Genomic DNA, 121,811 nt, shown 5'->3' with positions numbered 1-121,811 from the left:
GGGGAGGGGCCTTTGTGGCTGGGTGACTGGGGAGAGCAGAGCAGCTTGTCTGCCGGCAAGAGCTGCAGCATTGATTTGCCACCCCTGGCCATGTGCAAGGCGCTGCTCAGACAGGGACGGAGACGCTCTCCCTGCCCTGGGAGCTACGCTCGGCACCGGCTCCGTGCAGAGGGCAGGGCGCTGGGAAGAGAAGCCTCTGGCTTGGCCTGTGGTTGAAGCTGAAGACTTTGTGAGTCGCTGCCATGCAGGGCTGGGGCCAACGCTGACCGATCTGCCAGCCTGTCTCTGTCGGTTCAGAGCGTGACGACGTCACCCCGAACGCCGTGCCATGCTGGCAAAGCCCCAGCGTGGATGCGGTTATCCCGGCTCCAGGGGCCGTAGCCAGGACAGCGTGTTCCCTCCAGGGCACTGGTCTAAGCTATGCCGGCAGCCGCACCCTCTGGTCAGCCCAGTGGCGTCTCCTGCGTGTCGGGGTGTCTGGTCTGGCAGGGCCTCCCAGGGCAGACAAGGGCTCCGGGGCCCGTGGAGGAGGAGCGGCCGGCAGGGTCCGGTGGGGGTTTGGTGCCAGGCACAGGGAGCAGGCAGGCTTGGAGCAGGCAGTGAGATGTTTGACTTCGGGGCAATAGCACGGGGCAGCCGGCCCCTGTCTATCTGCGACGGGCTTCTTTCCGGAGAACCAGCCCGTCTCAGCCCAACTGTGAACAATCAACTGGCTGCTGGCTGGCGGCTGCCTGGCTAACGAGCCCCTGGGCCCCGTAGGAGGTGACCGGAGCTCAGTGGACGAGGGGTTCGGGGAGAGAGATGCTCCGGGAAGGGAGGTGGGGCTGGACCTTCCCGAGAGCTGCGGGAGGCCCAGGCTGTGAGGAGCCGTGTGCTGGGAGAAGGGCTGCAGCTGGCAGGAAGGCCCTGGCTCCAGGGACAGGATAACGGGGGGTGGGGGGTGCCTTGGGGGTGCGGCCGGAGCGTGGCACTGCCGGACTCAGCCAGAGGCATCCGGGGAAAGGTCTTTCTCGTGTTCCTGGGAATTGTCTGTTCATGAAACCGGCGCCTCCGAAGGGGGCTGCTCTTGGACTGATGCCAGCCTGGCTGAAGCTACAGGCGGGGCGACCCGCCTGGCACCCCTGCTCTCTGCACCCGGCCCCAAGGGGCAAGCGGGTGTCAAGGAGTCCCCGGGCATTGCTCTGAAACTGCTCCCCATGAAGCCAGGCAGGACTCTGGGGAAGTCTCCTCTGTGGGAGCAGCCTGTCTGCAGGACACACAGCTCACACAGCTTCCACCTTCCTGGGTCTGACCTCGGAGCATTCAGCCTCCTCTGCCCCTCCGTGCGCTTCCCCCAGCCAGTCCGCCCAGGCGGGGTCCTGGGGAAGCCAGAGGGTCCTGCCCCCCAACTCCGCAGTCAGACAGGACTCTCAGCCAGCCAGTAAAACAGAGGTTTATTAGATGACAGGAACATGGTCTAACACAGAGCTTGTAGGTGCAGAAAACAGTATCCCTCAGCTGGGTCCATTTTGGGGGGCAGTGAGCCAGACAACCACATCTGCCCTTCACTCCATGTCCCAGCCAGCCCCAAACTGAAACTCCTTCCAGCCCTTCCTCCTCTGGGCTTTGTCCCTTTCCCGGGCCAGGAGGGCACCGGATCCCTTTGTTCTCCAACCCTTTAGCTCTCACCTTGCAGGGGGAAAGGGCCAGGCCATCAGTTGCCAGGAAACAGGGTGTCGGCCATTCTCTGTGTCCAGACCCCTGCACACACCTGCCCTCTAGGGCTCTGCAATGATCATACACCCTTACCCCACCCCCTAGATACTTAAGAACTGCCTAGGGGAAACTGAGGCACCCCCACACTATTCAGAGGAAACGTTAAGAACAGTCCCGCTTCATCACACCCATTCCTTTGATCTGGAGCTGGGGATAGTTCAGTTTCCCTAAGGAGAGACAGGGCAGTCCGTATCCACTGGGTCGTTGGGTGCTAAGTGCCAATGTCTCGGTGTCACGGAGTGTGGGGGAGTCCGGGGCCTGCACCCCTCTTCCTGGGATTCACCGTCACTCTCAGCCAGCCAGTAAAATGGAAGGTTTATTGGACAACAGGAACACAGGCCCAAACAGAGCTTGTGGGTACAACCAGGACCGCTCAGTCCTTCTGGGGAGCAGGGAGCTTAGACCCCAGCCCTGGGGTTCCCTGCGTTCCACCACCCAGCCCCAAACTGAAAAAAAAAAAACCTCCCACAGGCTCTCTCCCCCTCCCCCCAGCTCCTCCTCTAGCCTTTGTCCAATTTCCCAGGCCAAGGTGTCAGCTCTCCCAGCCCCCCTCCTGGCTCAGGTTAGAGCCTCAGGTATCTTCCTTCAGGGGAAGTCTCCCATCGCCAATGCAGACAGTCCCAGTGAACCTCCCCGGCAACCCTCCTTGGACAAATCCACCCCACTCCCTGCTGCGTCACATCTGGCGATTGGATTTGCCCCTGTTGTCTCAGATGCTCCACTGATGTGGGGATTAAGTCCCAGACACCTATGTCTGTTCACCTGCCCTGAGAGGAAACAGTCCCCTTCCACCCACCAGGTAACAATGCAGCAGGTAGGGGAAACTGAGGCACACACAGGCTTCACACAAATATTACAAACGATTTCCAATTTGTCACAGTCTCACTGCAGACACTGGCTGGCTGCGTCAGTCACTAAAGAGTGGACGTGTCTCTCCCAGGGCTCTGTCTCAGTTGGACTCGCTGGGCAGAGCTCACAGCACGAAGCAGGGGGGCTGGAGCCCCAAAGACTCAGTCTCGGAGGCAGTGAGACCACGTGGCTTACTCTGGAGGAAGAGTGAGACCCGTAGAGGGCCTGTCCCACTGACGGACTCCTCCTAGAGACTGGTCCAAAGCTGGGGTCGTAGCACCGATCCTGTGGGACTAGGACCGCATGTCTTGAGACAAAGTTCTCCAGTCCAGACTGGGCTGGAGCCACTCCAGGGTGGACCATTGTGCATTGCACGTCCTACAATAGGTGTCTATTAGCATTCGAAGTCTGATGCCACTGACAGCGGGCAGAGCCTGCAGAAGGACGCTGCCAGGAAGAGGTAAATAGTGGGGTGGGGGTGGGGACCCTAGGTGAACATCACAGGTCTGGTCTGGTGCATTTGGGGGGAAGACACCCCAGCACCCTTCACCTAGGCAGTGATCTGACGGCAGGTTTTCTTCATGAAAATGGACTTCAGCCAGGCTTGGTTGTAAAGACCAGGGTGGATTCAGAGGCAGGCCACCCAGGTGACCTTTGGGTGAGAAACTTCGTTAGACAGGAGGAGAACTTGGTAGTTCGGTTCATGAGAACACGTCTTCTGATGTGTACGGAACCGTTTGCTCCCATCTCTCACGCTGGTTTCTGCTTGAATCGCTTGTGTTACTGTAGTTGAACTCAAGCGCTGTGTGTGGTACCGGGGAGGGAGGAAAGGGAAAGCTGGGGTACACTGCTCCTTTGGGAACAGGGGATCTTGGATCTCTCGGGGGATGCAGTGACTGGGGCTGGATCACAGAGCGGAGGGCACACTTTGCAGGGCCTTGGAGGCTGGCGGGATTGGTTGGCAGCCTGCAAGGCAAAGGCAGGGCTGGTACAGGCTGGTGGAGAGGACTGGAGGGCTGCCAGGCTGGGGGCAGCAGGGGGCTGGCACCGGCAGGGATAACAAGGCGACTCTCAGCCCTGGGTGCCGTGAGAGGCGTCACAATGCGTGCACCCTGTCCGGGCAAACCCCTCAATTGTCCCTGTCTGCCTGGGGTTCTAGCCTGCGTCTGCCTTGCAGGGGGACGTTTCTCCCAGGGACACGAGAGAGCCACCCTGTTTTCTCCCTTGCTCCCACTTCGCGTCGGTCTTTCTCCTGGCCAGGGCAGCATCAATCCCCAGCCACCTGGCTTCCGGCTGCTCTTCCCGGGTTCGCCAGGGCTGCCTCCCTGGCTCCCCCGGCACTGCAGGGCACTGGCTCTGCCGCCAGCACAGGGCCTGGCTCCGGTGGGGGGAGACTGGGGGCTGCCACAGCGATGCTCAGTGCAGCCTGGCTGTGCTCTGCCTCGGTTGCTGCCACTTGCGGCTGCCTCTGGGTGGGACTGCAAACCAGCCGGACAACCCCCGCCCTCCGCCAGCGCCTCGCCCTCCCCAGCACAAGCCCAGCGCCCCCAGCCGCTGCTCTCCAGCCTCTGCTGGCGCACGGGCAATGGACCGTCCCTTGCAGGAGTGAGGCGGGGCCTTCAGGATTCGGCCCCGCGTCGGCGACCCAGGAGCCTCTCCGGCTGCAGGCTGCTGCCCATCCCGGCAGCGTGGGGCGAGTCCAGTGAGCCCATCAGCCCCAGCCAGCCGGGGACTGACCCCAGAAAAGAGCTGGGGCTCCCCTGTTATGGGAAGGGGGCTCAGCCACGGCACGGCTCTGTGCTGTCCTGGGAGGAGCCCCCGGCCCGGGTCCCTCTGTCGCTCACCCTCTGCTGAGAGGTGGGTGGGGGAATGATGCTCCGCGCTGCCGTGGGGCTACCCTAGGCCTTGAGCGACTGGGCTCTGCCTGGGCTGTGAGCCGCTGGGGCACGGCTTCCCTGGGTGCTGGTGAGGGCTGCCTATGGGTGCGCTCAAGGGAATGGATGCAGGGGTCCCCCTCCCCCGACACACGGGCTCCCAAGAGAAGGTGAGACGGGAACATTTTAAGGGTTTATTGGTGAGCTTTACAGAGGTGGGGTGGGGGAAACAGCTTCCCCCCGCCTCCCGGCTGCTGCTGCCCATCACCATTGCAGCTGGGTGCCTTCCCATCAAATCTAGAGCGACAGCACGGTCCTTAGGGGGTTCACAGAGCCTCTGGCATCCTTCCCCTTTGGGAATAAAATCGGGGTTGGGGGATGCAGTGGGGGGCGGGGGGTTCGGACGGGGAAAGCCTTGTCGAAGAGGGAGGTGTTGCAGAGTTCCTCGGAGAGGCTCTGACTCCGGATTCACCTGATCTCCAGAAGCTCATGCCACCGCCGGTCCCCTCGCCCAGGCATGCCGGGTCCCGGCTCAGGCACTGTGCCCTGGACTCTGCGGTCTGCACTGCCCCAGAGGAGCGCAGCTGTCGGGGGGCCAGAGAGCGACAATCTGGCTCTGGCAGAGCGGGGGCTTGATCCGGTGATTGCTCTGACGGTTAGGCCTGGACAGGACCTGGGGGCCGCTGGACAGAGTGGAGCATGGGCCTGACGGGCTCATGGGAGCCCAGACCCCGGGGCGGGCGGTAGCGTGGGGGTGCATGGATCACTGGGCTCCCAGGAGGGCAGGAGCACCGGGAGCAGAGGGGAGCAGGTCACCAGGTGCAGGGTCCCAGGGCTGGGCCCTCAGCCGCTCTCACTGGGGATCAAGGCAGGTGTAGGTCGTGTTCCACCCCAGGAAAGTGGGAGGGGCAGAGCCGTGGCCCCACTGCAAGGTGAGGGCACTCTGCTCACAGATCCAGCGGCAGGGGTCTGTGCACGACCCGCCCGACAGCCCAGGGCCCGACACCCTCCCACAAGCCAGGTAGGAGGCGGTGGAGCGCGTCACTGGGAAGAGCCTGGGTGGAGAGAGCAGAAAAGGCAGCGTCAGGACGTCTCCTGGGGCCTCCTTCATGGAGATCCCTGGGGGCAGCACCCAACCCTCCACCCCACAGGGGCTCGGACAGAGCCGCCCCGCAACCCCCCCTCTCCACCGCTCCGCGTGTGCCCTCCTCCCCAGCTCCGCCCCACAAACCCACGGCTCCCCCGCCCCCTGTGTGTCCTGCCCCCCAGCTCCACCCCGCAAACCCCCCACTCGCCCCCCATGTGCCCTGCTCCCCAGCCCCGCAATCCCCCCACTCCCCCACCCCCCATGTGCCCTGCCCCCCAGCTCCGCCCCGCAAGCCCCCCCGCTAGCTCCCCATGTGCCCTGCCCCCCAGCCCCGCCCTGCAACCCTCTGCTCTCCCACCCCCCGTGTGCCCTGCCCTCCAGCTCTGCCCCGCAAACGCCCCACTCCCCCGCCCCCCGTGTGCCCTGCCCCCCAGCTCCGCCCCGCAAACCCCCCGCCCCCCGTGTGCCCTGCCCCCCAGCACCGCCCTGCAGGCGTGGACTTCGCCCGAGATGTCCCTAATATGGGGATGGTGCTCCAGACTAACAGGACTGTCCTGTCATCAGGGCCAGCGGCTCTCATTGATTGTATCTCCGGGTACCGTAAGGAGGCAATGGACTGTCTGGGCTGGGTTTGCCGGGTGCCTTTTCACAGATCCATGGCTTCTTTTCAAGATAATAGCAGGTGTTACTCTTTATGACACCACCTCTTATTGCTCCACACGACGTATAGCTGTAACTCGGGTAGCTCAAGTCTCTGGAAAGAGAAGGGGCATTGCTGAGACAGCCTGGCCCGCCCTACGCTGGCTGTCAGCTCTGCCACCCTGGCGCACTAAGGCCAGGTCACCATCGATTTCAAGGCCAGAGTCGCTTCACCCAGCGACAGCCGCAGCCCAGCCAGGAGCCCCTCCTTCAGCGAAAGCGACACCCACTCGTCACGGAAACCCGGGGGATGGAGACTCCGCTGCGTGCCTGGGTGAGTTGTTCCACTGGTTAATTTCCCGCCCGGTTTTCTGCCTTATTTCCTGTCTGATTTTTGTCTCTCTTCGTCTTCCAGCCACTGGGGTTTGCTCTGCTCTCGTCTGCAGCTAGATTGAGGAGCCGCCTGCCACCAGAAATCTGCTCTGTATGTAGGTGCCCTGGGCCCAGATCCACAAAGACATGCAAGTCCCAGGCCTCGGCACCCTGCGCTGCAGAAAATCCCCCCTCGACTGCCGCTGAGCCCTGGAGGAGCCTAAAGTCACTCAGCACCTAACCTTTGGCTGTCAAGGTTTCCTGGCCCTGGCTGCTGTGGTCACAGCTGAGCTTCTGCCTTGGAATCCTGTCCCCCCTGGGCATTCACACCTCCCCTGCCTGCTGCTGCTTCTGCCGGCTCCCTTCAGCCTCTCCTGCCCCTCTGCCCCTCTCGGTGGGCTTGGCACAGGGCTCGTCTCCCTGTCCACCCTGGTCCAGTCGTGCTGCTTCTGCCCCCGGCTCTGCGGTGACTCAGCTCTGCCTCTCCATACTCAGCTTCATGGATTCCCGGGCCAGAAGGGACCACTGTGCAAATCTAGTCTGACCCCCTGCATAGCACGGGCCCTAGGACTGGCCTGACCCCCTGCACAGTGTGGGCTAGAGACCTGCCCCTGTACGGGGAGACTTTGCAAACCAGTAAAATGCCTGAAACCACTATGGCTTATTGAGAAAAGGTGTGTGTGTGGGGGGGGGGGTTGGGTGCCATAGAAAGGGCAGCTTGACCCTGCATCCTTCCTGATAAGAATTGTGTTGAAGTTGCTGATACATGCATCTTAGAAGAGCAGGATGTGCCCCAGGAATGTCTATTGGGGCCTCAAGGCTGCAAACTCTGGAAAAACCCACACCTGGTTAATCGATAATCAGAAGGAACCTCTCGCTTGACCATTGAAACTGCTTACTTAACAAGTTTGCTTTAAGGGCCATGTCATTCTATTACTAATGTATAAATAAGGGGAAAAAGTTTGAGGTAGTGGATCTCTTCAGGACTGGACTCTCTCTCTCTCTCTCTGGATGCATCGTGTGTTCCCCACTAGCAGACGGGCTGCCGCTGTGCCACTCGAGAGCCACACTCAGCTTTGGTAATTATCAAGGGTTGGGGGTGTTTTACTAACCTGTTGCGGACGTGTGTATAAGTGCCTGAGACTAAGTAAAGTTTAGCTTTAAGTGAAAGCACTCTTGTGTTGTCCTGTTTATGCCAGTCATCTATCAGTCAGATGGCTGTGTCTCCCCTGACTTATTTCCTGACACCACCTCACACGGAGTAAAAGTTACCAAGAGCTTTGGGTTGAAAGAACCCCGGGTAACAGCCCCCAGATAATTCCTAGGGCAGATCTCTTAGAAAAAGATCCCATCTTGATTTAAACATGGTCAGTGATGGAGAATCGCCATGGCCCTTGTAAATAAAAATGTTCTACGCTGATAAAATTTATTTATTTAATAGACCAACAGACAATAAATTATATATATTCTGTATACATAATAAAAACTATTCATAAAATTGTCCAATTACAGGCCTATATAATTTAACTACAATGAAGTATTAACAATCTTCTCATTTTTGATTATGAATATAATCTGAGAGTCTCTGGATTAAGTTTAGAAGTGTGAGCAACACGGGTGATGTCGTGGTGGGAGTCTGTTATAGACCACCGGACCAGGGGGATGAGGTGGACGAGGCTTTCTTCCGGCAACTCACGGAAGTTACTTGATCGCAGGCTCTGGTTCTCATGGGCAACTTCAATCACCCTGATATCTGCTGGGAGAGCAATACAGCGGTGCACAGAGAATCCAGGAAGTTTTTGGAAAGTGAAGGGGACAATTTCCTGGTGCAAGTGCTGGAGGAACCAACTAGGGGGAGAGCTTTTCTTGACCTGCTGCTCACAAACCGGGAAGAATTAGTAGGGGAAGCAAAAGTGGATGGGAACCTGGGAGGCAGTGACCATGAGATGGTCGAGTTCAGGATCCTGAGACAAGGAAGAAAGGAGAGCAGCAGAATACGGACCCTGGACTTCAGAAAAGCAGACTTAGACTCCCTCAGGGAACTGATGGGCAGGATCCCCTGGGAGAATAACATGAAGGGGAAAGGAGTCCAGGAGAGCTGGCTGTATTTTAAAGAATCCTTATTGAGGTTACAGGGACAAACCATCCTGATGTGTAGAAAGAATAGTCAATATGGCAGGCAGCCAACCTGGCTTAACAGTGAAATCCTTGCTGATCTTAAACACAAAAAAGAAGCTCACAAGAAGTGGAAGCTTGGACAAATGACCAGGGATGAGTATAAAAATATTCCTCGGGCATGCAGGAGTGAAATCAGGAAGGCCAAATCACACCTGGAGTTGTAGCTAGCAAGAGATGTTAAGAGTAACAAGAAGGGTTTCTTCAGGTATGTTAGCAACAAGAAGGTCATCAGGGAAAGTGTGGGCCCCTTACTGAATGAGGGAGGTTTCAGAGTAACAGCTGTGTTAGTCTGTATTCGCAAAAAGAAAAGGAGTACTTGTGGCACCTTAGAGACTAACCAATTTATTTGAGCATAAGCTTTCGTGAGCTACATCATCCGATGAAGTGAGCTGTAGCTCACGAAAGCTTATGCTCAGATAAATTGGTTAGTCTCTAAGGTGCCACAAGTACTCCTTTTCTTTTTGTGAATGAGGGAGGCAACCTAGTGACAGAGGATGTGGGAAAATGTAATGTACTCAATGCTTTTTTTGCCTCTGTGTTCAGGAACAAGGTCAGCTCCCAGACTGCTGCACTGGGCAGTACAGCATGGAGAGGAGATGACCAGCCCTCTGTGGAGAAAGAAGTGGTTCGGGACTATTTAGAAAAGCTGGACAAGCACAAGTCCATGGGGCCGGATGCACTGCATCCGAGAGTGCTAAAGGAGTTGGCGGATGTGATTGCAGAGCCATTGGCCATTATCTTTGAAAACTCATGGCGATCCGGGGAGGTCCTGGATGACTGGAAAAAGGCTAATGTAGTGCCCATCTTTAAAAAAGGGAAGAAGGAGGATCCGGGGAACTACAGGCCAGTCAGCCTCACCTCAGTCCCTGGAAAAATCATGGAGCAGGTCCTCAAGGAATCAGTTCTGAAGCACTTAGAGGAGAGGAAAGTGATCAGGAACAGTCAGCATGGATTCACCAAGGGCAAGTCATGCCTGACTAATCTAATTGCCTTCTATGACGAGATAACTGGCTCTGTGGATGAGGGGAAAGCAGTGGACGTGTTGTTCCTTGACTTTAACAAAGCTTTGGACACAGTCTCCCACAGTATTCTTGCCAGCAAGTTAAAGAAGTATGGGCTGGATGAATGGACGATAAGGTGGATAGAAAGCTGGCTAGATCATCGGGCTCAACGGGTAGTGATCAATGGCTCCATGTCTAGTTGGCAGCCGGTATCAAGTGGAGTGCCCCAAGGGTCAGTCCTGGGGCCAGTTTTGTTCAATATCTTCATTAATGACCTGGAGGGTGGTGTGGATTGCACCCTCAGCAAGTTTGCAGATGACACTAAACTGGGAGGAGAGGTAGATACGCTGGAGGGTAGGGATAGGATCCAGAGGGCCCTAGACAAATTAGAGGATTGGGCCAAAAGAAATCTGATGAGGTTCAACAAGGACAAGTGCAGAGTCCTGCACTTAGGACGGAAGAATCCCATGCACCGCTACAGACTAGGGACCGAATGGGTCGGCAGCAGTTCTGCAGAAAAGGACTTGGGGTGACAGTGGATGAGAAGCTGGATATGAGTCAGCAGTGTGCCCTTGTTGCCAAGAAGGCCAATGGCATTTTGGGATGTATAAGTAGGGGCATTGCCAGCAGATTGAGGGACGTGATCGTTCCCCTCTATTCGACATTGGTGAGGCCTCATCTGGAGTACTGTGTCCAGTTTTGGGCCCCACACTACAAGAAGGATGTGGAAAAATTGGAAAGCATCCAGCGGAGGGCAACAAAAATGATTAGGGGATTGGAACACATGACTTATGAGGAGAGGCTGAGGGAACTGGGATTGTTTAGTCTGCAGAAGAGAAGAATGAGGGGGGATTTGATAGCTGCTTTCAACTACCTGAAAGGGGGTTCCAAAGAGGATGGCTCTAGACTGTTCTCAGTGATAGCTGATGACAGAACAAGGAGTAATGGTCTCAAGTTGCAGTGGGGGAGGTTTAGGTTGGATATTAGGGAAAACTTTTTCACTAGGAGGGTGGTGAAACACTGGAATGGGTTACCTAGGGAGGTGGTAGAATCTCCTTCCTTAGAAGTTTTTAAGGTCAGGCTTGACAAAGCCCTGGCTGGGATGATTTAATTGTGGATTGGTCCTGCTTTGAGCAGGGGGTTGGGCTAGATGACCTCCTGAGGTCCCTTCCAACCCTGATATTCTATGATTCTATGATAAGTAGACAAGAATAAATGTATAAGATAAAGTACAATAATAATAAAAATCAACTATAAATAAAAGTATATAACTGCAATGTTTTCAAATTTCATATCATGAAATGCGAATATTTTTTATTATTTTGCCTTTCGAAGTGTAGGAGTGCCATTTCGGTCAGTGGGGAGGCCGAAGAACAATGTAGAAAGCGATGGAACTTTTTAAAACTTCCTAGCTCACTCGTGAGAGTGTTTGAGACTGTGCTATCGTGGGAGTGGTTACCTCTACCACTCACTGCGCAAGACCGGCTACTTACCAGACTGGTGGTGGGGTATATGTAGGGCAGCACGCATCCGTACGTAATTGTAGTAGTTTACCATTCGCGATAACTCAAATTAACTTGCGTCTGTTATTATTCACAAATCAGGAAAATAATTTTTATAGATTTTTTTTATTGTGGTCACGATTAAGAAAAGGAAGTATGATGAAGACTACATCATGTATGGTTTCACCATCATGGAAAAAAACCAGGATCGATCATCCTCAATGCGTAGTATGCCACGCAGTTCTCAGCAATGATGCCGTGAGACCTAGTTGTCTTGAGCGACGCTTGACAAAGAACCACAGCACTTTGAAAGACAAACGAAAAGAGTTTTTTGCTGCTAAACTTCAAAATTTAAAACGCATGAAGCTGGACATTACTGGAGCTTTTCACCAAGTGTCGGCCAAAGTGGTAGAAGCATAAATTAAGATGTTTGTACACTAATGCAAGGAGCCTAGGTAACAAAATGGAGGAACTAGAGTTACTGGTGCAGGAAGTGAAACCAGATATTATAGGTATAACAGAGACCTGGTGGAATAGTAGTCATGACTGGGCTACAGGTATTGAAGGGTATGTGCTGTTTAGGAAAGACCGAAATAAAGGTAAAGGTGGTGGAGTAGCACTGTATATCAATGATGAGATAGAATGTAAAGAAATAAGAAGCGATGAAATGGATATGACTGAGTCTGTCTGGGCAAAAATTAAATTGGGGAAGAAAACTATTAGAGCCTCCCCTGGGATAGTGCTTGGGGTGTGCTATAGACCGCCGGGATCTAATTTGGATATGGATAGAGCCCTTTTTAATGTTTTTAATAAAGTAAATACTAATGGAAACTGTGTGATCATGGGAGACTTTAACTTCCCAGATATAGACTGGAGGACGAGTGCTAGTAATAATAATAGGGCTCAGATTTTCCTAGATGCGATAGCTGATGGATTCCTTCAGCAAGTAGTTGCTGAACCGACTAGAGGGGATGCTATTTTAGATTTGGTCTTGGTGAGTAATGAGGACCTCATAGAGGAAATGGTTGTAGGGGATAATCTTGGCTCAAGTGATCATGAGCTAATTCAGTTCAAACTGAATGGAAGGATTAACAAAAATAAATCTGCAACTAAGGTTTTTGATTTCAAAAGGGCTGACTTTCAAAAATTAAGGAAATTAGTTAGGGAAGTGGATTGGACTGAAGAATTTATGGGTTTAAAGGTAGAGGAGGCCTGGGATTATTTTAAATTAAAGCTGCAGAAGCTATCGGAAGCCTGCATCCCAAGAAAGGGGAAAAAATTCATAGGCAGGAGTTGTAGACCAAGCTGGATGAGCAAGCATCTTAGAGAGGTAATTAAGAAAAAGCAGAAAGCATATAGGGAGTGGAAGAAGGGAGGGATCAGTAAGGCAAGCTACCTTATTGAGGTCAGAATATGTAGGGATAAAGTGAGACAGGCTAAAAGTCAAGTAGAGTTGGACCTTGCAAAGGGAATTAAAACCAATAGTAAAAGGTTCTATAGTCATATAAATAGGAAGAAAACAAAGAAAGAAGAAGTGGGACCGCTAAAAACTGAGGATGGAGTGGAGGTCAAGGATAATCTAGGCATGGCCCAATATCTAAACAAATACTTTGCCTCAGTCTTTAATAAGACTAAAGAGGATCTTAGGGATAATGGTAGCATGATAAATGGGAATGAGGATATGGAGGTAGACATCACCATATCTGAGGTAGAAGCGAAACTCAAACAGCTTAATGGGACTAAATCGGGGGGCCCAGATAATCTTCATCCAAGAATATTAAAAGAATTGGCACAAGAAATTGCAAGCCCATTAGCAAGAATTTTTAATGAATCTGTAAACTCAGGGGTTGTACCGTATGATTGGAGGATTGCTAACATAGTTCCTATTTTTAAGAAAGGGAAAAAAAGTGATCCAAGTAATTATAGGCCTGTTAGTTTGACATCTGTAGTATGCAAGGTCTTGGAAAAAATTTTGAAGGAGAAGGTAGTTAAGGACATTGAAGTCAATGGTAAATGGGACAAAATACAACATGGTTTTACAAAAGGTAGATCGTGCCAAACCAACCTGATCTCCTTCTTTGAGAAAGTAACAGATTTTTTAGATAAAGGAAACGCAGTGGATCTAATTTACTTAGATTTTAGTAAGGCGTTTGATACGGTGCCACATGGGGAATTATTAGTTAAATTGGATAAGATGGGCATCAATAGGAATATTGAAAGGTGGATAGGGAATTGGTTAAAGGGGAGACTACAACGGGTCCTACTGAAAGGTGAACTGTCAAGTTGGAGGGAGGTTACCAGTGGAGTTCCTCAGGGATCGGTTTTGGGACCAATCTTATTTAATCTTTTTATTACTGACCTGGGCACAAAAAGTGGGAGTGTGCTACTAAAGTTTGCAGATGATACAAAGCTGGGAGGTATTGCTAATTTAGAGAAGGACAGGGATACCCTACAGGAGGATCTGGATGACCTTGTAAACTGGAGTAATAGGAATAGGATGAAATTTAATAGTGAGAAGTGTAAGGTCATGCATTTAGGGATTAATAACAAGAATTTTAGTTATAAGCTAGGGACGCATCAACTAGAAGTAACGGAGGAGGAAAAGGACCTTGGAGTATTGGTTGATCATAGGATGACTATGAGCTGCCAATGTGATATGGCTGTGAAAAAAGCTAATGTCGTCTTGGGATGCATCAGGAGAGGTATTTCCAGTAGGGATAAGGAGGTTTTAGTACCGTTATATAAGGCACTGGTGAGACCTCACCTGGAGTACTGTGTGCAGTTCTGGTCTCCCATGTTTAAGAAGGATGAATTCAAACTGGAACAGGTACAGAGAAGGGCTACTAGGATGATCCGAGGAATGGAAAACTTGTCTTATGAAAGGAGACTCAGGGAGCTTGGCTTGTTTAGCCTAACTAAAAGAAGGCTGAGGGGAGATATGATTGCTCTCTATAAATATATCAGAGGGATAAATACCAGAGAGGGAGAGGAATTATTTAAACTCAGTACCAATGTGGACACAAGAACAAATGGATATAAACTGGCCACTAGGAAATTTAGATTAGAAATTAGACGAAGGTTTCTAACCATCAGAGGAGTGAAGTTTTGGAATAGCCTTCCGAGGGAAGTAGTGGGGGCAAAAGATCTATCTTGCTTTAAGATTAAACTCGATAAGTTTATGGAGGAGATGGTATGATGGGATAACATGGTTTTGGTAATTAAATATTCATGGTAAATAGGCCCAATGGCCTGTGATGGGTTTTAGATGGGGTAAGATCCAAGTTACCTGGGAAAGAATTTTCTGTAGTATCTGGCTGATGAATCTTGCCCATATGCTCAGGGTTTAGCTGATCGCCATATTTGGGGTCGGGAAGGAATTTTCCTCCAGGGCAGATTGGAAGAGGCCCTGGAGGTTTTTCGCCTTCCTCTGTAGCATGGGGCACGGGTCACTTGCTGGAGGATTCTCTGCTCCTTGAGGTCTTTAAACTACAATTTGAGGACTTCAATAGCACAGATATAGGTGTGAGGTTTTTTTTTGTAGGAGTGGTGGGTGAAATTCTGTGGCCTGCGTTGTGCAGGAGGTCAGACTAGATGATCATAATGGTCCCTTCTGACCTAAATATCTATGAATCTATGAATCTTATGCACTGTCATTGCTCATCGCTAAAGCCAAGAAAGCATACATAATAGGAGAAACTTTTGTGAAGCCTTGCTTGTTGAAAGCAGCTGATATTGTGCTTGGTGCCGAAAGCAAGAAAAAAATTTTGGAAATTTCGCTTTCCAACAATTCCGTGAAATGTTGCGTCGATGACATGGCGAAAGATTTAAAACTTCAAGTTGTGGAGGCAGTGAAAGCTTCTTCTTTTTTCGCAATTCAGTGCGACGATACCACTGATGTAGCACAATGCTGACAGTTGCTCGTCTACGTTTAATTCATTATCGATGGAACTGTGAAAGAAGAACTGCTTTTTTCAAAGGAATTGACGACCACATCAAAGGCCTCTGATGTTGTTATGAAAACAGTTTCTGACTTTTTTGAAGAAAATGGACTTTCATGGGAAAAACTGGTTGGTGTATGCACAGACGGTGCGTCAGCGATGCTTGGCTCTCGCTCTGGATTTGTGACATTGGTGAAAGAAAAAAATCCAGCTGTAACCACGACTCACTGCGTCATACGCATACAAGCGTTGGCTGCTAAAACCCTTCCAGATGACCTACGTGACTTATTGAATTTGGCCATCAAAGTTGTAGATTTTGTGAAGAGCAGCGCTTTAAATACGAGACTTTTTGCAGCTCTTTGCGCGGACTTGGGAGTGGATCATAAAATTGTTTTGTTTCACATGGAGATACGATGGCTTTCCAAAGGGAACATGCTTTTGAGATTATTCGAACTGAAAGACGAAGTGGAAATTTTCCTCAAGCAACAGAAAAAAGAAGAATTATATCATGCGTTTATGGACCAAACGTTTCAACTTTCACTGGCATACCTCGTGGACATTTTTGAATTTTTGAACAATCTCAATTTGAAGCTGCAAGGAAACAACGCTGCAAACATTATAGCGCACCACGATGCCATCAAAGTGTTTATGGAAAAAATCAAGCTTTGGAAACATCAAACGCAAGCTCAGATGTCTAGCTTTTCGTCTTTTCCAACATTTTCATCACTCACTGAAAATGAAGGTTTCCAAGAACTTTGTAAAGAGGATGCAAAGAACAAAAGTGTGTTTCATCTGGACTGCCTTGCTGACGAATTCATCCGCTATTTTCCAGACAACTTTTCTGGCAACCCCTTTCATAAATTAGCACATAATCCGTTCAACGTTGATGTCGATTCATTGCCAGAAGTATTGCAAGTACAAGCACTCAGAATGAAATACGATTCAAGTGCGAAAGATATTTTTGAAAACTTACACCTGGAGGAATTTTGGATGAAATATTTCCCAATTTACCTGAAAGTTGGAGAAGAAGTGCTACGTATACTTCTTCCGTTTTTGTTAATGTACCTCTGTGAAAAAAGCTTTTCAAGTTTAGTCATAATAAAAACGAAACAAAGGAATGAACTGGACGTCGAAAACAATTTGCATTGCGCACTTTCATCTTTCAATCCTAGGATTTCCCAACTCGTGAAGAAAATGCAGCATCATCCTTCACATTGAATTTGTTTTGTTTATGTTATTTCTTGTTTTAAATTACATTTTTGTTAAACTTTTGTGCCAAGAAAAACTATTTGTGCTTATTTTTAATTTTAAATACAAAATTTTATATCAAGTTTTTGTGTTTATTTTTAATTTTAAATCACTAATTGAATTTGTTAAAAGGGGGGTTGGATGATGGTAAAGGAGAAGTGGGGGCATGAGGGTTTCTCGAAAATTAAAAAGGGGGCGTGATGCCAAAAAGTTTGGGAACGAATGGTTTAAAAAGTTAGGAAAGAAGTCTGTGTAAAAAAAGAAGCAAAGCGAAGGGGTGACTGACCCCTCGGGCATGGCTAAGGCAGAGTACAGTGCATGGATCACTGCTCGCCTTATCTGCTAGTCTGATCTGTTTTTACAATGTAGAGCAGGGGTGGCCGACCGGGGGCTCCGGAGCCACGTGCGGCTCGTCAGAGGCTAATGTGCGGCTCCTTGTCTAGGCACCGGCTCCGGGGCTGGAGCTGCGGGCACCAACTTTCCAGTGTGCCGGGGGGGGCTCACGGCTCAACCCCCGACTCTGCCACAGGCCCTGCCCCCACTCACTCCTTCCTACCCCCTCCCCTGAGCCTGCCGTGCCCTCGCTCCTCCCTCCCCCCAGAGCCTCCTGCACCCCAGGAAACAGCTGATGGGGAGGGAGGGGGAGGTGCTGATCGGCAGGGCTGCCAGTGGGTGGGAGGCGCTCGGAGTGGGGGGGGAGCTGATGGGGGGCTGCTGACGTGTTACTGTGGCTCTTTGGCAATGAACGTTGGTAAATTCTGGCTCCTTCTCAGGCTCAGGCTGGCCACCCCTGATTAGAGAAAGCCACAGCTCCAGCCTGCGCTGTATTAATTTAATAAAATCTATGGACCCAAAACAAACACAGGAGCTTGTCCCTGTGTCTCAGCACAAGGGTTGCAAACATCTAAAAACAAAGATATTCTAATAATGCAACAGAAAAATTCATACTTAAATCTCAAAGTCCTAAGAAAATGAAAGCTTAATAGAACTTTCACACGGATTTGTTGAAAAGTGGGGAGGAAAATCAACTTCTCTCTGATCCACTGGATTACAGAATATGGGGAATATAAACTAGCTGTTAACACAGTTCTGTGCTTTTCACTCTGGGGCGTTTCTCCATGCTCTTTTTTTTTATTGAAACACACCTGTAAAAATGTTAAAGAAAGGGATGTGTCTTCACATAGGCTTGTCTTTTAAAGTGTTTATTCCTTTACAAAACTTCATATAACTTTCACTTGCTTTTGTTAAAAAGTGGGGGAAGAAGCAGCCTTCTTCTCTCTGATCCACTGGCTCACAGACACTGTTTTTGCTAATGGGCTTTGCTGCAGCTTCAAATTCTCCTCACTAAAAAATGACCAATGTTAGTCTAAAACATGGGGGGGGACTTTAAAACCTGTTTGTTACTAAGGGCTTATGGTTTTAAGCTTTATTAAAGCACTTGTGTAAAAGTGCTGCCTGGCGGGAGAGATGCTTGGGCTCTGATTTTTTAGATAAGAGTAAGGCAGTTAAAGGGGGGTACTGAGGGGAGGGGAGGGAGATGGCTCGTGTTTAAAAACCTTGGGACTACAGGATTGGTTCAGGAAAATGTAATCTATGACGCAGCTGTAAAGCATCATCTGATTGGTCCGATCCAAAGGTGGCTATAACTAGCCTGAGGGGTTGTGAGCCTTGGGAGCTCCTTCTTTCCGCAGAACAACCCAGATATCTCTTTCTGACTCAATCATGTGCTGTCTATCTTTACCCTTTGCAAAGGGGGCTTTCTTTTCCTTTTCTTGCCCTGTTCTCTGTTTTAACCTATCTTTATATGTTTCTCTTTTATTTAATGTTTTTAAATGCTCTTTTCTTAACCTACCAGACCAGTGGGGTACAGGAGTCTGGTCCTGTTGGGATCCAGGAAGTGGGCGGGCGAAGCTCGTCCACTACGAAAGGAGCCCCCCCCAGCCTAAGGGGGAGATCCACAGGGCCTGGAGAACCAACTAATTACGGGGGACAACCAATGAAAAACAGGGACGGGAGTGCGGTCAAAGGGTCAAACGAAGGGAACCGGACGGGGACACCGAGCAGAGAACCCCGGACAGCGCCCACCGCTCCTCAAAGGCGTCAAGGGAGTCAGTGGACGCCGCCCAGAGGAACTCCGCTCGGAGGCGTGAACGGACAGAGGATCGGAAATAGGCCCCGCAGTCGCAGGAGACTCCATCGGCCAACCTCCTCACCCTGGTTTTATAGATGGCCGCTTTAGCCAGGGCCAGGAGGAGGTTGACCAGGAGGTCCCGCGACTTAGTGGGGCCATGGACAGGGAGTGCGTAGATAAGGAGGTGAGGAGAAAAGTGCAACCAAAACCGTAACAAAATATTGGTGAGGAGCCGGAATAGGGGCTGCAACCTGGCGCACTCCAGATAGACGTGCGCCAGGGTTTCCCTCACGCCGCTAACCACTAGACCACCAGGGATACAGGAGTCTGGTAGAAGGGAAATACACTGGCCACTGGATGAATAGTTTTCTGTTCCCTGAATGACCAGAGCAGGGGCTGCACTAGAGCAATCAGGAACCTGCTAGAATCAATTATGGTAGGTAGATTAATCAGGACACCTGGTTTAAAAGGACCTCCCATCAGTTAGTGGAGGGGTGCAAGGAGCAGGGAGTGAGAAGGCATGCTGCTGGAGGACTGAGGAGTACAAGCGTGATCAAGCTTCAGGAGGAAGATCCTGCTGTGAGGATACAGAAGGTGCTGGGGGGGAGGCCATGGGGAAGTAGCCTGGGGAATTGTAGCTGTCATGCAGCTAATCCAGGAGACATTGTAGACAGCTGCTATCCACAGGGCCCTGGGCTGGAACCCGGTGTAGAGGGTGGGCCTGGGTTCCCCCCATCCCCCAACTCCTCATCGGACACAGGAGGAGTTGACTTGGTCTGTGAGCAACACTAGAAGGGAAGGTCTCATTTGGAAAAGGATCTGGCCTGTCCCTGACCCGCTAGGTGGATCAGCAGAGACTGTGGAGACTGGTTTCCATTTCTCCCATGCTGACCAGCGATGAGGTTAGCTGAGTGAATGGCAGGTTTGAGCCTCTAGCAGAAGCGGCCAAACTGAGGGCTGCTGTGAACATCTGAGGCGACCAAATCCGCCAAAAAGCGAGGACCCACCAAAGCAGAGGAGGAACTTTGTCACGCCTTGTATTTAATATTTTAAATGCTTTTCTATTAACCTCTCTTTACTTTTTTACCATGTGCTTACTAAATACTCTTTGCTTTCGTAAATGCCCTTTTTTGCCTTGTGTGTTCCTTTTTAACCCCTCTTTATATTTTTCTCTTTTATTTAACTCTGTAAAGGCTCTTAAACTACCCTTATATTTAATACACCTTTTAAATTTATCTCAAAAATTTTTATTCTTTAATAACATGCCAAATTAGGCATTTAAAATCATCTCTCCTTACTAAACCTAACCAAAAGTTTATTTTCTTTAATAACCATTCTTTCCTTTTTTCCTCTTAACCGTACCAAAGCTTTCTTTTTTTAATCTTTAAGCTCTCTCACTCTATTCTTTCAACCGTTTTCTCTAAACAATCAACCAAAAGTATCAAAGCACAAGCATGCAACATTCCCCCTATTCAAACATAAAAAATAATTTAAAAAAATTCAAAATGGCTGACAGCGCCAAACTTCTACACCAACGGAAACAGGAATGTAGGGTGGGACATGAGCCCTAAAGGGGGCATGGAAACCTGTCAAAAAATGCATGGTGATGAATACTATCGAGGCGTATACTACTCAGGGGGAGTGAAATGGTGTTATCCATGTTACCTTTATTGTATGACTAAAGGGCAGCCGAACCATGCTGAGCCTGTCCTGATTGAGGGGGTCGCCCTCAACTGAAAGGAGCTTGCTAAGCCAGGGGCTTGAATGCCAGAGTCCTCCCCTGTGAAAGTAAGAGGGGTGGGGACAGGTGTCCCTGCTAGGAGGTGTGGATGATACTTAAGGGTCCCAGGTACAGTTTGACCTGCCCCTCCCCACTGTTCACAGATACAGCTGAGTGAGGCATCTTTCGTTACGTGCTCACTAGCACTGACATCACTTGTGGGGGGCAGCGTTTCTGCCCAGCCTGCTTCAGCAAGGCAGTTCCCCCCCCCCCAAGAGCTGACTGTCCCTGAGAGCTGGGGGAGCCTCAAGGGACGGACCTGCCGAGGTCACAGCAGAGAGGCAGGAGGCAGTGGAAGATGACAGGGTGCAGCGGAGCAGCGAGTGGCTGGCAGAGCAGCGAGCGGGTTGGCCAGAGGAACCGCGGCTGGCAGGGCAGCCAGACAGAGCAAGTGCTCAGAGGCCGGAGCAAGCCAGGTGCCTTCTCCCCCGGGGGGGAGGGGAACTCACACAGCTGCGCCTCTGAACCCTGGGTCCTCACTGACCCAGGACAACCCCTGTGAATGGGGTGTGGTGAGGGAGCAGAGCGGGGGCACAGAAAAGGAACTGTTGGTTGTAGATCTCAGGAACACGAGGTGGAAGCTCTGCCCCATGCACTCTGGGTGGGCATCCTGCTCACAGTTTATGTTTATGAATCCTGCTTGTGGCATTTTCCCTAATTAATGTCAGGTGACTTTTTCCTTTCATTAAAAGTTTCTTTCCTACACTCAGACTCTGTGCTTGCGAGAGGGGAAGTATTGTCTCTTGAGGTGCCCAGGGGTGGGGGTGTAATTTTCCCAGGTCACTGGGTGGAGGCTCGAGCCAGTTCTGTGTTGTATTGTTGAAAAGGGACGCCTAGATATTGAACCCAGCCCTGGTTGCTGCTGGCTCCACTTGGCAGAAGGGTTGCAAATGGAACTAATAGGGCACATGTTAGATGGATTAAAAACTGGCTCACTGGGAGGTTGCAAAATGTCTTTGTTCCCAATGAGCGGGCCCATTTCTAGTGGGGTCTCCCAAAGATCGGTTCCTGGTCCAACACTTTAATATTATCAACAATCTAGATCATGATATAAAATCTTGGCTGGTAAATATGCAGGTGACACAAAGTTTGGTGGGGTGGTGAGTAGTGAAGAAGACAGGAGATTGTCACAGTCATCTGTATTGTCTGGTTAAATGGTCACTATCCAACAAAACGTGATTTAATACAGCCAAATGCATGGCAGTGCATCTGGGAACCAAGAACACTGGTTATTTCTACAGGACATGTGTAACGTTATTGACATGAACTGTGACCGTATAGATCATTGTTGCAACCACTGTTATATATTTGCAGCAGATTTTGTACAAAGGTTGTCGTGTGAGGTGTCTATGGAAAGGTTATAATTTGCTGATTATGATTATGCTATCTGTATGGGTGTGTCATTTTTGTAGTTGAAGTTATGAATATTGGCTATGTACTTGTATCTTAATGTGTTTTCATAGAATCATGGAATATCAAGGTTGGAAGGGACCTCAGGAGGTCATCTAGTCCAACCCCCTGCTCAAAGCAGGACCAATCCCCAATTTTTGCCCCAGATCCCTAAATGGCCCCCTCAAGGATTGAACTCACAACCCTGGGTTTAGCAGGCCAATGCTCAAATCACTGAGCTATCCCTCCCCCCTCAGTAGCCTCAGTGAAGCATTTGGTCAGCTTCTTGACAAAGGACTATTCTCAGTAAGTGCCCAGTCAAGAAACACCTAACTGACAATGAACTTTGGGGGACGCCAGTCCACATCTGAGCTTTCCTGGGAACGTTCAAACTAACATGTAAACAATGGTGTTGGCCTGTAAAGAACTGAGTCATGCATGGACATGTGACTCCAAACTCCATCTTGCCACTGTGTCTGTCTATGGGCAGAAAATATAAAATGCCCTGAAAACACCTCCATCTTGTCTTCAATCCTGCTTCTTACTTCTGGAGGAACCTTACTGCAAACTGAAGCTCTGAACAAAGGACTGAAAGACCCACCCCAGCTGTGGATGTTCTCCAGAGACTTGATTTGAACCGGAAGTTTATTCCATCCCTGCTACAAGCCTGACCCAAGAACTCTGCCATTACTGGATGTCATTGATTCCATTGAACCAATTCTAGCTCTCATCTCTCTCTTTTTCCTTTTATGAATAAGCCTTTAGATTTTAAATTCTAAAGGATTAGCAACAGTGTGATTTGTGGGTAAGATTTGATTTGTATAGTGACCTGGGTCTGGGGCTTGGTCCTTTGGTATCGAGGGAACCTTTTTTCTTTTCTTGGGGTTTTGGATTTCATAACCGTTTGTCCCCACAACGAGTGGCACTGGTGGTGATACTGGGCAACTGGAGTGTCTGAGGGAATTGCTTGTATAACTTGTGGTTAGCCAGTGGTCCTCTTGTCTGGCTGGTTTGGTTTGCCTTAGAGGTGGAGAAACCCCAGCCTTGGGCTGTAATTGCTCTGCTTGAAGCAATTTGTCCTGAATTGGTACTCTCAGAAGTGTCCCACCAAGGGCAGCATCGTTACAACATGAGACTTATTCTTGGGAAGCAGCGACTCACAAAAGGACTTTGTGTGACCTCAACGTGAGCCGTGAGTGCAAGGCTGTGGCAGAAAGGGCTAACGTGCTCCATGGGTGTATAAAAAAGGGACTTTCCAGTAGAAATAAGGAAGTGATCTTAGCCTGACCATGCTGTGTACAGAGGCGATACTAGAATACTGTGTCCAGTCCTGGTGTCCGCACCTGAAGAAGGATGTGGAAATACCAGAGAATGTTCAGAGGAGGGTCACAAAAATGATCCAGAGGATGGAAAACAGGATGTATGATCCGAGGTTTGAGGAGCCCAATCTAATCCGCTTACCAAAGACAAGGTTGAGAGGTGACGCCTGCTCAGTGTCTAGGTTCTGACACATGGAAAAGAGAGCTGACACCAAGGGGCTTTTCAGGCTAGCAGACAAAGCCATAACAAGGTCCAATGGCTGGAAGTTGGAGTTGGACAAATTCAACCTTGAAATAAGATGCTGTTTCCTAGCTGTGAGCGTGATTAACCACTAGAACAGCTCACCATGGGAGGTGGTGGTGTCTCCATGGATTGGAGTCTTTAAATCGAGGTCAGATAGATTTCTAGAAGATATGTTTTAGTGCATCTTTGGGGAGCAGTGCTCTGGCCTGTGTGTGACGGATGTCAGGCTAGATGAACATCGTGGTCCCTTCTGGTCTATGAATAAATTACTGGTTGGGACTGTCCTCTGTGTGCCCACGCTGAATGTGATCAGGTCGTGAGACCTCCCACACCTCTCCCAGACTGAAGTCCCTCATAACACAGGTTTTCTTCCCACGTCACAGACAAGAGGTTAGTGAGTATCCCATTCTGTTCCCTGGTTTGATCTGGTGTCTGTAACAGACCCCACCCATGCACCCGCTGGGCTTTGTTAGCACATTCATCCATAGGCATGATCCTGCACTTCTGAGTTAGCAACACCTCTAAAACAGGTGATGCTGCCTTTCATGCAGAGTGCCCCCCAAAAACCTTCCTAAAGAGGCTGTAACCAGAGAGTTTAACATCCCCGTCCTGTGACTCATCCCGCCAGGCCTCAGTGATGACAATAATACCTCATTTCTTCTCATCAGTGAGAATTTCCAATTCCTCTGGCTTGTTAGCCAGATTCCCAGCATTGGGTCAGAGACAATTAAGAAATGTCTCCTCTTCACGTTCCCTGCCAGCGCTGTTCAGTACGTTCCTGACATCTGGATTTGTGTTTTACACTCATTTGCTCTCTGGTTTTGCCCCTTGCCCTCCCAGGAACCACCTGACTTACGCTTGGGCGCTACCGATAAAGAATTTACTCAGAGGACTTGAAACTGCTTGAAACTCGTTATTTTGCAGCTTTCAAGTACATGGTGTTGCTTTAAATATTCCCCTCTGGCAAAGGGTCCACATGAGGAACTGCAGGCCCGTTGGTTCCATTATGGGAAGCCACTTCTAACCCTTCCAGCGCACTTTAGTCAGTGGCTTTAGCTACAGTTACTAAAATGCATGTTTCTTTTGGATGGTGCCGCTGGTGACCAAATGGAGCATCTAGCTTAAGAAATAAATATGATACTTACTGTTTAAAGGGTGAGTTATCAACCCACTGCCACTGCGATTCCTGATTCCGGACTAGTCCAATCCAGTACTGGACATTAGTATTTTTCAGAAAATTCTAGGAAGAAAAGAGTCACATAATGACACCCCTGCATTCAAGTGACTGCGGTGAAGAAGCAGAGAACTGCAGGGAAGGGATTAGCTGGTGGAGAAAAGGATGTTTCCATGAGCACGATCACATTGCTCCAGAAGTGGGGTTACCCAGCTAGCCAGGTGTGGGGCGGCGAACAGCATCCTCCCAGCACACCCTGCTATTGGTTATCCATCGTACTGGATCCCACTCACCCCAGCCCACCAGAAATGAGAGGCCCTGGGTACTTTCCCTGCTGCGATCGGCTGTGCTAACTGGGCCTACGAGTTTCCCCGAAGTGTGAGCTCAGCTGTGAAAAGTGGGCGACAGTTCCTAAGATGTCACAATACCCCTAGGACAAGAAACGTGATGGGAAAAGGTGGAAAAAGGAGACAGACTGAATTAGTCCAAACAAAAAGGTCCCCTGGTGTAACTCAAGGACTGCGTTAAGGCCTTGCCTGATAAACAAGAGCTGTGTGGGACCGAAGTCAAGGAGCCAAAATTGGTGTGTCAGAAATTAGGTCTAATTGGTGGACAAAACAAGGAGGGCAGGGGCTGTTCTACCCACTACTCCCTTCGGCATCCTTAAAGAAAGAGACTTTGGGAGACAAATTGCCTACTGGAGCCAGCTTCACCATCCTGGCTGCCCTTCACCCCATCTCCTGGGACCATCATTTGGACCCTGAGAGATGTCCTGTCCTGACCAGACTGGGCCAGAGAGAGGGACCCAGATGACACCAGCTCTGGCTGAGTCCTGAACACCACTTGGGATGTGAGACTTCATCTCTCCATCTCCCTTGGGTGTCCCTTTCCTTCCCCACCTTATTTCTTTCCTCCTCTGTCCTTCTCCTTTTGACTTCTGTCTAATAAGAGTCTGGGTAGCCAGCCAAGACTGTACATTTTGCAGCAAGACTGTGAGCCTGTGACCAGGGAGGCAAAGGAATGCAATGCCCTAACCAGCCCAATGGTGGTATGAGTTTGTCAGGTCTCAGAGTGGCCAATCAGACCTTGTGCTGGGCCTGAGTCTCTCCAGCAGTGAGGCCGCACGTGGGAGTCAGCACCAGAGAGAGAAGCTGCATTTTCTCTCTTTGCTGTTCTCTTCTCTCCCCTTTTGGGTGTTTGTCTCATTTTGTCTTTTAGGAAACAGGACTGGACTTTAACAGCAGCGCTAGCCCATCTCAGCTAACGTCTTCTCCTCTCCCCAGAAGGACAGTTATCACCATCTTTGATACCATCTAAGACAGTGGTTCTCAGGCAGGGGAACATGTACCCCTGGGGTACACAGAGGTCTTCCAGGGGGTGCATCAATTCAGCTAGATAGTTGCCTAGTTTTACAACAGGCAACAGAAAAAGCACCAGCGAAGTGAGGACAAACTAATATTTCAGACAGACACTGACTTGTTTGTTCTGCTCTGTATGCGATACACCGAAATGTCAGTATAATATTTATATTCCAATGGATTTATTTTATAATTATATGGTAAAAATGAGAAAGTCGCTATTTGTCAGGACTAGTGAGCTGTGCCACGTCTGTATTTTTATGTCTGATTTTGTATTTAAGTAGTTTTTAAGTGAGGTGCAACTTGGGGGTACGCAAGATAAATCAGACTCCTGAAAGGGGCGCAGAAGTCTGGAAAGGTTGACAGCTGCTCATCTAAGAGACTGTCAAAAGGGAGACAGGTTCTTTTTAAAAACTCTCTCCAGCTGAAGGGAAAGGGAACAAGGGATGTTGTTCAAATGTAAGCCTTACATAATACTTTAATTCCAAAAGCTTTAACTGTTTTTCCCCCTTTTCTGTATCTTTAATGAAAGGTTAAGAGGCTGTTGAATGGGGTGTTTGCCGGGGCACTCAGCAGGCCGAGGTCTCTGTAGACCAAACCCTGAACGTTGTTTAAAAGTGTTCAATGCTGGACAGTGACAGGGTCGTGTTAACACCTTTGACTCTTTGGGCTGGTACACTCCCTCTAAATCAATACAACAGACCTGCAGGCCCGGACCAGCCCAGCGCTCCATGGCTAGAGCGGAGGCTGGGAACTGGCCAGTGGGAGCCACGGGGACGGCGCTTGCGGACGCGGGCAGCGCACGGAGACACACTGTCCCCTTCCCCGCAAGGGCCGCGGAGACGTGCTAGCAGCCGGCCACTTCCGGGAGCGCCGTGGGGCCACAGCAGGCAGCCTGAGCCCAGCTGTGCCGCCGGTCGGGAGCCGCCTGTGGTAAGTGCCTCCCGGCTGGAGCCTGCACCTCACACCCCCTCCCGCACCCCAACCCCCTGCCCCAGATCAGAATCCACCCCTGCACCCCAACTCCCTCCCAGACCCCGCACCCCCTCCCGCACCTCAACCCCCTGCCCCAGATCAGAATCCCCCTGCTGCACCCCAACTCCCTCCCAGACCCCTCACCCCCTCCTGCACCCCAACCCCCTGCCCCAGATCAGAATCCCCCTGCTGCACCCCAACTCCCTCCCAGACCCCGCACCCCAACCCCCTACCCCAGATCAGAATCCCCCTCCTGCACCCCAACTCCCTCCCAGACCCCGCACCCCCTCCCGTACCCCAACCCCCTGCCCCAGATCAGAATCCCCTTGCTGCACCCCAACTCCCTCCCAGACCCCGCACCCCCTCCCGCACCCCAACCCCCTGCCCCAGATCAGAATCCACCCCTGCACCCCAACTCCCTCCCAGACCCCGCACCCACTCCCGCACCCCAACCCCCTGCCCCAGATCAGAATCCCCCTGCTGCACCCCAACTCCCTCCCAGACCTCGCACCCCCTCCTGCACCCCAACCCCCAGCCCCAGATCAGAATCCCCCTCCTGCACCCCAACTCCCTCCCAGACCCCGCACCCCGTCCTGCACCCCAACCCCCTGCCCCAGATCAGAATCCCCCTGCTGCACCCCAACTCCCTCCCAGACCCCGCACACCCTCCCGAACCCCAACCCCCTGCCCCAGATCAGAATCCCCCTCCTGCACCCCAACTCCCTCCCAGACCCCGCACCCCCTCCTGCACCCCAACCCCCTGCCCCAGATCAGAATCCCCCTCCTGCACCCCAACTCCCTCCCAGACCCCGCACCCCCTCCTGCACCCCAACCCCCTGCCCCAGATCAGAATCCCCCTGCTGCACCCCAACTCCCTCCCAGACCCCGCACCCCCTCCCGCACCCCAACCCCCTGCCCCAGATCAGAATCCACCCCTGCACCCCAACTCCCTCCCAGACCCCGCACCCACTCCCGCACCCCAACCCCCTGCCCCAGATCAGAATCCCCCTGCTGCACCCCAACTCCCTCCCAGACCCCTCACCCCCTCCTGCACCCCAACCCCCTGCCCCAGATCAGAATCCCCCTCCTGCACCCCAACTCCCTCCCAGACCCCGCACCCCCTCCCGCACCCCAACCCCCTGCCCCAGATCAGAATCCCCCTCCTGCACCCCAACTCCCTCCCAGACCCCGCACCCCCTCCTGCACCCCAACCCCCTGCCCCAGATCAGAATCCCCCTGCTGCACCCCAACTCCCTCCCAGACCCCGCACCCCAACCCCCTACCCCAGATCAGAATCCCCCTCCTGCACCCCAACTCCCTCCCAGACCCCGCACCCCCTCCCGCACCCCAACCCCCTGCCCCAGATCAGAATCCACCCCTGCACCCCAACTCCCTCTCAGACCCCGCACCCCCTCCCGCACCTCAACCCCCTGCCCCAGATCAGAATCCCCCTGCTGCACCCCAACTCCCTCCCAGACCCCGCACCCCCTCCCGCACCCCAACCCCCTGCCCCAGATCAGAATCCCCCTCCTGCACCCCAACTTCCTCCCAGACCCCTCACCCACTCCCACACCCCAACCCCCTGCCCCAGATCAGAATCCCCTTGCTGCACCCCAACTCCCTCCCAGACCCCTCACCCCCTCCCGCACCCCAACCCCCTGCCCCAGATCAGAATCCCCCTCCTGCACCCCAACTCCCTCCCAGACCCCGCACCCCCTCCTGCACCCCAACCCCCTGCCCCAGATCAGAATCCCCCTCCTGCACCCCAACTCCCTCCCAGACCCCTCACCCCCTCCTGCACCCCAACCCCCTGCCCCAGATCAGAATCCCCCTCCTGCACCCCAACTCCCTCCCAGACCTCGCACCCCCTCCTGCACCCCAACCCCCTGCCCCAGATCAGAATCCCCCTGCTGCACCCCAACTCCCTCCCAGACCCTGCACCCCCTCCCACACCCCAACCCCCTGCCCCAAATCAGAATCCCCCTCCTGAACCCCAACTCCCTCCCAGACCCCGCACCCCCTCCTGCACCCCAACCCCCTGCCCCAGATCAGAATCCCCCTCCTGCACTCCAACTCCCTCCCAGACCTCGCACCCCCTCCTGCACCCCAACCCCCTGCCCCAGATCAGAATCCCCCTGCTGCACCCCAACTCCCTCCCAGACCCTGCACCCCCTCCCACACCCCAACCCCCTGCCCCAAATCAGAATCCCCCTCCTGAACCCCAACTCCCTCCCAGACCCCACACCCCAACCCCCTGCCCCAGATCAGAATCCTCCTCCTGCACCCCAACTCCCTCCCAGACCCCGCACCCCAACCCCCTGCCCCAGATCAGAATCCCCCTCCTGCACCCCAACTCCCTCCCAGACCCCGCACCCCCTCCTGCACCCCAACCCCCTGCCCCAGATCAGAATCCTCCTCCTGCACCCCAACTCCCTCCCAGACCCCGCACCCCAACCCCCTGACCCAGATCAGAATCCCCCTCCTGCACCCCAACTCCCTCCCAGACCCCGCACCCCCTCCCGCACCCCAACCCCCTGCCCCAGATCAGAATCCCCCTGCTGCACCCCAACTCCCTCCCAGACCCCTCACCCCCTCCTGCACCCCAACCCCCTACCCCAGATCAGAATCCCCCTCCTGCACCCCAACTCCCTCCCAGACCCCGCACCCCCTCCCGCACCCCAACCCCCTGCCCCAGATCAGAATCCACCCCTGCACCCCAACTCCCTCTCAGACCCCGCACCCCCTCCCGCACCTCAACCCCCTGCCCCAGATCAGAATCCCCCTGCTGCACCCCAACTCCCTCCCAGACCCCGCACCCCCTCCCGCACCCCAACCCCCTGCCTCAGATCAGATATGAAGAAAATTATGACTCAATTGGCATGAAGGGGACTTAGTGGGACAGCTCCCATGACTCGAGTACCAGCACTGGGGGATAGAGCTTGTTCCAGAAGGACAGATATGGGGACAAAGGAGGAGGTGTTTGCTGTAGGTCAGGAACGTGCACACTTGCCGCGAGGCGAAGTACGTGGCAGAACTACTGAGAGTCTCTGGGTGAGGATAAGAAGGGAAAAGAACAGCAGAGACCTTATGGATGGGCGTTGTCTGTTATAGACACCAGATCAGGACGAGGAAGTGGACAAGTCATTCCACAAGCAGGTAACAGGATTAGCTAACACGCATGAGCTCGTATTAATGGGGGATTTTAACTTCCCTGGTATCTGTTGTAGGACTGTTACAACAAGCCGTAACATGCAAGTTCTTAGCACGTGTAGGGGACAGCTTTCTGATTCAGGAGGAGTTGAGCAAACAACGAGGGGGTCATCCATGTTGGATCTGGTGTTGACCAACAGGGATGAACCAGTTGCGACTGTGAAGGTGGGCGGGAGCTTGGGAGGAAGTGACCATGATCTGATGGAATTCAAGACCCTAAGGAAAGGAGGACACGAGAACAGCAAAACAAGGACACTGGACTTCAGAAAGGCGGATTTCAGCGGAGTCAGCGAAATCGCAGGCAGGGTCCCGTGGAGGGGAGAGGAGTCGAAGGGGGCTGGCAGTTCCTAAGAGCTGTAACACTCAGGCTATTCCGAGGCAGAGGAGAGAGAAGAGGAGCGGCAGGAGGCCAATGTGGCTACACGAGGAGCTTTCTAGCTCTCTACAAACCCATAGGGACAAATCCAGGGAACGGAGGGCGGGGCACGGCTCCAAGGGAGTGGACGTGGCAATAGTGCAAGCATGTAGGGACAAAATCAGGAAAGCCAAGGCAAGGAACGAGTTACAGCTGGCAAGGAATGTTAGAGACAACAGGAAGGGGGGTTCTTCAAATCTGTCAGACACAAAAGAACAATCCAGGACAGTGCGGGTGTGCTGCTCAGTGGAGAAGGTGAGCTGGTAACGCTCCTCCAGCCCCCGGATCATTGCCATTGCTCTTCTCTGAGCCCCTGCCTATTTGCCAACGCCCCCCCGCCCAGCCTGGAGACACCCCCTCTTTACGCAGTGTTCCGGCTGTGCTCGCTCCGGCCGTGCATGTACCGTACCGGCATTGCCCTCGAGTCCCAGGATTTGGTGATAAGAAGCCGAGCAGAGTTCCCTTCGCAGTCTTTCTTGCTTTCTTGCCAAGTCTTCTCCTCCTTCGAGACGAACAAGCACTTTCCTCTGTACAACACCCAGTCTGCCGGGCAGCAGCCTGGAGGGAAGAGGGGGTGAGAGGCTCAGAGGCGCTTCTGGCCCTGAGTGCAGCTAACAGGCTCATGCCCTGGGCCGTACAAAGAAGGCCTGGTCCCTCCCCAGGGGCTCACACTCCCCCAGACTCCAGGCTGCCCCAGGAGCTGCTCCGAGCAGGTGGAGGGCGGGGGGGGAGGGTTCTCGAGGGTTTGGGGCAGGCTGGGAGCTGAGTCCAGGGCTCAGATACAAGCGTAACTGTTCATGGGGTTCAACATTTCCCTGGTGGGGTAAACGAGCCGCATCTCCCTGTCCTTTCGCTCTCCCCCACCCCCGGGGATTCAGCCACCGTGAGGACGTGGACACTGCTCCGTTACAGCTCTGGCCGGAGGGCTGGGCAGTGATGCGCAGACAGACTGAGCCCTTCTAGGGATCGGGCTGTTTCCCTCGTTCTGACAGAGCTCCTTGTTCCGTGTGAGCAGACAGCGACACGCTGCCCTTGTCACCTGGCAGCCGCCTCCTCCCCGTGCCCCGCTCTGCCCGTTGGGGAGGCCCCAGGCTGTCTGCGATGGCGCGTCATCCTCAGGGCTGGGATTCTGCCCTTGGCGAGGGTGCAGGGCCCTGGGTGTCTCCACCGCACCAGAGCCCCGGCTGGAGAGTCGCCCAGCTCGCCTGCCTGGGAGCCCGGGGCAGGACTGGCAGGGGCAGCCTCAGGGAAGCTGATCTCATTTTTTATTGCCTGGGATAGTTTATTTGCCTGGGGTGTTTGAAGCACCAAGCGCGTCACGGGCACAAAATATGACTCAACCTGCCCCGTGTGTGGGCATTTGCTACAAAAAGTCCCAAAGGCGAACGGGCCGTTGTGTGCTGGGCCCCATGGGCTGTTTGTGCACGTCGCCCACTTCTGAACACATGGGAGCTCGGCTGACTAATTAGCATGTTCATAGTTTGTATTTGGCCAGCACCCTTTCTCCAAAGATCCTAGCTTGTGTCTACAGATAAACCGTTAGACAGGCTACATGTGGCAGGCATTGCTTCGTGCACCCCTGAGACGCAGCCACCTCTGGGGTGGGATGCAGCGTGTTTAACAGCTGAAACAGCAGGGGGATTTAGGGGAGCTGGTTGGAACTGGGCCAGGACAGCGGGTTCACGTCCCAACTCTTATTCCATGGAACCAGCCAGTGCCCACCACCCGGGGTTTTCTGTCTCGTCTCCAGCACTGATTACCCCCCCACCCCGCCCTCGCCATCAATACACACACACTCCCCTGCACCATGCAGACCTGGGGGCCAGCGCTGCCTGGGGGAAGAGCTGCCCCTCCTGAATGACCAGAGCCACTTGCTGCAGCACGGCCCTGGCGCTGGGTGCTCCCCCGCCCCAGGGCTCAGCTGTCCCTGCTGGGGGGTGGGGTGCCCCAGTGACCCCCGCCCCAGGAAGGCAGTACCTGTCTGCTCGCAGGGGCGGATGCTGGACAGGGCGCTCTCCATTTGGTTCAGCTTCTCTTTAATTTCTCTCTTCTCCTCCTGTACCCTCGCCAGCTCCTCCTTCGTTCCCTCTAACGCGGCCTCCCGCTGTCGCAGCTGCTCCTGGGTGCTGTTCTCCTCCTGCCGCATCAGCTCCAGCTCCTGCCTGGCCTGCTCCAGCTCCCGCCTGGCCTGCTCCAGCTCCCGCCTGGCCTGCTCCAGCTCCTGCCTGGCCTGCTCCAGCTCCCTCGCTGTCTGCGCCAGGGTCGCCCCCTTGGTGCTGACTTGCTGGGAGAGGCGGCTGCTCTCGGCCTCGTGCGCTCGGGACGCCTGCTGCAGATGCTGGGAAACCTGCCAGTCTGCAGGGGACAGACAGCGTGAACCTGGCCGGACGCATAGGCCGACGGGCACGTGCCAGCAGGGCAGGGCGGGGCCAGGAGGGCGACTCGAGAACTGGGCTCACTCATCCACCCCAGCAGGGCCCCAGGGGGACAGGGACCCTCCCGACCGTGGAGAACAGCCCCGTAATGCTGTTGTATCAACCAGGCAAGGTACTAACAAGCTTCAACAGGACTTTATTTTTGAAGTGGAAACCTCTTTACCAAGCTGCTGCTGCACCCTCGGTAGCTTTCTCCCAGCCTCTCAACTCCTCCCCGCTCCTTCCTGGTTCCTGTCCTTTCAGACTCCCAACAGCCAGAGCTCCCAGTTCTAATAATTACAAGCAACATCGAAACACCACATTCCCGCCTCTCTTAAGAAACTCTCCCAATTAAAATAAACATTATTGTTCTAACCACAGGAACAAATATGAAACAAGACACTATACTGTTGGCAGAAATATGACACCGAAAACACCGTAGATACTACATTACATAGTCTCTAGTCCAGACAGGTGGTCGTCTGGGTCTGACAGGCCGTCTCTCAAGCCCCGGTTCCAGGTGAATGTCTTGTTGTGTTGGTACCACGGTGAAGTCATCCCATGCAGACTGGGCGTTGGCATAATCTCCTCTTGGTGCATAGGCAGGTGCAAGATAAGAAGCATTCCATACCCGCCCATCAGAAAGTCGATAGGTGTAAGGTCCCTTCTTCTCTATGATTTTAAGAGGAGCTATGAATTTATGGTCCCCTTTGCGTAAAGTTCCAGGTTTTCGTATTCTCACGAAGGAACCACACTCAAACTTTGGTTGCTTAGCACCCCGCCGCTTGTCTGTGAAAGCCTTAGACTTTGCTTGGTTCTGTTCAACTGTTTTTCTGACATCATCCTCGGTTGGGGCATCAGGTCGTGCCTTTAACAATCCAGCAATGTTCAGTTTAGTGTTCATCTGTTTCCCATGCCGTAACTCTGCGGGCGATCTTTGCGTGGTGGCATGTCGTGTAGCCTGGCATACCTGCAAGAAATCAGTAGTGAAGGGAATCCACAATCGCCCTTCCAGTTTAGCCGTTTGCAAACTCTCTTTCACACTTCTGTTAAACCGTTCGATTTCCCTACTGGCTTGAGGGTACTATAGGGATGACCTTCTGTGTAAAATGTTCCTCTCTGCTAAAAAAGTTTCAAACTCCAGGGAAGTAAATTGACTACCATTATCTGAAACCAGTTCTTGGGGTTACCTTCCCTGCTAAAAACTGAAGAGAGGAACTTAATTACTGTAGCAGAAGAGATTTGCGATGTAAACGCTACCTCAGGCCATTTACTGAAATAGTCTATTAAGGTGATGGCATAACGGCAGTCAATTGGAGCAATATCAAAGGGTCCTACAATGTCAATTGCCACTTTTTCCCATGCAGATTCAGGAAGAGGAACAGGCTGTAATGGAGGGGTACATGTCACTGCTCTCTTATCATGCATTTGGCAAGTGACACAGGATTTTATGAGTGCTTCAGTTTGAGAGTCCATCCCTGGCCACCAATACAGATCCCGTAGTCGTTGTTTGGTTTGGACAATTCCTGGATGAGTATCGTGTGCCAGGTGTATGAGTTTTGACTGTAATTCTTCTGGCACAAGGAGCCGGTGTGTACCTGGTAGCACACAGCCATCAAACAAAGTTCATCCTGAACTCTAAAATAAGGCAGCAAAACCGGGTCAAGGTTTTTAGGGTGACTGGGCCACCTCTTTGTCAGAAATTCCCGTAGTTTTTGTTGAACTGGACACGCTGAACAAGCAGCTTGAAATTGTTCTCTTGTAACTGCAGTGAGAGCGCTTGTAATAAGCGCAACCACGACATCCTCATCCTCCGGTGGACCATCTGGTGAAGGCAAAGGCAGGCGAGAAAGGCAATCGGGGACCACATTTTGGTTTCCAGGCTTATATTCCAATTCATAACTGAAAGAGAGTAGTCCTGCAGACCCTCGAGCAATACTATATCCTGCTCTTCCCAGTCCTTTCGTGGTGAGCAACGTCGTCAAAGGGCTGTGGTCTGTGCGCAACTTGAACGTGCGGCCCCACGGGTAAGTTCTCCATCTTTCCGTAGCCCAGACACAAGCAAGTGCTTCTTTTTCGACTGTAGAATATTTCCTCTCAGCATTACTTAGTCTCCTTGAACCAAACGCAACCGTCCTCTCTGTGTTGTCCTCACGCAGTGGTGTGACAACAGCCCCAAGGCCATAATCAGAAGCATCAGTAGTTACAATTGAGGGCAATGCAGGACTGAACAGTGCAAGTACTGGACTATGAACAATCAAGTCTTTCACCGTTTCGAAACTAGCTTGTGCGTCTTCTTGTCCACACTAAGGTTGAACTTCTCCGTAGTAATTCCCGTAACGGTTCAATGACAGAAGCATAACTGGAAATGAATTTTGCATACCAGGAGGTAAGACCCAAGAATGAATGTAAGGTTTGCAAATCTGTTGGAGGAGGAGCATTTGAAATTGCCAGGATATGATCTGGATCAGGTTTTAGTCCAGCCTGTGAAATTGTAAGCCCCAGAAAGGAGAGTTCAGTTTGTCTAAATTTGCATTTGGACCTATTGAGTTTGAGGCCTGCTTTGCTGAGGCAGCTTAGTACAGACTGCAGGTTATTGTCATGCTCCTCAGAAGTATTTCCAAACATGATAATATCATCCAGATAGCACTGAACTCCATGTTGATTCTTCAGAATCAATGACATCATTTTTTGGAAGGCACTTGGGGCAGATGCGAGACCATATGGAACACGTTTAAAACGAAATAGTCCCTTATGTGTAATAAATGCTGTGAGGTCTCTGCTATCTTCATGCAACGTAACCTGGTGGTATGCGCTCTGCAAATCAAGAGTAGAAAACATCTTTGCTCCACGGAGTTCTGCAAATGCTTCTTCTATGTGAGGAAGAGGATGGCTGTCAATCACAATAGCTTTATTTGGCTCCCTTAAGTCCACACAAAGGCGAATGCCTCCACCCTTCTTCTGCGTCACTACGACAGGTGAAACCCATTCCGAGGAGTCGATCTCTTCAATAATGTCCTTTTGAACAAGTTTTCTCAGTTCCTCTGAAACAGCTTCCCTGCCTGAAAATGGTAAGCACTGTAACTTCTGTTGTACAGGCATCACATTATTCCGCATTTTACCTTTATGCAGAAACCCATAAGCACAGCCGCGTTTCTCCTCAACTTGGTGTTGGGTCCCAGCTGAAACTGGTGTGTGTACCGCAGGAGTGCTTTGCTGAGGAAGATCAATTCGTCCATTAACTACCCTGAGATTTAAAGCAGCCAATAAATCTCTGCCAAGGATAGGAGGGCCTTTGTGGACAATGTAGAACTCTGCAGTTACACAGCAATCACCAAAAGTAACTATTGCTGGCAGGCAGCCATGTACTGGAATATGGTTTTTCAAATAGCACACCAAGTGAAGTCTGGGTTCAGTAAGAGGCACGTCTTTCAAGTAAGGCAGAAAGATGGAATCAGGTAGCATAGATACTGCTGAGCCAGTGTCCAACATTAGTTGAATAGAGTGTGGTTTGCCTGAGGGTATAGCGGAAACGTTTACAGTGCACTTTATCTGTTCTGAAATATGTGCAGTAGTGATTTTGTCCACGCTCAGCACAGTAACATCTGGTATTGTAACTGTATGCACCTGTTGATTGAACTGGCTACTGCGACATACTTGAGCAAAATGTCCAGTCTTTTTGCAATGATTGCACTGAGCTACTTTTGCTGGACATCCTGTGTAGCTTGCAAGGTGTTGTGGGGATCCACAGCAAAAACATGCTTTTACTGTATTTTTAATTTGCTGATTCGGTGGTTTTAGCAACATCTAAACACCACAAATGCCAGAGCCTCCAGCAGCGGTGACGGAGACTCAGGAACGTTGGGCCGAGGCGGTTCAAACAGCTGAGAGGCGAGTGGGGGCTGCAGCCAGCCACATCTCCCTGGTAACAGGGCCCCCACCTGCCCTGGGACAGGGCCCCCCACATCTCCCTGGTAACAGGGCCCCTGCCTGCCCCAGGACAGGGCCCCCAAATGCCCTGGACAGGGCCCCCCATGGCTCCCCAGCTGGATCCGTGTTGCTGCTGGGGAGGTTTTCTGAGCTGCAGCCCAAACTCTCCTTTGCTCGGGTTCACCCCTCCCCACGCCCTGTGTCGCCCTGACCCCCCCCCTCCATGGGGCCCCCTGCCCCCCACATCATCACTCCCCACATGCAGCTCCTTCCCTTTCTCTTCTGGCCAGATGTTTTGTCCCCACAAGCCCCCCACAGCCCGAGTCCCCTACTCACAGCGAACCCCCAGGCCGATGGTGGTGGCCAGGAGGAAGAGGCAGGTCCCCAGCAAGCCGAGGGGCAGGTACCGTGTGCTCCACCAGGGCTCTGCAGGAGAGAACCAGCTGCGTTAACACAGGGGAACCCTGGGCACCAAGTCCCCCATCCCCTTCCCCCGAGAGGGCAGCGTGCCTGGGAACGCAAACCCACGGCCCAGCTTCCCCCTCCGGCCACCCAGGCAATGGGGCTCAGCCCCCCAGGAGGGCAGTGGGAGCCAGGGGAGAGCTCCCAGTGCCGTGGGGCTGCAGGGACACGACCCGCCCGGGCTTAGGCTACCAGCTCCGGTTCCCCGACAGTGCGCGGCTGGCAGCCTGGTGGGGTGGGCGCCAGAGCCCTGCCCATGCAGTGGGCCATGCACCCAGGCTTTGCCCTGTGCTCCTGCCCGCCCAGCTGGGGCCTCTGCCCTCACCCAGCCACACTCCCCCATCCCCATCCCCACCAGGAACAGGGACACCCTGCCCAGGGGCCGGGACAGGCTCCTGGGGGCATGGCCAGCACCAGCGCCCCATGGGCAGGTCTGGGCTAACCCCAGGTGCTGGGTCATTCCAACCTGATCCCTGAGCCAGCCAGGCGAGGACCCCGCAGACAGAAGAGCCCCAGCAGCCCCCCAAGCCCGTCCCCGGGGCTGGGCCAGGTATCGCCTGGGGCCTGGCCCAGCCTCCTGGGGAGACAGGGGCCAGTTCACTATAGCGCCCGTTCCTGCCCAAGAAGTCTGTTCTCTCTCGTTCGGAGCCTGATGGGGGCCGTGTCGGAGGGGGCTGTGTGGGGGGTCTGAGCTCCTGTGAGTGGGCTCCATGCCCCTTGTGTGGGCTCTCCCCACACATGCCCCACGAGCCGCTGGATTTCCTCTCTGTGGCCAAGCAGCCTGCTGCAGGCTCTGGGCCTGGGGCCTCGTGCCTGGCTGGCTACTCTGGGCGCTCACAGCTCCACTCAGAGCTGGGTGAGCGGCAGGGCCCAGGCCCCAGCCCCTCCGAGCGGCAGGGGGAGGCAGCTCCAGCCGGGCACCCGCAAAGGGAGCTCCAGCGAGCATCGGCCGCAGCAGCTCTGTAGGGCTCCACGCCCCAGGGGCTCTGCAGCCAGTGGGGCACAGGACACAGCCCTTGTTATCCTATACGGCAATTCGTTACCATGGCCCGCTTGTGTTGAGGTGTGTGCGGATGTAGCTCATGTACCTGTTATAGGTGTAACCCTTCTGCCCATCAGCGTTGGCAGCAAGAAGGGCCGGGTTCAGTATCTAGGGTTTCCGTTTCAATAAAACAGTGCAACCGGCTCGAGCCCCACCCAGTGACCTGGGACAATTACACACCGCCCCCTGGGCGCCTCTGAGAGGCAAAACTTCCCCTCTCGCAAGCACGGAGTCTGAGTGCAGCCAAAGTCTTTTGATAAAGGAGGGAAACAATGCAGCATTATGTTGGGGAAACACCACCAACAGGATTCATAACACCAACCATGAGCAAAAGACCCACCCCCAAGTGAGTTGGGCAGTGTCCTCTTCCTCTCAGGGTCTTAAGTCCAGCAACCCAAAAGTCACCCAAAAGGCAGGGTCAGGAACTCATAGAGCCCCAGAGGGGTGATAAAGGCCGATTTCAGCCGGGCATCTGCATCCAGCGGCACTTGCCAGTAGCCCTTTGTAAGGTCCATGGTGGTAAGGTACCGAGCTCCTCCCAGCTTGTCTAGGAGCTCGTCCGGCCTGGGCATGGGGTAGGCATCAGATACAGTGATGGCATTGAGCTTCCGATAGTCCACACAGAACCGGACCAACCCGTCCTTTTTGGGGACCAGCACCACCGGCGAGGCCCAAGGGCTGGCAGATGGCTGGATCACCACCAAAGCCAGCATGTCCCGCACCTCTCTTTCCAAGCCCTGAGCAGTTTTCCCTGTGACTCGGAAGGGGAAGCATCTTATCGGCGGGTGCGACCCCGTCTGCACCCGGTGGACAGTCAGATTAGGGCGTCCAGGCTGGTTGGAAAACAGGGGTCGGTACGGATGCAGCACCCCCCTCACCACAGCTTGCTGGGCAGGGGTTAGCTGATCCGAGAGGGGATTTGTTTCCAGGGGGGAACCAGCTCTGGTCCCAGGGAATAGATCTACTAAAGGGTCATCTCCCTGCTCTTCCCACTGTCCACACATGGCCAACACCACATTCCCCCTGGCATAATATGGCTTCATCATATTCACATGGTACACCCGGCGGTGGTGCGCCCGGTTCGACAGCTCCACCACATAGTTTACCTCATTGAGCTGCTTGACGACCTTGAAAGGGCCCTCCCAGGCGGCCTGTAGTTTGTTCTTTCTCACGGGGATGAGAACCATCACCTGATCCCCGGTGGCGTAGGCACGGGCCCGCGCCGTGCGGTCATACCAGACCTTCTGCCTCCTCTGGGCTCTGGCCAGATTCTCCCTGGCCAGGCCCATGAGTTCAGCCAGTCCCTCTGAGAAGATCAGGACATACTCCACCACTGACTCTCCATCGGGAGTGGCCTTCCCCTCCCATTCGTCTCTCATCAGGTCCAGGGGGCCCCTCACCCTCCTTCCATATAACAGTTCGAAAGCCGAAAATCTGGTAGACTCCTGGGGCACCTCCCTGTACGCGAACAGCAGGTGAGGTAAGTACTTGTCCCAATCCTGCGGGTGCTGGTTCATAAAGGTTTTCAGCATCATCTTTAGCGTCCCATTGAACCTCTCCACCAGCCCATTGGACTGGGGGTGATAAGCTGAGGCCCAGTTGTGCTGGACCCCACATTTCTCCCACAAGCACCGGAGCAGGGCCGACATGAAGTTGGACCCTTGGTCTGTCAAGACTTCCTTGGGGAACCCCACTCGGCTGAAAATGGTCAGGAGCGCATCGGCCACGGTGTCTGCTTCAATGGAAGCTAAGGGCACTGCCTCGGGGTAGCGGGTGGCAAAATCTACCACCACCAGAATGTATTTCTTCCCCAACCGGGTCGTCTTGCTGAGAGGCCCCACGGTGTCCATGGCCATCTTCTGGAAAGGCTCCTCTATGATGGGCAAAGGTCTCAAAGCCGCTTTCCCCTTGTTCCGGGCCTTCCCCACCCTCTGACAGGGGTCAGAGGATCAGCAATACTGCTGGACCGTGGTAAAGACCCCGGGCCAGTAAAAGTTCTGTAGCAATCTCTGCCGGGTGCGCCGGATTCCCTGGTGCCCTGCGTGGGGGATGTCATGGGCCAGGTACAGGAGCTTGCGGCGATACTTCTGGGGGACCACCAGCTGCCTCCTGATCCCACAGGACTCCACTTCCCCTGGGGGAGCCCATTCTCGGTATACGAACCCCTTCTCCCACAGGAACCTCTCCTGGCAGCCTCTCCTCGTGGTCCGTACCACACTGAGGTCGGCCAGGTCCCTGAGCTTCCGCAAGGAGGGATCTTTCCTCAACTCGGCCTGGAACTCAGCGGCTGGGGAAGGGATGGGGACCGGTTCCCTCTCACTGGCCGGGTCTGAGGCCTCAGCCTCTCTGAGCCGTGCCCCTCGGCGCTCCCTCCCACCCAGGGTAGGGTCCTGCGCCTCTGGTGCGGTACCCTCCCCGAGGTCAGGGAGCAGTGCCCCTCGCCGTCTCTGGCTACGGGTCACAACCAGGGCGGTCTGGGGCTTGCTTGGCCAGTCCTCTAGGTCTCCCCCCATCAAAACCTCAGTGGGCAAATGGAGGTGCACCCCCACATCCTTGGGGCCCTCCTTGGCCCCCCATTTCAGGTGTACCCTTGCCATGGGCACCTTAAATGGGGTCCCGCCCACCCGTGTCAGGGCCAGGTAGGTGTTGGGCACCACCCGATCTGGGGCCACCACCTCGGGCCGGGCCAGCGTCACCTCCGCGCCCGTATCCCAGTATCCATTGACCTTCCTCCCATCCACCTCCAGGGGAACAAGGCACTCGCTCCGGAGGGACAGCCCCGCGCCCACCCTGTAAACCGAGCACCCTGAGTCCAGAGCCTCCAGCCCTCTGGCGGAGCTGGCCGGAGGTACTCTTCCCTCCTGAGCAGGTGGTAAGCTGGCAGCCCCCTTTCCTGGGTCGTCTGCCCCTCGTCCAGCTGGGTCCCTACCCAGTTAACCCTGGGTAGGTTGGGTCTGCTCAGTTTGTCCCTGAGCCCGGGGCACTGGGTCCGTACGTGGCCTCTCTGGCCACAGTGATAGCAGCTCAGGTCACGTTGGTCCCCTCGAGCGGGTCGGAGGGGCCCGACGCCAGGCGTCCCCCTTGCGAGGGGGTTCTCCCTATTTCCCCGCTGGGAGGCCCCATGGTGACTCTCTCTCTGCATCGGGGAGGGGGCCTGTTCTTTTGGGCGATACTTCTGCTTCTCCTCCCTGCTACCCCCTGACAGACTGTTCACAAACTCGTCAGCCAGCTGCCCTGCGTGCTGGGGGTTCTCGAGCTTTTTGTCCACCAACCACAGCCTCAGGTCGGACGGGCACTGTTCATACAGTTGCTCCAGTACGATTAGGTCAAGCAGGTCCTCTTTAGCTTGGGCCCCAGCTGTCCACTTGCCGGCATATCCCTGCATCCGGTTGACCAGTTGTAGGTAGGTGACCTCAGGCGTTTTACACTGACTCCGGAACCTTCTCCGGTACATCTCGGGGGTCAGCCCAAACTCACGGTGCAGGGCCTGTTTGAACAATTCATAGTCCCCTGCCTCCGCCCCTGTCATTCGGCTGTACACCTCCACGGCTTTGGGGTCCAATAAGGGGGTGAGGAACTGGAGCCTGTCTGCAGGGTCAACCCGATGCATCTCGCAGGCATTCTCAAAGGCCGTCAGGAAGCTATCTATGTCCTCCCCTTCCTTCCGCTGGGCCAGGAAGCACTTATCAAAGCTCCTTGCAGTCTTGGGTCCCCCCACACTCACCACAGCCGGGGCCCCACTGCTCCTCAGCCTGGCCAGCTCCAGTTCATGCTGTCTTTGTTTCTCCTTCTCCTGACGTTCCCTCTCCTTCTCCTCCTGCTCATGCCTACGTTGCCTCTTCTTCTCCTGACGCTCCCTCTCCTTCTCCTGACGTTCCCTCTCCTTCTCCTCCTGCTCATGCCTACGTTGCCTCTCCTTCTCCTGATGCTCCCTCTCCTTCTCCTGACGTTCCCTCTCCTTCTCCTCCTGCTCATGTTGACGTTGTTTCTCCTCATGTTGACGTTGTTTTTCATGATCCTCCAGCTCCCTCATTTTCATCTTCCTCTCCCATTCCAGCCGCATCCGCTCCAGGGATGGGGAGCTCCACCGGGAGGATCCCCTGCTGGCTGCTGGGGTCAGGGTGCCCTCGGTATTCGCTGGGCTTTCCCCAACCCTTCCCCCAGGCCTAGGTAGGAAGGGTCTCAGGATGTCCTCGGCAGCAGTCTGACCCCTCCCAGCCCGGTCAGGCCCCAGGGCCCACGCTGCGTCCGCCGGGTGGCTTCCCTCTGGGACAGGGATCGGGTCATCCAAGCGATCCCTCTCGTCCAACTGGGCAATCAGCTGTTCCTTGGTGGACCTCCCAATGCGCAGCCCCCTCTGCCTGCACAGCTCCACCAGGTCACTCTTAAGGCATTTAGCGTACATCTCCCTGCTGGCCACTCGCAGGCCGGGCAGCTTCCCACGGTTTCCAGGAAAAGCCCTTAGTGTGCCAGTCCTTCTTGAGGTCACCACCTCTTTGCCAGGGTCGAGCTGCAGACTCCTCCACCCCTGGGACCGCTCGCTGCAATCCCCCGGGGGACCCTGTTACTGCAAAAGTCCTTCTCTCTGGTCACACATTCCCAGGGGTTAACCGCCCCCCGAAACCGTCTCTCTCTGAATCTTCAGCACGCCTGGTCCCCGTCAATTCCCCTTCGTTTTACTGCTCCCCAGTCACTTACTGCAGGAAGCGCCGTTCACAGGGTGCAGTACATCCCACCTCTGCCACCAGTTGTCACGGAGTGTGGGGGAGTCCAGGCCCTGCACCCCTCTTCCTGGGATTCACTGAGACTCTCAGCCAGCCAGTAAAACAGAAGGTTTATTGGACAACAGGAACACAGTCCAAAACAGAGCTTGTGGGTACAACCAGGACCCCTCAGTCAAGTCCTTCTGCGGGAGCAGGGAGCATAGACCCCAGCCCTGGGGTTCCCTGCGTTGCTCCACCCAGCCCCAAACTGAAACTAAATCCACCCAGCAGGCTCCCTTCTGCAGCCTCTGTTCACATTCCCGGGCAGAGGTGTTACCTCCCCCTCCTCCTCCTGGCTCAGGTGACAGGCTCTCAGGTCTCCCCTCCCCAGGGCACATTCCCAGGTCAACACTCCCCCCTCCCTGCTGCCTCACATCCTCACACTAATGTCTTACAGGAGACAGGCCTGTCGGCTGACTCTCACTACAGCAGCTAAATATCATGAAGGGAAGGAAGGAAAAGGCAAGCTAGCCCTATGGGCTACGCTCCCAGCCCGGGCAAGGAGACACCCCCAGGGCCAAGCCACACCCTGGGTCCCTTGGTGGGGATTCCTGCAAACGGTCCCCTCAGCCCCACAGATTGGCTCCCCCTTGTCCTGCACCGCTCCGCCAGCCCTCCGGCAGTGGGGCTGCTGCAGTGGGGTGGGGAGTGGGGCAGGCTGTGCAAGCCTGTGCCGGGGGGGCTCCAGCGCTTTCCTGGCAGGGATCTGGTGACATAGGCACCACTGCAGGGTGTGATGGCGAGCGGCTCTCCTCTCCAGAGCCCCTGGGGCCCAGCCCTGCAGAGCTCGGCTGAGGGCTTGGGGGCCATACTAAGGGGGGGCCCCCTCAGGGCACAGCCACCTGGGTAAGGTCCCCTCTGGGGGCCTGAGCCAGCACAGCAGGGGGTCCTAGACTTAGAGCCCAGTCATAGGCTCGCACCCGGCACCGCTGCCGGACGGCGTCTCACTCGCTCCCCGGGGTTTCCTCCCGCTCTCCAGTCATTGCTGCGACGCGTCCGGCCCCCAGCATCCCTCATAGAACGCAGCCCCCGGAGCTGGTGCGGGATCCCGGGTCGGCCTCACCAACCCCTGCCCCCGCCTACTCCCCTCTTTGTGCACCCCAGGGTCGCGTTAGCCGCTTGTGCCACAGCATCGCGCTGGGTGCTCGTCTTCCCTTTGTCCACTCTGACCCCAATTCCCCCTCCGAGTCGCTGCTTCCCAGATACAGCCCCGCTCTGCACGCCAGCTGCGGTCCTGCTCCCCACGGGGAGGACTCTGCCTCTGTGTGCCTGGGCCCAGCTGACCAAGCGATCCCGCTCGCTCTGTGTGCCAGGCCTGGGGACGGGGCAGGGTCCCTGCAAAGGGAGCAGGAGGCCCCTGGGTGCCTGCCCGGCTTGCTCCCCCCAGGACCCCTGGGCTAGGGGCAGGGCGAACAGCCACACACTCACCTTTGCTCTGCTCCGCCCCTTGCCCCCGCCTCACCTTCCCAGGCTGGGCCAGCTGGATGTTCTCGTAGGTGAGCTCTGCCTCCTCCTCGTCTGCGGGCGCTGCAGGGAGAGGGCGCTGGTTAGTCTGCAGGCCTGGCTCAGGGCAGGGGGCGGCACCGTGCAGGGGGCAGGTCAGCTCTTACCTGCCTCCCGCGCCCTGGAGCACACGCTGCTCCCCACAGGGGCCTTCACGAACTTCAGGTCGGCATAAACGACGCTCTGGGCCATCTGGGAGCCGGCTGCAGCTCCGGGGCTCACTGGGGAGGGGCTGGCAGTGCCTGTGCAGTGCTGGCTGTGCGGGAACCGGCTGTGCCCGCGGTGCTGGCTGTGGGGGAACCGGCTGTGTCCGCGGTGCCGGCTGTGGAGGGACCGGCTGTGTCCGCGGTGCCAGCTGTGGAGGGACCGGCTGTGTCCGCGGCGTTGGCTGTGGAGGGACTGGCTGTGTCCGCGGCGCTGGCTGTGCGGGAACCGGCTGTGTCCGCGGTGCCAGCTGTGGAGGGACCGGCTGTGTCCGCGGTGCCGGCTGTGGAGGGACCGGCTGTGTCCGCGGTGCCGGCTGTGGAGGGACCGGCTGTGTCCGCGGTGCCGGCTGTGGAGGGACCGGCTGTGTCCACGGCGTTGGCTGTGGAGGGACCGGCTGTGCCCCCGGCGCTGGCTGTGGGGGAACTGGCTGTGTCCGCGGTGCCGGCTGTGGAGGGACCGGCTGTGTCTGCGGTGCCGGCTGTGGAGGGACCGGCTGTGTCTGCGGTGCCGGCTGTGGAGGGACCGGCTGTGTCCGCGGTGCCGGCTGTGGAGGGACCGGCTGTGTCTGCGGTGCCGGCTGTGGAGGGACCGGCTGTGTCTGCGGTGCCGGCTGTGGGGGAACCGGCTGTGTCCGCGGCGTTGGCTGTGGAGGGACTGGCTGTGTCCGCGGTGCCGGCTGTGGGGGGATCGGCTGTGCTCGCGGCGCCGGCTGTGGAGGGACCGGCTGTGTCCGCGGTGCCGGCTGTGGAGGGACCGGCTGTGTCTGCGGTGCCGGCTGTGGAGGGACCGGCTGTGTCCGCGGCGTTGGCTGTGGAGGGACCGGCTGTGTCCGCGGTGCCGGCTGTGGGGGGATCGGCTGTGCTCGCGGCGCCGGCTGTGGAGGGACCGGCTGTGTCCGCGGTGCCGGCTGTGGAGGGACTGGCTGTGTCCGCGGCGTTGGCTGTGGAGGGACTGGCTGTGTCCGCGGTGCCGGCTGTGGGGGGATCGGCTGTGCTCGCGGCGCCGGCTGTGGAGGGACCGGCTGTGTCCGCGGTGCCGGTTGTGGAGGGACCGGCTGTGTCCGCGGCGCTGGCTGTGGAGGGACCGGCTGTGTCCGCGGTGCCGGCTGTGGGGGAACCGGCTGTGCCCGCGGTGCCGGCTGTGGAGGGACCGGCTGTGCCCGCGGTGCCGGCTGTGGGGGAACCGGCTGTGCCCGCGGTGCCGGCTGTGGGGGAACCGGCTGTGCCCGCGGTGCCGGCTGTGGAGGGACCGGCTGTGTCCGCGGCGTTGGCTGTGGAGGGACCGGCTGTGTCCGCGGTGCCGGCTGTGGAGGGACCGGCTGTGTCCGCGGTGCCGGCTGTGGAGGGACCGGCTGTGTCCGCGGTGCCGGCTGTGGGGGAACCGGCTGTGTCCGCGGTGCCGGCTGTGGGGGAACCGGCTGTGTCCGCGGTGCCGGCTGTGGAGGGACCGGCTGTGTCCGCGGTGCCGGCTGTGGGGGAACCGGCTGTGTCCGCGGTGTTGGCTGTGGAGGGACCGGCTGTGTCCGCGGCGTTGGCTGTGGAGGGACTGGCTGTGCCCGCGGTGCCGGCTGTGGAGGGACCGGCTGTGTCCGCGGTGCCGGCTGTGGAGGGACCGGCTGTGCCCGCGGTGCCGGCTGTGGAGGGACCGGCTGTGTCCGCGGTGCCAGCTGTGGAGGGACCGGCTGTGTCCGCGGTGCCGGCTGTGGAGGGACCGGCTGTGTCCGCGGTGCTGGCTGTGGGGGAACCGGCTGTGTCCGCGGTGCTGGCTGTGGAGGGACCGGCTGTGTCCGCGGTGCCGGCTGTGTCCGCGGCGTTGGCTGTGGGGGAACCGGCTGTGTCCGCGGTGCTGGCTGTGGAGGGACCGGCTGTGCCCGCGGTGCCGGCTGTGGAGGGACTGGCTGTGTCCGCGGTGCCGGCTGTGGAGGGACCGGCTGTGTCCGCGGTGCCGGCTGTGGAGGGACCGGCTGTGTCCGCGGTGCCGGCTGTGGAGGGACCGGCTGTGTCCGCGGTGCTGGCTGTGGAGGGACCGGCTGTGTCCGCGGTGCCGGCTGTGGAGGGACCGGCTGTGTCCGCGGTGCAGGCTGTGGAGGGACCGGCTGTGTCCGCGGTGCCGGCTGTGGAGGGACCGGCTGTGTCCGCGGCGTTGGCTGTGGAGGGACCGGCTGTGTCCGCGGCGTTGGCTGTGGAGGGACCGGCTGTGCCCCCGGCGCTGGCAGAGGATCTAGCTCACTCGCTCTGTGGCAGAAGAAAAGGGATCTCACAGACAGCAGGAAGCAGACGTTTGCATAGAGCTGGGAGCAGGTGGGGCCGGCCAAGCGCAGATGGGCTCTCGCCAGCAGCCAACTTCTCTTTTACTTTCTCCAAGCAGAGAAAGTCCCGACCCCTCCCCTGGAGCTAATGAACTTACAGGAGCAGGCTGGAGGGGCTGGTGCGATCCACCCCACGCTCTGTACGGAGATGCCCAGCCTGGCGGAGGCAGAGTTGGTCCAGACCCCACCGGGTTACCGGGGAGGGGCCTTTGTGGCTGGGTGACTGGGGAGAGCAGAGCAGCTTGTCTGCCGGCAAGAGCTGCAGCATTGATTTGCCACCCCTGGCCATGTGCAAGGCGCTGCTCAGACAGGGACGGAGACGCTCTCCCTGCCCTGGGAGCTACGCTCGGCACCGGCTCCGTGCAGAGGGCAGGGCGCTGGGAAGAGAAGCCTCTGGCTTGGCCTGTGGTTGAAGCTGAAGACTTTGTGAGTCGCTGCCATGCAGGGCTGGGGCCGACGCTGACCGATCTGCCAGCCTGTCTCTGTCGGTTCAGAGCGTGACGACGTCACCCCGAACGCCGTGCCATGCTGGCAAAGCCCCAGCGTGGATGCGGTTATCCCGGCTCCAGGGGCCGTAGCCAGGACAGCGTGTTCCCTCCAGGGCACTGGTCTAAGCTACGCCAGCAGCCGCACCCTCTGGTCAGCCCAGCGGCGTCTCCCGCGTGTCGGGGTGTCTGGTCTGGCAGGGCCTCCCAGGGCAGACAAGGGCTCCGGGGCCCGTGGAGGAGGAGCGGCCGGCAGGGCCCGGTGGGGGTTTGGTGCCAGGCACAGGGAGCAGGCAGGCTTGGAGCAGGCAGTGAGATGTTTGACTTCGGGGCAATAGCACGGGGCAGCCGGCCCCTGTCTATCTGCGATGGGCTTCTTTCCGGAGAACCAGCCCGTCTCAGCCCAACTGTGAACAATCAACTGGCTGCTGGCTGGCGGCTGCCTGGCTAACGAGCCCCTGGGCCCCGTAGGAGGTGACCGGAGCTCAGTGGACGAGGGGTTCGGGGAGAGAGATGCTCCGGGAAGGGAGGTGGGGCTGGACCTTCCCGAGAGCTGCGGGAGACCCAGGCTGTGAGGAGCCGTGTGCTGGGAGAAGGGCTGCAGCTGGCAGGAAGGCCCTGGCTCCAGGGACGGGATAACGGGGGGTGGGGGGTGCCTTGGGGGTGCGGCCGGAGCGTGGCACTGCCGGACTCAGCCAGAGTCATCCGGGGAAAGGTCTTTCTCGTGTTCCTGGGAATTGTCTGTTCATGAAACCGGCGCCTCCGAAGGGGGCTGCTCTTGGACTGATGCCAGCCTGGCTGAAGCTACAGGCGGGGCGACCCGCCTGGCACCCCTGCTCTCTGCACCCGGCCCCAAGGGGCAAGCGGGTGTCAAGGAGTCCCCGGGCATTGCTCTGAAACTGCTCCCCATGAAGCCAGGCAGGACTCTGGGGAAGTCTCCTCTGTGGGAGCAGCCTGTCTGCAGGACACACAGCTCACACAGCTTCCACCTTCCTGGGTCTGACCTCGGAGCATTCAGCCTCCTCTGCCCCTCCGTGCGCTTCCCACAGCCAGTCCGCCCAGGCGGGGTCCTGGGGAAGCCAGAGGGTCCTGCCCCCCAACTCCGCAGTCAGACGGGACTCTCAGCCAGCCAGTAAAACAGAGGTTTATTAGATGACAGGAACATGGTCTAACACAGAGCTTGTAGGTGCAGAAAACAGGATCCCTCAGCTGTGTCCATTTTGGGGGGCAGTGAGCCAGACAACCACGTCTGCCCTTCACTCCATGTCCCCAGCCAGCCCCAAACTGAAACTCCCTCCAGCCCCTCCTCCTCTGGGCTTTGTCCCTTTCCCGGGCCAGGAGGGCACCGGATTCCTTTGTTCTCCAACCCTTTAGCTCTCACCTTGCAGGGGGGAAGGGCCAGGCCATCAGTTGCCAAGAAACAGGGTGTCTGCCATTCTCTGTGTCCAGACCCCTGCACACACCTGCCCTCTAGGGCTCTGCAACGATCATACACCCTTATCCCACCACCTAGATACTTAAGAACTGCCTAGGGGAAACTGAGGCACCCCCACACTATTCAGAGGAAACGTTAAGAACAGTCCCGCTTCATCACACCCATTCCTTTGATCTGGAGCTGGGGATAGTTCAGTTTCCCTAAGGAGAGACAGGGCAGTCCGTATCCACTGGGTCGTTGGGTGCTAGGTGCCAATGTCTCGGTGTCACAGAGTGTGGGGGAGTCTGGGCCCTGCACCCCTCTTCCTGGGATTCACCGTGACTCTCAGCCAGCCAGTAAAACGGAAGGTTTATTGGACAACAGGAACACAGGCCCAAACAGAGCTTGTGGGTACAACCAGGACCGCTCAGTCAAGTCCTTCTGGGGGTCAGGAAGCTTAGACCCCAGCCCTGGGGTTCCCTGCGTTTCCCCACCCAGCCCCAAACTGAAAAAAAAAACCCTCCCACAGGCTCTCTCCCCCTCCCCCCAGCTCCTCCTCTAGCCTTTGTCCAATTTCCCAGGCCAAGGTGTCAGCTCTCCCAGCCCCCCTCCTGGCTCAGGTTAGAGCCTCAGGTATCTTCCTTCAGGGGAAGTCTCCCATCGCCAATGCAGACAGTCCCAGTGAACCTCCCCGGCAACCCTCCTTGGACAAATCCTCCCCACTCCCTGCTGCGTCACATCTGGCAATTGGATTTGCCCCTGTTGTCTCAGATGCTCCACTGATGTGGGGATTAAGTCCCAGACACCTATGTCTGTTCACCTGCCCTGAGAGGAAACAGTCCCCTTCCACCCACCAGGTAACAATGCAGCAGGTAGGGGAAACTGAGGCACACACAGGCTTCACACAAATATTACAAACGATTTCCAATTTGTCACAGTCTCACTGCAGACACTGGCTGGCTGCGTCAGTCACTAAAGAGTGGACGTGTCTCTCCCAGGGCTCTGTCTCAGTTGGACTCGCTGGGCAGAGCTCACAGCACGAAGCAGGGGGGCTGGAGCCCCAAAGACTCAGTCTCGGAGGCAGTGAGACCACGTGGCTTACTCTGGAGGAAGAGTGAGACCCGTAGAGGGCCTGTCCCACTGACGGACTCCTCCTAGAGACTGGTCCAAAGCTGGGGTCGTAGCACCGATCCTGTGGGACTAGGACCGCATGTCTTGAGACAAAGTTCTCCAGTCCAGACTGGGCTGGAGCCACTCCAGGGTGGACCATTGTGCATTGCACGTCCTACAATAGGTGTCTATTAGCATTCGAAGTCTGATGCCACTGACAGCGGGCAGAGCCTGCAGAAGGACGCTGCCAGGAAGAGGTAAATAGTGGGGTGGGGGTGGGGACCCTAGGTGAACATCACAGGTCTGGTCTGGTGCATTTGGGGGGAAGACACCCCAGCACCCTTCACCTAGGCAGTGATCTGACGGCAGGTTTTCTTCATGAAAATGGACTTCAGCCAGGCTTGGTTGTAAAGACCAGGGTGGATTCAGAGGCAGGCCACCCAGGTGACCTTTGGGTGAGAAACTTCGTTAGACAGGAGGAGAACTTGGTAGTTCGGTTCATGAGAACACGTCTACTGATGTGTACGGAACCGTTTGCTCCCATCTCTCACGCTGGTTTCTGCTTGAATCGCTTGTGTTACTGTAGTTGAACTCAAGCGCTGTGAGTGGTACCGGGGAGGGAGCAAAGGGAAAGCTGGGGTACACTGCTCCTTTGGGAACAGGGGATCTTGGATCTCTCGGGGGATGCAGTGACTGGGGCTGGATCACAGAGCGGAGGGCACACTTTGCAGGGCCTTGGAGGCTGGCGGGATTGGTTGGCAGCCTGCAAGGCAAAGGCAGGGCTGGTACAGGCTGGTGGAGAGGACTGGAGGGCTGCCAGGCTGGGGGCAGCAGGGGGCTGGCACCGGCAGGGATAACAAGGCGACTCTCAGCCCTGGGTGCCGTGAGAGGCGTCACAATGCGTGCACCCTGTCCGGGCAAACCCCTCAATTGTCCCTGTCTGCCTGGGGTTCTAGCCTGCGTCTGCCTTGCAGGGGGACGTTTCTCCCAGGGACACGAGAGAGCCACCCTGTTTTCTCCCTTGCTCCCACTTCGCGTCGGTCTTTCTCCTGGCCAGGGCAGCATCAATCCCCAGCCACCTGGCTTCCGGCTGCTCTTCCCGGGTTCGCCAGGGCTGCCTCCCTGGCTCCCCCGGCACTGCAGGGCACTGGCTCTGCCGCCAGCACAGGGCCTGGCTCCGGTGGGGGGAGACTGGGGGCTGCCACAGCGATGCTCAGTGCAGCCTGGCTGTGCTCTGCCTCGGTTGCTGCCACTTGCGGCTGCCTCTGGGTGGGACTGCAAACCAGCCGGACAACCCCCGCCCTCCGCCAGCGCCTCGCCCTCCCCAGCACAAGCCCAGCGCCCCCAGCCGCTGCTCTCCAGCCTCTGCTGGCGCACGGGCAATGGACCGTCCCTTGCAGGAGTGAGGCAGGGCCTTCAGGATTCGGCCCCGCGTCGGCGACCCAGGAGCCTCTCCGGCTGCAGGCTGATGCCCATCCCGGCAGCGTGGGGAGAGTCCAGTGAGCCCATCAGCCCCAGCCAGCCGGGGACTGACCCCAGAAAAGAGCTGGGGCTCCCCTTTTATGGGAAGGGGGCTCAGCCACGGCACGGCTCTGTGCTGTCCTGGGAGGAGCCCCCGGCCCGGGTCCCTCTGTCGCTCACCCTCTGCTGAGAGGTGGGTGGGGGAATGATGCTCCGCGCTGCCGTGGGGCTACCCTAGGCCTTGAGCGACTGGGCTCTGCCTGGGCTGTGAGCCGCTGGGGCACGGCTTCCCTGGGTGCTGGTGAGGGCTGCCTATGGGTGCGCTCAAGGGAATGGATGCAGGGGTCCCCCTCCCCCGACACACGGGCTCCCAAGAGAAGGTGAGACGGGAACATTTTAAGGGTTTATTGGTGAGCTTTACAGAGGTGGGATGGGGGAAACAGCTTCCCCCCGGCTGCTGCTGCCCATCACCATTGCAGCTGGGTGCCTTCCCATCAAATCTAGAGCGACAGCACGGTCCTTAGGGGGTTCACAGAGCCTCTGGCATCCTTCCCCTTTGGGAATAAAATCGGGGTTGGGGGATGCAGTGGGGGGCAGGGGGTTCGGACGGGGAAAGCCTTGTCGAAGAGGGAGGTGTTGCAGAGTTCCTCGGAGAGGCTCTGACTCCGGATTCACCTGATCTCCAGAAGCTCATGCCACCGCCGGTCCCCTCGCCCGGGCATGCTGGGTCCCGGCTCAGGCACTGTGCCCTGGACTCTGCGGTCTGCACTGCCCCAGAGGAGCGCAGCTGTCGGGGGGCCAGAGAGCGACAATCTGGCTCTGGCAGAGCGGGGGCTTGATCCGGTGATTGCTCTGACGGTTAGGCCTGGACAGGACCTGGGGGCCGCTGGACGGAGTGGAGCATGGGCCTGACGGGCTCATGGGAGCCCAGACCCTGGGGCGGGCGGTAGCGTGGGGGTGCATGGATCACTGGGCTCCCAGCAGGGCAGGAGCACCGGGACCAGAGGGGAGCAGGTCACCAGGTGCAGGGTCCCGGGGCTGGGCCCTCAGCTGCTCTCACTGGGAATCGTGTTCCCCCCCAGGAAAGTGGGAGGGGCAGAGCCGTGGCCCCACTGCAAGGTGAGGGCACTCTGCTCACAGATCCAGCGGCAGGGGTCTGTGCACGACCCGCCCGACAGCCCAGGGCCCGACACCCTCCCACAAGCCAGGTAGGAGGCGGTGGAGCGCGTCACTGGGAAGAGCCTGGGCGGAGAGAGCAGAAAAGGCAGCATCAGGACGTCTCCTGGGTCCTCCTTCATGGAGATCCCTGGGGGCAGCACCCGACCCTCCACCCCACAGGGGCTTGGACAGAGCCGGGCTGGGGCCCCAGAAACCAGGTGGAAACTGCAGCTCAGGGGCCCCTGGGCCCCCAGGAACCAGCAGCAGGGTGTCCGAGGGGATTGTACCTGGGAGCACTCGGTCATGAGAATGCTGGGCCCATCTAGTCTGGTCTCTTGACTCTGCTGCAGCCTGGCTGTGAGGCCATGGGCAAGGCGGGCACTGCCCCTTGCTGGTGCCAGCTGTAGGATGGGGGCACCTGGGAGTGCAGACAAATCCACCGTGTTCCTGCAGCTCAGGCATGACAGGACGTGAGGGGAGCCCCCAGGGATCAGCTACAGCCGGCTGGAGACCCTGCTCCCGGCCCCCCCGCGCGTGGAGGAGGTTGACGGGGGGAGCTCTGTGCAGCCGGCATAGCCGGCAGGGAGGGTGGGGGAGCTGGGGAGAGCAGGCTGGGGGCAGCTCCTCTGCCTGTATCGGAGGCAGGGGCATGTGGGAGCGTCCCAGCACCCCAGGGTCCTGGAGGAGGCCCCAGTGGGCAGTTCTCTCAGGAGCCCTGGGAGGGGAGAGCCGTGGGCCTGAGGCCTGGGCTTACCTGTTCAGTGCAGAGCTGTCCACCCACTTCCAGTCAAGCCTGGCATGTTCCTTCTTCAGCCCGATGTGGAACGTGTTGCTCTTGGACACACGCTGCAGGAAGGCCTGCCACACAAGGAGCCGATGAGTGAGTCCCAGCTCCGTGTCACACGCGTCCACATCCTCACACACGTGTGCACACACTCGCACACGCTGCACTACGCAGCCCAAGCCGCTGCGGGCAGAGCAGTGCGGATGGGCAGACCGGCGCAGTCCCAAGGGCAGCTCGCTCTCACTGGCGCGAAGTTGGGCAGTGCCCGCCTGCACAGAACAGCCGGCTGCCTGGCGAACAGCCGTGGTCTTGGGCCCAAACCCAGCCGAGCTCCGTGTGTCTGAACGGCATCTCTAGCAGCCCCCCGCCCACCCCCCCGCTCCCCCCCGGCGCTTGGCCGGGCCAGCACCCTCCTCGGAGAGCCCCACGCAAGGAGCCCACTCGGCCGGTTTATACCGACACGCCTCTTTTGGGCTGCCTTGTCTCCTGGCCAGTGCTGGGACAGAGCCGGACATGGTTTTGCCTGGTATCAAATGGGGGGGGGGGGCATTTTGAACAGCTCGGTGCTGCGCCCCCCACTGGCGTGCTCTTGCATACACACGATGTGCGAGGTCAGCCCAGCGGGTGTGAGGGCAGCACGCTCGTGAAACCGTCTGGCGTCACCATCTGGCGGGATCCCACACGCACCATGCATACGGGGTCACCCCAGCAGGGGCGGGGTCACCCCTTTCCCAGAAGTGCTGGAATGTCCAGAATTCTGGGAACGTGCGACCCCCACGCTCCTCGCAGCGCAGCGCCCCCGACTGTGCAGGGGGAGCGCCTCCTACTGCGCCCGCCCTGCTCTCTGGGGCACGTGAGCGTTCCCTGGAGAGCTCCCATCACCATGCACCCCGCGCGGGAAGGGCGCCCCCCTCGGTCTACATGCTGGAATTGCACTGGCAATGGCAAAATCCTCTGTGCCGGGGTGACCAATGAAATCTGCCAAGAACCCGCCAGCCCAGTGCCAGGCCCCTCCTCCCTGCCATAGGCCTTGCCCCAGAAAGCGTGGGGCGGGGCCCCGCACTCCCTTTGCCAGCTCCTCCAGGCATTCAGCGCCATGGCCAGGGAGGGGAGGGTGGCTGGGTGCAGGGCCAGGAGCAGGTTTGGGCAGCACACACAGTGCCCCAGTCCGTGCCCCTGGTGCAGCTGCCCTGGCCCCGGCCCCGAGCACTCACCAGCGTGGCGTTGGCTCTGATGGTGACAAGCTGGGCGCCTCGGGAGCAGCAATCCTCTTGGCTCTTGGCCCAGGCCTGCTTGGCCGAAGAAAAGTAATAGCACTTCCCAGCGTCCCAGAGCCAGCCGGCTGGCCAGAACTGGCACCGCCCTGTATGGAGAGAGGGCAGCTGACAAAACCAGGGAGCCCAGCCCACGCTACGGCAGGGCCAGCCAGAGCAGGAGGGAGCTCCAGACCTGCCTCTCTGCCCCAGCCCTGGGGTGCGTACAGCTCTGCCTCGGCCACAGACGGGCCCACCCCAGGATCCCCCAGCTGACCGGAGCTCCTAGGATGAGCCGGCGGGGGTGTCTCCCAGCGCTCGGGCTCCCAGGCCGTTGAGGGCTTGGTGGGCTGGAAGCAGCAGGAGGTGATGGGCAGCCAAGGCAGAGCTGGGGGTGAGCGTGCTAGAGCACTAGACACGAGGCCTAGATGGTGGGTGCCCACAGCCAGTGGGGAAGGACTCTGGGCTCCTCAGTCCTACAGGGCTGGGAACCGGGCTGACTCTGGGGGGCAGCGAAACCCTCCCCAAGCCTTTCCCAGGACCCTGCCCCATTCGCGTACCTGCCAGGAACCTCTCCCACGGCTGCATCCTGTGTTCGAGGCTCTCTTCCATGCTCCCCAGCTTCGGGGCACAGCTCCCCACTTGCCCTAAAGTTGCAGACTATGAACACAGGAACTGCCAGCCTGGCTCAGCCCGGGGCCCCTCTAGCCTGGCCTCTGGCTCTGGCACTGCCCAGTGCCAGCTGCATCAGAGGACAGGACAGGGAACCATGGCATGGCCAGTTGTGGAATAACTAGCCCATGGGGGAGATTCCCCCACCCTGCCAGTTAGGGCTTGGCTCAGGCCCTGAGATCACAGGGATTACAGCCCATCTAAAAGCTCCTGTCTCCTCTCTGCTGGAGCTCTGGACACCCTCGTTAGCCATGCAATGTTTAATCCTCATTTGGTTCCTGCTGAGCTTTTGGGCTCAGTGTGTCATGGGGCAGAGAGTTCCCCAGGTGCACGGCAAAGGTGTTTTCTTGTCTCAGTTTCAGGTTTGTTACCTCTGACTCCCCGGCTGGGCCCTTGTCCCTGTTTCATGAGCTAGGGAGAAGAGAAGTTCCCAGTGTCCCATCCCTACCGGGCAGGTTATTCTGTGCCCCTTTGTCCCCCTCAGGCCTCTCCTCCCTGACCCGCACAGGCTCACCTGTTCAGTCTCTTCGAAGGGCAATCTCACCAGGCAGTGACTGGTTTTCATTGCTAGTTTCTGAACACCCTCTGACCGCGCAGTGCCCAGCATCCCGGGGCTCGCGGCAGCCCACAGATCTATACGGTGACACTGGAGAATTCTCCAGTCTGGTCTCCAGCTGGGGTCTTTTGCAGCCGGACGTTTCGTTGGCTTTCCTGCCTGCAGCAGTGTGCTGAGCAGGTTTGGCTGAGGGTTCAAGTGACTCCTTTCTTTGGGCATGACTTTGCATTTGTCGTATTGAATTTCAACTGCCACCCTGCAGCCCGGGCAGCAGCCTGGCCAGGCTCTAGTGAGAGCATCCCCTAGACGTGCTGGGGTGGGGGGGCAAGAGGGGAGGGTGCAGCTCCCCCTCTCGAGGGGCTGAGGGAGGAGACCAGAAGCTGGCTATGCCAGGCAGCTGCTTTGGGGCTACTTGCCCGGGGCTAGTCCTCTGGGAACCTTTGCACAGCCCCCACCCCAGCACTCAGCTGGCCCTGGCTCTGAGCAGGATCCTGACCCCCCAGGGCCATGTGGGGCGGGTGCTGCAGGGGCCGTGGGGTGACAGTGACTGGCCGCTGCCCATACTCACGGTGCAGGCCCAGGCCGAGTACCGCTGCCAGGAGCAGGATGCACAGGAGAGCCAGGCCGAGAGCCACCCGCTGCCAGGGGGATGAGGGCAGCTGCTGCAGGGCTAAAGGAGAGAGAGTCGGTCGGGATCACCGCTGGGGGGGCTCAGCACAGCAGGGTCCCCCAGGTAACAACTGGAGGAGCTTTCGGGAGGCCTCAGCATGGTGGGGTCTCCCTGGGTCCCAGCACACGGATCACTGGGGGGGAGACCGCGGGGGGACACTCAGCACAGTGGGTTCCCCTGGGTCCCAGCACACAGATTACTAGTTGGGGGAGCTCTCTAGGGGGCTCAGTGTGGCGGGGTCTGGCTGCGGGAGGGCTGCCAGCTCAGCCTGCCCTGTCAGGGAGTCCCCTTTGGTTGAGTCTCTGATATAACTTGTGTTTTGCCCGTTCCCCGTCTCTGGCTGCCCGCCCAGGGAGCTCACAGCTTCACGGACATCAGTGCCCTGGCTCTGGGAGAAGGACTTCAGCATCCGCAGCACGGCAGCATGGAGAAACCCAGGCAGGGAGAGGGGCCACAGAGCTGGGAATAGAAGTCAGATCCCCAGCGCCTTGTCCCCTGCTCCGAGACCTCCCGAGAGCAGCAGGTCTCACAGGCAGGGTGGCTGCGTGTGCGTGCCCGGGCATGTGTCCTCGTGTCTCTGGAGTGAGGGTCCCTTAGCTGGGACCCCAGCTTTAGTGATCCCCCTGTTCCGCCCTGTCCCCTCCCCAAGCCGCTAGCTCCTTCATCGTAGGCCTAGCCCCTGAGAAGCGGGTGGGGTGTGAGCGCCGCAGGGGGTCCGTTACCTGCCGGTGGGGCTGGTGGGGGGAAGTGGATGTCGGCGTACACGACCCCCTCTGCCGTCTCATGGGCTCCATCCATGCTCCCTGCCACGGCAACACCCCCGCCCCCGCGCAGCCTGGTGTGATGTGAAATGGAAAGTGTCTCTGCATGTTTCCGTCCCCAGAGATGCCAGCTGGGCCGGCGAGTACTCGCGGGGGCGGCAGCCGGCTCGGCACAGCCCCAGCGGCTCTCCCAGGGGAGACAGGGCAGTCCCAGCAGAGACCTAGCCAGGGGAGACAGGGACTCCCAGCAGAGCCCTGGCACAGGGAACCGGCTAGGCTGGCCATGCTGGGCTTCAGCTGCTCTGCCAGGGCACGGCCATTGGTCCAGCCCCACACGGAGCTGCCCCGAAGGCGACAAAGCCCCCTCGCTGGTGCCTGGCTGCTCTGTGATGCAGTACACACCTGCCGGGCTCTGGTTTCTCCCTGTCATGGCTGGTGGCTCATGCATGGAGCACATGACAGTGGCCCTGCGAGGACAGACAGATGTGTCGTGGGCGGCCTTCCTGCCCCCGGCCACCACTGCCACAGGCCTCAGGCTGCTTTGTCTTGCCTCTATGTGCCCAGGACTGAGGGGAACAGAGGCAGGGCAGGACAAAGTGAGTAGGGAGCTGGCTGCAGCCCTGCCCATCGGGGCCCTGTGCCCGGCCCTGGCGCGGGGAGCCCCGGCTTAGCCCTGCCCAATGGGACCCTGTGCCCGGCCCGGCCCTGGCGCGGCTCAGCCCTGCCCAATGGGGCCCTGTGCCCGGCCCGGCCCTGGCGCGGGGAGCCCTGGCTCAGCCCTGGTGCAGGGAGCCCCGGCTCAGCCCTGCCCAATGGGGCCCTGTGCCCGGCCCGGCCCTGGCGCGGGGAGCCCCGGCTCAGCCCTGCCCATCGGGGCCCTGTGCCCGGCCCGGCCCTGGCGCGGGGAGCCCTGGCTCAGCCCTGGCGCAGGGAGCCCCGGCTCAGCCCTGCCCATTGGGGCCCTGTGCCCAGTCCGGCCCTGGCGCGGGGAGCCCTGGCTCAGCCCTGGCGCAGGGAGCCCCGGCTCAGCCCTGCCCAATGGGACCCTGTGCCCGGCCCGGCCCTGGCGCGGGGAGCCCCAGCTCAGCCCTGCCCATCGGGGCCCTGTGCCCGGCCCGGCCCTGGCGCGGGGAGCCCCGGCTCAGCCCTGCCCATCGGGGCCCTGTGCCCGGCCCGGCCCTGGCGCGGGGAGCCCCGGCTCAGCCCTGCCCATCGGGGCCCTGTGCCCGGCCCGGCCCTGGCGCGGGGAGCCCCGGCTCAGCCCTGCCCAACGGGGCCCTGTGCCCGGCCCGGCCCTGGCGCGGGGAGCCCCGGCTCAGCCCCCTGCCCATCGGGGCCCTGTGCCCGGCCCGGCCCTGGCGCGGGGAGCCCCGGCTCAGCCCTGCCCATCGGGGCCCTGTGCCCGGCCCGGCCCTGGCGCGGGGAGCCCCGGCTCAGCCCTGCCCATCGGGGCCCTGTGCCCGGCCCGGCCCTGGCGCGGGGAGCCCCGGCTCAGCCCTGCCCAACGGGGCCCTGTGCCCGGCCCGGACCTGGCGCGGGGAGCCCCGGCTCAGCCCTGCCCAATGGGGCCCTGTGCCCGGCCCGGCCCTGGCGCGGGGAGCCCCGGCTCAGCTCTGGCACAGGGAGCCCCGGCTCAGCCCTGCCCATCGGGGCCCTGTGCCCGGCCCGGACCTGGCACAGGGAGCCCTGGCTCAGCCCTGCCCATCGGGGCCCTGTGCCCAGCCCGGCCCTGGCGCGGGGAGCCCCGGCTCAGCCCAGCCCAGGCGCGGGGAGCCCCGGCTCAGCCCGGCCCATTGGGGCCCTGTGCCCGGCCCGGCCCTGGCGCGGGGAGCCCCGGCTCAGCCCTGCCCATTGGGGCCCTGTGCCCGGCCCGGCCCTGGCGCGGGGAGCCCCGGCTCAGCCCTGGCACAGGGAGCCCCGGCTCAGCCCTGCCCATCGGGGCCCTGTGCCCGGCCCGGCCCTGGCACGGGGAGCCCTGGCTCAGCCCTGCCCATCGGGGCCCTGTGCCCAGCCCGGCCCTGGCGCGGGGAGCCCCGGCTCAGCCCGACCCATCGGGGCCCTGTGCCTGCCCCAGCCCTGGTGATCCGGCCCCGGGTCTGGCCCTGCCCCCACAGGCAGGCCCCGAAGGGCCCCCGTCCCAGCTGTCTCGCTGTGGTCCAGCGTCTCTCTGCTGCTCGGTGGCCCGTGACCTGTGGCTGGAAACAAGGCTGAGGCGGCCGTGTCTGACGTGCCGGGAATCAGACACCGGGGCCCAGCGCAGATGGAGCATGACTGCTACTGCCAACCCCAGGGAAACCCTGCGTAAAACTCCCCCCCGGGCCTGCGCAGGGCCCAGCTACAGCCCTGACCCACCCCCCGGCCAGGCCTGTATGGAGCCCAGCTACAGCTGGGGATGATATTAAAGCTTTGTTCAGTCAGGTTGACATAAGTCAGTCACAGGAAAGAAATAATCCTGAACCTGTGTCTACTAGGGGCAAGGATTTGCCGATGGAGGGTTTCTCCAAATGTCAGTATGAGGAAGATGGCTGTTTATCTGTGCAAAGACGCAGTGCGTATGTGGAAGAAATTTCAGAGTGTCCATCTGGCATCCCAGAAGTGAATCTGGCATTAGATAGGGCTCAGGGAAATGTTTCTCTAGAGCAAATTAAAGTTGGTGATCAGGTTAAAGCCCTAACTGAGGAAGGAAGGGGGACAGTCTTGCTGAGTGATGGATTGCTGGCTAGTAAAGCTTGGGAAAGGAAGCCTGACGCAGGTAAAAGTGATGTGCTTAAAGTAGCTCGGTGTCATAAGACACTATTTGTGGAAACAGCCGTTTATCGGTTAAGGGAGGGTGTCACGGAGTGCAGCCTCACCCGGCAGCGCCTCCTGCCGGTCATCTCGGGGAATTAGCTTCCAGCCTCTGGAGCGCCCTCTTCAGGCCGGTGTCTCGCCGCCCCGGCCCCCATGTCCCTCCCGGACCCCGGTGCCCTTGTCTTGGGTGCTGCCCCCTGGCAGTACCCCACCGTTCTGGGTCTCCCCCTCGCAGGGGAACCCCCACCCACTATCCCCACCTCACTCGTAGGGTACTGCCAGTCACCGACTAGCCCTGCTCCCTGGGGCAGACTGCGGTATGAGCCACTCATCACCGGCAAGGTTGGGTTTGGACCTGCTGCCTCTGCCTACCTGTGGCTGTCCCCCTGCAATCCTGCACCTATTCGGCCTGTGGTCGGGCCGGCAGCCTGGGGCTTTCCAGGCCGGAGCTCCCAGCTCCTCTAGCCCTTCCCCAGCCCTGCTCCAGTCTAGGTGTCCTGCTCAGCACCTTGCAGCCAGGACCTTCTCCCTCTACAGGCAGAGGAAGCCTCTCCCTGGTCTCCTGGCTCACAGCCTTTATAGAGCCAGCTGGGCCCTGATTGGGGCGTGGCCCCCAGCTGCTGCCACCTCCCCCAATCAGCCGGGGTTTCACGCCCTTCCCCAGCCCCAGCCCTCTGCAGGGCTTTTCCAACCACTTCGGGGCTGGAGCGGGTGCTCACCCCGCTACAGAGAGGAAGGCAAAGGGAGTTTGGATGAGCCTAGGCAGCCTTCTGGGCTGATGGCTTTGTGTAATCAGCAGTTTGGGGCGGCAAGGTTAGTGGAAGATGAGTATCCCTACACCTTACCTGTTACCTGTGTGGAGAATTGTGACAGTGAAGGAAATGTTCCTGTGTCTGTCAGGGGGAAGGGAGCTACCCCAATCTCCAAGCAATGGTCCATGAACAGCCCTGTGTGCTGGGACAAGGGAAATGAGATCCCAAACTGTGTGTCTGGTAAAGGGGAATATTTCTCCAGCTCTTTTCTGTCTGTAAAGCAGACAGAAGAAGCCTGTCAGCCTATGACAGTTGAAAATTTATCAGCTGACCCAGAGTTGATTCTGGATATAACTAAAGCCCAGGAAGGAAGAGGTCCTGAATTTGTGTCTGCTAGGGATGATGACATTGCAGCTAGGTTGCATCCAGTTGATCTCATAAATAGCTTCCAGAGACCAAGGGATTCTGGTGTTTCTATTTTGCCTGTTGCTAGTGTGTTGCTGAGTAAAGATACGACAACCTTGTCTGATCAGGGTGCTATCGTAGCCAGGACACAAGGAAAGCATAAAGGTGACTTAACTAGGTGTGGAAACTTGTAACAAGGAAGAGAATGCTTCCAATCTTGTGACTATGAAGTCTAGCAGTTTACCTGAAAGGTGTTTGTGTGAAAATCCTCCTGATGGGCCAGAGGTGATTGTGGATGTAAGTGAAACTCAGAAGGAGTTTGGTGATTTGTCTGTTGTGCCAAAGTCAGGTCTGGACATGAATAAAGCTCAAAAAGAACCTGTTGCAATGCAGGATATTGCAGAAGGAAGGAATTTCTGGGTGAAGTCTTTGAGGTCTGTGAAAAGGAATTGTTTCCATTGACTCTTCATGGGCCATGGTGGATAGTAAACCGTCTCTCTTCTGAGGAACGTGTGTTGGTGCCTAATGGCCAGAGTCTTTCAAATGAAAATGAAGCCACTGAATTTGCTTTGAAAAAATCCATTGTGGATAGCTTTGAGGAGATTTCAGATGGAATAAAAATTGTTAGAGAGTTTAAACAGCCCTATAAGCTTAACCAGCTTGTCGGGGAGACAGTGGTGTTGGGACAGGACTGTGTCCATGTTGATTTGTTGAGTGAGCATTCTGGGATCGAGAGAACCTTTTTTCTTTTACTGGGGTATTGGTTTTCATAACCATTCTTCCCCATAACGAGTGGCACTGGTGGGGATACTGGGAAACTGGAGCGTCTAAGGGAATTGCTTGTATGACTTCTGGTTAGCCAGTGGGGTAAAACCAAAGTCCTCTCTGTCTGGCTGGTTTGGTTTGCCTTGGTGTGCAAAGGAACCCCAGCTTTGGGCTATAACTGCCATGATCTGAGCAATTTGTCCTGAATTGATACTCTCAGTAGTGTCCCACAAAAGGCCACTTCCTTACACTTGCCTGTAGTTGTTAGCAAAAAGGACACACCCAGCCAGCCAATGGATTCTGTGAAGCAAAGGAGCTCAGATTTTGACCCTCTGGAACAGGGAGAAAGGGAAAAAGTTCATCATGCTAATGAAAGCCACAGGTTAACCCTAAAATGCCAAAACCCCAATAGTATTGAGCCAAAGGTGTGGCATGACAAAAACGATTGTGAATGTACACCTGTAATACATTTCATGGTAATGTTACTGCTAATGTTAACTTTTGTGACTGTTTCAGAGTAACAGCCGTGTTAGTCTGTATTCGCAAAAAGAAAAGGAGGACTTGTGGCACCTTAGAGACTAACCAATTTATTTGAGCATAAGCTTTCGTGAGCTACAGCTCACTTGATCGGATGCATTCAAACTGGACAGTCTCTACGTAAAAGAACAAATGGACACAAATCAGATGTCAAGAATTATAACCTTCATAAACCAGTCGGAGAACACTTCAATCTCTCTGGTCACGCAATTACAGACATGAAAGTTGCGATATTACAACAAAAAAACTTCAAATCCAGACTCCAACTACATGCTACAAGGGGCCACAGCAATGGTTCCCTCAACCCACCCAGCAATATTGTTAACCTATCCAACTATACTCTCAGCCCAGCAGAAGCAGCTGTCCTATCTCGGGGCCTCTCCTTCTGCCCCTCCACACCCACGAACATGATACAGTTCTGTGGTGACCTAGAATCCTATTTTCGATGTCTCCGACTCAAGGAATATTTCCAAAATACCTCTGAACAACATACTAATCCACAGAGGCCTCCCTACCAACACTACAGAAAGAAGGATTCTAGGTGGACTCCTCCTGAAGGTCGAAACAGCAGGCTGGACTTCTACATAGAGTGCTTCCACCGACGTGCACGGGCTGAAATTGTGGAAAAGCAGCATCACTTGCCCCATAACCTCAGCCATGCGGAACGCAATGCCATCCACAGCCTCAGAAACAACTCTGACATCATAATCAAAAAGGCTGACAAAGGAGGTGCTGTTGTCATCGTGAATAGGTCGGAATATGAACAAGAGGCTGCTCGGCAACTCTCCAACACCACTTTCTACAAGCCATTACCCTATGATCCCACTGAGAGTTACCAAAAGAAACTACAGCATCTGCTCAAGAAACTTCCTGAAAAAGCACAAGATCAAATCCGCACAGACACACCTCTGGAACCCCGACCTGGGATATTCTATCTACTACCCAAGATCCATAAACCTGGAAATCCTGGGCGCCCCATCATCTTAGGCATTGGCACCCTGACAGCAGGATTGTCTGGCTATGTAGACTCCCTCCTCAGGCCCTACGCTACCAGCACTCCCAGCTACCTTCGAGACACCACTGACTTCCTGAGGAAACTACAATCCATTGGTGATCTTCCTGATAACACCATCCTGGCCACTATGGATGTAGAAGCCCTCTACACCAACATTCCACACAAAGATGGACTACAAGCCGTCAGGAACACTATCCCCGATAATGTCACGGCTAACCTGGTGGCTGAACTTTGTGACTTTGTCCTTACCCATAACTATTTTACATTTGGGGACAATGTATACCTTCAGATCAGCGGCACTGCTATGGGTACCCGCATGGCCCCACGGTATGCCAACATTTTTATGGCTGATTTAGAACAACGCTTCCTCAGCTCTCGTCCCCTAAAGCCCCTACTCTACTTGCGCTATATTGATGACATCTTCATCATCTGGACACATGGAAAAGAAGCCCTTGAGGAATTCCACCATGATTTCAGCAACTTCCATCCCACCATCAACCTCAGCCTGGTCCAGTCCACACAAGAGATCCACTTCCTGGACACTACAGTGCTAATAAACAATGGTCACATAAACACCACCCTATACCGGAAACCTACTGACCGCTATTCCTACCTACATGCCTCCAGCTTTCACCCAGACCACACCACACGATCCATCGTCTACAGCCAAGCTCTGCGATACAACCGCATTTGCTCCAACCCCTCAGACAGAGACAAACACCTACAAGATCTCTGTCAAGCTTTCTTACAACTAAACAGATTGATAGAGCCAGAAGAGTTCCCAGAAGTTACCTACTACAGGACAGGCCTAACAAAGAAAATAACAGAACGCCACTAGCCGTCACCTTCAGCCCCCAACTAAAACCCCTCCAACGCATTATTAAGGATCTACAACCTATCCTAAAGGATGACCCAACACTCTCACAAATCTTGGGAGACAGGCCAGTCCTTGCCTACAGACAACCCCCCAACCTGAAGCAAATACTCACCAACAACCACATACCACACAACAGAACCACTAACCCAGGAACTTATCCTTGCAACAAAGCCCGTTGCCAACTGTGCCCACATACCTATTCAGGGGACACCATCACAGGGCCTAATAACATCAGCCACACTATCAGAGGCTCGTTCACCTGCACATCCACCAATGTGATATATGCCATCATGTGCCAGCAATGCCCCTCTGCCATTTACATTGGTCAAACTGGACAGTCTCTACATAAAAGAATAAATGGACACAAATCAGATGTCAAGAATTATAACATTCATAAACCAGTCGGAGAACACTTCAATCTCTCTGGTCACGCAATCACAGACATGAAGGTCGCTATCTTAAAACAAAAAAACTTCAAATCCAGACTCCAGCGAGAAACTGCTGAATTGGAATTCATTTGCAAATTGGATACTATTAATTTAGGCTTAAATAGAGACTGGGAGTGACTAAGTCATTATGCAAGGTAGCCTATTTCCCCTTGTTTTTTCCTATCCCCCCCCCCCCCAGACGTTCTGGTTAAACTTGGATTTAAACTTGGAGAGTGGTCAGTTTGGATGAGCTATTGCCAGCAGGAGAGTGAGTTTGTGTGTGTGTGTGTGTCCCCGGGAAAAGGGGGGGGGGTGAGAAAGCCTGGATTTGTGCTGGACATGGCCCACCTTGATTACCATGCACATTGTAGGGAGAGTGGTCACTTTGGATGAGCTATTACCAGCAGGATAGTGAGTTTGTGTGTGTGTGTTTTTTGGAGGGGGGTGAGGGGGTGAGAGAACCTGGATTTGTGCAGGAAATGGCCTACCTTGATTATCATACACATTGTAAAGAGAGTGGTCACTTTGGATGGGCTATTACCAGCAGGAGAGTGAGTTTGTGTGGGGGGGGAGGGTGAGAAAACCTGGATTTGTGCTGGAAATGGCCCAACTTGATGATCACTTTAGATAAGCTATTACCAGCAGGACAGTGGGGTGGGAGGAGGTATTGTTTCATGATCTCTGTTTCAGAGTAGCAGCCGTGTTAGTCTGTATTCGCAAAAAGAAAAGGAGGACTTGTGGCACCTTAGAGACTAACCAATTTATTTGAGCATGAGCTTTCGTGAGCTACAGCTCACTTCATTGGATGCATACCGTGGAAACTCCAGCAGTGTGTCTGATGAAGTGAGCTGTGGCTCACGAAAGCTCATGCTCAAATAAATTGTTTAGTCTCTAAGGTGCCACAAGTACTCCTTTTCTTTTTACTCCAACAAGAGACTGCTGAATTGGAATTCATTTGCAAATTGGATACAATTAACTTAGGCTTGAATAGAGACTGGCAGTGGCTAAGTCATTATGCAAGGTAACCTATTTCCCCTTGTTTTTTCCTACTCCCCCCCACCCCGCCCCTCAGATGTTCTTGTTAAACCCTGGATTTGTGCTGGAAATGGCCCACCTTGATTATCATGCACATTGTAAGGAGAGTTGTTAGAGGGCTTATTCCTTCACCCACTTACTTCCCTGGTCCTTCTCGCATGAACAGAGAGCAACAATACCCGAAGTCCAAAGGTGCAAACAATTCAATGTTTATTGGGGTGAACTTCCAGCAAGCATGATTCCAGTTTCCTTCCTTAGTATCCTCCTTCCCAGCTCTGACACCACAGAGCCTTACACCTGTGTCCCTGTTCCCATTACTACCCTTAGCCAAACATGATTCCAGCTTCCTTACTCCCATTCCCTGTTCCCATTTCCCCCTTTAGCAAAACACGATTCCAATTTTCTTACTCCCATTCCCTGTTCCCATCTCCCTCACCCACATGCCCACCCCCACCCCCTCACTTCCTCATTGACTACAGATTATATAGTAAAACTTGAGTTCTGCTTAACTATACCTTAACCAATCATTTTCCTGAAATTTAACTAACCAATCCTAACATATTGTAACATGATTATGTAACCAATTATATCCCACCACCTTAATTAGTTTACACCCAGCAAAATTAATTATACAGCAGACAGGAACAATCACAGAACCAGACAGAGATTATACAGACAAACAACAGCAAAGTGGGAACTATAATGACAAGACAATACAGAAGTGAGGATTTCACATCCCAGCTATTGATAAGTGAATTCTTGCCAGACAGGATGCTATCAAACTAAGTTTCCTTTTACATTTTCTAGGCACTTCCCTTTCTCTGGAGGTGATAGGAACTATCAGGACAGGATTGTATTCCTAACAGCCGAATAGCACCTTATTTCAGTGTGACTAGTTTGGAATGTGAGGATGTGACTGTTTGCTTCCCAGCTTATGGCTGCCTCTGCTGCTTAGCCAAAGGCCTTACCCTAAGAACAGGGCCTCAAACTGTCACAGTAAGAGAAGGCCCTTACACCAGCAGACAGTGATTTTGATTCTTTCTTTTATACCTCTATCACTAGCCAAGTGATAAGAATACACCTAAATTCTTAGAGTACAGGCCTTTGGAGACAGGCCTGAATATCTATATCCTAACAAGAGTGATCACTTTAGATAAGCTATTACCAGCAGGAGAGTGGGGTGGGGGGAGAGAAAACCTTTTGTAGTGTTAAATACCCATTTTTTCATGCTTTGTGTGTATAAAAAGATCTTCGATCCTTTCCACAGTATGCATCCGATGAAGTGAGCTGTAGTTCACGAAAGCTTATGCTCAAATAAATTGGTTAGTCTCTAAGGTGCCACAAGTCCTCCTTTTCTTTTTGTGACTGTGGTGCTGATACCAAGAACTGTAAAAATGTACAATGTCCCTGGTCTCTTGAAAAACCCCTTAAACATGTTAAGAGTGGTGCATAATAGAAACCCTTGTGATTACGCTGTTTGGTTCAGAAAGAACACACTTTTTATTAAAAAGCCTAATAATGTTAAGGTTTCACAGCTAATGCATAGACACATTTCTAAAACTTTCCACAGCAGAAAAACCACTACAAGCTTGAACTGCTGTGCACAAAGGGAAACAGCGGTACAGCACCTCACAGCCTTCATGGCTGAATATCAGAGTAAGTGCTCTTTGAACAACATTAACGGCTATGTTAAGTTAACCCATCGACCAAACCCTGGAATCACTAAAGTGTTTCACAGAGTACGGACTAAGTTTTTGGCTGGGCCCAAAGCATGCCTCAACAATTTGGTCTTACAGAGAATTCAATGTGAACACAGCTCATATCAATGTTGGAAGGTCCTTAGGGTGTATCCAGCAGCTCTAATTTCACCCTTCCACACCAGTTTCACGTTGGGGGTGTGACGCATGGCTAGAAAGGGTTAAACATCCTGCAAAATAAATAACCCACAGAAGACAAGTGGGGAGGTAATGTTTGTGTTTTTGTGTATTTACATATGTTTGAGTAGGGTCGACAGTGTACTCATCATCAGTCTCTGTGCTGTATTCTGATCATTCAGAGGTCAAAAGAAGATCCTAGCATTTAAATGCATTGTAAACACGGGCTGTCTTGGTATTCCTCTCTCTCTGAACTGTACTGTGAGTGGTGGAGGGACAAGCAAATGGCCTTGTGTTAACTCGTATAGCTCAGTACCAGTGATGGACCTCCCGCAAAGTCATCCTGATGACCTTTTGTTCCCTGAGGAAATCCCAGCTTGTCAAAGAGGACATGAAGTTGTATAAAAGATCCTTAGGACCTGATTCTGTCATCTCAGATCTGCTTAGGCTTTATCAGGGGAAGTTTGAGTAACAAGACTGAGGTCCCAGTTATGCTGGAACGCTCTGAATATGAGATTTGGACATTGGACTATGACCTATGAACTGAATTCTAAAGGAACTCTTTGCAACTACAAAGCTCACCATCTCTGCTGTGAATCTGGACCTCAATGAACTGAACTCCTGTCTGTCTGTATATTGATCTTTTAACCACACTCTTTCTCTCTTGCTTTTTAATAAATTTTAGTTTAGTTAATGAATTGCCTGTAGCGTGTATTTGGGTAAGATCTGGAACATTCATTAACCTGGGAGGTGATGTGTCCGATCCTTTGGGATTGGTAGAACCTGTTCTTTTATATGATGAAATAAGATTTACAGAAATTTTCATCATATTTGAAGGGGGTACCTGGATGGAGGCCTGAGGCTGGATCACTTTACGGTAACTGTGTTGTTTGGACTTCTGAGTAACCAGCAAGGTAATAAAGAAACAGTTTTATGCTGGTTTGGTGAATCTTAAGTATTGGAATATCCACCAGTTTTATGGGGATTGTCTGCCCTGTTCTTTGCAGTTCACCCTAATTGAGTGACCACAGCTGGCTCCCCACTAGGACTCCATCACACCCCCATATCTATCTGTCCCTGTCCATCTGTCTGTCCATCCCCAAATCTATCTGTTCCCGTATCCGTCTGTACGCCCACCCCCATATCTATCTGTCCCCATCCCCATCCATCCGCCCCCAAATCTATCTGTCCCCATCCCCATCCGTTCATCCGCCCCCAAATCTATGTGTCCCTGTCCCCATCCGTCCATCCGCCCCCATTGCTATCTGTCCCCATCCCCATCCGTCCATCCGCCCCCAAATCTGTGTCCCCACCCCCATCCGTCCATCCGCCCCCAAATCTGTGTCCCCACCCCCATCCGTCCATCCGCCCCCAAATCTGTCTGTCCCCGTCCCCATCCGTCCATCCGCCTCCAAATCTGTCTGTCCCCGTCCCCATCCGTCCATCCGCCCCCAAATCTATCTGTGCCCATCCCCATCCGTCTATCCGCCCCCAAATCTGTCTGTCCCCCCATCTCTAGGCCCGCTCTCCCTCCGCCCTTCCCCACCCGGCCTGTCTGTGTCTGGCTGGCGGGGGCGGTGCCAGGCTCCCCCTGCCCGGCTCGGGGCCACCCCGGGACTATGTTTCCCTCGGGGTGCGGCCAGCCGCACATGCTCGGTGCCCGGGGCGAGCGCGGCCGGCGGCAGAGCCGGCGCGGGGACCGGCCAGGCGGTGGGTGGCGACTGCGGGCGGCGCTCGGGTCCGGGGCTGCCGGGCCGAGCTCGGTTAGGAGGGGGCAGGGACCCTGCGATGGGGCAGCTCAGCCGGCCCCGGGGTCGGGGCAGGGGAGCCGGGTCCCTGCGATGGGGCAGCCCGGAGGTCGGGGCCAGGACCCTGCAATGGGGCAGCCCGGCCGGCCCGGGGGTTGGGGCCAGGTCCTTGCGATGGGGTGTCCCTGCCAGTGCGGGGGTCAGTTCAGGGGGGTCGGGTCCCTATCACAGGGCATCCCAGCCACCCGTGGACAGGGGCAAAGGGGGCTGGGTCCTTGTGATGGGAGCGGGGACCAGGGGGCAATGGGCTGTCCCAGTTGGGGCGGGAGGGGGTGGGTCCCTGCAATGGGGCATCCCAGCCAGCCTGGGGATTGGGGCAGGGGGCCCTGGTCCCTGCAGTGGGGTCAGGGTAGGATCGGGTCCCGGCGATGGGGCAGCCCAGCCAGCCTGGGGATCCAGTGTGGGAGCAGTCCCTGCGATTGCCCTCTCCCCACCAGCTGCCTGAAGGGCATCTCTTGTCTCGGCAGGTGCCCTTCCCGAGGACCCCCGCTCGGCGCAGGGGGGCGGCACACAGACCCCGGCCCGTGAACGGTGCCCAGGGGACGAGCCTGCACCCAGCAAGAGATCAGCTGCCTCCTCGCTCTCATCAAGGGCTCCAGGGAGGCGACGCTCCTGATGGCCTCCACGTCCCGGCACAACGAGGCCCTGTGGCGGGAGATCTCCCAGGGGCTGGCAGCCGCTGGCTACAGCCGCAACGTGGCACAGTGCCGCTCCAAGTGGAAGGCCCTCAAGCAGGCCTTCTACTCGGCGTGCCACTCACCACGTGTGCCCCCGCACTACGGGACCATGACAAAGATCTGGAAGGCGGCAGGACGGCCCGTCTTCGGGGACCGGTGCCTCCCAGGTAAGGGGCCCCGGGACCCTGTGTTACCAGTGGACCCTTGTTGCTGGGCGTTAGTTAGGGGTGCCAGAGCAGGCGGGCCGGGAGCCCAAGGCTCTCCCACTTTTTACCAGCAATAAGGGCAAGCAACGGGGAATGGGGTGAAGAGCAGTAAGGGGGGGCAGGGCCTCGGGGGAAGGGGCAGCATAGGGGCAGGGCCATAGTTCAGGTGCCTGTGGCCTCCCCCACTTTTAGAGACCTTAGAATCATAGAGTATCGGGGTTGGAAGGGACCTCAGGAAGTCATCTAGTCCAACCCCCGCTCAAAGCAGGACCAACCCCAACTAAATCATCCCAGCCAGGGCTTTGTCCAGCCGGGCCTTATAAACCTGCTGCCGCTCCTGGTGTTGGCCCAGCCACACTCGGCAGCCACGTTCCCTGCTCCCTCCCGCAGGAACGGCCCCTCCACGACTCCGAGGTACTGGGCTGCGTCTCTCCTGTACCGGGGCAGGGGGCATGTGGCGGGGGTGTCCTGGGGCCGTCGTGCCCAGGCTGAAAATGGAGTGCGAGACTAACAGAGGCGAGCGGCTGAAGCGTTACTCCCTGGCTGCGGTTTCCATTGCCAGGTGGCTTTGCTGGCTCAGTCGTTCCCTGCCCTGGGCTGAGCCGCCTTTCCGTTCCAGACCTGGTGGACTTACCTCCCGGGAATTGGAGGCCACGGCTCGAGGCCCAGCCTCCATCCTCACCAGGTGCCCGTGGGGCAGGGGAGATGGGGCATGGCCCACTGTGACTTGTTGGGGCATGGGGATGCCATGGGGCAGCAGGGGCTGTGTCCTGCCCCAGCCCTGGAGCAGCGCCAGCACCGGAGGGGCAGGGGACAGCGTTACTAAGCAAGGGCTGCAAGGGTCCTGTGGGACTGGAGTGTGTTGCTGTCTCCGGATGGAGGGGGAGAAGGGCTCTTGTTCCTCCCCTCCCCGCAGGGTGTTCCCTCTCTGCCATTTCCCCCCCACCAGCCCCAAGCATGTTCTTGACTCCTGCACCCCCCCACCTGTTCTGCCAGCCCCGCAGCTGCGCTCTGCCCCACACACTGTGGTGCTGGCCCGTTGCTGTAGCTCGTTTGGCTAGTGGGGGCCCAGAGCCAAGCATGCTGCTCTGTGTGGCTGAACGTTCCCATGGCTGGGGCCTGCCCCCGAATGGGCCCGTAGGGCCGTTTGGCTGGTGACACTGGCTCTTGTGGCCAGAGGTGGTGTTGATCCAGCGGGCAGGTCGCTGCCTGAGAGCCCACAGCTGCCCGCTCCTGGAAGATGAGTGTGTCACGCCCCGCGGGTCTTTCCCCCACCGCACTGCGATGTTCTTTCCTTTCCCATGTGCAGGGCACGTCATCCGCACGAGGCCACCGTCTGCACTGGGGCAGAGCACCAAGAGCGAGCCGGTGAGCCGTAAGTACCGCTCCGCCCGCCAGCCTCCTGGGAAGCGGAGCCAGGCCCTGTGGGGTGTGAGAACAGGGAATGGAAACCTTGGGGCCTGCCTGGCTCAGGACTCTGGCTCCGGGCTGCCCCAGGGTAGGGAGCTGGGGGGACTGGCTGACTCTGGGGTGTGTGGAACAGGGTATGGGGCCATTGCACTTCAGGGGGCACTGGCTCTGATCTGGCCCCAGGTGGATAGTAAGTAACCCAGTAGTAACATCAGATGGGGGAGCGCGTGGAGGCGGGGATGAGTCTACGCCACAAGAAGACCATGCAGCTGGCTCTAGCTGCCCCCTGAACGTGAGCAGTGGGTCGCCCGCATCAGCGGCGCCAGGACGAGTTGTCTGTGGTTGGGAAATGACGGTGGTGACATGTCCATCGTTTGTACTGACCCAGAGCTCCAGCAGGGGGCACTGTGCTCTTGGAGCAACAGACAGTCCTTGGAAGAGATATAATATCGAGGTCTTGGCCATTAAAGATCCCACCACACTTCTCGCAAGTCAGGGTGTGACCCCTGCTGTCCCAGCTAGATTCCATATTGGATAATTACATTCTGTCTCCCTAAATTCCCCCTGCAGTTTCAAGTGGACGTGGGCTTCTCCTTCACTTCCTGACCTAAACTGTTGTGTAGCGTTGCTGTGCGCTGTTAAACAGCTGCTACATTCCACCCCAGAGGTGGCTGCATTACAGTGGTGGGTGAGTGACTCCTGCTTTTGTATATAGCTTGTGGAATGCTTGAGACCCTGCAAGGGTCTGTGGAGCTGTGACTAGGGCGTCAGCCTGCAGGGCTGGCCACAGAAGCCGTTCCAGACCCTGCGCCGGTTGTGTTCTCTCTGCAGCCCCCGTCAGGCTGGGGGTCTCTTCTCTTTGGTCTCTCCCAGCAGCTGCCATGGACGAAGCGTCCCAGATGCAGACTGCTCCCTCTGCTGTTCCCAGTAAGACTTTCTTTACACTCCTTCGCCCCGGAAACTCTCCGCCCCGTGAGTAGAGGGCTCCGATGTCCTTAATTCTGTTCTAGTTCTCATTGCAGACGCCGGGCCCCCCGTTCGCTCCCCTCCCCACCCTTGGTAAGTCTACCACTGCCCGCTCCGCTCTCCTTTGCTCACACCCCTGGGACTGGGACGGCACCACCGGCTTAGCCACAGCCTCCGCTCCCCTGGCAGACGCCCCCCCGGCCTTCGCTGCCTTCCCACCGATGAAGCAGGAGAGTGCGGACCGGGAGGCTGGTAAGAGACCCTGCTGCTTCGCCCCATGTGCTCTGGCTGGGCAGGCTGCTGGGGCTGGCGCCTGTCTCCTGTCGTGGGTGGGTTAGACGTCGAGCCCGAGGCCACGTGCTGTTGGTGGCTCAGCTGGGATTTGGGGCTAAGGAGGGCTGAGCGCCTTGGAGCTGTGTGAGCGGCTGGGCTCTGCCCTTGGCCCTGCAGCAGCCGCGCCGAGAACGTGGTGGCCCTTTGGCCCTCTTGGTAGTGCCACGGGGCTGGCTGGTCACATGGCTGGTGACTGTGTGAGACCTACTGGCCGAGGCTGCTGTGGAACCAGTGGCCACTGGCTAGTGGGTAGGTGGCCGTGGGGTCAGTGGGGATGGACGGGGGCTTGTTGAGCAGGGGGTCGGGTGGCCTAAGGGAGTCTTGCTCTCTCCCCATGTGGAATGGTGCTTGCACTCCCTCTGCGAACTGCACAGATTCTCCTGTGGCGTGCCAGGCGCCCGCAGGGCAGGGGGCAGGTGAGCGGGTGCTGCCAGTCACCGTCGGAGACCAGGGCTCACCTGAGACAAGAGCTGACGGTGAGCACCCCCTGCTGGATGACCAGGCCTCGGCTACAGACCTGCAAGGTATGCCTCCCCATCACACCCATCCCACTGGCCCCAGCCCAGCCCTGAACTGGCCAAGTCCCTCGGGCGCCTGGCACTGGTTCATCTCAGCACTAAGTGGCCATGCAACTAGGAGCCACTCTTTGTTGGCAAATAACTGTGGGAGTCTCTGTGCTGTGCCCACCCTGGCGGGCATCTCTGGCCCTTTGCTCCTGATTGGCCACCTTGGTACCGTCCAGGGACATTCCCAGTGTGCAATGAGTTGGCTGGGGCTCAGTCTAGTACAGACCCGGCATCGCTCTGACTGCCCCGGCAGAAACCAGAGAGTCCACTGAGACCAGGCTCTACACCCCATCCCTGCCCCAGGGCACTTCTCCTGCTAGCTCCCCCGTGCCTGTCGCAGGAGCAGGACAGGCCGTGGGATCCGCATGGAAGGGACCCTCGATGCTGGTGGGGAGGGGCGCAGTGGGGGTTTGTGCAGTTGGCACTGGTGGCGGAGGGGGATAGAGTGGGGGTCTGCGCGTTAATCCCTGCCCTGCGGCGCTGGTGGGGGAGGGATGTGGGGGGGGCTGCCCCATGGCGCTGGTGGGGAAGGGATGCGGGGGGTCTGCGCGTTAACCCCTGCCCCGTGGCGCTGGTGGGGGAGGGATGTGGGGGGGGCCTGCCCTGAGGCACTGGTGGGGAAGGGATGCGGGGGGTCTGCACGTTAACCCCTGCCCCTTGGCGCTGGTGGGGGAGGGATGGGGGGGCCCTGCCCTGTGCCAGTGATGGAGGAGGGATTCGGGGGGGTCTGCGCGTTAACCCCTGCCCTGTGGCGCTGGTGGGGGAGGGATGCGGGGGGGCTGCCCCGTGGCAGTGATGTAGGAGGGATGCGGGGGGGGCTGCCCCATGGCAGTGATGGAGGAGGGATTCGGGGGGGGGCTACACATTAACCCCTGCCCCTTGGCACTGGTGGGGGAGGGATGCGGGGGGGCTGCCCCGTGGCGCTGGTGGGGAAGGGATGGGGGGGCTGCCCCGTGGCAGTGATGGAGGAGGGATGCAGGGGGGGGGCTGCGCGTTAACCCCTGCTCCATGGTGCTGGTGGGGCAGGGATCTGCCCGCTCACCCTGGCACTGTCTCATTGTAGGCCCCAGCATGGTGAGCCTGCTCCAGAGCATGCAGCAGCTCCTGGTGCAGATCCTCCGCACCTCGCAGCAGCAGCAAGTGCTGCTGGAGAGCCTGGCCAGCGACACCCTCTCCCACCTCATCTCCGAGAACGTGGTGCAGGTGGGTGAGACCCTGCACGAGCTGCTACTCCAGGCTCACGCCCGCTCCGCTGACCTGCCCACCCCGCTCAGCCACTACGCCCCCCCCGCCCATGGTGCCCCGCTCGCCCTGTACCCCCAATCCCCCTCCCAATTCCCACGACCACAAAGAGGAATCTGTGGTGTCATCCGCCTCTGGTTTCCACCCCCCCCCCCTTCCCGAGAGCCCCTGCAGAGACTTGGTGCACATAGCAGGGAGCTGCCTGCCCCCTTTGTAAACATGTACAGTGGTGGAGGGGTTTTAATTTTTTAAATAAAATAAAGGGTTTTTTTTAAACTAGTAAAAATAATCCCCCCCACACACACATGCCCTGTCCTGGGGGATCCTCTGCCCTTTCTCCCTCGGGAGGACAGCAGCAGGAGTCGGCTGATCACAGCCTCGGGGATGAAGGGAAAGCCCTGAGCCAGAGCACTGAGAGGAGCCTTCTTCAACTGATATCAGCAGGCTTGGTCCCACAGCTCCCATGGTGCCCCATCTCCTGGGGCCTTGGGGCTCGAAGGAGAGAAGCCAGGCCAGGCTGGAAAGGGAGAGGTCCCAGCCAGGCCAGTGTATCAAGGGGGGAGAGCCTGGGAGGGCAGGCAGAGGGAAGCCCAGCAAGGAGCTGTGTTGCCCTGGGATGGGGGCCTGCAGCCCTGGAGAGGCTGGCTGAAGGACTGGCATGGGCTTTGGACTCTCGTTCAGGCCAGAGGAGCGGGAATGTATCGGAACGCTAAACGAACCTGCCACGGGCAGGACCGCTGAGGGGAGCGGCCCTGGGGCAGGCAAGGGGAAATCGCCCGTAGCTGGGCCATCGCTGACGTGGCAGCTCCTTGGCAGAGGCCTGCAGCGGAGCAGCTGCCCAGGAGACCTCGCTTGGGGCTCTGTCCTCACGCTGCTCCTGACCCCCAGCCTTGCCTCAGCCCCTGCTTATCTTTGTGCTGGGACCCAGGGAGCCCCCTACACTCCTGGAGAGGAGCGTGGGGCCGGGCAGGAAAAGCCAGGCCAGAGCTCCAAGGAGTAGCATTTCAGTCAGGGAAGAATGACCCCAGTCCCCCAAAAAGTACCTCTCCCATGGGCAGCTATTGGTAACCTTTATTGCAGGACAAAGCCTCAGTGAAAGGCAGCTGTTAGCTACCAGCTCCCTCCCCCAACATCTCTGTCCCTTCTGACCGTTCAGAGAAAACAGCACCCAGCACTGGCTGTGGCCCTCCTGCTCCCTGGCCATCACAGGATGGCCCCTCGCTCAGTGGCTCTGTGCCGAGTGGCCAGGTCCACCCCGAGGGAAGCAGTGTGGCTAGGAATGTTTAAAACCAACTGGAGAAGGCCCTGGAGAGTAACCTGCCAGGAGCAACTGCACCCGCCTTCCTGGCAGAGGGGGAAATGGGTTGTTTGTACAGCACCTCACGCTCCGGGTCCTGGGCCATAACCAAGGGGCTACAGTAATGCAAGTTCTCTAGGCCTTAGGGTCCGGCTCTGAGCAGACTGCAGCCGAGGTGGGAGCAGCATGCCCGGCTGGCAAAGCACCAGGTTTGAATAGTGTTTCCCTCCCCCGCTTTTCCCTACAACTCTACTGAGTTGGGCATCAGCTTCCTCTAGTGTCACTGATGCAGATTATTTACAGAGCACCAGCACTATCCGAAGCCCCCTTCCCACAGCCAAGGGCCTTGGACGCAGAGACCTGCTGCAGAAGGGCAGGCCCCCGGCCTGCAGCGGCTCTAGTTCTTTTCCAGCCTCCCCGGCAGCAAGCCTTGCTGGGAGCAGGGATTACACAAATGCCACGGGCCTACCCTACCCGAGCAACTGTCCAGCATCATGTGCTCAGGGGCCCTAAGCTCATCAGTAAGGCTGGGAGGCAGAATTGGGTGGGCCTGTCCCCCCAGCAAGGGGACCCCAGCTGCACAACAGTGGCAAAAGCATGAGGTAACGCTATTGGACGGTCGTAGGGTTGGGAACCGCGGGTCAGGCTGAGCTGGTGTGGGTTGTTTGCCACCTGCTGCTGGGATGTCAGTAACACTGATTGAGTGCTGGGCACCAGAGCAGGGTGTTATCCTCGATGGGCCCGAGGGGAGCCCTTTCTAGGCACGGTGGGGCAGGAATCAGGAACCATGGGATATCTCACACTACAGGCTAACTAGCCGTAGCCTTCCTGTGCCCAAGGGGCAGGAGCCCACTCCCATGACTAACTTCCTCTCCCCAGCTGACTGCTATCGCTGAACTCCAGGGAAGTTCGGGCAGGGCAGGGCTGGGCTGAGGGAGGTGGGCGTGGTTAGCATTGGTTTGTAAAAGCAGCTATTCCCTTCCCAGTAGCACCCTGCACAAGGCTAATTGTAGGAGAATCATAGAATATCAGGGTTGGAAGGGACCTCAGGAGGTCATCTAGTCCAACCCCCTGTTCAAAGCAGGACCAATCCCCAATTAAATCATCCCAGCCAGAGCTTCGTCAAGCCTGACCTTAAAAACTTCTAAGGAAGGAGATTCCACCACCTCCCTAGGTAACGCATTCCAGTGTTTCACCACCCTCCTAGTGAAAAAGTTTTTCCTAATATCCAACCTAAAGCACCTTGATATGTGAGATCAGTGGGAGTTTGGCTTCACCCCCTGCCTGGGGATGGGAAACTGAGGCAGAGAGAGGGGAAGCGTCTTGCCAAGGGCAAGGAACAGAGCCCAACCCTTACTTAATACAGTTTTGTAGTTAGCTTCTGCATAGATTAACCCTTTCCTAGTGTCCTTTCAGTCCGGAAAGTGCTCCAGGCTCGTTAGAACAGGTACCTGGGTCCCCCGTGTGCACTGAGCGGGAAAGCGAGTACCATTTACACCTGACACACATCACTAGCACCCATGGGGCCTGGCAGCCTGAACAAGCTGCATGCCCAGGTGCTGGTGAAGTGCAGGCCATCCTGGGCCTTCCTTCAGAAAGATGCAGCATGAGAAGGTGCAGTTCATTTTGCTTGTGCCATTGCACCAAGCACAGGTAAGTCCCGTCCCATCCCCCTACCATGGGAAGGTGATAGAGATGGGGGAAATCAGGGTCACTCCCTGCAGGGGTTCTGGGCTACCCCGGTGTTTTCAAGCCTCACCAGCAGCATACAGAGAGGCTAGTAATGCTGCTCGTTTGGTAGGTCACACATCCAGCAACCCCCCTTCATAAAGCAGTCAGTGAGAGCCTCAGCTGTGGGAGGGTTGGAGACACCGGGCATGAGGAGAGAGTCCTCTTCTGGAGGCAGAGGCCATCCCCACTCCCATTTGTCATGGGTGGTGTCCTCCCCTCTCAGCTCCAGGCTCACCATGCCCTGTGCCCCAGGGCACTGTAGTGTTAGAGGCAGAAAAGTCCTGGTGACCTTGGACCTTCCAATTTAGCTCAGCTAAGGGCTGCCAGCAGCTGGCCACAATCTGAGGCAGACTGCAGCCAGCCTGTGGGGATTACAGGTCCTAGCATGCCACGATGCATCTAAATGGCAGGAGCCTCAGCTGGGCATGACATACCGAGACCTTAAGTCCCTCTGTATTAATGATGTTTGGCCCCTCCCACACCACTTTTTCAGAGCCCTACAGACATGAACCAATTAATCTCCACAGGCCTTGGGAGCTGAGTCAGATAGTTATCCCCACTTTACAGGTGGGGAAACCGAGCCACAGGATCGGTCAGTCACTGGCCTGAGATTAGTAGCAGAGCTGGGACTCCCACTCCAGAGCTCCTGGCTCCCAGCCCCAACCTCATGGTGAGTAAGATGCTGCCTGTCAGGCAAGCCAGGCAGGGCCATTTCACTCTCCAGAAGTCCATAACACTGGAAGGGTAAGACAGCTAGGGTGCCAGGCAAGAGTGCAAGGCAGGGGCTGACCTAGAATCATAGAAGATTAGGGATGGAAGCGACCTCAGATCATCTAGTCCAATCCCCTGCTCAAAGCAGGACCAACCCCAACTAAATCATCTCAGCCAGGGCTTTGTCAAGCCTGACCTTAAAAACTTCTAAGGAAGGAGATTCCACCTCCTCCCTAGGTAACCAATTCCAGTGCTTCACCACCCTCCAGAGCCTAGGATGGGGCCTTGGGGTAAGGGTAACCCTGAGCACAGGTTGCATGACCCCCTTCAGACTGTGCTACAGGCATGAGGTTGCCCCGTCCCTTGCCAGCCCTCCTGGCAGACAGTGGCTCACTTCCACCTGGTGACCTCCAGACTGTCATGGCAGGCACTCCGAGCCTGCAGCATGTTCCCCTTGGCCACCTCCTGCTCATGTGGGCTCAGGTGATGAATCACCATCAGGTAGCGGTAGTTACACACCCGCCACCTCACGTTGTGCTTGGCGAAGCGCGCACTGGATTTCACCCGGATCCCAGCTTTCTCAGCCAAAATGCCGATGTAGGCATCTTCTACTGGGATGGGGTGGACGTGTTCTGCTGCCCACAGGATCTGCTCAATGGCATCCAGAGACAGGATGTAGCCGATGCCACTGGCGTATGGTGGGTATTCATCTGGGTGGTAGTCTTGCCTGGAGACAAACCATTTGCTGGAAGGCTCTCTGATGACCTGCCGCTTCTCCCTGGAGAAGAGGGATCCTGCATACAGGCCCGTCTTAATAGTGTTGTGCTCCAGCAGGAACTCTGGCAGCCGGTCTGTGTTGACGAAGCAGTCATCATCTGTCTTTAGAATGTAGCTGGGCCGGCACTGCTTGGCCACCCACTTAAACCCATGCATGACCTTCAGGGTGAGGTTCCGATAGGTGTCCTGATAATTCCCAATCAGGATGTCCCCAAACTCCTGCTGCTCTCTCTGGATGCCCTGGGCTACCCCAACGTCTGCAGACTGGCCAACTAAGAACACAGACTGCCATTGGTATGCTGTCGGTCCCTCATGGGCAGCCCAGGTTCTCCTGATCACCTGCCTGGGCTCTGAATTCCCTGGGGCTGAAGTCACGAGGATCAGGAGCAGCTGCCCAGGCTCACAGTGAGGATCTGTGAGAGAGTTAGTGAACAGAGATGGAAAGTCCACGCCTCTCTGGGCAGATTCAATGGCCCCAAAGCGAGACCTTCTGGGCAGCTTCCCTTGGATGATGGGGAAGCGACTGGAAAGCTGCCATCTCTTCTGGACATCAGCTGTCATGACCAGCAGGCACCAAAGCAGGATGAGTGAGAGAAGGCCGCTGACACAGATCAGCCCTTTCAAGCACCACGGATGCATCAGTGCCATGGGAGAAGGAAACAACAGGCATTGTAAGCACGGCAGCTCCAGCAATTATACCAACCCTGCCTGGCTAGGGAGAGAAGACAAGGCAGGGAGGGAATTCCTCAGCACCATGCATCTCTCCTGCCTCGCTGCCTGTCAGCTGCAGGACACATAGGGCAAGCCTGAGCAAGAGAGCCAGTGAAGCACATGGAAGAGGCTTTACTAAGCTGGGTCACTGGCTGCCTCATGCATGTGCTGCACCACGGGGTAGGTGTGATGGAAAGGTCATCTGGAACATGCACGGGCAAAGCAGTCAGAAAGGACACTGTGACCCAGCTACTGCAGGGGGGCAGGACACACATCTCACACCAAGTCTGGATCATTGCTGTTCAGTGACTATAGGCTCCTTTCATGCTGGGCTGCAAAGCCTAATCTGACAGGAGCATCCAAGTCAAGCCCCCACTGTGATTCTTGGGCCATGAATAGTTCTGAGTGGATTCAGTGCAAGTAAAATGAATGCTGTATGGACTGCAGCTGATGGTCTCCCCTTGGGCTGGGACTAGAGAGCTTTGAAACGCTGCAGGTCATGGCAGAATCTCAGGAGATCCAGTTACTCCTTGCAGTGTCTTCTTCTGGGCTTTGTCCCATTGCACTCTGGCTTTGCTTCCTGAGAGAGAGAGAGAGAGAGAGAGAGAGAGAGAAAAGAAATCAAACTCCTGAGATTGGAGACCTTGCGTTTCCAGGCAGAAGAGACTGCATCTTCAGGCCCCAGATACTATAATGGACAAGACATTCTCCTGCCCTAGCCAGAGTGAGATCAGAAGTAGGAGAATTCAGCCAGTGGTGCTCCAAGGGGTCCTATGTGTTCTCTTCCCCCTTACAACACCTCTTCTCAGAGTTCTCTGGGTAACTGTAGTAATAAATAAGTAATCACCTCTTACCTCCTTCTGTCTGAGTAGCTCAAAGCACTTTACTAACACTGACTGTCATGTTTCTTTGATGCGAGGGACAGGATTGTCACTCTGATTTTACAGATGGGGAAACTGAGGCACTAAGTGAGGCCGGGACTGTCCTGAGCTCACACGGCAAATCTGTTCCATTAGCCTTTTCTGTGCTTTCAAGAGCAGGACATAGAAAGTGGCTGTCTCCCAGTCCTGTGCTTTAGTCACAAGCCCAAACAAGGGGCTCGTCACTTGCAGAAGATGCATGAGGCCCATTGTGACAGGATGTCAGGGAAGGTCAAGACCAGGAACGTGGAGTCCAGTGGTTTTAGGAGAAAGGGATCCTGAGCTCAGTCACATGGGAAGGCAAGGAACCATTCCAGCTCCAGGCACTGTCTTGCCAAAGCCACAATGGGTTCTCCCTCCTCTCCATCCAGCATGGCTGTTTGGGTGGGACAGTCCAACCACATGGAGCCTGCACTGCTGTTGGGAGGTCTGGCCTGATTGCTGTCTGGGCTCCTGACCTTCCAAATAGCACCTGCATACAGGTCTCCCATATTGCCCCTTACACCAGGGAGGTGCTTCCTGTAAACTTCCACAAAACCACCTCATTGCCTCCTTCAAACTTGCCTTTGCCAGGGAAATGCTTGGCAAGAATTAGGCTACTGGTATACAGAGCCCACAGCCTGTCACACTCACCAGAACCATCTGTTTTGTTACGCTCCCCTCTCCGTCTGCATTCATCTATTGTCGCTTGTCTTACTCCTTAGACTGTAAGCTCTTTGGGGCAGGGACCTTCTTTTTGCTGTCTCTACAGTGCCTAGCACCAGGGGGTCCTGCTCCACCACTAGGGCTCTCCCACCCACTGAGAGTTTCTGTTGCTCTTCTCTGAGCTCCCCAGAGGGAAGAATTTCTCTGGTATTAAGGTGGGCAAAGTGGAAAGCAACAGTCCATGGGTGGTCATGCGAGAGCCACATTCAGACGCAGCATCAGTTCTGTGGGGATGTCTTTGTGGCCCAAAGATTTGAGGCAGTCACATCAAATTGGAAATACCTTTCTCATTTCCTACCCACTCTCACCCCTGCCCCCCCACAGCTCTTCTTAGCCCTCCCCCTTGTCCCCCCAGCACCCCTACCCCCCCACAGCTCTTCTTAGCCCTCCCCCTTGTCCCCCCAGCACCCCTACCCCCCCACAGCTCTTCTTAGCCCTCCCCCTTGTCCCCCCAGCACCCCTGCCCCCCCACAGCTCTTCTTAGCCCTCCCCCTTGTCCCCCCAGCACCCCTGCCCCCCCACAGCTCTTCTTAGCCCTCCCCCTTGTCCCCCCAGCACCCCTGCCCCCCCACAGCTCTTCTTAGCCCTCCCCCTTGTCCCCCCCAGCACCCCTACCCCCCCACAGCTCTTCTTAGCCCTCCCCCTTGTCCCCCCAGCACCCCTACCCCCCCACAGCTCTTCTTAGCCCTCCCCCTTGTCCCCCCAGCACCCCTGCCCCCCCACAGCTCTTCTTAGCCCTCCCCCTTGCCCCCCCAGCACCCCTGCCCCCCCACAGCTCTTCTTAGCCCTCCCCCTTGCCCCCCCAGCACCCCTGCCCCCCCACAGCTCTTCTTAGCCCTCCCCCTTGCCCCCCCAGCACCCCTGCCCCCCCACAGCTCTTCTTAGCCCTCCCCCTTGCCCCCCCAGCACCCCTGCCCCCCCCACAGCTCTTCTTAGCCCTCCCCCTTGCCCCCCCAGCACCCCTGCCCCCCCCACAGCTCTTCTTAGCCCTCCCCCTTGCCCCCCCAGCACCCCTGCCCCCCCCCCACAGCTCTTCTTAGCCCTGCCCCTTGCCCCCCCAGCACCCCTGCCCCCCCCCCCACAGCTCTTCTTAGCCCTGCCCCCCTGTCTCCTCGGCCCTCCCCAGCATCCCACAGCTCTTCTTAGCCCTCCCCCTTGTCCCCCCAGCACCCCTGCCCCCCCACAGCTCTTCTTAGCCCTCCCCCTTGTCCCCCCAGCACCCCTGCCCCCCCACAGCTCTTCTTAGCCCTCCCCCTTGTCCCCCCCAGCACCCCTGCCCCCCCACAGCTCTTCTTAGCCCTCCCCCTTGTCCCCCCCAGCACCCCTGCCCCCCCACAGCTCTTCTTAGCCCTCCCCCTTGTCCCCCCAGCACCCCTGCCCCCCCACAGCTCTTCTTAGCCCTCCCCCTTGTCCCCCCAGCACCCCTGCCCCCCCACAGCTCTTCTTAGCCCTCCCCCTTGTCCCCCCAGCACCCCTGCCCCCCCACAGCTCTTCTTAGCCCTCCCCCTTGTCCCCCCCAGCACCCCTGCCCCCCCACAGCTCTTCTTAGCCCTCCCCCTTGTCCCCCCCAGCACCCCTACCCCCCCACAGCTCTTCTTAGCCCTCCCCCTTGTCCCCCCCCAGCACCCCTGCCCCCCCACAGCTCTTCTTAGCCCTGCCCCCCTGTCTCCTCGGCCCTCCCCAGCATCCCACAGCTCTTCTTAGCCCTCCCCCAGCACCCCTCGGCCCACCCCTACTCGGCTCTTTGCAGCACCCCTGCTCCCCCCCCCCCGGCTCCAGGCTCGCGGGGGCGGGTATCAGCTTCCCACTCGAGGAGCCGTCACGCGGGGGGGAGGGGCTCGGCGTTACTTACGGGACACGCTCCCCGTCCAACCTTTGCTCCAGCTCGAGTGACTGACGGCGCTGGACTACAGCCAATGGGGGCTCGGCGGGCTCGGGATGGGCGGGGCCGGAGCGAGATTAGACCAATCCGGAGAGATACCGAGGAGGAGCGGGCTGGAAAGGGCGTGATCACAGTGAATCTGGACCAATCCAAGAAGAGTCCGAGGAGGAGGGGCGGGACGTGGGAGCATTGACCAATCCGAAGAGGAGCCACGGATATGGGGCGGGATTAGAATCCCCCGAACCAATCCAGAGAGGGGTCTCAGGGAAGGGGGTGGGGTCCTGAAGAAGTGGGCGGGGCCAAACGGCAGGGCGGGGCCTGAAGGAAGGTGGATCCGATTACCCAATCAGGATGCTAAGGGCGGGCCCGTGCGCTTCAGATTAATTAGGTTGGAAGTGGGGAGGAGCTTCAATATTGCCGCGGCCGTGGCCAATCAGAGAGCGAGCCGGGCGTCGTGGGGCGCGCGCTTTGGGCGGGAAGCGGAGAGGGAGGTTGAGCGGCCGTTGGGCGCGCGCGCGCGCTGTGGCTGAGGGGCGGGGCGGGGCGGGGCGGGGCGGACTCTCCTCAGGCGGGGGAGGGGCTCTGGGCTCAGCGTGCGGGTCCTGGCGGGGCTGAGAAGAGGGAGCGGGAACCCCGAACTGGGGGGGCCCCCAGGAGCCTGTGTGGGACGCTGCCCCGAGTCCAGCCTGGGGGCGGGTTTCCAACCCCCCAGCTCGCCCCCAAGGCTGACAGGGCTCCCCATGGGCAGGCGCTCTGCGGCCCACGGGCCTGCCTCGGACACCCCCGCTGCTAAGGCGTGTGAGGGGAAACCAGGACCCACCGAGCTGCTGGGCTTCTTGGAGGGGCCCGAGGAGCCCGTGGGCAAAGGGGGTCAGGGGGCAGAGAGTCCTGGGGCTTTCAGACCGCCTGTGACAAGGTCCCGGGCCAAAGGCTCTTATGCAAAGGAAGCTGAGACGCGGGGAGGTTGTCTCGGGGGTCAGTAACGGGTTACAAGGAGGAAACCGAGGGTACAAATAAAAGATCCATTTCAGACTGGAGAGCGGTAAAGAGCAGATGGCTCCAGGGATCAGGCCTGGGACCAGTGCTCCTCATTGTATTCATAAATGATCTGGTAAACGGGGTGGCAAAATTTGCAGATGATACAACATTATTCAAAAAGAAAAGGAGTACTTGTGGCACCTTAGAGACTAACCAATTTATTTGAGCATGAGCTTTCGTGAGCTACAGCTCACTACAGACTAACACGGCTGCTACTCTGAAACGTTATTCAAGATAGTGAAGTCCCAGGCAGACTGTGAAGAGCTACAAAAGGATCTCACAAAACCGGGTGGGCCACAAAATGGCAGATGAAATTCATTGTTGATAAATGCAAAGTAATGCACCTTGGAAAACATCATCCCAGCTATGCATGTTAAATGATGGAGTCTAAATTAGCCGTTACCACTCAAGAAAGCGATCTTGGAAACAGTGTGGATAGTTCTCAGAAAACATCTGCTCCATGTGCTGCGGCAGTCAAAAACGCGAACAGAATATTAGGAACTGTTAGGAAAGAGAGAGACAATAAGACAGAAAATAGCATAATGCCATTATAGGAATCTGTGGTATAACCACACCTTGAACAGTGTGTGCAGGTCTTCTCATCCTATCTCAAAAAAGATGTATTAGAATACAGAGAACAGCAACAGAAATGATACGGGGTATGGAACAACTTCCACATGAGGAGAGACTGGGACTTTTCAGCTTGGAAAAGAGATGACAAAGAGGGGATATTGTAGAGGTCTATAAAATTGTGAATTGTGTGGAGAAAGTGAATAGGGAAGTATTATTTACCCTTTCACATAAGCTTTACCAATTTCTCTCGATATCTGAAGCAGTATTTTCCTGTGAGTTGAACACCACATGACTCGCGATAATAATCTTGCTTCACATTCTCTGTCTACTTATTCATAGCTCTTTAACAGACCTGCTGACTTATTCTAGCCAAGCAGTTCAGTTAGGATATCTTCCTACAATATTCCCCATACCCTTTTGTAACGATGCTGCCCCTGGTGGGATGCTTCTGAGAGTGTCAATTCAGGACAAATTGCTTCGAGCAGGGCAGTTGCAGGCCAAGGCTTTCCCAGTATCACCACCGGTGCCACTCGTTATGGGGACGAATGGTTATGAAAACCAATACCCCAGTAAAAGAAAAAAAGGTTCTCTCGATCCCAAAGGACCAAGCCCCAGACCCAGGTCACTATACAAATCAGATCTTACCCACAAATCACACTGTTGCCAGTCCTTTAGAATTTAAAATCTAAAGGCTTATTTATAAAAGGAAAAAGATAGAGATGAGAGCTAGAACTGGTTAAATGAAATCAATGACATACAGTAATGGCAAAGTTCTTGGGTCAGGCTTGTAACAGTGATAGAATAAACTGCAGGTTCAAATCAAGTCTCTGGAGAACATCCACAGCTGGGATGGGTCATTCAGTCCTTTTTCAGAACTTCAGTTTGTAGCAAAGTCCCCCCAGAAATAAAAAGAAGGATTGAAGACAAGATGGAGGAGATGCAGCAGCCTTTTATAGGCTTTGTCTTGTGGGTGGAAATCCCTTGGTTCTCCTGTGCAAGATCACAACAAGATATAGTTTGGAGTCACATGGGCAAGTCACATGTCCATGCATGACTTCGTTCTTTACAGGCCAACACCATTGTTTACATGTTAGTTTGAACGTTCCCAGGAAAGCTTAGATGTGGATTGGCATCTCCCAAAGTCCGTTGTCAGATAAGTTTCAGAGTAGCAGCAGTGTTTGTCTGTATCCACAAAAAGAACAGGAGTACTTGTGGCACCTAAGAGACTAACAAATTTATTAGAGTGTAAGCTTTCTTGGGCTACAGCCCACTTCATTGGATGCATCGATAAGTGTTTCTTGATTGGGCACTTACTGAGAATAGTCCCTTCTCAAGAAGCTGACCAAATGCTTCACTGAGACTACTTAGAATCAAAAGAAATTATATACAAGTACATAGCCAATATTCATAACTTCAACTACAAAAATGATACACTCATACAGATAGCATCATCATAATCAGCAAATTATAACCTTTCCATAGACACCTCACACAACAACCTTTGTACAATATTTGCTGCAAATATATAACAGTGGTTGCAACAATGATCTATACAGTCACAGGTTATGTCAGTAACATCACACCTTTTCCTTCTCTTGTTACATTACTTACATGCTATACAAGTTTCTGGGAAGCATACTAAAAAAATGTAAAATGGCTGCTTTTTAATAACAGTTTCTTCATTTCAAAATCACTTATCTGAAGATAGCTAATGTAATGCCAATATTTAAAAAGTGCTCTAGAGGTGATCCTGACAATTACAGACCGGTAAGTCTAACGTCAGAACTGGGCAAATTAGTTGAAACAATAGTGAAGAATAAAATGGTCAGGCACCTAGAAGAACACAAATTGTTGTGCAAAAGTCAACATGATTTCTGTAAAGGGAGATCAAGTCTTACAAATCTATTAGAGTTCTTTGAGGAGGTCAACAAACATGTGGACAAAGGGGATCCAGTGGATATAGTGTCCTTAGATTTCCAGAAAGCCTTTGGCAAGGTCCCTCACCAAAGGCTCTTATGTAAATTAAGTTGTCATTTGATAAGAGGGAAGATCCTTTCATGGATTGAGAACTGGTTAAAAGACACGGAACAAAGGGTAGGAATAAATAGTAAATGTTCAGAATGGAGAGGAGTAACTAGTGGTATTCCCCAAGAGTCAATCCTAGAACCAATCCTATTCAACTTATTCATAAATTATCTGGAGAAAGGTGTAAACAGTGAGGTGGCAAAGTTTGCAGATGATACTAAACTGCTGAAGATAGTTGGGACCAAAGCAGACTTTGAAGAACTTCAAAAAGATCTCACAAAACTAAGTGATTGGGCAACAAAATGGCAAATGAAGTGTAATGTGGATAAATGTAAAGTAATGCACATTGGAAAAAATAACCCCAACTATACATACAATATGATGGGGGCTAATTTAGCTACAACTAATCAGGACAAAGATCTTGGAGTCATCGTGGATAGTTCTCTGAAGACGTCCACGCAGTGTGCAGTGACAGTCAAAAAAGCAAACGGGATGTTAGGAATCATTAAAAAACGGATAGAGAATAAGACGGAGAATATCTTATTGCCCTTATGTAAATCCATGGTACATCCACATCTTGAATACTGTGTACAGATGTGGTCCCCTCATCTCAAAAAAGATATACTGGCATTAGAAAAGATTCAGAAAAAGGCAACTAAAATGATTAGAGGTTTGGAATGGGTCCTATATGAGGAGAGATTAAACAGACTAGGACTTTTCATCTTGGAAAAGAGGAGACTAAGGAGGGATATGAGAGAGGTCTATAAAGATCATGAGTGGTGTGGAGAAAGTGAATAAGGAAAAGTTATTTACTTGTTCCCATAATATAAGAACTAGGGGCCACCAAATGAAATTAATGGGCAGCAGGTTTAAAACAAATAAAAGGAAGTTCTTCACACAGCGCACAGTCAACCTGTGGAACGCCTTAGAATCATAGAAAATCAGAGTTGGAAGGGACCTCAGGAGGTCATCTAGTCCAACCCCCTGCTCAAAGCAGGACCAATCCCCAACTCAATCATCCCAGCCAGGGCTTTGTCAAGCCTAACCTTAAAAATATCTAAGGAAGGAGATTCCACCACCTCCCTAGGTAAAGCATTCCAGTGTTTCACCACCCTCCTAGTGAAAAATTTTGTCCTAATATCCGACCTAATCCTCCATCACTGCAACTTGAGACCATTACTCCTCGTTCTGTCATCTGCTACCACTGAGAACAGTCTAGATCCATCCTCTTTGGAACCCCCTTTCAAGTAGTTGATAGCAGCTATGAAATCCCTCCTCATTCTTCTCTTCCGCAGACTAAACAATCCCAGTTCCCTCAGCCTCTCCTCATAAGTCATGTGTTCCAGTCCCCTAGTCATTTTTGTTGCCCTCCGCTGGACTCTTTCCAATTTTTCCACATCCTTTCTTGTAGTGTGGGGCCCAAAACTGGACACAGTACTCCAGATGAGGCCTCACCAATGTCGAATAGAGGGGAACGATCACGTCCCTCGATCTGCTGGCAGTGCCCCTATCTATACATCCCAAAATGCCATTGGCCTTCTTGGCAACAAGGGCACACTGTTGACTCATATCCAGCTTCTCGTCCACTGTAACCCCCTAGGTCCTTTTCTGCAGAACTGCTGCCGAGCCATTCGGTCCCTAGTCTGTAGCGGTGCATGGGATTCTTCCGTCCGAAGTGCAGGACTCTGCACTTGTCCTTGTTGAACCTCATCAGATTTCTTTTGGCCCAATCCTCTAATTTGTCTAGGTCCCTCTGTATCCTATCCTTACCCTCCAGCGTATCTACCTCTCCTCCCAGTTTAGTGTCATCTGTGTACTTCGAACACATACACATCCTGACTTAACTATTATTAATTTGGAAGTATTGACCAGCTGCACCTCAAAATTGAAATGGCATTTACCCTGATTGGATAGACAGATATGGGGGCCGATATATATTTTAGTGGGGACATAGATAGCCTGCCCTAGGGTGCCATTGGCATGTGTCTAGGTCAACCTGATGATATTCATTATCTTTTAAAGTGACCCAGTGCGGAAGATCTTGTGGAAGCATTGAAGTGGGCTTAATGTATAACCCTAAAGGAAGAACTGGCCACACCTTGAAAACTTCCCCTTCATAAAAAGAAAAGGAGTACTTGTGGCACCTTAGAGACTAACCAATTTATTTGGGCATAAGCTTTCGTGAGCTACAGCTCACTTCATCAGATGCACAGTTCATCTTGGTGAATCCATGCTGACTGTTCCTGATCACTTTCCTCTCCTCTAAGTGCTTCAGAATTGATTCCTTGAGGACATGCTCCATGATTTTTCCAGGGACTGAGGTGAGGCTGACTGGCCTGTAGTTCCCAGGATCCTTCTTCTTCCCTTTTTTAAAGATGGGCACTACATTAGCCTTTTTCCAGTCATCTGGGACTTCCCCCGATCGCCATGAGTTTTCAAAGATAATGGCCAATGGCTCTGCAATCACATCCGCCAACTCCTTTAGCACTCTCGGATGCAGCGCATCCGGCCCCATAGACTTGTGCACGTCCAGCTTTTCTAAATAGTCCCGAACCACTTCTTTCTCCACAGAGGGCTGGTCACCTCCTCCCCATGCTGTGCTGCCCAGTGCAGTAGTCTGGGAGCTGACCTTGTTCGTGAACACACAAGCAAAAAAAGCATTGAGTACATTAGCTTTTTCCACATCCTCTGTCACTAGGTTGCCTCCCTCATTCAGTAAGGGGCCCACACTATCCTTGACTTTCTTCTTGTTGCTAACATACCTGAAGAAACCCTTCTTGTTACTCTTAACATCTCTTGCTAGCTGCAACTCCAGATGTGATTTGGCCTTCCTGATTTCACTCCTGCATCCCAGAGCAATATTTTTATACTCATCCCTGGTCATTTGTCCAATCCTCCACTTCTTGTAAGCTTCTTTTTTGTGTTTAAGATCAGCAAGGATTTCACTGTTAAGCCAAGCTGGTCGCTTGCCATTATCTTTACTATTTTTTCTACACATCGGAATGGTTTGTCCCTGTAACCTCAATAAGGATTCTTTAAAATACAGCCAGCTCTCCTGGACTCCTTTCCCCCTCATATTATTCTCCCAGGGGATCCTGCCCATCAGTTCCCTGATAGGCTCCTCTGTCAAGCGGGGGGCTGATTATTTCTTCCTGATGATGTTGCTTATATGATTCAGTCCCACTCTCCCTTTCACATTCTTCCTCAGAGCTCCCTTCAGAATCACTATTGTCATATTTCAGAGTAGCAGCCGTGTTAGTCTGTATTCGCAAAAAGAAAAGGAGTACTTGTGGCACCTTAGAGACTAACAAATTTATTTGAGCATAAGCTTTTGTGAGCTACAGCTCACTTCATCGGATGCATTCAGTGGAAAATCAGAGTGGGGATTGCTCACTTCCTCAAGCTGAGCAGAACGCTGCCCTTGAGCACCACCTACTGGCCCTTTCACGGTACACGAAATGGCACCAAACCCAGCCAGACCCCGAGCTTGTGCCCCAGAGAAACCCTTCCCTGGTTCCATATACTCGGACTCTTATCCCTGAGGTCCCACTACAAGACAGGCCACCTTAGAGTGTTCAACTGTGAGTAGCTAATCCGCCAGTTGCCTCCCTAATCGACCCTCCCCTTCTGGGCCTGAGCCCAGCTGAGAGTATGGGACACTGACAGTTCCCTAAATGGCACCTTGCACCAGAGCTGTCCTGGAGTCGTTACAGCAACAGCCCTCGGCGGACTGCCCGTATGAGGTCTCAACAACCCAGTCTGCTTCCCTAGGCTGATCAGCTCCAAAACTCCTTCTGGTAACTGATCCCTACAAGCCTGTTTCTCTGGTTGCCAGACACCTTGGCCTGCCCTCGTGGAACAAACAATGTCTGATCGCCGGCTGCCTACCGCCTCCACTAACAGTCTGAACCCACACAGGTAGTCTGGGGTTGACACACTGCAGACACACTCCACTCATTCTAATCTGTTGGGATTTACTGTTCAGTATAACGTAACCATAAAAGGGTAACTTAAATACTAGAAGGGGAGGGAAATCTTATCATGGCTTAATTATTAACCTGAGGGTCCTGCTGCGGTTGGTCGCCAGTACTGTTAGTTTATTAGTCTTTATTATTTCAGGATTTCAGGACCCTATTTCCGCAAGACTGCGGGGAGCTAACAGAAGTCTCCCAAGATTCCCTCAGTATAGCCCATCTATCAGAGTTTATCCGAACTAATCACAGAGACCTCAATTTAAACAATCGATTCTTTATTAACTAGGGAATTAGGAATAGGACAGGCAAGAAGGGAATAGGGAGGGAGGATTAATAATACTGAACAGATGTTATAACCCTGCACTCTTTCACACAGGGATTACAAAAGGGTAAATGATGGCTGCTCTATACCGTGTCCAGACACTGCTGCTGAGACCAGGATTCAATGGATGACTCTGTGACGAAGTGGGACTGTTCTTAATGTTTCCTCTAAATAGTGGGGGGGTGCCTCAGTTTCCCCTATACAGTTCTTGAGTGTCTGGGTGGTGGGGTAAGGGTGTATGATCACTGCAGAGCCCTAGAGGGCAGGTATGTGCAGGAGTCTGGACACAGAGAATGGCCGACACCCTGTTTTCTGGACCCTGATGGCCTGGGGCCTTCGCCCCTGCAAGGTGAGAGCTAAAGGGTTGGAGAACAAAGGAATCAGATGACCTCCTGGCCCGGGAAAGGAACAAAGCCCAGAGGAGGAGGAGCTGGAGGGAGTTTCAGTTTGGGGCTGGCTGGGACATGGAGTGAAGTACAGACTTGGTTGTCTGGCTCACTGCCCCCCAAAATGGACCCAGCTGAGAGGTCCTGTTCTCTGCACCTGCAAGCTCTGTGTTAGACCATGTTCCTGTCGTCTAATAAACCTCTGTTTTACTGGCTGGCTGAGAGTCACGTCTGACTGCAGAGTTGGGGGGCAGGACCCTCTGGCTGCCCCAGGACCCCACCTGAGTGGACTCGCTGTGGGAAGCGCACAGAGGGGCAGAGGAGGCTGAATGCTCCGAGGTCAGACCCAGGAAGGTGGAAGCCAGGTGAGCTGTGTGTCCTGAAGACAGGCTGCTCACAGGAAGGAGCCTTCCCCAGAGTCCTGCCTGGCTTTGTAGGGAGCAGTTCCAGAGCATTGCCCGGGGACGCCGTGACACTGAATAAAGCTGAAGAAAAGCACAGCATCTTCCGCGGGGAAACGAAGCACGATGACATTGCACGGACACGTACCTGTGCCACATGAACCTGCTTTGCTGCAAAGGGCAGGTGGGGGAGGGGCTAGCCACCACAACAAACAGGTTGAACATTAAGGCTGTACTAAGCAAGGTCTGTCGCTGTGTTTGCAGGTTTGCTGTGGAAAAATAACGGCCCTTTGAAGCTTTTCTGCCTACCTCTGCGCACCCCTGCCCTTCCGTGGCTTCTGTGCCCCCCCAACCCCCCATGGCCTCTGCGCCCCCGATACCCCCCCACGGCCTCTGCTGCTTCCCCCCCAGGGATTGCAGCCTACAGGCTGGAGAATGCTGGTGCTGCTTTTGTTCCAGTTCACGGGGATCCCCTTGGGAGGAGCTGGGGGATCTGCCTGGGGGGACCTCTGGCTGCAGAGGAAATCCCAGCTGAGGGGATGCTGTTTGCCTTCAGCAGAAGAGAGACTTTCATTCGTTAGTGAGGAGAAATACTTTCACACTCGTTTGAGATGTATATGGAAGCCAGCAGCAGCCGTTAGTGTCTATAGGCAGGCGTCTGGGTCCCCAAAGCTCTCCCCTGATAACAATATGGCACTGGTTATAATTACTTATGTAACAGGCTGCTACCTCCCTCCTTCCTTTGGTCATATGAAGCTGGTCCCTGTCCCCTCTGGTTCTCTCTGGTGTTTGGCGAGTGATTTAGCATCTTATCCACCATTCTGTGCAGGGTTTGACCTGCTCTTTCTGAAATGGATCCATTTCTTGCCAATAACTTGCCAATAACCCCAGCTGTCCTAATGCCACTCTTGTGTTTTCTCTTTTATAGCCTCATGCAGGCTGACACTCCAGGGCCAAATGTGAAGATTTCCATCATGGACACTTCAGACTGAGATATGTTCGCTCTCCCCCGCTTCCTCTCTTGGAACAGCTGAGGAGTTAACATTCTTAACACAAAGGTATTGGGCAAGTGTGTTGAGATCAACCTCCTCGCCTGCAAAAAGTGGTGTATAAACTGCTAATCACCCCATGAGAGCAAGGACAACAACCGCCTGCTTCACAGTATTTTTAAAAATAGCTTCCTTATTTAATATGATTGACAAAACTAACCCGAACATTAACTAATCGGGTGTTGTCACTGTGCCGCAGTTGCTCTCAGGCCTTTGGCCATGACGTCTCTCAGGGTGGGAACCTCTCCCTCCAGACCAGAGTTGTAGGGCTGCAACCCCCTGCAAAGCACTGTGCTTATCCCAGCAGGTCTGAGGTTAGGTCAGCACTGCAATTCTGCTCTCTGTTGGGGACCGTGACCAGCCAGTTGTCACAGAGCACAATACATTTATTTAGAACCAAAGCCTTACAGAGAAAGCAGATAATACAACAGTACATCTGCACCCCTGCCAGACTGACCAGGTTCTGTCCATCCCGGGTCGGGCATCCTGGTAGGTGTGTGTATGTACTTGTCAGCTCTTTGTGCCAGGGTGAGGCTTTATACAGTTTTTGGGGCTGTTGTCTCCTAGGCCTTCTGAGCTAGGTAAAACCATGATGCCATTTCCCAGGGTGTGAAGCTTCAAGGGGCTGGGTATCTGCCTGGCCCCCTGTCATAACCATAAGGGTAGCCTAAAATTCCTCCTTACCTGTAAGGGGTTAAGAAGCTCAAATAACCTGGTTGGCACCTGACCAAAGGAACCAAAGGGGACAAAAGATACTTTCAAATCTGGGAGTGGGGGGTGGGGAGAGGGTTTATTTTGGGTTCTTTGTTTCTGGGGCCGTTCTCTCTTGGGACTGAGAGGGGCCAGACAGAAATCCATCTTCTCCAAACCATCCTAATCCAAGTCTCCAATATTGCAACCAGTATAGGTAAAACAGGCAAGGCGGATTAGTTTATCTTTTGTTTTGCTTGTGAATTTTCCCTGTGCTAAGAGGGAGGTTTATTCCTGTTTTCTGTAACTTTAAGGTTTTGCCCAGAGGGGGATCCTCTGTGTTTTGAATCTGAATACCCTGTAAAGTATTTTCCATCCTGATTTTACAGAGATGATTTTTACTTTTCTTTTTTTTCTTTTTAATAAAATCTTTCTTTTAAGAACCTGACTGATTTTTCCATTGTTCCAAAACCCAGGGGTTTGGGTCTTTGATCATTTTGTAAGCAATTGGTTAGGATATTATTCTCAAGCCTCCCCAGGAAAGGCTTGGGGGGATTGCTGCGGGAAGAGGAACTCCAAGTGGTCCAAGGACAAATAGAGATTTGTGCCTTGGGGAAGTTTTTAACCTAAGCTGGTAGAAATAAGCTTAGGGGGTCTTTCATGTGGGTCCCCACATCTGTACCCTAGAGTTCAGAGTGGGGAGAGAACCCTGACACCCCCATTGGGACTTTGCACTGATTGCCCCCAGAGGTTCCACATTTCACAGGAAGCCCCCATCAGTGAGCCGGGGACACAGATACCTACCCTGCTTACTGCTACAATAGCCTATGAATATCCTGTGTGCCCATAGTGTCTGGCACAGCTCACTGGCATAATGGTGGAAATTTCCAGGCTTCCAGATGCTTGGCCTCTGCTTAGTCCTTATGTGATCGTTGATGTATTAGTTCATTGTTGTGGCTGTTACTGCACTCGACTCAGTCTCTCCTTGTGCCTACAGTAATTCCTGTAATGGATATTGTTCTCAGTTGGCAGAAGCCTGAGGATTTTGTTTCCTGGCATTGACTTTCTCCCTGCCCCCTCCCCATGACACCCACCCCTTTATTCTAATTACGACAAAAATAAAAAGCTTTCAGAACTGAGCTGCTGTCAGTGCTTGCTAATAGGAGCACTTCTGGGAGAGAAGCAGCATGAGGACAGAAGCCTCTGATGCCAAAGATTTTATTTAGCTAATAGCCTAGAAAGGAGGAATGACAGGCCATGGTTGTGTGGAGCCCTCGGTTCTCATTCTGTTTCTAGTACTGACTCACTGCGTGACCTTGGGTGGCTCATTAGCATTCTGTGCCTCAATTTCCCCCGTTGTAGAATATGTATGTATCTCACCAAGGATTTAACCTGGGAACTGCCATAGCGGATCAGACAGCTGTTCAGCATCCTGTCTCTGACAGTGGCCTGCATGAGATGGTGTAAGAGCCCTGCAGAAGGCAGATTACGGTGTAATCTTCCCTATATAGGTCTCATCTTGTTCTCTAATGGAGATTGTCTTAAATCCTTCATTGCCATTAATTATAACAACTCTGGAATATTGATAATAGCCTTATGTCATGGCGTGAGGGGGACTCAGGGCCCTGCACCCCCACTTCCTGCGATTCACCGTGACTCTCAGCCAGCCAGTAGAACAGAAGGTTTATTGGAGACGACAGGAACACAGTTCAAACCGGAGTTTGCAGGCATAAACAGGATCCCTTAGTCAGGCCCTTCTGGGGGGCAGGGAGATTAGACCCCAGCCTTGGGCTCCCTCCTCTTCCCCAGCCAACTCCCCCAAAACTGGAAACCCCTCCAGCCATCTCCCCCAGCCTCCCCACAGCTCCTCCTCAAGCCTTTGTCCAGTTTCCCAGGCAGAAGGTGTCACTTCACCCCAACCCTTCTCCTGGCTCAGGTTACAGGCTCAGGTATCTTCCCTCAAGGGAAGTCTCCCATCGCCAATGAAACTCCTCTGCAACATTCCCAGGTCAAATCTGCCCCACTCCCTGCTCCCCACACCTTATAAATGGCCAATCCCTTTTTGAATCTTGTTACTTTTTTGGCCTCAATGGCTTCCTGTGGCAATGAGTTCCACAGCTCCATTATATGTGTAAAAAAGTATTTCCTTTTATTGGTGTGGAATTTTCAACTTTTTAATTTGATTGACCGTCCCCTTGTTCTGGTGCTAGGAAACAGGGGAACACCACCTTTAACTCTTGTATCAAGATTTGTATCATGTCCCCTAGTTCCTAAGGTAATAAACCCAGTCTGTTCAGTCTCTGTTCATCTGAGAGTTTTTCCAGGCTTTTGATCATTCTTGTTGCTTGTCCCTGAGCCACCTTCCAGTCCTGAAATATCCTTTTTGAGGTGGGGTTGTGCTGCACACTGTTTTCCAGGGGAGTTTGCCCCACTGATTTATATAAAAGCATTAGAATATCTTAGTTATTGTTCTTCAGCTCATTCCTTATGCATCCTAACATCATGTTAGCTTCGAGTACAGCCGTGCAGTGAGCAGAGGTCTCCATTGAACGGTCTACAGTGATGTTGAGGTCTCTTTCCTGGATCAATACAGTTCATTGAGAACCCTGTCAGGTGTAAGAGCAGTTTAAATTTTTCTCTTCATGAGCATTGAGACTCCTTAGTGCAGCAGTCTAGTGAGAGTGTCTGAATAGCTTGAAGGCGACAGGGGAGATGTCCCGGCACTTTGTGGACTATAAATGACACCCCAAGAGTAGTAAAGCCTGATAGCTGTAATTCACGAGACAACACACTTGGTCAGACCTGAGACTTCCGCCTGCCATCTGAGCTAACCACCCGTCACCAACCACCCCAGGACCCGAACTGGGAACAAAAGCCTTGCAGCACAGGCTAGAGATGGAGTTTTCACACAGCCGTATGCACGTGGCGCTTGCAAACATTTAAGAAATGTGCCTAGCTGAAGCTTTTATGCTGCTAAGCCCTAAAACATTAGCATTGAAACTGCTGACATTGGCCACCTGTCTTTTAGAGGAGCAGACGCCTGCCAGCTGAGGTTAACAGCCAGAGAAGGTGATTATGTATCTCTTGGGGGACGACTGAATACCCTCAACTAAACTAAAAAGCACTTCAATATCAAAACCATGGCCAAGGCTTTTAATCATTTATAAACATGATGCTGGACTGGGAGTATATCATTCCCTGACAACCCATGTTTGGAAAAGATAAGGAAGTGTTTCTATTAAAGAGGCCAGTGAACCCCATAACTCCCCTATTCAAACAAAACCGAAAGGTTACTGACTCATTTAGGCTGGTGTACATGATACACACATACTGAACTGCGACACAGAACTAAACTGATGAAAAATTGCTGAATGATAAAAATAAGGGTTTGTTAGTTGACTAGTTTATAATTATGGACACTGCATGAATTTGGCGGGGTAATGCTTATGCCAGCGTCTTGGCCTGGCTTTTGCCTGACGTGAGCGTTGTCTCGTCAATCTCTTCCTTTTATGTAGGCTTGTTTGGATAATGCTTACAGCTTACAGGACAAAGGTGACTTTGTTGTTGCGTGGGAGGACTGAGAGAAGAGGAAGTTAATCAGTATAATAAAATACACAAAATGTTATGCTAAAAGTCCCTCTGTTGGGAAAAGGAGGGATGAAGACACAATGACATGAAAATAGTGTAGTCAGCAAAAGTTGTGCAAATTGAAGTGTGTATTGTATGGGTTACATAAGATACAAAGCTTAATGCTGATTGAAGGAAAGCTAATGAATATGGAACGTGAAAAGGTATAAGAAACCAAGGGAATAAGGGCCCAAGCTGGAGAAATTCCAGACCAGAAACTGATAAAACGAGACTGAAGGAACAAAGACTGAGACAACCATGGAGTGCAGGATTGCTCCCTGGTACCCAGAGCTTGGTAATTTGGGAACCTAATTGTTCCACCTTATCTGCTTATTCTCTATCATAAATAGATGATCAGAAGCTTGTCCCATCCACCAACAGATGGTGGATATTACCTCACCTCTTTAAAAAGATAATGACACCTAATTCTTTACTCACTATAAACCATGAAGTTACGGGTGAGGATGACATGGACACACCAACTCAAAGCAGCACCAGACCCTGCCAGAACAACAGATGCAAAACCTGCAGCCATATCTCCACTGCTACAATGATCAACACCCTCCACATCACAACTTACAGGATCCATGCGTCCTACACATGCCTATCACAACACATGGTGTACCTCATCCCATGCACCAAATGCCCCAACAACAACTATGTGGGTGAAACCAGATACTCACTATGCTCTTGAATGAATTCACATGGAAAAGTGATAAAACACAAATACACTATATAACCTGTGGGTCGACACTTTTCACAACACGATTTCTCCATATCATAGAATCACTGAATATCAGCGTTGGAACGGACCTCAGGAGGTCATCTAATCCAAACCCATGCTCAAAGCAGGACCAATCCCCAACTAAATCATCCCAGCCAGGGCTTTGTCAAGCCTGACCTTAAAAACTTCTAAGGAAGGAGATTCCACCACCTCCCTAGGTAACTCATTCCAGTGCTTCAGCACCCTCCTAGTGAAAAAGTTTTTCCTAATATCCAATCTAATCCTCCCCCAATGCAACTTGAGACCATTACTCCTTGTTCTGTCATCTGCTACCACTGAGAACAGTCTAGATCCATCCTCTTTGGAACCCCCTTTCAGGTAGTTGAAAGCAGCTATCAAATCCCCCCTCATTCTTCTCTTCCGTGGACTAAATAATCCCAGTTCCCTCAGCCTCGCCTCATAAATCATGTGCTCCAGCCCGCTAATCATTTTTGTTGCCCTCCACTGGACTCTTTCTAATTTTTCCACATCCTTCTTGTAGTGTGGGGCTCAAACTGGACACAGTACTTCAGATGAGGCCTCACCAATGTCGAATAAAGGGGAATGATCACGTCCCACCATCTGCTGGCAGTGCCCCTACTTATACAGCCCAAAATGCCGTTAACTTTCTTGGCAACAAGGGCACACTGTTGACTCATATCCAGCTTCTCGTCAACTGTAACCCCGAGGTCCTTTTCTGCAGAACTGCTGCCGAGCCATTCGGTCCCTAGTCTGTAGCAGTGCATGGGATTCTTCCATCCTAAGTGCAGAACTCTGCACTTGTCCTTGTTGAACCTCATCAGATTTCTTTTGGCCCAATCCTCCAATTTCTCTAGGTCCCTCTGTATCCTATCCCTACTCTCCAGCGTATCTACCACTCCTCCCAGTTTAGTGTCATCTGCAAACTTGCTTAGGGTTCAATCCACGCCATCCTCATTAATGAAGATATTCAACAAAATCAGCCCCAGGACCAACCCTTGGGGCACTCCACTTGATACTGGCTGCCAACTAGACATGGAGCCATTCATCACTACCCGTTGAGCCCGATGATCTAGCCAGCTTTCTATCCACCATTCATCCAGCCCATACTTCTTTAACTTGCTAGCAAGAAAACTGTGGGAGACAGTGTCAAAAGCTTTGCTAAAGTCAAGGAATAACACGTCCACTGCTTTCCCCTCATCCACAGAGCCAGTTATCTCATCATAGAAGGCAATCAGGTTGGTCAGGCATGACTTGCCCTTGGTGAATCCATGCTGACTGTTCCTGATCACTTTCCTCTCCTCGAAGTTTTTCAAAATTGATTTCTTGAGGACCTGCTCCATGATTTTTCAAAGGACTGAGGTGAGGCTGACTGGCCTGTAGTTCCCAGGATCCTCCTTCTTCCCTTTTTTAAAGATGGGCACTACATTAGCCTTCTTCCAGTCATCTGGGACTTCCCCTGATTGCCATGAGTTTTCAAAGATAATGGCCAATGGCTCTGCAATCACATCCACCAACAACTTGAGCACCCTCGGATGCACCGCATCCGGCCCCATGGACTTGTGCTCGTCCAGCTTTTCTAAATAGTCCCGAACCACTTCTTTCTCCACAGAGGGCTGGTCACCTCCTCCCCATGCTGTGCTGCCCAGTGCAGTAGTCTGGGAGCTGACCTTGTTCGTGAAGACACAGGCAAAAAAAGCATTGAGTACATTAGCTTTTTCCACATCCTCTGTCACTAGGTTGCCTCCCTCATTCAGCAAGGGGCCCACACTTTCCCTGATGACCTTCTTGTTGCTAACATACCTGTAGAAACCCTTCTTGTTACTCTTAACATCCCTTGCTAGTTGCAACTCCAAGTGTGATTTGGCCTTCCTGATTTCACTCCTGCATCCCCGAGCAATATTTTTATACTCATCCCTGGTCATTTGTCCAAGCTTCCACTTCTTGTAAGCTTCTTTTTTGTGTTTAAGATCAGCAAGGATTTCACTGTTAAGCCAAGCTGGTCGCTTGCCATATTTACTATTCTTTCTACACATCGGGATGGTTTGTTCCTGCAAACTCAATAAGTATCCTTTAAAATACAGCCAGCTCTCCTGGACTCCTTTCCCCCTCATGTTATTCTCCCAGGGGATCCTGCCCATCAGTTCCCTGAGGGAGTCAAAGTCTGCTTTTCTGAAGTCCAGGGTCCGTATTCTGCTGCTCTCCTTTCTTCCTTTTGTCAGGATCCTGAACTCGAACATCTCATGGTGTGAGGATGTGATGCAGCAGGGAGGGGGGAGTGTTGACCTGGGAATGTGCCCTGGGGATGGGAGACCTGAGAGCCTGTCACCTGAGCCGGGAGGGGGAGAGGGAGGTAACACCTCTGCCCAGGAATGTGAAGACAGGCTGCAGGAGAGAGCCTGCTGGATGGGTTTAGTTTCAGTTTGGGGCTGGAGGAACTCAGGGAACCCCAGGGCTGGGGTCTAAGCTCTCTGCTCCCCCAGAAGGAGTTGACTGAGTGGTCCTGCTTGTACCCACAAGCTCTGTCTTGGACTGTGTTCCTGTTGTGCAATAAACCTTCTGTTTTACTGGCTGGCTGAGAGTCTCAGTGAATCCCAGGAAGAGGGGTGCAGGACTCCCCCACACTCCGTGACACATGGTCACTGCCTCCCAGGTTCCCATCCACTTTTGCTTCCCCTACTAATTCTTCCCAGTTTGTGAGCAGCAGGTCAAGAAGAGCTCTGCCCCTAGTTGGTTCCTGCAGCACTTGCACCAGGAAATTGTCCCCTACACTTTCCAAAAGTTTCCTGGATTGTCTATGCACTGCTGTATTGCTCTCCCAGGAGATATCGGGGTCATTGAAGTCTCCCATGAGAACCAGGGTCTGTGATCTAGTAACTTTTGTTAGTTGCCTGAAGAAAGCCTCATCCACCTCATCCCTCTGGTCTGGTGGTCTATAGCAGACTCCCACCACGACATCACCCGTGTTACTCACACTTCTAAACTTAATCCAGAGACTCTCAGGTTTTTCCATAGGTTCATACCGGAGCTCTGAGCAGTCCTACTGCTTTCTTACATACAGTTCAACTCCCCCACCTTTTCTGCCCTGCCTGTCCTTCCTGAACAGTTTATATCCATCCATGACAGTACTCCAGTCATGTGAGTTATCCCACCAAGTCTCTGTTATTCCAATCACATCATAATTCCCTGGCTGTGTCAGGTTTTCCAGTTCTCCCTGCTTTTTTTCCAGGCTTCTTGCATTTGTGTATAGACACTTAAGATAACTCACTGATGTCCTGCTTTCTCACAGGAGTCCTCCCCTCTCACGCACTCCTGCTCATGCTTCCTCCTGCTATCTCACTTCCCCACTTACCTCAGGGCTTTGGTCTCCTTCCCCCGGTGAACCTAGTTTAAATCCCTCCTCACTAGGTTAGCCAGCCTGCTTGCGAAGATGCCCTTCCCTCTCTTCGTTAGGTGGAACCCGTCTCTTCCTAGCAATCCTTCTTCTTGGAACACCATCCCAAGGTCAAAGAATCCAAAGCCTTCTCTCCAACACCACCTGTGTAGCCATTCGTTGACTTCCACAATTCGACGGTCTATACCTGGGCCTTTTCCTTCCACAGGGAGGATCTGACCTCTCAGTCCTCATCCTCAAAGGAAACCTGCACAACTGCTTCAAAAGACGAGCTTAGGAACTTAAATTCATAACTCTGCTGGACACAACAAAACCAGGGATTAAACAGACACCAGTTTTATGGCTCATTAATAATTGTAACACTGCCTGCTAACTCTTAATTGTCTTCTTCTCAAATGGTCTCCTACAACCAGTGTGAACCCCTTATGCTTAACAATCTGTCCCCCCTTGTATTTACCTCAGACTCACGCATTTCATCACCTCTCAGTGGGAAAGTGGAGTAGAGACCCCAGCTTGGCAACAAAGGGCTGGAAGGTGTGAGGTGGGGGGTAAGTGTTGGTGCCTGGAGGATGCTGGAGGGCTGTCACCTGGAAACTGGCTAAGGAGGTCAGACTGGAAATGGAGTTACTGCAGCTTGGCTGGGCTCTGGCCTGACCAGAATGGGCGACACTTTAACCATCAGTTCTCTCTGCTAACCTAAGGGCTTTCTGTGCTGTGTGCCCCGTGACTAATAGACCCCACTGTTCTGGCAGCACTGCCTGAGTGTCACTGTAAATATTGGTAAGGTGCCTCTGAAGAGCGTACGAGTCTCTACCCAGAGGCTGTCTGTCGGACTTGCTGAACAGTGAAGCAGGAGAGCTGAAGCCCCAGAGGTTCTGTCTCAGGAGGCATTGAGACGGTGTGGCCTGCCCTGTAGGAAGAGAGAAACCCCTTGAGCATCTGGCACATCAAAGCGATTTCCCCAAAGAGGCTGTTTCAAAGCTGGGGGCGTAGCGCTGATTGTTAGAGGGCTTATTCCTTCACCCACTTACTTCCCTGGTCCTTCTCGCATGAACAGAGAGCAACAATACCCGAAGTCCAAAGGTGCAAACAATTCGATGTTTATTGGGGTGAACTTCCAGCAAGCATGATTCCAGTTTCCTTCCTTAGTATCCTCCTTCCCAGCTCTGACACCACAGAGCCTTACACCTGTGTCCCTGTTCCCATTCCTACCCTTAGCTAAACATGATTCCAACTTCCTTACTCCCATTCCCTGTTCCCATTTCCCCCTTTAGCAAAACATGATTCCAATTTTCTTACCCCCATTCCCTGTTCCCATCTCACACACCCACATGCCCACCCCCACCCACACCCACACCCAGTCACTTCCTCATTGACTACAGATTATATAGTAAAACTTGACTTCTGCTTAGCTATACCTTAACCAATCATTTTCCTGAAATTTAACTAACCAATCCTAACATATTGTAACATGATTATGTAACCAATTATATCCCACCACCTCAATTAGTTTACACCCAGCAAAATTAATTATACAGCAGACAGGAACAATCACAGAACCAGACAGAGATTATACAGACAAACAACAGCAAAGTGGGAACTATAATGACAAAACAATACAGAAGTGAGGATTTCACATCCCAGCTATTGATAAGTGAGTTCTTGCCAGACAGGATGCTATCAAACTAAGTTTCCTTTTACATTGTCTAGGCACTTCCCCTTCTCTGGAGGTGATAGGAACTATCCTGTCCTGATAGTGCCTAACAGCCCAATAGCACCTTATTTCAGTGTGACTAGTTTGGAATGTGAGGATGTGACCGTTCGCTTCCCAGCTTATGGCTGCCTCTGCTGCTTAGCCAAAGGCCTGAGCCTAAGCACAGGGCCACAAACTGTCACAGTAAGAGAAGGCCCTTACACTGGCAGACAGTGGTTTTGATTCTTTCTTTTATACCTCTATCACTAGCCAAGTGATAAGAATACACCTAAATTCTTAGAGTATAGGCCTTTACAGACAGGCCTGAATATCTATATCCTAACACTGATCCTCTGGATCCATGACACTGGTTCAATGGCGATACGCAGTTCTGTGAATTCTTGAGTGCAGAATGATGGACGAGCACAAGTCCATGGGGCCGGATGCGTTGCATCCGAGAGTGCTAAAGGAGTTGGCGGATGTGATTGCAGAGCCATTGGCCATTATCTTTGAAAACTCATGGCGACCGGGGGAAGTCCCGGACGACTGGAAAAAGGCTAATGTAGTGCCCATCTTTTAAAAAGGGAAGAAGGAGGATCCTGGGAACTACAGGCCAGTCAGCCTCACCTCAGTCCCTGGAAAAATCCATCCGCTATGTCCTGCACATTGCTGCGAGTCACAGTCCTGAGTAGGAGGCCATGATTGATGGCCCTGACCGCTGGCATGACAACAGCCCCCACTGTGGATTGGCCAGCTCCAGAATGATTTCCCACCGATCTGAACGGCACCTGGGCCGTGAGACATGGGTACCTACCCTCACCCCTCCCTGGTGTGTCACTTTCCTTCCCCACCTTATTCCTCCTCTTTCCTCTCTCTCTCCTGTCATCCGTCTCGTAAGAGTCTGGCTGAGCCACCAAGCTGATGCCATTGTTTGTAACGCTGCGTGGAGCGCTTGGCCAGCGAGGCAGCTAAAAGCTATGCCTCAAACAGCCCAGCGCTGGGCCAAGATCACCAGCCTTGGAGTGGCCGATCAGGCTGTGCTGGGCCTGTGTCTCTCTGGCAGCGAGGCTGCATGTGACAGGCAGCCCCAGCGTCACCAGCTGCATGCCCCCTTTTCTCTCCCCTTGCAGGTGCAACTCGTTTTGTGTTACAGACAACAGGGTCGGACTTTAACAGCAGCAACCAGCCCCTCTCGGCTCACTTCTCTCCCCCCAGCAGGGCAGTTCCGAACCCATTTCGTGCCAGCGAAAAGACTGTCACGTGCACTGTCCACCAAACAGCCCAGGGTACGAAGGCCATTGAACCACACCGCAGACTTCACATTGCAAAGGCTTTCACTGCTCTTTGTCTTTTTCTGCATCCTCAATGAAAGGTGAAGGCAATGTTAGGTGTCCAGCTGCCAATCCGGGCTGCACCCTGTCCCGTGGGCCCAGCGCCCCTGTGCGGGCCGCATCCTGTCCCGCGGGCCCAGTGCCCAGACCCAGCTTCCCGCTTTCCCTTCTGCCAGGAGGCCTGCGTACAGTTAGTCAATCCTGCAAACTGCCTCCTGTTGGCCAAGATGCTCACAACTGTCCCCCCCTCGCCAAGAAGAGAGGCTGGGGGGGGTTTCCAGGCAGGGGCAGGGAGATCCTCAGGGAAGCGGGGCTAGAGCGCCCTGCCCTGCCGCAGGGCCAGGGGAGCAGCCTGGTGGAAGGGCTGGCTCCAGAGGGGGGCAGATGTCTGCAGCACATGGTGGGTGCCAGCCCCAAGGACAGATGGAGGCTGGGAGCTCCGCAGCAGCCACCTCCCCTTGCTGCCCCACTGCTAAGCCGTGCCCCAGCCAAGCTGTAGGGCCAGGTGGCTAAAGAACGGCGGAGCAGGGCAGGCAGCTGCCAGGAGTGGCCAGGAGCCCATCAGAGTGGGGCTTCTGCCCCTCGCGTGGCTGCACACCCCCGCGGCACACTGCCCCAGGCTCCTGCCCATGGCCAGGCTCAGCCCTAGGAATGACCCTGGATGCAGCCCCCTCTCTGGAGCCCAGGGATGGACGCAGGACTCAAAGCCAGGGGGAAGGGGTGACTGGCTCCCAGGCTGTAGGTACCTGCAAGGGGAACAGCTATTCCGTACTGGGCTTGCCAGCCTCGCAGAGGAAGGGCTAACGCTGTCCCCTGGCTGGGAGCTGAGGCCCGGACATGAACTGACGGTGAGCCGTGACCCTTTGTGCCATTTGCACGAGGTCACACCAAAGGGGTGGGTGTGTGTGTCTCTGTGAACCAGCCAGTCGTCCTGGTCATTGTGAGACGTTTGTGGGGGGAGTCTGTGCCCGGCAGCTGCTGTGTGCCACGCCGGTCGGAGTGGAGCCCACGGTCTGGGAGGGGGAGGCGGAGCTGACCCCCCCCTTCCCCCAACGTGAGAACGGTGGGCGTCCCGCCACGGAGCCTGTCTGTGCTCACTGCCTGGACCAGCAGCAGGCTCCAGCACTTCCAGAGCCAACGAACCCCAGGAAAGTCACTGGGCAGCACCTGTCCCTGTGCGAGGGGGGGGACTCTCCGGCGGGGCCAGGCGCAGGGGGGGGAATCTCATGAAAAGTGGATCCCAGTTCCTTGGACCGGACAGGTGCTGCAAGGAGCAACCAGCGGGTGAGAAAGGCCTTGTTGGGACAGGAACCTGTTCACACGGGCCGGCTCTGCACGGCGTGGTTTGTTCTTTTGCCCGTAACCTGGTGATTCCAGATCCTCTGACTTGCTTCTGTTTGACTCTTTACCTCAAGCTCTGGTCAAGAAACATCCCCTTGGTTTTACTCTGACGGGCCTACGAGCCTGGCGCTCAGGAGAGCGGGCCAGAGGGGAGAGCAGTGACCTGGGGGGCACTGCTTCCTGGAGGCAGGGGATCTGTGCATGGCAGGTGTGCGGAAGACGAGGGGCTGGGCACTGGTGTGACAAAGGAGTGTGCAAACCGCTAGCCTGGAGAGGGCGAGAGCGGGGCTCCCAGACCCGGAGAGCAGAGCGTCTGAGCCGTCGGCAGCTGGCACCTGGGCAGCGTTTCCCTGGTGGGCACAGCCAGGGCTGCCTCCCCCCCGGAGCGACTCGCCCGGACACCCCGGTACCCCACGCTGTGTCAGCCCCCTCCAGGCCCCTGCCCCTGGGACAGCGCCCAGCACCCGCCGAGCCTGCAGGGCCAAGGCAGGGGCCAGGCAGGATTTAGGGCTAATAGCCACGGGACCTTTTATGCCAGCCCCACCGTGCCCCCCTCGCCAGCCCCACCCCCCATGCTGTGGGTGAGGCCCTGATCCCTCCCCCCGGAAAATCCCCTCTCTGCCCCGGGGGGCGGTGGCTGCTCCCCCCTGCCCCAGCTCCCCAGACGTGGGCACCTCCGGCAGCCCGGCCGCTCCCGGTCACCGAGGCGTCGCGGCGGCTGATGCGGGGCGGGGTGTCCCCGCTCCCCGACGGGCCGGCTCGGCCCTGGCGCTTCCCCGGGCGGGGCCGGGGCGGGGGCGGACCCGGAAGGCCGCGGCAGGTGCTGGTCCCGACCGGCATGGAGGCGGCCCCGGCCTGGTACCAGGCCCGGTACCAGCGGCTGCGGGGCAGCGACAGCGACGGGGAGGAGGCGGTGGAGCTGCGGAGCGGGCCGGGCCGGTGAGTGCGGGGCGGACCGGACCGGACCGGACTGGAGCAGAGACCTGCCCCGCCCGCAGATCCCCCGGCAGCCGGACCCCCCCAACCCCGTCCAGCCCCCGCGTGGCCCCATAACCAGCGCGTAGCTCCCCCGCGTGCCCCCCACGGGCTCTGCCCCCCGCGGCCCGGGCAGGGCTGTGCATATGCCAGCTGCAGCGGGGGGCTGCGCCCTACACAGCGCCGGGCACCTGGTGGGGGGCCAGGCTGGCTGGGCAGGGGGCCCCCGTTTGCAGGCTGCCCCCACCCCCGTCAGAGATCAGCTCCGAGCCGGGTCAAGGCCATGCGTCCCGCCGGGGCAGCTGGGGCGGGGGACCGGGAGGGGCCCCCCTTGGCCAAGGAGGGTTGTGGGGAGCAGGGGGGCAGCACCAGCGTTAACAGGGGGCTGCCGCCACCCCAGCACTCAGCAACTGACTACGTGCCGAAGACGAGCCAGCGATGGGGGGCACCAGTGGGCACAGCCTGTGCCAGGCCCCTCCGCCCTGCCCCCCACGCCAGGCTCCTGGCTTGCCTGCATTGCCCCTCAGGGGCCCACAGGCTCCTGGGACCCCCTGGGGCCAGGGCTCCCCTCCAGCATGGGGACTCTGGGCCCGGGGTGGTGCGGCTCACCAGACACGGGTGGAGCCCAGGACCCGCCGTGATGTGTGAGGAGCAGTGAGGGCTCAGATCTGAGAAGAACGGCGAGCCCTTTGCCAGCTGGCACCAATGGGCCCACGTCCCAGACGGGCTACGAGGCTTTGCCTGAGGCCGGGCACTGCTGTGGAGGGACCAGACGGGCGGCCCAGGGAGCTGCCTGGGTCTGGGCCACCGTGTCTGCCCCAGCGAGGTGCCGGCTGCTGGGAGCTCTGGGCCCCATGGCTGGGGAGGGGAACGTGTAACACACAACGACCCGGGCCCCGTTAGGATCAGGCCCTTGGCCTCAGGGGAGGGGCCTAGCCCGTGGGGGATGGGGACATTGGCTCAGCTGGCCCCTCCCTGGGCTGGCTGCCTGGCCTGCTACCCCATTGGTGCCAGGCCCCGGGGGCAGTCGCAGCCCAGCTCCCCCTTCCCAGACTGCACCAGGCGCGAGCCCAGAGCGAGGCACCTGCGTGGGTCCGGGCACGGCTGGGTGCAGATTGAGTGGCCTGCTCCAGCCCCTGCCCCACCCCTTATCTCTTCCTCCCTGCCCCTCTTGGCACCGGGAGCCCCCTCCCGCTGAGCCCCTCTGAGCTCTGTAAGCCGCTGGCCGTGGCTGCAGCTCAGCTCCTGGTGGGGGGCCCAGACCCCAGCGGGCTGGTGAATTTGGCTGTAATCCTATTACGGGAGCTGAATGCAGCCTCACTAATCCCATCAGGCAGCGGCAAATCTCCCCCCTTCCTTCCAGCCCTCCTGGGGCCGGGGATCAGGCTGGCGGCTTTGCTGGTTACTGTCGGGAGCTGGTGCCCTGGCCGGGTGTCCTCCCGCACTAGTCGTGTCAGGAGGGGCTGGGGTCCCTGTGCCGCACCAGGGACAGGCCCCTGGATGGGGGCAGGTGGAGCCCGTGTGGAGTGTCCCAGCCGCGGTGACCTATGGCAGCGGGCGCACGGCAAGGCCCCCCAGCCCAGGGTATCTAGCTGGGCCCTGGGCGCCTGGGGCATTGCGTGTGGCACTGAAGGTCTCACCAGCCTGGCCTGCCCCGGTGAAAGGGGTGCTGGGCGCCCCATCCTAGCCATGCTGGGTGGAGTTTGGGGGGTGTTTGGAGCCATAGGGAGGCTGCTCGACCTGCATGGCTCCTGCCAGGCCAAGCCGAGGCCTCTCTCTGGTCAGCTGCATGCACCTGACCATGAGCAGAGCATGCCTGGGCGGGGCCAGCGTTGGCCCCGGGGGGAGCGGAGCATGGCCTGGCCTGGGCTGAGTGGGGACGGCACCCTTGCCCCACAGACCCCGGAGCCTCAGAGCCAGGGCCATGTCGCTCCGGTGCCCAGAGAGAGCCCCAGGCTGAGGGGCTGGCAGTGGGTACTCTAGTGCCCCGGAAGTCTGCCAGCACCTCAGTCCCATCCCATACCCCCAGCGCTGCCAGTGCCCCTCAGTCCTGACCCCCACCCCTGCTCCCCCAGCCTGGCACCTCTAGCTCTGCTGATGCCCCTGAGTCCTGACCCACAGCCCCCCGGTTGTTCACCCCTGGACTCCTGCCCGTACACCCAGCATTCTGCCGCTGCCTCCTCCCTGCTCTCCAGCGCCCCCCGCAGGCTGTGGGGAGCGTCCCTCCCGGGCGTGTACCTGGCTGGCTGGGGCGGCAGGGAGTTGCCATGTGGGCTGATCTCTGTTCTCTCTGCCTCTCTGCAGATCCTCGCTGCAGGTCCTGCTTCACCAGCACCACTGGGAGACCTGCGCCCGCATCTCCGCGGCCCTGGTGCTGCTGGCACTGGCCTTGGCCTTGGCCTTTTCCCAGATGACCTCCGGGGGCTCCTCGCGGCTGGGCGGCACCCAGGCTCACAGGCAGGGTGATGGCGCTGGGCAGATGGGGGCGCAGGAGGAGCCCGGCGACATCCCATCTGCGGCTCACATGCATGCCCCGGGCGTTTACCATCACGCCGCCCTCATCACCAGCTCAAGTGAGCATCGCGCAGCATGGGGTGCAGGCCCAGGCCCCCAGTGGGCACCGCTTCCTTCTGCCGTGTTCGGGCTGGGTACCCCTCGGGTCGCTGTGACGGGCTCCCCGGGGTGGAACTGGAACTGGGGTAGTGCTGAGCCCTCTGTCTTACCAAACCTGGGCTCCCTCTCACACAGGGATGCTGTGAGAAGCTGCAGACCCCTCCAGGTACCACACTCACACAGCTATTTACAGACAGGGACACACCCAGCTGAGTTACATTCTTACTTTCACCAGCCACTCATGAACCAACAGGAGAGACGCTCCAGCCAGCTCCCCCCAGCCTAGGACCCCAGAGCTGAACCGTCTCGCCCTGGTCAGAAGCCTGACCAGTGTAAGTTATTACCCAGTCTGCCCTCCCGCAGTGTGGAGAGGACAGCTCACTAGCCCCTGTTCCTGAGCAGATTTCCCTTTGCATTTTAAACAACACTGTTTTAGGTAAAAAATATCAAACAGATTTATGAATTACAGAAAGAGAGATTGTAAGTGATTATAAGTATTAGCGAACAGATCAACAACAACGCAGTCTGGGTTCTATCCACTAAACGGGATTTGATTTCAGCAGCGTCTCGCCCCGATGGTCCAGGCACGTCACAGATCCGCCATACGCAGGCTGGAAATCCTCCTTTCCAGCCTGGGACCCCCTCCCACGTTCCAAGTCTTTTGCCTCCAGCCGTGGTTCCAGGTGTTGAGTTGGGGGGGGAGTGAGGCCAAGTGATGATGTTGCTTCCCCCTTTTACAGCTTCTCTCATGTGGAGGGAACCTCATTGTCCCAAACAAAAGCCCCCAGCCCAGTTTGTGGAAAGGTGCCGGCCCAAGATGGAGTCCAGTGTCACGTGATCTAGCCACCTGGCCTCCCGTGGTTCCGTGAGTCACAGCGGCCATTCTCCAGACACTGGCTGAAGCGTCCCCGGGAAGGCCCCCCCGGGGGGGATAAGCTTCTTCTCTTGTGTTTCTTAATGGCCCATCACCTTGTATGGTTCATCCACAACCCGGCTGGGTGTGGACCACCGGGGGGTGTTACCCCGGAGCAAAGACCTCTGAAATATCCGCACATAGTCAATATTCACCACTTTAGATAGAAGAATGAGACCTGCGCACAACCAGGGTAATCATACTCAGCAAACCCGAACTTCTCCATTGATCCCTTCCATGACGTACTCCGTGTAAAACACACCGTGCTGATATCACCCTGGTAAATGCCGGGGTGCCATGGCATTGCTTTGGGGTACAGAATGTCCCAGCTGCCCTGTGCTCCTGGCTGGGCTGCAGAAGGGCCTGAGGGGCAGGGGGGCTGTGCCCAGGGCAATGGGCCCACGCTGCCCCCTGCAGGAGGGCGCTGGGAGTGCAGGGCTGGGGTTGGCACAAGCTCTGCCATGCCAGACTGGCCCCACGGTGCCCGCACCACCCGCCCCTGACGCCGGGGCCTGTCGGTGCCTTGCAGAGACCTGCTCACGCCTGGGGAAGGACCTGCTGGTGGCCGGAGGGAACGTGGTGGATGCTGGGATTGCGGCTGCGCTCTGCCTGGGGCTGGTCCACCCGCACGCCGGGGGGCTGGGTGAGTGTGGGGCTCGGGCGAAGGGGTGGAACTGCCCCCAGGCCGGTGCAGCTAGGGTCACCGCTCCCCGCATGGAGCCCCCGGGTCCCCCTTACCCCACCATAGCCAGATCTGCGGGATGTGATGTCAGGCCAGGGAGTGCGGGGGGGATGGACATGGCCTGGGCGAGCTCTCAGAGAGGGGCCTGGGAAGGGCTGCCCCAGCCCCCCAGGCCCCCCAGCCGTAGCCAGTGGGTGCCGAACGGGACCCGCCTGTAATGCCCAGAAGCCTCTGCCATGCATGCTGGGGGGGCGGGTTGTGGGGGGGGGTCGGTGTGGAGGGAATGGGGGAAGGGAAGGCTGTGGTACATAGGGGACCCTAATGGGGTCTGGGGGGGTAAGGTGTCCAGGAGCCCTCATGGGGACTGGGAGGCAGTGTCTGGGTGGCCCTGACAGGATCTGAGGGGCTGCAGTGGGCGGGTATCTCGGAGGTGCTGGTGGGGGTGCAGTGGGGGGGTGTCTCAGGAGGTGCTGGTGGGGGGGCACAGGGTGGGGGGTGTCTTGGGGGTCCTGGCAGGGAGGTACGGTGTGGGGGTATCTCAGAAGCTCTGGTGGGGGGGTGTCTCGGGGGGTGCTGGCAGGGGGTACAGTGGGGGGGTGTCTCGGGGGTGCAGTGGGGAGGTGTATAGAGGGGTGCAGTGGGGGGTGCTGGTGGGGGGTATAGTGGGGGGTGTCTCAGAGGCACTGACGGAGGATACAGTGGGGGGTATCTTGCGGTGTTGGTGGGCAGGTGCAGTGGGGGGTGTCTCGGGGGTTTTGGTGGGGGTGCCGTGGGGGGGTGTCTCGGGGATTTTGGTGGGGGTGCAATGGGGGGTGTCACAAGGGTGCTGATGGGCGGCTTACAGTGGGGGGTGTCTCGGGGGTGCAGTGGGGGGTGTCTCAGAGGTGCTAACGGGGTGCAGTGGGGAGGGTGTCTCGGGTGCTGGTGGGGCAGTACGGGGGGATGTCTTGGGGGTGTTGGGGGTGCAGTGGGGGGGTCTCAGGGGTGTTGGGGATGCAGTGGGGGGCATTGGTGGGGGCGCAGTGGGGGGCGTCGGGGCGCAGTGGGGGGTGTCTCGGGGGCGTTGGTGGGGGCGCAGTGGGGGGCGTCGGTGGGGGCGCAGTGGGGGCGCAGTGGGGGGCGTCGGTTGGGGCACAGTGGGGGGTGTCTCGGGGGCGTCGGTGGAGGCGCAGTGGGGGGCGTCGATGGGGGCGCAGTGGGGGGCGTCGATGGGGGCGCAGTGGGGGGTGTCTCGGGGGCGTCGGTGGGGGCGCAGTGGGGGGCGTCGGTGGGGGCGCAGTGGGGGGTGTCTCGGGGGCGTCGGTGGAGGCGCAGTGGGGGGCGTCGATGGGGGCGCAGTGGGGGGTGTCTCGGGGGCGTCGGTGGGGGCACAGTGGGGGGTGTCTCGGGGGCATCGGTGGGGGCGTTGGTGGGGGCGCAGTGGCGGGCATTGGTGGGGGCGCAGTGGGGGGTGTCTCGGGGGCGTTGGTGGGGGGCGTTGGTGGGGGCATTGGTGGGGGCGCAGTGGGGGGTGTCTTGGGGGCATCGGTGGGGGCGTTGGTGGGGGCGCAGTGGGGGGCATTGGTGGGGGCGCAGTGGGGGGTGTCTCGGGGGCGTTGGTGGGGGGCGCAGTGGGGGGTGTCTCGGGGGCGCGGTGGGGGCGCAGCGGGGGGCGTTGGTGGGGGCGCAGTGGGGGGTGTCTCGGGGGCGCGGTGGGGGCGCAGTGGGGGGCGTTGGTGGGGGCGCAGTGGGGGGTGTCTCGGGGGCGCGGTGGGGGCGCAGCGGGGGCGTTGGTGGGGGCGCAGTGGGGGGTGTCTCGGGGGCGTCGGTGGGGGCGCAGTGGGGGGTGTCTCGGGGGCGTTGGTGGGGGGCGTTGGTGGGGGGCGCAGTGGGGGGTGTCTCGGGGGCGTTGGTGGGGGCGCAGTGGGGGTGTCTCGGGGGCGTTGGTGGGGGGCGCAGTGGGGGATGTCTCGGGGGCACGGTGGGGGCGCAGCGGGGGCATTGGTGGGGGCGCAGTGGGGGGTGTCTCGGGGGCGCGGTGGGGGCGCAGTGGGGGGCGTTGGTGGGGGCGCAGTGGGGGGTGTCTCGGGGGCGTTGGTGGGGGCGCAGTGGGGGGCGTTGGTGGGGGCGCAGTGGGGGGTGTCTTGGGGGCGCGGTGGGGGCGCAGTGGGGGGCGTTGGTGGGGGCGCAGTGGGGGGTGTCTCGGGGGCGTTGGTGGGGGCGCAGTGGGGGGCGTTGGTGGGGGCGCAGTGGGGGGTGTCTCGGGGGCGCGGTGGGGGCGCAGTGGGGGGCGTCGGTGGGGGCGCAGTGGGGGTGTCTCGGGGGCGCAGTGGGGGGCGCGGTGGGGGCGCAGTGGGGGGTGTCTCGGGGGCGTGGTGGGGGCGCAGTGGGGGGCGTTGGTGGGGGCGCAGTGGGGGGTGTCTTGGGGGCGCGGTGGGGGCGCAGCAGGGGTGTCTCGGGGGCGCGGTGGGGGCGCAGTGGGGGTGTCTCGGGGGCGTTGGTGGGGGCGCAGCGGGGGTGTCTCGGGGGCGCGGTGGGGGCGCAGCGGGGGGTGTCTCGGGGGCGCAGTGGGGGCGCAGCGGGGGGTGTCTCGGGGGCGTTGGTGGGGGCGCAGCGGGGGTGTCTCGGGGGCGCGGTGGGGGCGCAGCGGGGGGTGTCTCGGGGGCGCGGTGGGGGGCGTTGGTGGGGGCGCAGTGGGGGGTGTCTCGGGGGCGTTGGTGGGGGCGCAGTGGGGGGTGTCTCGGGGGCGTGGTGGGGGCGCAGTGGGGGGCATTGGTGGGGGCGCAGCGGGGGTGTCTCGGGGGCGCGGTGGGGGCGCAGTGGGGGGCGTTGGTGGGGGCGCAGTGGGGGTGTCTCGGGGGCGTTGGTGGGGGGCGCAGTGGGGGGTGTCTCGGGGTTGCGGTGGGGGCGCAGCGGGGGCATTGGTGGGGGCGCAGTGGGGGTGTCTTGGGGGCGCGGTGGGGGCGCAGTGGGGGGCGTTGGTGGGAGCGCAGTGGAGGGTGTCTCGGGGGCGTTGGTGGGGGCGCAGTGGGGGGCGTTGGTGGGGGTGCAGTGGGGGTGTCTCGGGGGCGCGGTGGGGGCGCAGTGGGGGGCATTGGTGGGGGCGCAGCGGGGGGTGTCTCGGGGGCACTGACGGGGTCTGTCTCTTGCAGGCGGCGTGTTCTCAGCCCTGCTGCACAACGCCTCGTCGGGCCGCACCGTGGCGCTGAACGCCATCCCGCGCCGTGGCTTCTCCCGGCGCTACGGGCTCCCCGTGGCCCTGCCGGGCCTGCGCCTGCTGCACCGGCATTACGGGCGCCTGGCCTGGCCGCGCCTGCTGGAGGGGCCGGCGACGCTCGCGCAGCGAGGCGTCCGCGTGGGCCGGGAGCTGGCTGCGGCCCTGCGGGAGAGCGCGGGCGCCGTGAAGGCCTCAGGGCTCTGCAGCCTCTTCTGCGACGGGGCCGGCGAGCTGAAGGGCCAGGGCGCGCTGGTCACCCACCCCCGGCTGGCGGCCCTGCTCCGGGCGGTGGCATCGGGGGACGACGCCCTGCCCCGGGCCCTGGCCCCGGACCTGCCCCCGGCCGAGCGGGAGCCCTTCCTGCAGGCCATGGGGGACTTGGGCCTGGAGCTGCAGAGCCCCCTGGCCATGCGGCTGGGCAACACCTGGCTCCACGGAGCCCCGGCCCCCACCGCCGGCAGCCTGCTGGCCAGCGTCCTCGAGGAGGTGCGGGCAGCCAGGCCCGGGGACGCGCCTGATCCCTGCCTGAGGGCCCTGAGCGCGGCCCGGCGCGGCTTTTCCCGGGGGCTTGCGGGGGCGGGCCCCTCACCCCGGCCCCCTCGCCCTGGCAGGGGCCCCTCGCCCGTGGGCAGCCACCTGGCAGTGGCAGACAGCCAAGGGAACGTCCTGCTGCTCTCGGCCTCTCTCAACAGCTCCTTCGGCTCCAAATTCCTGGCGCCCGCCTCGGGCATCGTGCTGAGTGACCTGACGGCGCCCGCGGGGCCCGGCCTGCTCTCCTGGGCCTGCCCCGTGGTGCTGAGCCTGGGGGAAGAGGGGACAGTGGTGGGGCTGGGGGCCACAGGGGGCAGTGCGGCCCCACTGGCCCTTGCCCAGGCCATTATAAACCAGGTGTACCTGGGGCAGCCCCTGCAGGAGGCGCTGGAGAGCCCGTGGCTGCAGCTCCGGGGCGGGGGGGATGGGGCCTCCCAGGGCTGTGGGCCGGGCACCCCGTCAAATCGGTCCCGTGGTGAGTGGGCTGGGGGGGGCCCGCAGGCGGGCCCCTGGGTGCTGCAGGTGGCATCACAGGGTGAGCACGCACGTGCCCTCGCCGCCCCGGCCGCGTGCTGCCATCACGAGGGGTATTAGCCCCAGGGGCCCGGCTCAGAGCCCAGGGCGCTGGCGTGGGCAGGGCTGGCATGCCCGGTGAGCCGGCCCTGACCACTTAGTGCCGACGCAGGGTGAGTGGCTGGTTCTGGCAACCCCGGTTGGACTCCCCCGCCCAGGGGCCGGTGCTGACCCCACTCCTGGCTGGCCCCCTTCCCCTCCTTTCCGGCATGGCAGGGCTATGTAGGGCCCCCCGTCACAGAGGGGTTGGGCTACTGCCCTGTCCCTCAGGCCAGCCCAGGTTCCCTGGGGCTTGGGGCACGCCAGGGGCTGGTTCCTCCCTGCTCTCCACTCCGGGGCCCCGCTGCCGCCTGGCACCGCTCTGGAGGTTTCCGAAGGGCTGGGCGGGGGGCGGCAGGGCTGGAGAGCTGGGCTGCACTGGGGGAGAAGTGGCAGGAGCTCCCCCTCCCCCCGGTCCTGGAGAGGTGGGTTGGCTGCCGGGCACAGGCTCGGAGCGGGGGGCTTGTGGGCTCTCTGTTGTGTGTGTCTGTAAAGGGAGAAATAAACCCTCTGGGTGCCGTGCGGCCTGGTTTGTCACTCGTGGCGCGTCGGCCCTGGGCCACTGGCCCCAGCCCAGGGGCCTGGTGATCCAGCCAGGGAGGGGGGCAGGAGCCCCTGGGGTGAGTCCCCCACCCGACCAGGAGCTCTCGGGCAGGTTGGAAAGGAGGCTCTTAGCCCGGGAGAGCCTGGGCCGTCTCAGGGGTCCTTGGCCGGGGGGGTAATGTGAGGACACAAGGGAAGGGGCCAGCCCCCAAGCTGCTGTAACCCAAACCCCTCCCTGGCTGGGGCGGTGCACGCTGCTCTGGGATTTAGACATGCCCAGTGGGTATGGGGAGTGGGGCAGGGAGCCCGGACTCCTGGGTTCCATTCCCACCAACTCTCTCTGAGACCTTTGGCAGGGTCCTTCCCTCTGCCTCAGTCTCCCCCACATGATGTTGCCAAGGGGGTGCTGGGGGACAGGGCTGCACTAGGCTCTTGGGCCAGGCCCTGCTGCACCGCGGGGGTCAGTGCTGATTGGGCGGCTGCCCCCAGCTGCTCCTTGGCACCTCCTGCCCTGGCGCGTGGCCATCCCCATGAGCCCAGGGGGTCTGGGTGGGACGCAGGGTCTGGGTGGGAGGGCTGGGAACAGGTTGCTAGGGAAGGGGGGTTACCATGGCTGTGACTGAGGCCATGGGCCCCTCCCCACCAGTCTCTGGCCCGTGGAGGGCGGGTGGCAGCGAGCCAGTTAGCCGTGGCTGAGTGTGGAAACCCTTGTGCTACCAGGGCACAAGCCTGGGGGGCAGCACGGTGAGGGTGGGGGCACTGGGAGCTAAGAGCATGCAGTGGTGTGGAGACAGGCCTGTGCCCAGTGCAACGCCCCCCACTGCACCCCCACCAACGCTCCCGGGCCCCCCTCAGGCCCTGCGGCCGAGAGCCACAGACGTACACAGGGCCTGGGTCCGCAGAACTCCCGCCCCACACACCCGGTGCCAATGGCTTCAGGGTAAACGTGTCTGGGTGCCCGGTCCTGCCTTGGCATCAGGACACCTCACGCCCGCCTGTGCCCCAGAGCATGCCCCGAAGCAGGGGGAGATGGTGTTTGGCCCCTGACGCGTGTGCAGGGCCCAGTAGCTGCCTGCCCCAGAGCAAGTGTCGCTCCAGCCAGAGTGGGAGGCACTGGGGTGGTGCTAGCCCAGGGGTAGAGCGGGGGGCGGGGAGCCCCAGGTTCAACCCCCCCGCCTCTGCTGGGGGGTGAGGCTTTGAGCGGGGGTCATTGGGTCAGCAGGCGAGAGTGGCTCCAGTTTTTTGGGCTGGCTCGGGGTAGTGGGGCTGAGCCCCCGTCTGGGCGGCATCTCCCTTGGACTGGCTTCGTGGAGCACGTTCGTAGGCACCCATCTCTGCCCTGTCGTACGGGGGCCCAGATGCCCAGCACAGCTCTGTGTGCATCACAGCCTGGGCCTGTGATGGTCCAGGTGTCGGGCCACTCAGGCTCACACCTACGGCCTTCACAGCGCCCACCCTGAGTTTGTGCCCTTGGGCAAGGCATCAACCTTGTGATTGCAGAGCCATTGGCCATTATCTTTGAAAACTCATGGCGATCCGGGGAAGACCTGCACAACTGGAAAAAGGCAAATGCAGTGCCCATCTTTAAAAAAAGGAAGAAGAAGGATCCTGGCAACTACAGGCCAGTCAGACTCACCTCAGTCCCTGGAAAAATCATGGAGCAGGTCCTCAGGGAACCAATTCTGAAGCACTTAGAGGAGAGGAAAGTGATCAGGAACAGTCAGCATGGATTCACCAAGGGCAAGTCATGCCTGACTAATCTAATCGCCTTCTATGAGGAGATAACTGGCTCTGTGGATGAGGGGAAGATGGTGGACGTGTTGTTCCTTGACTTTAGCAAAGCTTTTGACACAGTCTCCCACAGTATTCTTGCCAGCAAGTTAAAGTATGGGCTGGATGAATGGACTATAAGGTGGATAGAAAGTTGGCTAGATTGTCGGGCACAACGGGTAGTGATCAATGGCTTCATGTCTATTTCACAGCTGGTAACAAGTGGAGTGCCCCAGGGATCGGTCCTGGGGCCGGTTTTGTTCAATATCTTCATAAACGATCTGGAGGATGGTGTGGATTGCACTCTCAGCAAATTTGCAGATGACACTAAACTGGGAGGAGAGATAGATACGCTGGAGGGTAGGGATAGGATACAGAGGGACCTAGACAAATTGGAGGATTGGGCCAAAAGAAATCTGATGAGGTTCAAGGACAAGTGCAGAGTCCTGCACTTAGGACGGAAGAATCCAATGCACCGCTACGGACTAGGGACCGAATGGCTCGGCAGCAGTTCTGCAGAGAAGGAGCTAGGGGTTACAGTGGACAAGAAGCTGGATATGAGTCAACAGTGTGCCCTTGTTGCCAAGAAGGCCAATGGCATTTTGGGATGTATAAGTAGGGGCACTGCCAGAAGATCGAGGGACGTGATCGTTCCCCTCTATTCGACACTGGTGAGGCCTCATCTGCAGTACTGTGTCCAGTTTTGGGCCCCACACTACAAGAAGGATGTGGAAAAATTGGATAGAGTCTAGCGGAGGGCAACAAAAATGATGAGGGGTCTAGAACACATGACTTATGAGGAGAGGCTGAGGGAACTGGGATTGTTTAGTCTGCGGAAGAGAAGAATGAGGGGGGATTTGATAGCTGCTTTCAACTCCCAGAAAGGGAGTTCCAAAGAGGATGGATCTAGACTGTTCTCAGTGGTAGCTGATGACAGGACAAGGAGTAATGGTCTCAAGTTGCAGTGGGGAGGTTTAGGTTGGATATTAGGAAAAACTTTTTCACTAGGAGGGTGGTGAAACACTGGAATGAGTTACCTGGGGAGGTGGTGGAATCTCCTTCCCTAGAAGTTTTTAAGGTCAGGCTTGACAAAGCCCTGGCTGGATGATTTAGTTGGGGATTGGTCCTGCTTTGAGCAGGGGGTTGCACTAGATGACCTCCTGAGGTCCCTTCCAACCCTGATAGTCCATGATTCTATGAACCTCCCTGTGCCTCAGTTTCCCTCTGGCACGGCCCCCTCGCAGGGCTACAAAACCCCCCTTACTGCGTTGAACTTTGGGAGCACCTGCCTGGGGCCACCTGTGCCTGACACGGACACGACTGGGCTCCACTGGGGCCTGCCCAAGGCCTTTGGAAGCCCAAGGTCCCCGGGGCCCTGGCGTGCTGCCGGATCAGGGTGATGGGGTTGCCTGTGGCTCGGTGCCACCCGGAGCCCAGCCTGGCAGGATCATCGGGCTGCTCGGTCGCTGTATCTGCCGGTCTCGTTCCAGCCCCTGCCCTCGGGCTCCCAGCCCTGCCCGCGTCCAGGGGGCCCTCATGCAGCTGGGAGCCAACGCTCCACGCAGGAGCCGCACAGCTCCGGCCCCGGCCCAGGCTGGGGGCCTCGCTGCCTGCCTGTGGATCCAGTTTCCCAGCCCCTCCCGCCCCTCAGGCCCTGGCAGCGCCCCCCCCCCGAGCCGCGGGCACCTCCCAGCGTCCTTGGCTGCCCTGCCCGGCGGAATGGAGCGGCACCGACACCATGGCCCAAGTTCCAGGGGGGATGTAATTGCAGTTACACAGCAGAGCCGCCCGGCCGGGGAGGCAGGGGCCCTGGCACGGGAGGGAGCCGGGCTGGGCTGGGCGTGGCGTTGCGGCCCTGTGTTGCCCCGCGGCAGCCCCATATCTGCCCCAAGCAGGGGATTCGCAGCCCCGTCACCGTGAGCGGAGGGCTGAGCCAGTCCCTTGGGGCAGGCAGCAGGCAGAGGACCACCCGGGGGTGCCACAGGCTCAGCCCTCCCCGGAGGCTGGTGACTATGGCAGTGGGGGGGGGACGCCCCTCGCTGTGGGTCCATCGCCCTGGGGCTGCTCTGTCCCACGCCCCCAGCGTGGTGCCCACAAAGGCCAGGGGGCCTGGCGCTGTCAGCTGGCACAGACGCTGCTGACGGAGGCCGTGGCGGGGCCCACCAGCCCCAGCTCCTCTGCTCGTTTGACGCAGAGCCGGTAGCCGCAGCCCTTGCGGCGGGCAGGGGGCCCAGGCGCCCGGCGGCCTTGGGGCGCGGGGGCAGCAGGAAGCCCACGCTGCCGGCGATCAGCATGTGCCAGATGCTGTGGATGTAGAAGTAGTTCTCCTCCAGTCTCCACGCAGGCGTAGAGCAGCACGGCGCCCGCCGCGATCAGCGCGCCCGGGCCCAGGTAGAAGGCCCAGCGCTGCCACGTGGGGGGGGTAGCAGTGACGCCGGCGGATGCTGCGCGCCGTCTGGGGGGGCAAGAGACAGGGTGAGACGCGCAGGGCAGGGACCCCGGGGGTGGGGGGGGCACAGGATGGATGGGGGAGGAGTGGGGGGGATGCGGCAGGCAGGACCCGGGGGGGCACACGATGGATGGGGGAGGAGTGGGGGGATGCGGCAGGGCAGGGACCCCGGGGGGGCACAGGATGGATGAGGGAGGAGTGGGGGGATGCGGCAGGGCAGGGACCCCAGGGGGGGGCACAGGATGGATGAGGGAGGAGTGGGGGGATGCGGCAGGGCAGGGACCCCGGGGGTGGGGGGGCACAGGATGGATGGGGGAGGAGTGGGGGGGATGCGGCAGGGCAGGGACCCCAGGGTGGGGGCACAGGATGGATGAGGGAGGAGTGGGGGGATGCGGCAGGGCAGGGACCCCGGGGGTGGGGGGGGCACAGGGATGGATGGGGGAGGAGTGGGGGGATGCGGCAGGGCAGGGACCCCAGGGGGTGGGGGGGGCACAGGATGGATGGGGGAGGAGTGGGGGGATGCGGCAGGGCAGGGACCCCAGAGGGTGGGGGGGGCACAGGATGGATGGGGGAGGAGTGTGGGGGGATGCGGCAGGACAGGGACCCCGGGGGTGGGGGGGGGCACAGGATGGATGGGGGAGAGTGGGGGATGCGGCAGGGCAGGGACCCCAGGGGGTGGGGGGGGGCACAGGATGGATGGGGGAGGAGGTGGGGGGATGCGGCAGGGCAGGGGACCCCAGAGGGTGGGGGGGGCACAGGATGGATGGGGGAGGAGTGGGGGGGATGCGGCAGGACAGGGACCCCAGGGGGGGGCACAGATGGATGGGGGAGGAGTGGGGGGATGCGGCAGGGCAGGGACCCCGGGGTTGGGGGGGGGCACAGGATGGATGGGGGAGGAGTGGGGGGATGCGGCAGGGCAGGGACCCCAGGGGGTGGGGGGGCACAGGATGGATGGGGGAGGAGTGGGGGGATGCGGCAGGGCAGAGACCCCGGGGCGGGGGGGGCACAGGATGGATGGGGGAGGAGTGGGGGGGATGCAGCAGGGCAGGGACCCCAGGGGGTGGGGGGGGCACAGGATGGATGGGGGAGGAGTGGGGGGGATGCGGCAGGGCAGGGACCCCAGGGGGGTG

The 121,811-nt window shown here is 56.7% G+C and overlaps 5 protein-coding genes across 7 annotated transcripts in view; 1 reads left to right on the top strand and 4 right to left on the bottom strand.

The window, feature by feature from the left end:
* Positions 1-4,760: 4,760 nt before the first annotated feature.
* LOC144265434 (B-cell differentiation antigen CD72-like) lies at positions 4,761-44,789 on the bottom strand. 2 transcript variants are annotated; one of them, XM_077818072.1, is made up of 8 exons: positions 44,660-44,789; positions 44,478-44,576; positions 37,119-37,208; positions 32,416-32,793; positions 30,848-30,996; positions 24,452-24,546; positions 6,165-6,319; positions 4,761-5,533 (listed from the first exon to the last, which is right to left on the bottom strand). In XM_077818072.1, the coding sequence occupies exons 1-8, from the start codon at positions 44,742-44,744 to the stop codon at positions 5,520-5,522; spliced, it is 1,065 nt and encodes a 354-aa protein (XP_077674198.1). In that variant the 5' UTR covers positions 44,745-44,789; the 3' UTR covers positions 4,761-5,519. The 2 variants fall into 2 exon arrangements, with proteins under 2 accessions (XP_077674198.1, XP_077674197.1); XM_077818071.1 differs by lacking the exon at positions 4,761-5,533 and having other exon boundaries at positions 6,119-6,319.
* A 7,453-nt stretch (positions 44,790-52,242) lies between these two features.
* On the bottom strand, positions 52,243-57,447 carry LOC144265435 (killer cell lectin-like receptor subfamily B member 1B allele C). Of its 2 annotated transcripts, XM_077818073.1 has the most exons (6): positions 57,353-57,447; positions 56,529-56,630; positions 55,293-55,379; positions 54,694-54,842; positions 53,450-53,553; positions 52,243-52,779 (listed from the first exon to the last, which is right to left on the bottom strand). In XM_077818073.1, the coding sequence occupies exons 1-6, from the start codon at positions 57,426-57,428 to the stop codon at positions 52,584-52,586; spliced, it is 714 nt and encodes a 237-aa protein (XP_077674199.1). In that variant the 5' UTR covers positions 57,429-57,447; the 3' UTR covers positions 52,243-52,583. The 2 variants fall into 2 exon arrangements, with proteins under 2 accessions (XP_077674199.1, XP_077674201.1); XM_077818075.1 differs by lacking the exon at positions 55,293-55,379.
* Positions 57,448-76,200: 18,753 nt separating this feature from the next.
* LOC144264767 (beta-1,3-galactosyltransferase 5-like) lies at positions 76,201-83,821 on the bottom strand. Its single transcript, XM_077816575.1, has 2 exons — positions 83,782-83,821; positions 76,201-80,884 (listed from the first exon to the last, which is right to left on the bottom strand). Exon 2 carries the CDS (start codon positions 80,239-80,241, stop codon positions 79,207-79,209), a length of 1,035 nt encoding a protein of 344 aa, XP_077672701.1. The 5' UTR covers positions 80,242-80,884; positions 83,782-83,821; the 3' UTR covers positions 76,201-79,206.
* Positions 83,822-107,118: 23,297 nt separating this feature from the next.
* On the top strand, positions 107,119-115,901 carry GGT6 (gamma-glutamyltransferase 6). The gene is made up of 4 exons (XM_077818070.1): positions 107,119-107,336; positions 109,677-109,945; positions 111,428-111,541; positions 114,712-115,901. The coding sequence occupies exons 1-4, from the start codon at positions 107,119-107,121 to the stop codon at positions 115,899-115,901; spliced, it is 1,791 nt and encodes a 596-aa protein (XP_077674196.1).
* A 4,449-nt stretch (positions 115,902-120,350) lies between these two features.
* The window catches only part of TMEM8B (transmembrane protein 8B), a 41,962-nt gene continuing 40,501 nt past the window's right edge, over positions 120,351-121,811 (bottom strand). Inside the window, 4 exon segments of the mRNA XM_077816944.1 lie at positions 120,351-120,473; positions 120,476-120,562; positions 120,564-120,653; positions 120,655-120,687. Of these exon segments, the coding sequence (XP_077673070.1) occupies positions 120,351-120,473; positions 120,476-120,562; positions 120,564-120,653; positions 120,655-120,687 (333 nt within the window).

This window comes from Eretmochelys imbricata, chromosome 5 (assembly GCF_965152235.1).
Source record: "Eretmochelys imbricata isolate rEreImb1 chromosome 5, rEreImb1.hap1, whole genome shotgun sequence".
Lineage (NCBI taxonomy): Eukaryota > Metazoa > Chordata > Testudines > Cheloniidae > Eretmochelys > Eretmochelys imbricata.
This window is presented reverse-complemented; position numbering and strand designations above follow the sequence as displayed.

Coding starts and splice junctions, on each gene's coding strand:
- LOC144265434 (XM_077818071.1), bottom strand. CDS start 44,744: ATGGCCCAGAGCGTCGTTTATGCCGACCTGAAGTTCGTGAAGGCCCCT. Junction 32,794..37,118: donor CATCGGCCTGGGGGTTCGCT/GTGAGTAGGGGA, acceptor TGTCCCCTGCAG/ACTGGCAGGTTTCCCAGCAT. Junction 24,547..30,847: donor GGGACTCGAGGGCAATGCCG/GTACGGTACATG, acceptor TTTTCTTCCTAG/AATTTTCTGAAAAATACTAA.
- LOC144265435 (XM_077818073.1), bottom strand. CDS start 57,428: ATGGATGGAGCCCATGAGACGGCAGAGGGGGTCGTGTACGCCGACATC. Junction 55,380..56,528: donor ACTCGGCCTGGGCCTGCACC/GTGAGTATGGGC, acceptor CTGCAACTTTAG/GGCAAGTGGGGAGCTGTGCC. Junction 52,780..53,449: donor GACAGCTCTGCACTGAACAG/GTAAGCCCAGGC, acceptor CTCTCCGCCCAG/GCTCTTCCCAGTGACGCGCT.
- LOC144264767 (XM_077816575.1), bottom strand. CDS start 80,241: ATGGCACTGATGCATCCGTGGTGCTTGAAAGGGCTGATCTGTGTCAGC.
- GGT6 (XM_077818070.1), top strand. CDS start 107,119: ATGCGGGGCGGGGTGTCCCCGCTCCCCGACGGGCCGGCTCGGCCCTGG. Junction 107,337..109,676: donor CTGCGGAGCGGGCCGGGCCG/GTGAGTGCGGGG, acceptor GCCTCTCTGCAG/ATCCTCGCTGCAGGTCCTGC. Junction 111,542..114,711: donor CCCGCACGCCGGGGGGCTGG/GTGAGTGTGGGG, acceptor TGTCTCTTGCAG/GCGGCGTGTTCTCAGCCCTG.